The sequence below is a fragment of the Prunus avium genome, chromosome 7, assembly GCF_965620075.1.
Source record: "Prunus avium chromosome 7, drPruAviu1.hap1.1, whole genome shotgun sequence".
NCBI lineage: Eukaryota > Viridiplantae > Streptophyta > Magnoliopsida > Rosales > Rosaceae > Prunus > Prunus avium.
The window spans coordinates 4,372,401-4,490,489 of record NC_142290.1 but is presented as its reverse complement, the minus strand read 5'-3'; the positions used below and the strand labels follow the sequence as shown (position 1 = coordinate 4,490,489).

Here is a 118,089-nt window from a genome sequence, read left to right as displayed (position 1 = left end):
TCAATCACTTGGTTGGTTTCACTTGGGAATGATGTAAAGAATAACGATGGCAACCATGTAGAAGATACCAAATATCTTTGAATATGCCAAGGAGGTGGGATCTGATGATTTAGGATTGGGATTAGAACTTTACAATCGCCTTCAATTTCCAGTTGTGATAACTGTAGACGAGAGGCCCGAATTGCATTCCTTAAAGTCGTAGCTTCAGCCTGCAAAACATAAGAAAAACTAATAGGGGATGAACTTAATGATTCATAATTACAAAACCAGCCGAAGAATGACCATCAAAATTGGTTTTAAAATAGTTAGGACTCCAACTATAAAGATTTTGCATTTTTATGTTTCTACTTCTTAAAAGAAATATTATTATTTTTTTTTATAAAAAGAGGATAAAATTTTATTAGATCAATAGGAATAACAGTACAAAGAACAAAGACTGTAAAAGGAGTCATCCCAACAAAAATATGGTTGATATACGTAAATCTTCCCCACTGACCCGAGCTAGCCGAAAAGCTGATACGATATGGAGAGAATCACTCTCGAAAATAACATTTCTATAACCTCTCTCAACAGCCATAATTACCCCCAATCTAGTCCAGTGACATTAAGGACAAAACTAGTCGCTAACCGGCATGACTCTCCTAGAGAGACTAAGAACACCCAGCAAACTCAACTTATCTAATCAAAAGAGAAAAAAAAACACAGAAAACTCAGAGAGTTTTTGGACTTTATTGAACAAACTAAACCAAAATAAAAACTTAAATAACGCCGGCAAAAGGAAAATCAACCGTCTCTAATCTTCCTTCGGGACATGAAATAGAGAGCGCCACCTAATTACTCCGGGGCCTAACACACCAATAAGCAGTGGATGTATGATGGAACCCTTGTATCCTCATGGAATGATCACCACTCTCCTCGTCACTACCCTTTACTTTAGCCATTCTATTCCTTCTGGATTAAGTTATTTCCCTTTTTGTACGGGGCAACTTACAGGCTACCCTAACGAACCGTTGTATAAAATATTTCTATAGTATCAATGAGAAGAGCATAATAGAACTTTGACAATTACTTATTTATTTATTTCATTTCCTCTGCTTTCAATACTTTGTACTGGTACCTATAATTGGTATCAGAGTAGCCATGACAATGGGCAGTCCTGTGGCCAGCTCCTCACCTTCAACAATCATCCTTCCAGCAAACGATCTTGGACGTTATTCATCGTCTTGCCCCCTCCTCCTAACCCCTTCCACCATTACCCACACCGCTCCCCATGTCTCCTTCGGCTTCATTTGATACCTCACCAAACACCTTTCTCTGAAGGAAGTTGAGGTTCCACCCTAAAACCAATTGGCAATTGGGGGGAGTAATCCAACTCCTTATAAACCCAGGCTAGATCCCTTAACATTTCAATGTGGAACAAACACTCTCAACATTCTCGTCCTCACAAACCTCACCAACCCACAGCCCACGTTTCTTCTCACGCTTCATCCTCTTTGTTGATGCTCAAAATGGGAGAGGGTCAACTTAGAGAAAGGGGATCGTCTTCAGCAGGGAAAAAGGGGCTAGGACCTTCGATAAGAAAAAGGGCTAGGGCCTTCGGTAGCTGGTTACCCTGCAGAAGACAAAGTAGGAGAAGCAGTTGTTAAGCTTCGGACACCGGTGTGGTGCCGGCCGAAGGCTCTCCGATGCTTAAGTCAGCTATAAGTGGTAACTTTGGCAGAGTAACAGTAAAAGTAAGAAATTAGTTACCCTTTTTACTAGGGTACTGTTCCCTATTTATAGGGAAGTGAAAGTGGGAGGTTTGTGTAGATTTCCGATGTGGGACTTTGTGCCAGTCGCTGTGGTGGTGACACGTGTCATGGAGATGAGCTTCGGCAGTCGGGAGCTTCGGCAGTCGGGAGCTTCGGCAAGTGTTTGGCACCTTGGAAGAGTGTCTTCCTTCGGGAGGGGAGAAGGCATGTCTGCCTTGGTGCTAGTTGTTTTGAGGCTGGACATGCTCGGTTGATTATGGTGTAAACAATAGTCCCCCAAATTCGCGGTCAAGAAGTAACTTCTGGGTTGGGAACTTGTAAGATTTTGTGTAATCATGACCGAGCATTCCAGATTCAGTGGGAGCCGTAGGGCATTCCCTAGTCCCCCAAGTTGGCAATCTAGAAGTTGCGTCAAGCGTTCACCTAGGTTAGACAAGTGTCGTGCCTCTTGGTTTAGGTCAAATTTTTTTTTTTTTTTTTGGTGGCTTGGTTAGCCATTGGGCAGTCCCCAAATACCTTCTGCATGCTGCTTGCCGTTCGGCAGGTCCAGCCAAATTTTTATTTATTTATTTATATTTTTATTTTTTTGTGTGGCTTGGTTAGCCATTGGGCAGTCCCCAAATACCTTCTGCATGCTGCCTGCCGTTCGGCAGGTCCAGCCAATTGTTTTTTTTTTTGTTTTTGTTTTTTGTGGGCTTGGTTAAGCCACAGGGCAGTCCCCAAATACCTTCTGCATGCTGCCTGCCGTTTGGCAGGTCTAGCCAAATTTTTTTTTTTTTTTTTTGGTGGCTTCAGTCCTGGGTACTTTGGCAAGGAGCCAAGCTGCAGATATGTCTAAGACTGAGTACTGGGCTCGGCAGGGGACCAAGGTGCCGATCGGCAAGGGCCATCCACGGCTTTTATGGAGCCTGTTTTGCTCAAGATAGGGCTAGGCAAGGGCTAGACACAACGAGTTACGGTTTGGGCCTAAGCCCGTGATTTGTCTCAAGTCTCGCCTTTTTAGAGCTGGTTAAGGTGTAGAGCTGGGGTTTATAAGGCTTCGGCAAGCAGTGGGGTCTGGTGATATGGGGTTGAGCCCAAGATGGGCTTTTGGCAAGGGCCAAAATTTTGAGACCACGTGAGCTGGGCTTTCGGCAAGGGTCCAGAAATTGTGAGATAAGTGCTAGGGTTTGGAGGTGAGGGGTGCAAGTCTAGCGCCGTCTATTTAGTTAGGGCTAGGATTTGGTTTCGGCAAGGGTGAAGGTGTAAAGTGAGGGAGCTTGGCTTCGGCAAGGGTGAAGGTGTAACGTGAGCCTCCGATTGGTTTTGGCCTCCTGAATTTTGGAAGCGTGCTCTTGCCGTTCGGCAAGGGAGCCAGGTTCTTGTGTGCGAGTCTTCGGTTTGCAGGAGACCTTGGCGTCGGGTCTGGGAGCTAGGCCTTCGGCAAGGCTGGGTTTTGAGTTCGGAGGGAGGCCATATAGATTCCGCACGACCCTTGCCGTTTGGCAAGGGTTCCGTTTAAAAGTTTCGACGGCTGGGCTTCGGTGGTCTGGGAGCCATGTCTTTCTTTTCTTCAGCCGTGACTTTTTAAATTGTTGGGTCTTGGAGATTCGAATTGGCCATTGAAGCTAGGTTTAGCAAGGGCAGATTCGGCAAGGAGATTAAGCCCTTGGGCTTTTGTCAAACCTTGGACTTGAACGGCTTGTGAGCTGGGCTATTCGTAGGGGCTGGGCCATAGGTGTATTTGTTGGGGCTGTGCCGTGGGTGTTGAGTCCCCCTGATGTTTCAGCTGGAGTGGATTTGGAGCTAGAACATTGGCACAGCTGGAGTAGGTAATTTCGTGTGCCCTGTTTTTGTAGCTTCCTACTTTCGTTTGTGCACGGCCCTTGCCGTTCGGCAAGGGTGGCCTCTGTATGAATTTGTACTTGGGTTTTCGCAAGCCTCTTGCATCTTCTACACGGGCCTTGCCGTTCGGCAAGGCCAATCCTTGTTTTGATCGTGCTGAAGTTGATGTGTCTTTTTTAATTCTTGGAGCCGTCAAGGCTTGGGCTGCGGCAAGACTAGGAGCTGGGTCTCCGTGAGCTAGGTGAAATTTTTTTTGTGACCCTTCCATTGCTTCTGCACGGCCCTTGCCGTTCGGCAAGGGTGGGTATTACAATTTGTGTATAGACAATTCCATTCGGTAGGTGCCCTTGGTTGCTTTGTTTCGGCAAGGGAGGATATTGGATGGGCTGGGCAGCCGTTCCGGCTTTGGAGTTAGAACTTTGGCAAGGCTAGAGTAGGATATTTTTTTTTAAAATGTTGACAAGGGTTGACTTTTGCCTTGAGGGCTTGGGCAAGGGTTAGGGCTAGGCCTTAGTGGTGTTTTGTAGAGTTTAAATTTTTGTGACCCCTATATTGGTTCTGCACGGGCCTTGCCGTTTGGCAAGCCCCTTTCTAGTTTTCTTTGCCCACCCAATTAATAATTGTTTTCCTTGGATTATGAATTTTGAATTTCAAAATGTGAGGCAGGTACAAGGATTTTGAGAGGGAAATTGTGAGGGTGCTAGGGTTTTCTCGTGAACCAAGGCGTTGGTACCCTTGAGGATTTATAAATATGAGCTTGGAGTGGTCTCACACTTGAGACTTGAGAAATTTTTGAGAAAGTGAGAAGGTGGAAAGGAGATTTCCGGCGAAATACCTCGTGGTGGAGTAGTGATCAGAAAGATTTCCGGCGAGCTTTCCGTGGTGGTGCAAACAAGGTTAGACCTCCTTTGCCTTGAATTTTCAAATTGAATTGTCCTTTTTTGTATGAACATGTTGAAAACTAGGATAAACACCTTGAGTGTGAGTATGAACGGGATGAACACCTTGAACATTGATATGAACTTGTTGAATGTATGTTTCGATCCTCCTTGCATGTGCATTAGTTCCTTTTCTTGTTTTTGCAAATTGTAGATGTCTGAAAGTTCTGATAGAGAAAGCCATGCCCCCCCTGCATTTGGTGGGGAAGATATCGAAAGTGAGAGTTCCCAGTCAGAGCCAAGCCCTTATGTTTGCTCAGAACGTGAGAGTTCCCAGACAGAGGGTGTTGTAGAAGGCGTGCTGGGGAAGAGGAAAGCGTTGGAGGGAGCCCACCAGAATGTGATGGGGGCAGGGCCTAGGCTTCCTCCCTTTAACCTGCAGGCGCCGCCGAAGCTACCCTTCGGTATTGATGATGTGTTTGCTGAAGGGGTGGATAAGGTGGACTTCTCCAAGCTGCATCGGGCCAAGAAGGAGGTCAACTTGGCGATGCATCGGCAGGAAGTTCCTTTGGTGAACGTCTTCCTAGAAGGCGTGAAGAGTGATCCCGAGGCTCTGGCGAGGACTCAGGCCTCCAACTATGTGGATTGGGCCCAGAAGACGATTCTTACGTCTGCTTATGTAAGTGGTATTTGTTTATGAATTTGTACTTATCACTCTAGTTTGCTCTGACTGAAGATATTTTGTGTTGTAGGCCTTTGGCGAGATGTATGTCAATATGGCTAAGGCAGACAAGGAAATTCAGAGGCTGAAGAAGCGTGATGAGCTGGCCAAGAGCAAAATGGCAGAGGCGCAGGAGGCCATCCGAGAGAGGAACACCCTGCTGTTGCAAAAGGCGGAGCTAGCCAAGGAGGTGGAGGAGCTGAGACGGTCGAAGGCCGAGCTGGCCAAAGAGATTGTGGAGCTGATATGGTCGAAGGCCGATGAGATAGATGCGGCTCGTGCCGAAGCAGTCGAGTCTTTCCGATTGTCAGAGGAGCTGAGGAGCTACATCAAGGACTGGATGATGGATGAGCAGCTTCGCTGGGAGGAGAGATTGGCGAGGTTCAAGCCTTCGGTTGAGATTAACTTTGATACGAGTGGCGAGCCACCTTCTCCTAGTCCCACTATTGATGCCACTGCTGCCACTACAGAGTCAGAAAGGCGTTGCCTTCCTTATGTACTCTAGCTATTCTTGGAACACTTGATGTTTATTTATGCTATGTATGAACATTTGCCTTGCTTGGGGCAAGTTTATTTTGATGTGCTATGATATTAGACTTGTTGTTATTTGATATCAATTGTGCTAGGAAAATGAAAATCATGTGATTGATAAAAATTAGCCAGGGTCGGCCATTTCATTAGATAAGTGCCGAAAGGCAAAAAGGTACAAGAGGCATTACCTTATAGCAATAGAGGCCACGATCAGTGATGAAGGAAGTGTGGGCCTGGTCCTCAGGGTGCATGAAGATCTGGTTGTACCCAGAATAGGCATCCATGAAGCTAAGAAGGGCATGGCCTGCTGTGGCGTCCACAAGTTGGTCGATTCTAGGTAGAGGGAAGCTATCCTTCGGACAAGCTCGATTGAGGTTGGTGTAGTCCACACACATGCGCCAGCCTTTCTTCGGTTTTCGGACCATTACCACATTAGCCAGCCAGGTGGGATAGTTTACCTCCCTGATGAATCCAATACTACCCAGCTTGTCCACCTCCGCCTTCATGGCTTCGTACCTCTCTGGGTCGTAGGCCCAACGTTTTTGCCGAACAGGTCGGATGGCAGGATTAATGCTGAGCCGATGAGAAATGACATCAGGTGATATGCCAGGCATGTCGTTGTAGGACCAGGCGAAGACCTCGAAGTTAAGTCGAAGGAAAGCTACGAGGTCAGAGCGAAGCTCTTGTGAGAGGGAGGTGCCGATCCGGACCTGCCGATCCGAGATGTCATCATGGAGGCTAACAAGCTCAAGGTCTTCCACGGGTTCGGCCTGTTGAGTGACAGATTCCTCCCTCGGGTCCTCAGGTCATTCAGTTCCGGCTGGAGAAGGGGCCGGGGCCTTGGTTACCGTAAGGGCTTGACCCTTGGTTTGGCGACTAGTGGATTTGACTGCCGAAGCATAGCAGCTTCGGGCTCCCAGTTGGTCGCCGCGCACCGTGCCTGTGCCATGGGGGGTGGGGAACTTCAGTAGTAGCATGTGTGTGGAGACGAATACCTTCATTTGGGCCAAGGCTGGGCGGCTGAGGATGACATTGTAGGCTGTGGGACAATCCACAATAAGGAAGGGAGTGGTGGTGGTTGCTCGATGAGGTGTTGAACCAATAGCTATTAGGAGATGGATGCTGCCAATGGGCTGAACTATATCGCCAGAGAAGCTCACAAGGGGTGTGATGCTTCGGTCGAGCAAGTAAGCGGGGACCTGGAGTTCGTTGAAGGCATTAGCAAACATCACACTGACCGAGCTGCCTGTGTCCACTAGGATACGTCCAACGTCGAAGTTAGAAATGGCTGCCTGGATAATGAGTGGGTCATCATGGGGGAGGATAACACCACGTTCTTCCTCTTCGTAGAAGGTAATAGGGGCCCAGCCTATCCTTTGCGTCTTCGGCATGCGTCCTTGTTCGGTGCTGAAGACCTGGTGCGTGTAGGAAGATCGAACATAGTGCTTGATGGAGTTATTGGATGTCCCAGCCAGGGTGGGGTCACCGCTGATTGTGGAGATCATGTTGATCTGCTGTTGGTGAGGGTTAGGTGGGGGTGGGAGATTGTGCACATATTTATCCAGCTTCCCCTTACGGATGAGTCCCTCGATGATGTTGCGCAAGGTGATACAAGATTCAGTGTCATGGCCACTGAACTGATGAAAGCGACAGAAGACACCTGTGTTTGGCATAAGCTTGTTGGTCGGTCGTCTTGGGGGGGGCTTGGGTATCATTGGTGCCTCGTGCACCAGGACATTCTCATAGGTGGTGTTGAGGGTGGTGAAGACCTCGAATCTAGGCTTGGGTGTAAAGGGGAGTGGAGCCCGATCACCTGTCCTTCGGGGTTGCCACCACTGGACTGGTGATGGTTTCCATGTCTGCCACGCTTCCCATTGCTGAAGGTGTACTGGTAGCTATCCTTCCTCTTGGGGTGCTGGGTACCCTGGTTGTCTTGGGTGGGAGCAGAATACTGAGGTGGGGCTGGCTTGGGTACCGAAGCAGGTGGGGGACTAATAGGAGCGCCACGTGCCGAGGTAGCCGGGCCACGCTTAGAATTAAAGTACTCAACCTTTGCATGGACAGCGGCCTGCTTCATCAGTTCGGCGTATGTGTTCCATTGGTTGCTGTGGACCAGGTAACGGAAGTTGGACTCACGAAGGCCACTCTTGAAAGCACCGAAGGCGGCCCGATCATCGGTATCTGGGCAGCGGGAGTACTCATGGCTGAAGCGGGCTGCATACTCCCGAAGGGGTTCGTCCTCACCCTGCCGAAGCATGTATAAGTCGTCCGCGGAGTACAAGCGATCGGTCTGGATCATGAAATGGTCAAGGAAGGTTTGCTTCAAGCTATCAAAAGAGTTGATAGTCCTAGGGTTTAACTGGTAGAACCAATTTAGAGCAGCCCTACTGAGGGTAGAAGGGAAAAGAAGACACATCCCTTCATCACTAAGGCCCTTGCATCCAAGGGCAGACTGGAAGGAATGGATATGGGTGAGGGGATCCTCCGTGCCAGTGTAGAAGGCAATAAGAAGTGGCTGAATGTCATTCTCCTGATGATAGTTCAGGATACGCTCAGTGAAGGGGCCAGGTCGTGGTTTTGCCCAGAGGGGCTGGTGGCTGCGATGCTGCTCACTCTCCGGGCGTCGAACCTTCTCAAAGAGGAGGCGCATAGCTGGGTCAGCATGCGGAAGAGTATTGGGTGTCGAAGACCTGTAGGGTTGGGTAGGTGGGGTTGGATAGTCTTCCCAGCCCTCGAAATCTCCGGAGCAATGGATCTCCCAGTCCTCAGGGTTGTAGGGTTCCCAATTATGTGAGTCCCCGACTTCCTCCGTGGTGGCTGCACGGGTGGGCTTCGGCAGGGGCCCAAGCTGAGTTGCCTTTGGGTGGTGGAGATCCACATTGATGTTGATTGGGTCTGGTCGACGCTCCGAGATACGGTGTCTACAATCCCTATAGACTTTAGCTGGGGCGTTAGGCTGGCCTTTTGACGGAGGAACATGGAGAAATTTTGACGTGGTGGTTTCTGGGTGGAGGTGACCCTTGCCTTTGTCAGGCCTATTTTGTATGGGAGCGCTATGACGAGAGGTAAGTGGATGGTTCAGCTGGGTGTGCCCAATGTCCTGGGGTGGTCTTGCTGGGTGAATTGGTGGCCTTTGCCCTCCATACTACGTTTCAAGGCTCGGCAATCATGCTACAGTTCCACATTTTTGGTGCGAAGGTGTTCGTAGTTCTTGGACATCTTCGCAACGTTGGCACGGAGGCGCTCCACCTCCGCCTGGAGATCTCCTCCTGGCGAAGGCTTCCTTCGGGAGGACTCCCCATGGGGGGGTGTGGCGCTGGGTATCGATGCTTTCCTCACTCGGCATACCGGAATGTGGGGTGAAGAAGAGGCGACGAGGCTTGATAGGAGAAGGAGCCAGCGGAGATGGTAGAGGGAGTTGGGATTCAAGAGTCGATTCCCACAGACGGCGCCAAATTGTTGATGCTCAAAATGGGAGAGGGTCAACTTAGAGAAAGGGGATCGTCTTCAGCAGGGAAAAAGGGGCTAGGACATTCGATAAGAAAAAGGGCTAGGGCCTTCGGTAGCTGGGTACCCTGCAGAAGACAAAGTAGGAGAAGCAATCGTTAAGCTTCGGACACCGGTGTGGTGCCAGCCGAAGGCTCTCTGATGCTTAAGTCAGCTATAAGTGGTAACTTTGGCAGAGTAACAGTAAAAGTAAGAAATTAGTTACCCTTTTTACTAGGGTACTGTTCCCTATATATAGGGAAGTGAAAGTGGGAGGTTTATGTAGATTTCCGATGTGGGACTTTGTGCCAGTCGCTGTGGTGGTGACACGTGTCATGGAGATTAGGTTTGGCAATTGGGAGCTTCGGCAGTCGGGAGCTTCGGCAGGTGTCTGGCACCTTGGAAGAGTGTCTTCCTTCGGCAGGGGAGAAGGCGTGTCTGCCTTGGTGCTAGTTGTTTTGAGGTTGGACATGCTCGGTTGATTATGGTGTAAACACTCTTCCCAACCTTTCCACCCTTGCATATTTACACCTCCTTCTACCTTTCCCTCTGCTATTTTCACCACACCACCCCCATACATTAACGCGGACATTACCCAAATCCCTTATTCCCACATCCCCGTCACTCATCTTGTTCCCACACTTCACCTCACCCCCAACCAGCCACACACTTCCCACCACCTCTACTATACCGCCGCCCATTTTTCCCCCAAAACCCCAAAAATTGATCTCTACCGCTTTACTAAAAAGGACCCCTATGCTTGGCTGACCATCGCGAAGCGTTATTTGGACCTCCATGAGATTCCCCATCATTTACATGTGAAATTCGTGGCCGTACACATGATTGATGATGCCGCGCTTTGGATGCACTCATTCGAGACCCGATTTCAGAATTCTTCTTAGACCTCGTTTTCAGAGGTCTTCCTGGCTCACTTTGGTTGTGGTGACCCCTTGGATTTTAACTCGGCCATCTCCCACATACAACATATTGGCACTTTGAAAGATCACAAAGCCGAATTTACAAAGCTTTCCTGTCACTCCCTGATTGGTCTGACGAACAGCTTAAGGGTGTCTATGTGGGTGGCCTGACCATTGACCTTCGTGATAATGTTCTGATTCACCATCTGGAGAACCTCAATGCTGCCAAATGTTTGGCCCTTGCTTTTGATAACCGTCGACAATCGACGTGCACCCAACCCCGACATTTTCTTGTTCATTTATCTCCTCCATCAGGCTATCGCCCTCAAGGCTTGACACTGGCCTCAATGCCGTCATCCATTGTCCCCGACCAACTGCCCATTTGCCAGCTCAGTCAAGCAAAGGTTCAAGAACACCATGAAAAAAATATTTGCTTTAGCTGTGATGAACCGTTTCGGCCTGGTCATCGTTGTAAACGACCTCAACTTCTCATGATTGATGCCGATTTGGACTTTTCAGACGAATCATTCAAGGAGGCCGTTATTCCTGAAATAGTACATGGTGGAATCACGATTCCCACCTACCACGAGGAGTTTGAACCCTCTCTTACCATCCATGCGCTCACATGCTCTCCTTGTACACGCACAATGCGTCTCCACGGGTCCATTGGCAAATTGGGCCTCATAGTGTTCATCAATACAGGCTCAACCCACAATTTGTTAAACCCACACTTCACTAAGAGATTGGGCCTTGCTATTGACTCCTCTCAACTACCCAAGAGGATCCAAGTTGCAAATAATGATATCGTTGAGACAAACGGCTTCGTTTCTAAGGTCCAAGTATCTCTACAGGGTTATAACCTCGTTACAAATTTCTATTTACGTGCTGTTTCAAGATGTGATCTTATTTTGGGTGCTGATTGGCTAGATACATTGGGTTTTATTGGCTGGAATTTCAAAAAGAAAGTTATGGCTTTCAAAGTATGCAGCGAGATCCATAGTGGGCCAAACCAAAATTGAGGCTTCTTCGGTTGTTTGCCTCATGGAACAATATTTATTCACAGTAAATAAAAAAGGGAGCTGATTTTCCCATTTTTTCTCCACTTACACTTCTTTTTGCTTTTTAATATTTTTTTAATTAATTTTGTTCTTTTTTTTGTTCTTTTTTTGTTCTTTCTCCTTCCTATTCTACCCTTACATTACATAAATTTCTTTTTTACTTCATTTTTTACCAATGTCTTTTTCTTGAAGCTTTAGTTTTAGCAATGTAATGCACTAATCGAGTAAGAAATAATTAACACTGTATATTTGTCTATGCAAAATTATACGGTCCACTTGCTACAAAAACTCATGCCCCAGGAATAAACCTTGCAACCACAGTTTCTTTCTTTCTTTTTTTTTTATAAAAGAAAACAAATTTTAATGCAAAAGACAATAAAATACAAAGATGACCAAGTAAACATGGAACACTTAATGATTTATCTCAAATAAAAACTCAGCTCTCTTAAATGTTTAAGCATGCAAAATTGATATTCAAACACTGTTAGAGATGAAGAAGACAAAGGTCTTCTTTTATATGCTTTTTGCTCCACCAAAAAATAAAACCACTTTAAAAAAGATGAGATTGATTTTCACACAAATAAAATCAATTACCGAAGATTTTTTTCCTATTCTAAAGTTAAGGAACGTATGGTCCAATCAATAGGAAAATAAAAAACCAACAAAGGAAATTTATGATAATCCCACCATTAAAGGAGTCCTAATATTCTTAGGTCAACTACCAAGAATATCTCAACACCTTTAATAATGTGATATGTTTGTACCATATCTGATCCTCCACTCATCAATTCACACCTGGATCACTTAAACTCCCCAAGTGCCCAAGGCTCCGAACAATCAGCATCGGCTACCGATGGTATTGTCTCAAAGCAGCAAAAGGTCGCTGCCGGCCTAGTACAGTCTACAATCGGTATTCCTTACCGATTCTGCAGAATCAACCTCGAAGCACCCGCTCGAAATATCTAAAGACTCGTGTCAACCTCATAGGGCCCTCCCACGAGTCCCACATCGAAATTAAGTACTAAGAGCATACAAAATCCCCTCTATAAATAGGCCCCTACACTACAATACAGGAGTAAGACTTTTCAGCTTGACTTTTATACTAATATATTGTCAACAGCGAAAGCTCTTAGAAAACAAACTTACTTTAGCATCGGAGGGTCTTAGGCTGTGTTGGCACTAAAACTGAACAGATAGAGATGAGTGCAACTTACAAGTGATGTGGACGATCTTAGAGATCGATTGAGTGTTAGATGCTGATTCTTCCTGTCCTTGGATGCTGATCCTGAATAGGAGGAAGCCGAGACTCGTAAGGTCTAGGGAACCGGTGTGGAACCAGCCTAAGACCCTTCGATGCCAAAGTAAGTTTGTTTTCTAAGAGCTTTTGCTGTTGACAAGATATTAGTATAATAGTCAAGCTGAAAAGTCTTACCCTTGTATTGTAGTGAAGGGCCTATTTATAGAGGGCGTTTTTTATGCTCTTAGTACTTAATTTCGATGTGGGACTCGTGGGAGGGCCCTATGAGATTGACACGAGTCCTTAGATATTTCGGGCGGGTGCTTCGAGGTTGATTTCGCAGAATCGGTAGGGAATACCGATTATAGACTATACTGGGCCTGTAGCAACCTTTTGCTGCTTTGAGACAATATCATCAGTGGCCGATGCCGATTGTTCGGAGCCTTGGGCACTTGGGAGTTTAAGTGATCCACGTGTCAATGGTTGAGTGGAGGATCAGGTATGGTACAAACAGTAGTCCCCCAAGTTACCGATTGAGAAGCTTCTCGGTTGGGGACTTGAATCTGTCTTCGGCATTCTGATCCGGACTCGATGGTCTCATTGTTGCCGATGGTGGCATGTAGTCCCCCAAGTGCCCAAGCGAGTGAGCTTGGAAAAGAGACGGTATGATGTACCGATTGTTCCAAGAGGTGAAGTATTGTTTTTAGGAGCACCTGCCGTTCGGCACAAGAGGTGAGTGAGAGCTCATCAATGTGCGCCTGCCGTTCGGCACGAGAGGTGAGTGAGAGCTCATCAATGTGCGCCTGCCGTTCGGCACGAGAAGTGAGTGAGAACTCATCAATGTGCGCCTGCCGTTCGGCACGAGAGGTGAGTGAGAGGTCATGAATGTGCGCCTGCCGTTCGGCACGAGAGGTGAGTGAGAACTCATCAATGTGCGCCTGCCGATGAGTGAGGCGACCAGGCGACGTCTGGAGGGGCAAGGGGCGCTAAGGCCGAAGAAAGGGGAGTCCCCCAGGCCGAAGAAGAAGAAGGCCGCAGAGGCTTCCGGAGGGGCTTCGGCGGACGAGATGACGGTGGCCGATCGTCGCCGGGAGAAGAGGGTGGCCGAAGCCGAGGCCGTTCGGGAGGTCCACCTCCAGGTGACGAGCAAAAGGCAGATCGAGGGTCCCCTCGATGTGACGCCGTTGCAGAAGAAACCGAGAGGGCCGAACGAGGGGATCTCCGTGCTGATCCCGGATTATGAAGTGGAGGGGGAGGGGCCGGTGAACATTGCCTGCCCTCGAAAGGCCGTGCCGTTTATCAACAGCATGATCGATGGCGCTCAAATGGAGCTATCTGAAATCGAGCAGCTGTCGATGAAGACGTTGCGTGAGCAGACCGGACGCGCCTTCCAACTTCAGGCTGCAGTAAGTTTGTAGACTTCGATTTGGTCAAAGTGCCTAAGCGTTCGGCAGATATTTAATAGATTTTTTGTGGACGTGTTGCAGGTTGATATGGAGATGTGGCTTTGCGTAAAGCGAGCCGTAAATGCTGCCGAATGGTACCAGAAGAAATTCGAGGAAGGCCGTTCGAAGATTGCCGATGCCGGTAAGATGCTCCAGGAGGCTGATCGGCGTGCCAAGGAAAATGCTGCTAAGATTGCCGAGCTTGCGTCGAGGCTTGCAGCGACCGAGCTGGATGTGGTGGCTGCTCTTGAGGCCAAGGCGGCGATGGATGCAGCTGAACTGTCGCATGCCAAGGAGCTGGAAGAGGCAAAGGCAAAGCCCGTTGCTGAATACCGGTCAACGGAGGAGTTCACGCTGATGCTAGATAAGGAGGTCATGGAGCAGTGTGATGACCTGTTGTACCGATTCAAGCGGTACAACGCAGATAAGAAGCTGAACATGAACTTCCTCCGGGATACGCCTCCGCTGCCAGAAAGGGTGACCGAAGAAATGGTGGAGGCTTACAAGGGTGAGGATGCCGAGCCTGAAGAAGCCGATGACACCGAGTCTAGTAGTGAGGAGGAAGAGAGCCACCCTGCGCCAAACGCAAGCAGCGCGCCGATTACCGAAACTTCGAACACTGTCGAGCCCGTGTCTGCTGAGCTTCCTGCCTCTTAGACTTGAAGATTTTAATTTTCATAAGAATAATTTTTGTTTTGTTTTTTTTTTTGGGAATGTATGTAATTTTTGAACATGCCGAATGGCATTGTGCTAAGACAGATGGCCCTTATGTGGCCTTTTATCTCAATTTTATTTTGATCCGGTTTAATTTGGCAACTTTCGTATTCTTATGTGTGCATGCCGTAGGTAGCTGATTTTGAATAAAATATTGCTGATTATGGTAATGCCGTATGTATAGAATAGAAATTGTTTTAAAACAAACCGATTACAAAGGTGATGACCGAAGGTGCATTCACTTGTAGTAATATTTCAAGTGTTCTATGTTCCAAGGGTGGCCGAGGGTTTGGCCATCGGAACCGCACAATCGGTAAGTCCCCGGTCAGCAAACAGTGACGACCTCATAAGGACCTTCCCATGAAGGGTCAAGGGTGCCCTCGTTGGAGTCCTTGGTGGCGAGAGAGATTGTGCGTAAAACCCAGTCCCCCACTTTGAACGATCGGCGTCTAACGCGCGAGTCGTAATAGCGGGAGGTTCTCTGTTTGTATTCAGCATTCTGAAGCTGAGCTAGGGAACGGTGTTCTTCGACGAGGTCAAGGTTGAGTGCAAGTAGTCTCTCATTTTGCTCTGGTGTGTAAGACTCCGTTCGGCATGTGGGTGCGTTGATTTCGACTGGGACAACGGCTTCGGTACCAAAGGCAAGAGAAATCGCCGTTTCGCCAGTCGACCGTCGGTAGGAGGTGTTGATGGCCCATACTGCCTCTGGGAGCAAATCGGGCCAGGCTCCCTTAGCTGCCCCAAGCTTCTTCTTCAGTGTCTTCTTGATGATCTTGCTAATGGCCTCTACTTGGCCGTTCGATTGTGGGTGCGCTGGAGATGCGAAGAACAAGTTGATGTTGAATCGGCGGCATAGGTGCTGGAACTGGGAGGAGTCGAATTGTTTACCGTTGTCGGTGATGATTGCGTTCGGGAGGCCGAATCGACAAATGATATTCTTCCATACGAAATGCTCAACCCTGGCTGCAGCGATAGTCGCCAAGGCTTCGGCCTCGGTCCACTTTGTGAAGTAATCGACGGCGACGATGGTGAATTTAAGCTGTCCTTTTCCCTGGGGCATGGGGCCGATGAGGTCTAAGCCCCATTGAGCGAAGGGCCATGGGCTAGCGATCGGAGTGAGTGGTTCGGCAGGCAGTTTTGGGACGGAGCCGAAACGCTGGCAATGATCACACCTCTGGACAAGTTTGGTGGCATCGGCATGAAGAGTTGGCCAATAATACCCTTGCCGTACGGTTTTGAAAGCCAAGGATCGGGCGCCGGAATGGTCCCCACAAGCCCCTTCGTGAATCTCCCGTAAGACGTAGGTACCTTGCTGTGGGGTCTTGCACCGAAGTAGCGGTAAGGAGTGACCACGCCGATAGAGAATCTGATTCAAAATTAAGTATTGTGCCGATCGGCGGCGGAGAGTCTTAGCCTCCGTTTTGTCGTTTGGTAGCGTTCCGCTTGTGAGGTAAGCATGGATTGGATCCATCCAACTCGGATCCTGCTGAACGGCATGTACCTCGGTCTCAATAGTGCTGCGCCGAGCGAGGATTTCAACTGGCACATGGCGGCCGACGTTGTCGTCAATTGCCGATGCCAGGCGTGACAGGGCATCGGCGTGGCCATTCTCGGATCTGGGGATCTGTTGAACTTGATATGCGGCGAAGTGGTGGAGCAATCGGCGGGCATGCGTCAGGTAGGCAGCCATTGAAGTATCCTTGGCTTCGAACTCAGTCATTATCTGATTAACGACAAGCTGTGAGTCGCTGCATATCTTGAGCTGTTGAGCACCCATTTCCTTGGCGAGGCGAAGGTCTGCCAACAGAGCTTCGTATTCTGCTTCGTTGTTGGAAGCCGAGAATTGGAAACGGATGGCATATTCGATGGTTGTCTGATCGGGGGCTTTTAGTACCAAGCCGGCTCCGCTGCCTTGTCGGTTGGACGAGCCGTCTACGTAGAGAGTCCAAAGGGGAGTTGATGGATTAAAGGTCCCTTCAGTTGGGTGGCTGGCTGATGCCGTCGAAGGCGGCTCGAGGGCGATATCGGCCGGACCTCCCTTGTCGGAAGTAGTCAATTCAGAGATGAAATCAGCTACGGCCTGGCCCTTCTCGGCAGGCCGAGGGTGGTAGCGGATGTCGAATTCACTGAGTTCGATGGCCTATTTGACTAGCCGATCTGACGTCTCGGGTCGCTGTAGTATTTGGCGTAGGGGCTGGTTGGTGAGAACGACAATACTGTGAGCCTGAAAATATGGCCGAAGCTTGCGAGCTGAGAGAATGTGAGCATAGGTGAGCTTCTTCAATTCGGGGTACCGAATCTCTGCATCCTGCAGAGCATGGCTAGTATAGAAAATCGGAAGCTCTATGCCGTTCGGCTTGCGAATGAGTACGGAACTCAATGCCGTTGCTGAGACCGATAGGTAGAGAGTTAAATCTTCACCGGGAAGAGGGGTGGATAATAGGGGCGCTCTGCTCATGTAGACCTTGAGGTCTTGGAAGGCTCGATCGCATTCGGCAGTCCAGACAATCTGCCGTTTGCTTCCTTTGAGGGCTTTGAAGAATGGGGCGCACCGATCGGTAGCTTTGGATATGAATCTGGCCAAAGCAGCGACGCGCCCAGTGAGACTCTAAACATCCTTCTGTGTCTTTGGTGTCTGCATGTCGAGCAATGCCTTGATCTTATCAGGGTTGGCCTCAATGCCTCTTTGGCTGATCATGAAGCCGAGGAATTTGCCTGAAGAGACGCCGAAGGCACATTTGCTTGGGTTGAGACGCATGTTGTACTTCTTTAAGACACTGAACATGAGGGAGAGGTTGCGGAGGTGAGAATCAGCTGTTTTGCTTTTGACCAGCATGTCGTCCACATAAACTTCCATCGATGTGCTGATGAGTTCAGAGAAGATTTTGTTGACCAATCGCTGGTATGTTGCCCCAGCGTTTTTCAGGCCGAACGGCATAACATTGTAGCAGTAAAGTCCTTTGTTGGTGATAAATGCCGTGCGTTCGCGATCGGCAGGACTCATGAATATCTGGTTGTAGCCTGAGTATGCGTCCATGAAGCTGAGAAGTTCATGGCCTGCTATGGCGTCCACCATCTGATCGATCCTTGGCAGAGGAAAACTGTCCTTGGGGCAAGCCCTGTTTAAATCGGTATAGTCCTGAAACATCCTCCAGGCGCTGCTCGATTTTTTGACCAAGACCGAATTGGCCAACCAGATTGGGTAAGTGACTTCCTGGATGAAGCCGATCGTCTTCAGTTTCTGTACCTCGAGCCTCATTGCTTCGTATCGTTCGGCATCATAAGCCCGCCGCTTCTGTCGGATGGGTTTGAAAGTGAGGCAAATGCTGAGCTTATGACTGATGACACTTGGGGCGATGCCAGGCATGTCATTGTACGACCAGGCGAAGACTTCTGTAGTGCCGAACTCAAGGTAGTGCCGATTCGAATTTGTTGGTCGGGCTGTGCTTCGGAGAGGGTGACCGATTCTAGGTCTTCAATGGGTTGCGCTTGTGGGGTGACGGCCTCATCTCGGGGATCATCCGGTGTGTCCGTCCCCCTACCGTTCAGCATAGTTACATTAGTAGAAACTGAGTATGCCTTGCGAAGCGTAGCTCTTGCCTATTCCTTCGTTGTCGAAACGTAACATGTCCGTGCACTCAACTGATCCCCTCGCACTTGGCCTACGCCAACGTGGGTGGGGAACTTGAGGAGGAGCATGTGTGGTGACAGCATGGCTTTCATCTTGGTGAGCGCCGTCCTGCCGATGATGGCGTTATATGCTGTTGGGCAATCGACCACCAGAAAGTGGGTATAGATGACCGTTCGTCTGGGAATGGTGCCGACTGCGAACGGAAGCAGGACACTGCCGATCGGTTTGATCACATCACCCGAGAAGCTTAGGAGGGGGGTGATATCTTTGTTCAGATGTTGAGGATCTATGCCGAGGGCATTAAAAGCGTCGGCGAATAGTACATTGACAGAACTGCCGGTGTCTATGAGGATTCGGCCCACATCGAAATCCGAAATATCGGCTCGTATGATCATGGGATCGGAGTGGGGGAAGATGATGTCTCGTTCTTCCTCTTCAGAGAAGGTAATAGGTTCCCAACCGATTCGTTGGGTCTTGTCGTGGCGTCCTCCCGCTACGCTGAGGATCTGGGGATGCTGGACGGCACAAATGTAGTTTTTGACGGATCGGTTGCTGGTTTCGGGGATGGGTGCCCCTCCACTGATCATATTAATCTGTCGATTCGAGGGTTGATCCGAGGCCGTGTTGGTGTTTAGGTACTGATCCAGCTTGCCGTCGTTGATGAGGCGTTCGACTATCTTTCGAAGGGCGATGCACGATTTTGTATCGTGGCCATTGTACTGGTGGTATCGGCAGAATACACCGGTGTCTTTCCCGTTCTGCCGAGGGAGCTTTCGGTTGTTCGGCTTCGGGATCAACTCCCCCTCTGTCAGGAGGACATGCTCGTAAGTGGTGTTGAGGAAAGTGAAAATTTCCTCTGACCGATTCTTCGTCGAATTTCCGAAGTCACTTCGCCTGCTGGAGTCCTTGCCTCGTTTGCCGCCGTCCTGCCGATCCCGGAAGTTGTCTTTTCGTTTGTGTCGAGCCTCGTAAGGAGAAGAGGCTGGGGGTGCCGTTCGGTAGGGGGCCGGACTGGCAGTTTGATTTGCCGGAAATCGGTCATGGCTCTGTGTTGAAGGCCGATCGGCCGTTGTTGTTTGGCTTGGGGGAGCCGAAGCCGATCCCTTGGAGTTGAAATGTTCGGCCTTGGCGTGCATAGCTGCCTGCTTCATTAGCTCGACATAGGTGGTCCAGTTGCTGCTGTGGACCAGATAGCGAAATTGAGACGACCGAAGACCGCTTTTGAAGGCACCGAAGGCTGCCCTATCGTCCGTCTCTGGACATTTTAATTTATGTTAATTCAATTATTTTCATTAATTTATATTCTCATTTTAATTAAATTCAGTGCTCTCATAATTTTTTATTTGTATAACTTATTCACCTACGTTAATTTTCTTTTGAGTTTATGATTAATTTATTAGTTTCAATTTGCATCCATTCAATAATTTATTTTATTCATTATTTCTCTATTTTTTATTTGTTAGTTGCCCAAGTCATCTACCAAGTCAATTATTTAGTCATCCTCTCTATCATCTTCCGTAGCTAACTAGTTCCCTTCTTCTTCCAAGTCTTCACTCCATTAAATACACATGCAAAGTTTTCATACACATGCAAGGTTTTCAAGTCTTTAAATACACATAAGCCAAATCCAACTCTAAGTCTTCCGTCCAACTCTAAGCCAAAGTTTCTTCTTCCATGTCTTCAAAGTCTTCAAATTATTAGTCTTCCAATTATTAAATATACAAACCAACTCTCTTAAAGTCAAGCTTCCATTTCTAACTAGTTAAAAATCCTTTTTAATCTAGTTCTTCTAGATTATAGGTTTTAGCCCCCCTTCTGGTATCAGAGCCGTAAGAGTTGAAAGAGTTGAGTCTCAGTCTGCTACTCATATCGCCCAAGTGGCTGATTTAAGTTTTCTGAGTTAGCAAGTCTCCCAAATTTCTTTTAATTTAGTAAGTCTCCAAAGTTTCTTCTAAGTCTATTCTTAGTTATCTAGTTCCTTAGGTTCTATCTCTCAAAAGTCCGTAAGGTGAGACCTTTTTACCAAACAGTAAGTCCCAGGTAGAGGCATGAGCGGTTAGGCACGAGAAGGTGAGAGAGAGAATACCCATAGGTTCTTAGGTACCTTAGAGTCAATCTTAGGAGTTACCCAAGAGTCTTTCTATTTTGGAAGTCATGTAAGAGTCTTTCTAATTTAGTTAATTTAAATTTTCCACGTAAGCAAAATGAGTCGTTTATTTAGAACCAATTCAATTAATTCTTCTAGTTCAAGTACCAGTCTAAGCCAAGTACCAGATATAATTAATGAAGAACAATTAGAATTTGAGTCTTCTAGTTCAGAATTACATTGTAATGATTGGAATATTCCCAAAGTCTCTAGCAAAGAAATTTATAAGCAAAAATGGTCAATCAATGCATTCAAGACTACTACGCATGTTAAAACAGTAGAACAAGTCTATGCCTTAGGAAAAGAACATGAAACATGTCAGTTACTTAATTTAGATGCAATTAAAAACCATAGAAAAGAAGGTAATAATTTTTTACATATAGGTCTAGTTCAAGTTGCAGTTAAGCCCTTAACTAAATTAGGTTTAAAAGCCGCAATTTTATTAAGTCTAAGAGATGCCAGATTTAATGATTACCAAGAAGGAGTCTTAGGAATTATTGAGTCAAGTCTATGCCATGGTCCAGTTCATTTTGATTGTTATCCAGATTTTACAGTAAGCCTTAGTGATCCTCATATTTTAAAAGTTTTAACTTTAAATATTAAAACTCATGGTTATAATGTTTTACCAGGTACCCAGCCTTTAGCTTTAATTTATAGAATTTATTATAAAGTCACAGGTACTAATATGAATTTCCAAGCCTTAAGCAAAAGCCCGAAGAACCAAACACTTTTAATTCAAAGTCATACGTCTTGTGCAAATATCAAAGTTCCTCAAATGATTAGATGGTCAGATGTTAGTTTACCTAAAGATTGGTTTTTAACCACAGAATGCCCCCCTAAGCCAATCCAACGTAGTTTAAATGATTTAGATTATATTCAACCATATTTAGATGGTACGGTTAAAATTAGTTTTGATAGGCCGATAAAGTCAACAGTCCAATTAGAACAGTTACCTACGCCTAGTCAATCGTTTAAGTTTCCTGCTAGACATTCATCCGCAGAGTCATCTTCAATTACAGAAAGAGATTTAGAAGCCGACAAAGCTTTAATTGATTTCAAAATTAATGAATTAAGAAAAGCTAAACAGGTTGTCCAACCAAGCTACAAAGCCCCTACTGCACCTCCTGAGCCAATACAGCCTACGTCACCTACTAGGTCAGATGCCCAAGATTCTACTTTTGATGTTTATAATTGTGATGCCCAATTAAGAGTCCTTAATAAGCCATTTAAAATTCATTGGTCAAAATTAGATGCCCATTTCCAAGCCCCTGAAAATGCCGAAAGAAAAGCCAAGTATCATGATTTTTTCCCCCAAGCTCAAAGAAAAGAAATTTTCAATGAGTGGAAAGAATATCTCAAAGCCACTAGGTCCGAATCACCTTATCTTGATTTTGTAGAAGCCAAATATCTAAGTCAAAAGTTAGTTACTTTAACCCAGGAAAAATGGGAAAAAGCCGATGCCTCCAAAGTCGTCAGTACGCACCCCCCAGTTGAAACCATAGTAATTAATCATAGGAATGCCAAAATTATTGCAAGTCCATACAAAGTTGCTGAGTCAAAAGATGAACCAGTCAAAAAGGTCATAGAACAAAATAATTATGCCAACACAAGCCTAATAGTAATAGGTAAACAATTAGATAAGATAGAAACAAAAGTTGATAAGTTAATTCCACAGGAAGTTGCCCTTAAACCAAAGAAAGAAAAGCCTTTAATTCACTTTAACCTAAAGCCTGAGTCTGCACTTAAAGTCAGTCCAACAATGCGTAAAATAGAGGAAATGTTTCAGGAATTAACCCCAGTTAAACCTAAGCCAAACAAGGATAAAGACAAAGGTAAAGATGAAGAAACTTCAATTAAAGTTTTAAGTTTTGATGTCAATTCCGATAGTGAGTCAATTATGTCTTTAGAATCAAGCCAAAGTCTAGAGTCTGAAACTAGTAATATTTCTAAAATAGAAAAAGCCTTTAGCAATCTCCAAGTTAACCAAGATGCCCAGAGTCTTAAAGTCAGTCGTTTAACAGGCAAAGTTAATCCTACAAGTCTTACCAAAAATTGGTATCCTAAGCCTACGCCTCCAGATGTCCAATTTGAAGAAAGAACCCAAAGCCAATTTTCAGTGTCTTCCGATAAGCTTTATGAATGGAATATAGATGGTTTATCCGAACAGGAAATACTTAATAAGTTACAACATATGTCTATGGTAGCCAATAGTTATGCCACTAATCATCAGTTAAGACAGTCAGAAATAGTTTCCCTTTTAGAAACAGGTTTTACAGGAACACTTCGTTTCTGGTGGGATAAACATCTCACAGAAGCTGCCAAGCTTACAATAATTCATGCCTTTAAAACAGATGAAAATAATTACCCTATTTTAGATGAAAGAATAGGAACAAGCATAGAAGACGGAGTCAATGTCCTTTTATATACCATAATTGAGCATTTCATAGGTACGCCCAGTAGTACAACAGCTAGAATTCATGATCAGTTAAGTAATTTAAGATGCCCTAAGCTAAGCGATTTTAGATGGTATAAAGATGTTTTTATTTCCAGAGTCATGCTTAGAGATGACAGTAATCAAGCCTTTTGGAAAGAAAAGTTTATTAATGGTCTTCCTAATTTATTTGCCCATAAGATTAGAACAGTCCTAAGCAATGAATCAGGTCAAATTAATTATGATGAGTTAACTTACGGTAATATAATTAGTACAATTAATCAAGTTGGTATGAAAATGTGTGTAGATTTAAAAATAGGAAAATCAATCCAAGCCGATAGTAAAAATGCCAAGTATGAATTAGGTAATTTTTGTGAACAATATGGTCTAGCACCGGTCCCGCCGTCTAGACAAGTCAAAAGAAGCCATGATAGACGCTTTAGTAAAAGACGCCATTATTCCCGAAGGAGAGATTCCTTCAAAGATGATAATGAATTTTATAGTAAAAGAAGGTTTACCCCTAGGAAAAGTAAATGGTCAAAAGGTTATTCGAAAGGTTTTAGGAAAAGTCCCCGACAAGGTAAAAAGAATTACTTTAAGAAAAGCACAAATAAAAGCAAAGTTAGATGTTACAAATGCAAAAAGCAAGGTCATTATGCTAATAAGTGCAAAGTTAAAGAGGCAATTAAACAATTAAAGTTAGCATCCGAGGAAGAAGCTAAGTTAATTAAAGTCTTAGAGTTAGCCAATACTGAGTCAGATCCTATGCCTACAAACAGTTCACATACCTACAGTTCAGATAGTTCCCAGTCTAGTGAGCCAAAAGTTCAATTAGGATGCAAGGATAAATGTTGTAGAATTTTAAATAAATCAATTTGTGTTTTAACTAAGCAAGAGGAACAAGAAGAATTATTAATTGATTTAATTAGTAAAGTTCAGGATCCAGAGTTAAAGACTGAATACCTAAAGAAACTTAGAAAAATCATAAGTCAAGAAGAGTCTAGTTCCCCTATGCCTCCTAAGATAAGTCTTAATGCCACTTTAGAAAGATTTAATAGAAAGAAGGAAGTCACCCTCCAGGATCTTCAGTTAGAGGTTAAACTAGTTAAAAAAGAAATTTTAGAGTTAAAACAAATAAGCCAAAGGTTAGAAACTGAGAATTATGCAATTAAACAGGATTTAATTAATTTATTAGAATCCAAAGCAGAAACTAGTAATCCATTTGGTAAGTCTAGTTCTGAGTCAGAACCTGAGTTGTCTGATAAGGAAGAAAAAGCCATTAATTTAATTAAGCAAATTAATTTTAGGAAATGGTATTCCAGAGTCAGTATTTTTATTAATGAATTTGAATTAAATACAATTGCTTTATTTGATTCAGGAGCCGATTTAAATTGTATTCAGGAAGGTCTAATTCCAACCCAGTTTTATAGGAAATCTAAAGAAGTTCTAGGCACAGCGTCCGGAAAAGCCCTTAAGTTAAAATATGAATTACCAAAAGCCCATGTATGCCAAAATAAAATATGCTTTAAGACATCCTTTGTCCTGATCCAGAATATCACGGATGAAGTCATTTTAGGTTTACCCTTTATCTCTTTACTTTACCCCTTTCAAGTAGAATATGATGGAGTCACTTCAAGCCAATTAGGAGAAAAAGTTAAATTTGAATTTTTAACTAAGCCAGAATTACATAGTCTTAAGTCATTACAGAAGTCAGCTATTTCTAAGTCAGTTAAGTTAATTCATAGTAAAAATAAGCAAGTTAATTTTCTTAAAGAAGAAATTAAGTTTAAAAGGGTAGAACAACAGTTAGCCGACAAGTCGCTTCAATTACAGATTAGTAAATTTGAAGATAAGTTAAAAAATGAAGTTTGTTCTGATATGCCCAATGCCTTTTGGCACCGTAAGCAACATGTTGTTTCTTTACCTTATGTCAAGTCATTTAGTGAAAAGAATATTCCTACCAAAGCACGTCCAATTCAAATGAGCCAAGAGTTAATGGAATTATGCAAAGCCGAAGTCACGGATTTAGTTAACAAAGGAATAGTTAGGAAAAGTAAGTCACCATGGTCTTGTCCAGCTTTTTATGTTCAGAAAAATGCCGAGTTAGAAAGAGGAGCCCCACGATTAGTTATAAATTATAAGCCTCTTAATTCAGTTTTAGAATGGATTAGGTACCCAATCCCTAATAAAAGAGATTTAGTTAATAGATTAGGAAAAGCCGTTATCTTTAGTAAATTTGATATGAAAAGCGGTTTTTGGCAAATTCAAATTAAAGAATCAGATAGATATAAGACTGCATTTGTTACCCCTTTTGGTCATTATGAATGGAATGTTATGCCTTTTGGATTAAAAAATGCCCCTAGTGAATTCCAGAATATTATGAATGAAATCTTTAATGCTTACAGTCATTTTTCCATAGTATATATAGACGATGTTCTTATTTTCTCTGAGTCAATTGAGCAACATTGGAAGCATTTACATAAATTTCTTCAGATAGTCAAAACTAATGGTTTAGTTGTTTCAGCCAAGAAAATCAAGTTATTTCAGGTCAATGTCAGGTTTTTAGGTTTCAACATAAGCCAAAGTCAGATAAGCCCAATCAATCGAGTCATCCAGTTTGCTGATAAGTTTCCAGACCAAATTCTAGAAAAAAGTCAACTTCAAAGGTTTTTAGGATCTTTAAATTATGTTTCTGATTTTTATCAAAATCTAAGAAAATTATGTAAGCCCCTGTTTGATCGTCTCCAGAGCAATCCTCCTGCCTGGACTCCAAGCCATACAGAAATAGTTAAGCAAATTAAGATTCATGTCAAATCTCTTCCATGCCTAGGTATTCCCTCAATTCATGCTTTTAAAATTGTTGAAACAGATGCCTCTGAAACAGGTTATGGTGGTATTTTAAAACAAAGAATAAGCCCTGAGTCTCCTGAACAAATTGTTCGTTTTCATTCCGGAGTCTGGAGTCAAGCCCAAGTTAATTATAGTACTATTAAAAAAGAAATTTTATCTATTGTATTATGCATAAGCAAATTTCAAGATGATTTATTAAATCAAAAGTTTTTAGTTCGTGTTGATTGTAAGTCTGCAAAACATGTTTTAGAAAAAGATGTTAAAAATATAGCTAGTAAGCAGATTTTTGCACGATGGCAAGCAATTCTGAGTGTTTTTGATTTTCAGTTAGAATATTTGAGAGGTAGTGAAAACAGTATCCCTGATTTTCTTACAAGAGAATTTCTACAGGATAAACAGGCAGAGCCATGTCAAGCAAAGAAAAAGACAAGCAAAAAATGCAATACAGTCAGACAAGCCAACCAAGCCCAGGCCCAAGCCAAGCCAGAGTCCTTCCAGCTACCCTAATGCCTATGCCAGTCAAACAAGAAGCCAATGCCCAACTTGTGCCTTTTCCAGGTTATATGCCAATTCCAGTTAGGAATAGTTTTAGCCCTTTAAGCCAGCCTTCTCTACGCCCTAATTATCAGACAGCTTTAGTTTCCCAGTATGATCCTTTTATTGTTCATGCCCCTATGCCTTCCCAGTGTCAAAACCCAAGTCAAAGCCAAGCCCAAAGGTCTAAATATCATCCAAAAAGCAATTCTCATATTTTTATTGTTGAACCTTATCTAGAAGATTTGAATGACCCAGTTAAAATAGCTAAGAAGTTCTTTCCTCCCAACATGCATTATTTTCCAAGTCATCCTTCTAAGTCTTTGAAGTTTTATAGGGACATTCTTTATGAAACCCAATCAGCAGACATTAAGCCCATCAAGGACAAACAAACAGAAGCCACTATTTTCCATTCCATTTATATACGCCAAGTCATTAAGCCAGAACACTGGAGTAAAAATGCCTATGATCAAAAGCCACTTCAATCAGGCCTTACTTATAATTATGGAGACTACATTGATGCATGGTATACAATTTTCTTTCATCAATTTGAAGACTTCAGTCATTCATGGTTCATGAACTTCGATGCCAAATTCAAGCCTTATTTTCCTTACTGGTTTCTCCAATGGTGGAACATTAATGGTTCCTGTTGGGAAATCCTTCCAGAAGGTCTACGCCCCACATTTAATTATTTTTGTCAGAAGCACCAACTAACTAAGCAGGAGAAATTCTTCCCTATGCTTCTTCATTTCTTTGCCAAATATAAGATTCCATGGATTCTAAAATGGAGCTATCAGATTAATTGGGACACCAGATTTCTATGCCGTCATTACGCAGTCAAATGGTGGGACAAAGTCATTCTAAATAATATTATTAATCAAGTCCATGCAAGTTATCCACCTATCCAGATGCCAGTCGCTCAAGCCAAAGAAGCCTCTCCAAGCAGTTCAAATGCCTCCCTCAAAGGGAAATCTAAGAAAGAATTAACAGAATTAGCAGAGCAACTCCTTGCTCAAGTTTCTCAAATGAAGGATGAAGATGAAGACAATGCCAGTCCAAAGTCTGAATCTTCTTCAAGCCAGATGCCCAGTCAACAATTTAGTCAGAAGCCTAAGCCTAGATGGTCCGATTATGTGCCCGACAGTCAAGATCCATATGATCTCTCTGAAGATTGAAGCCTTCCAAGTCAAAGATGCCTCTGCCAAAGTTAAAGTAGCCGAAAGCAGAGTTAAAGTCCTTTCACCCATGTGAAAGTAGATGCCTTTCTGTTTCTCCAGAGTTAAAGCAAAGATATGCCCTTCAATTCAAAGATGCCCTGACAAGTTAAAGATTTTCAAAGATGCCCATGAATGCCCATGCCCTTCAATTCAAAGTAGCCTTTTCAGAGAATGCCTTTCAATTCAAAGATGCCCCGACAAAGTTTAAGTTAAATGTTTTTCACTTAAGTAAAGTCAAAGTTAGTTCAAAAGTTATTTTGTCTTCTCTTGTAAGCCAAGGCTATAAGTTAGAAGTTTTCATTTCAGTTTTCGGCAAGCTTTGTTTAGTAAGCATTGTAAGTTTCTTTCAGTTTTCAAAGTTCTCTCAGAGTTTGTAGACCTGAGGCGACTACCATAGTTGTAAGTGAGAGTGGAGTGTGAGTGTCCTGCTTGCTTTCATTGAACTAAGATTTCTGTAAGTTCTTACTTTGTTTTCAAAGCTTCCACAGTTAATAATATTTTCAATTAATATTATTTCCTGTGTTTATTTCATAGTCCTTCAAATTTTAATTTATGTTAATTCAATTATTTTCATTAATTTATATTCTCATTTTAATTAAATTCAGTGCTCTCATAATTTTTTATTTGTATAACTTATTCACCTACGTTAATTTTCTTTTGAGTTTATGATTAATTTATTAGTTTCAATTTGCATCCATTCAATAATTTATTTTATTCATTATTTCTCTATTTTTTATTTGTTAGTTGCCCAAGTCATCTACCAAGTCAATTATTTAGTCATCCTCTCTATCATCTTCCGTAGCTAACTAGTTCCCTTCTTCTTCCAAGTCTTCACTCCATTAAATACACATGCAAAGTTTTCATACACATGCAAAGTTTTCAAGTCTTTAAATACACATAAGCCAAATCCAACTCTAAGTCTTCCGTCCAACTCTAAGCCAAAGTTTCTTCTTCCATGTCTTCAAAGTCTTCAAATTATTAGTCTTCCAATTATTAAATATACAAACCAACTCTCAAAAAGGATTTTTAACTAGTTAGAAATGGAAGCTTGACTTTAAGAGAGTTGGTTTCCTACTTAGCTTGACTTTAAGAGAGTTGTTACAATTGAGGCAAAATTATTCCACTCCCCAGTGAAGTAGCTTCCTACTTAGCAAGAATTCTATATTTGTCTCACCTAATTGCTACATATAAGTCAATTCTATATTTGTCTAACGTAAGGGCCATATATAACTCCCTCATTGTAGCCGAACTGTAGCCGGATTTCAACTTATGCCCGTAGGGCCTCCGCATGACGGCCACGTTATTGATTGCTCACGGCCCAATGTGCTTATAGTATAATTTGACAGCATGTATACGACTATTATTTTACAATATAAACGATTTTAAATGGGAATTTACGTTTTTGCCTAAGTTCTGAAAACTGTTATTTTAAATGGGACAATATAATTTCATATATGTTGTGAAAACTGTTACCACCTAAGTTCTGATCGGGAATTTACGTTTTTGCCTCTTGTAGTGCGGAGGTGCAGCTGGAATCATGTTTGGTGGACGCTGATTTTTTCTACAAACTGATCGATGATACGGAATGGATTAGCTCAAGGGTAAGAATACACAATTCTCTACTTTATTACGATACTTCAATTGTTTTCTAACCTTTATTAAGTGTACAGTTGTATGAAATTGTGCTGATATTATATACGTGAACTTTCAGCACTTGGACATGGCAACCTTTCTCATCCGGAAAAGGCAACTCGCGCATCCGTTGGTATTTGGAACTCAGTGGACAACGACAGATTGTTGCTTGCAGGTAAACATGTTACCATTTAACATTCACTGCTTCATTTGCTTTTGGTTGTCATTATGTAATATGGCTTCATTTCAATGTGTGCAGCAATTTCTAGAGCCGGTCAAAGCGACTGGCAAGACACGTGGAGTGAAGAAGGTAGCTGCTTCAAACATCAGTGACCTTACACCCAGCAAGCTGAACAATATACATCACTATGTGCGCGGTACGTGGCAACACGGGTATGGCCAAGCTTGGACAAAAGTTAGGAAGGTCTATTTTCCATATAATCTGAAATTGTCCCACTGGGTTGCAATCGAACTTGATTTCGTCAATCATACTGCAACTGTGTATGACTCGTACTCTGATTTTACCGCCACAAAGAAGCTGGTTGGACTGCTTCGCCCTATTGCCGAGACGCTGCCACAAGTGCTGTACAATATGAACTTTTATGAAGCTTCTGAGCTTGAAGAGGTTAAGCAAAGGGGGCTGCAGATGTCAAGCTTTACGCCATTCTCAGTTTGCACCATTGGAGATGTGCCACAACAACGAGATGGGTAAGGTTTGTGAATTTAGTGGAGTTTAGAAACTATTTTACATAAATGCAGTTCTAATTTCCCAACTTATTGGCTTGACAGTGCGTCTTGCGGAATCATGACCGTAAAATTCTTGGAGCATCTCAGTGCTGGGATTTCGTTGCATACAATTGACCCTTTGAAGACCAAATATTACAGACTGAAGCTTGCAATAGAGGGTTTAAGGGGGGAGGCATATGTATGAGGTATATGTCTTCATGTCTGTGAATTTAGTTGAGTGTGGACTTAGGACTTGGGAATTCACTGTGCTCATTAATTATGTCAGGAACTCGTTTATATGAAGATGCAGACGTGGATGCTTTGCTGGAAATTCCTGCCTTTTTGCTAGAGCTACTAGGTTTAGTTATTATGTGTAGCAACCCGGGTCTTTGGCCCTGCTGTATATTGTCAGGTGTAATATTGTACAGTCTAGAAGCAGTGGCTAATTGCCTTACATGGCACACACACTGTTTCGATTTTGAAGGTTACCTATTTTGTACACCTCCATATATAAATATTGTTGCTCTTTATGGATGCTTTTGTAGCCATTGTTCACATTTTGTGTCTGTGGTTTTGTTTGCAATTTATGTGATATAGGTAAATTTCATTTCCTGCACTTGGAATCTGTTAGTGGACTTACTGAAGCATACAGCTTTCTTAAGATTTCTCAATTTAGTTTTGACTTAGTTCGTTTTAAATAATGTCGGCAGCAATTCTACTTTTCTGCTTAGCATTATGTTGTTATTGGAATTTGGAACCTCATACTGTGTTTGCTGATCTTAGCTGGAGCAGGTACCAATCACTCGTCTTTCATCTTGCATATTGGATTAGTTTCCTTCTGTATTTAAGTCATGCCACTTTGTTGCAGGGTCTAAAAGAAATTGCGGAGTCTTTGTCTGGAAGTTTGACGAAGTCAAATGATGCTATTGTGCAAGACGATATTGAAGGTCCAGGAATGAAACCGAGAAACCTGCTGAGGTTTGAATAACAACTCTTTTATCTAGTATTTGCATCATTCTTGAACATTGTAATGGAGCCAATCTGCTTCTATGCTTATGTGATGCTTTTTGCTCCGGTTCCCATTTATGGCATGCCTCTTTTTTCTTGTTTAGTTTGCTTTTTTTCTTGGGATCTTTTGGCTTGTCATATCTGTGTGCCAGATAGCTGCATTTGGCACTATGAACTGACTCGGTGGGAGTTACAAATCAACATACGTCTTAATTCTGGAACTGCCATTCATAAACTCTATCTCTGTACTTAACCCAGTTGTTTTTGCAGGTCGGTCTCAACCAAGTGTTGATTGCAATATTCTAAAGAAGATGACCATACACTGTTATTTTCTGTAGGCATACGTATGAGATGCCTTAGCTTTAAGTGGTTACGTTGTTCCAAGTTTTATGTACACAATCTCACAGTCACTGCCGAGTTGTTTTTCATTTCATGTATTTCTCCGTGCTCTTTTCCCCCCATTATTCTGATTATAGAGATGAAGTAAATATTACTGTGGAGCTTATAGCATGTTTACTTTATTTTGTGGGCTTAATTGTGTGAGACATGCCCAAAAGATTGATGTCAAACAAACAGTATTGACATCAATCTTTTGAAATAATTGAAATCACACCGTTTATTATTATGATTATTTTTGTTTCTTCCTCTGAGAACAAGCAAAGTGGTTACAAATATGAAAGATTCTGAATAAGTTTTCTTCTATCAAATTCCGGATGGACCTAGAGTTCTACAGTACCATCCGAGGATACTTCACACTGGTCTTGGAAGGACATGTAAAACGGTTATTGTGCGTTCCATTGTAGAAGCTTGAATGGATTTTTTTTCCTGTTGTATTTGGCCCAAGCATGCCAAAAATCATCCTGGTTTTGAACGAAGTGGAGACTTATTTGAGCAAATGCCATTGACATATGATATAATAGCAATATGAGGCCAATATACATACACTATAGACACAATATTAGGGCAATATAAGGATAATACGATAGCAATAGTATGACAATATACATCTAATAGGGTGGCAATATGCATACACTAGCAATACAATACAAAGGCAATATTAAGCAATATACATGCAATATAACAGCAATATTAAGTGATTCTACATACGATACATACACATCCATTACAGACTACATTTTACACATGCAAAACAAATCGCCACCGAAGCTTTAACAATACTATCCCGCGAAGGGAAAACGAAGGCAACAAAAGATCCATGTACTTCGGTATTTAGTTGGTGCATTAAATTGATGGGATTGCAAACTACACCATTAACTCCTTGGCTGTAATTTACAGCAGTAGAGCATTACATTAACAACAATAAATTTGGCTTACAAACGAAAAAACCAAACCTTAATGGGAAAATGGAATTTGTGGATTTCAACCCAAAATAGGACTATGTAACTAAGCATTTATTGGGAATTTCAGAAATTAAAATTGGAAAATAGGAAAATAGGAAAATAGGAAAATAGCAAAACTGCAAACTTGGAAAATGGGAAATAAGGAAACGTGGAAAATTCAAAAATTGGAAATATAGAAGAAAATGAAAATTGGAAAATCGGAAAAACCAAAAAATGGAAACTTGGAAAATTGGAAAATTGGAAAGAGGAAAGTAGGAAATAGGATAAAAGGACACTTGGAAAATTGGAAAAAGGAAAAAAGGACACTTGGAAAATAGGAAAATAGGAAATTGGAAAATTGGGTAATTGGAAAATTGGAAATTGGAAATTGAACAAAAGGAAACTTGGATAATTGGAAGAAGGAAAAAAAGGAAACTCTGAAAACATGAAAATTGGAAAAAAGGAAATTTGGAAAATTGGAAATAGGAAATAGGAAATAGGAAATAGAACAAAAGGAAAGTTAGCAAATTGGAAAATTGGAAAATTGGAAATAGGAAAAAAGGAAACTTAGAAAATAGGGCAATTGGAAATAAGAAAATTGGTTAATAGAACAATTGGATAATTGGACAAAAACTGAAAATTGGATAAATGGAAATAGGAAACAGGGACACATGGAAAAAAGGAAAATTGGAAACGAATTGAAATTGTGGAAATGGGAAATAAGACAATTACCATATTGGACAATATTAATTACTTTCTCAATTAGCCAAAGCAGACAACTTTTTTTCATTACATAATGGGAAAATAGGAACATTGAAAAATTGGAAAACTGGAAATAGAACAAAAGGAAACTTGGGAAATATAAGGATGGATAACAATTGTCGTGTCCGTGATATTTGAAATCAGGATTACTTTGAACGAAGTGGAGTGTTATTAGACCAAATTCCATTGACATACGATATAATAGCAATATCAGACCAATATACATCCACTATAGAGCCAATACGGGAGCAATATATGGATGATACGGTAGCAATAGTTTAGCACTATACATCCAATAAGTGGCAATATTCATCCACTATATATGCAATACAAAGTCAATATTAAGCAATATACACGCAATATAATAGCAATATTAAGTAAATGTACATACAATACACACACATCCATTACAGTACATTTCACAGATGCAAAACAAATCGCCCCCGAACCTTAACAATACTATCCCGCGAAGGGAAAACGAAGGCAACAAAAGATCCATGTACTTGGGTCAGATGAACTGAAGCAGCACTCACCCTTACTACAGGTCCATCAAAAGATCCATGTCTTTGTTCTTTGTCCTCGCTGCACGCACGAGACTATGATGAGGCATTCCCTCAGCACCCATATTCAGCACATCCCACACACCAACTACATCAATTTCACTCCAATTGTAGTTTGGTGAGATGACCGAAGCATAATCTCGGAACATTTCGAAGCCGGTGTTGAAACATTCAACCATTTCATGGTTATATTCTTCAGATTTTGTGAATTTTTCGACGGCATCTTTCTTTCGCTGTTCCAATTTCAACTTCAACGACTCTAACTTTTTGCTCCGACTTTTTGCTTTTAGAGTTTGCTTCACTTCTCCAGCAAATGCTTTGTTCAACTTGTTGGCCAAGTTTCCCATCACTTGGCCATCAAGATCACATTTGGTCTCCCACCAATCTGTTGCCTTAGAGAAATATTGGAGCTCCTGCTTCACGGCACAGATTTTGTCAAGGGGATCAGTGATGTCGGCCTCACTTCCAGATGAAGTGGGATCATCATTGGGAGTCAGCGGTGGAGATGGGAATGGCACATGCCACGGCATGTCCCCCGGGTAACTCACTTGCTCGTTTGGAGGCCGTACATCCGACATCTTCAAGTATTGACGTATTGAAGTACTACAATTCACAGCTGCCGACTGCAACAAAACAAATAAACGTAGATTCTGTCTGAAGTTGTAAACGACAATATGGTTAGCTTTAGTGGAGAATGTTTGCGTTTGAGTAAGACTGATATGAAGTACTAATATGAATGTGGAGAATGCTTGCCTTTGAGTAAGACTGATATGAAGTACTGATATGAATGTTTGCCTTTGCCTTTGAGTCAGACTGATATGAATGTTTACCTTTCCCGTTAATTAAGCTGCCTATGTTGCAGTTATATATACGAAGGTTCATATATTGGGTATTTTGTTGGTGCATTAAATTGATGGGATTGCAAACTACACCATTAATTCCTTGGCTGTAATTTACAGCAGTACAACATTACATTAACAACAATAAAATTGGCTTACAAACGAAAAAAAGCAAACCTTAATGGGAAATTGCAAAATTGCAAAATAGCAAAATAGCAATAGTGCAAAAGTGCAAACTTGGAAATTGGGAAATAAGGAAACTTGGAAAATTGAAAATAGAAGAAAAGGAAAATTGGAAAATTGGAAAATCGGAAATACGAAAAAATGGAAACTTTGAAAATTGGAAAATTGGAAAGAGGAAACTAGGAAATAGGATAAAAGGACACTTGGAAAATTGGAAAATTGGAAAAAGGAAAAAAGGACAGTTGGAAAATTGGGTAATTGGAAAATAAAGCAACTTGGAAAATTGGAAAATTGGAAATTCGAAATTGAAGAAAAGGAAACTTGGAAATAGGAAAAAGGAAAAAAAGGAAACTCTGAAAACATGAAAATTGGAAAATTGGAAAATTGGAAATAGGAAATAGGAAAAAAGGACACTTGGAAAATAGGCAAATTCGCAAATTGGAAAATTGGAAAATTGGACTATTGGATACCTGGATAATTGAAAAATAGCAAATAAGGTAACTTGGAAAATAGCAAAATAGGAAATAGAACAAAAGGAAAGTTAGCAAATTGGAAAATTGGAAAATTGGAAATAGGAAAAATAGAAAACTTAGAAAATAGGGCAATTGGAAAAAAGAAAATTGGTTAATAGAACAATTGGATAATTGGACAAAAACTGAAAATTGGATAAATGGAAATAGGAAACAGGGACACATGGAAAAAAGGAAAATTGGAAACGAATTACAATTACCATATTGGACAATTTTAATTACTTTCTCAATTAGGCAAAGTAGGCAACTTTTTTTAATTACATAATGGGAAAATAGGAACATTGAAAAATTGGCAAACTGGAAATAGAACAAAAGGAAACTTGGGAAATTGCAAAATAGGAAAAAATAGGCACAAATAATGAAAAAATGGATAATTTGATAATTGCATAATTGGATGACACATGGAAAATAGGAAAATATGAATAATGGAAAAATGGAAACGAATTGAGATTGCTGAAATGCAAAATAAGACAATAACCATATTGGTCAATTTGAATGAGTTGATCAATTAGGCAAATAGGCAAATCCCTTATTTGAATTACATAATGGGAAAATTACCAACTTCGGAACATCCAAAATAGAAATATATTACAAAAAGGCATACAGTCAACTGGGTAATAACTCCCGCCCAATACTATCCCGCCAATGACTCCCCCTAATCCCTCCCGCCACTAACTGTCTCTGTTACTCCAGGTCATTAAAACCTGCCTATATTAAAAAACCCAGCTGTTTGAAATCAAAGCTTCCATCACATTAACTCCTGCTTGCAGCCATTACCTTCCCCACTGATTTCACTCCCATCACATTTAGTCCCTCTTTTTTCCAATTAAGTCATACACCAGCCTACAATAAATATCGAAGACCATGGACCATAACCTCACACCAAACCCAACGCTTTCAATTACTGAAGGAGGGGAGACTGAAACAGAAGCCAAGTCACCCAATTCACTCACTGCAGACTTGGTCCATGGCATGCAGCAGTGTCGACGCAATACCATGTTTTGGAAAAATCTCCATGCAGACATAGTATCAAAAATTGTGGAGGGCCAAGCTAGATGGGATGTCATAAAAAAGTGCAAAATTCGCTCTCGTTATCATGCCCGCATGCATCTCGTACATATAAAGGCAATCAAAGGAAAAATTGAAATTGCCCCTACCACTGCAATTATGGTATTCAAGGAATCAGAAGAAATGGCCAAGTTGAAGCAAGAACAAGTGGAAAGGGGATTTGAACTATTTCGTAAGTTTGCAAAAATAGTGGATCCGGCAGGAAACTGGGCCAACATCACTGTGGGCGGGGTCATGAATTTCATGGGTCGTGGTCGCCGCACTTGAACAGTATGCAAACTTCGAATTTGTCAACAGCAGGGAAATGGAACTATGAGGTGGCGTCTTTTTGTATTATGTAACCATGGGGTGGCCTGTTGTTGTATTATGTAAGTTTGGAAATAGGATTTTATGGAATGATCATGCCTCTTTTTGTATTTGTGCGTATACAGTTTATCGGTGTCCAGTTGAGTGGCGAAATAGCAGCAATAACTATACAATAAACAAGGGTATAATGACAATATTATGTCAATAAGAGTACAATAGAGAGATGATAGAGTTACAATATGATCCTATTACAGTACGTACTGCATCAGAATGTTTTTCAAATTATTTGGTCCTCAACAATTTGGTGAAAAACAAAAAAAAAAGTCATTACAACCTGGAAAAAGGATGAAGTATACATCCCTTAAAAGACATATGGCCTACATTACAGACCTTCAAAATGAACTCTATATATATAATGCATGCCTTGTGGCACCATCACATCCCCCCCTAAATTACAGAAACATGACACCCCAAAACCTCATGCTCCTTCCTCTTTCAACCCCTAAATTATCCATTGGATGCCTAATACTAGATCACTGCTTGGGGGGTGGGATACCCTGCAACTCCATAACAGAATTGGTAGGGGAGAGTGGTTCCGGGAAGACGCAGCTTTGTCTCCAACTTACGGTACGAGCTCAGCTCCCACCCTCACATGGCGGACTAGGGGGCTCCTCCGTCTACATATTCACAGAATTTAGCTTCTCATTTCGTCGATTGCAACAACTAGGCAACCTTTATCATGCATCATACCCCAACTTAATAAGGTTGGAGCCATTGGAAGACATATATGTTCGTGGTGTTCATGATGCTCAAGAACTCATCCATGTCCTTGGAGACATAGAAGCATTTATTGCCATTGATCACACCCGCCTACCTGTCAAACTCATTGTCATTGATTCCATTGGTGCATTGTTCCGATCACAGTATCAGACAACACCGGCAGATTTGAAACGGCGGTCTGAATTGTTCTTCAACATATCTAGGACATTGAAGGGTTTAGCAAATAAGTTTGGGTTGGCGGTGGTTGTCACCAACCAAGTGGTGGATTTTATTGGGCCACATGATGGAGTGAATGGGGTGAGGTTGGGAAACTTGGAGTCCCTGGACACATCAGGCAGACGGGTGAGTCCAGCTTTGGGACTGGCTTAGGCACATTGCATAAATTCAAGAGTGTTCTTGGCAAGACATGAGCAATCTATTGGGGTTAACATTCGTAATGCTCCTTCAACAACTATATGTAGTCAAACACATAGGACATTTCACCTTGTATTTGCCCCACATCTGGCCTATGCATCCACTGAATTTGTAATCAGAAAAGAAGGTTTAGTCGGAGTATCAGGGTAACTGTGTAATAAAGGAATTCTAAGAACTTTAATGTTTTGGATCCTTTTGGAATTACATTCCAGGCCTTTTAATTTCGCACTCAAATTATAATAGCAATCTGGAAGCAATACCAGTGCAATAAAATAGCAATCTGGAAGCAATACAGCATGCTGTAGCAATGCAACCCAAATTATGCAAATTTAAAACAATTCCCATTCAACATAACACGAAACCCACCACAAATAAAAGTAAAGTTTACATGACCTACCAAAGCAACACAAATCATATTGTCTAAGATACATTGCGCAATGGAATATTGTTTTTACAGGTGCTTTTATTGTGGCCTCCGGAACCACACCTTGAGCACTTTCTTGTAATGGTGCCCTCTCCGTGCGAGGGAATTCTTAACTTCTTTCGTCTGCCTGGCATGACCCTTGCCATGTGAGGCAGCACAACTTGACTTCGAACATCTTCAGGAATATCCCACCTTCCGTGAGGCTGTACCGGGTAGATGCTATCCGAATAAGCATCCATCCAAGTTTTCCGAGTGTAATACCGAGAAGCCTTTGAGTATACATTTACTTTCAAGAAGCGGCAAACTGCAACTACATGCTTGCAAGGTAGCTGCTCAAGCTGAAACTTTCTACAACTACAACTGTTGTTCGTCAAATCTACGAGGCCATCCATATAACCGTCTAAAACATTATACTGTGCATGATTTACTTTAACCACATTCATCCTTGCAGCATCCTCCAACCTGTTCCTCAACTTCTTCTCTCCAAAATTGGGGCACAATGTTGTTGTGCAATTCAAAGCCAAGTCACGACGTTCGGTGAACCATTTCACAAGGAGATTCATAATTTCCCCTATCAAATGAACCACTGGCATCATCCTTGCAAACCTAAGGACTGAGTTGATTGACTCCGCAATATTTGTTGTCATTATATTGTAGCGGCGTCCATCCATGTGAGCTCTAGACCACTTATGTAACCCTAAATCTTCAAGATATTGAGCAACATGTTCCTTTTGCTTGATCTTGCGAAAATGACAATCAAATTCAGCAATGGAATAAGATTTCGCAGCCTTCTCAAATAATGAATGCTGGGCGCATGGAAGAACGAAACCCTCTAATACATGCGCCAACCGCCATAAATAAATACACAAAGTGATTGTTCTCATCAGTTTGGATGTGTGTTTTTGTGCCGGGATTCATACGCTCCAATTCATAGCAATAAGCTGGAAGGATATAATATGCCTCCTCCGCTGATCCTCTAATGGACAATAGAGCTAACTCCCTTGCTTTCCAAGCTTTCGAATAATGGATGCTGAAACCAAAGTTGTGTTTCACATCTCTCATAATGTCACTTGGTGTGTATATTGTCCGAGAATCCTTAAACTTCCTTTTAAATGAAGTGGCTACAAGTGCTGCAGTTGCTTGACGATGGTTGTCACTTACAACCCTCAAATCACATTTATGGATAGTTGTACACCTCACAATCATGAAGCTGTTATCTCCAAATCTCGATGCTCGGACTCGCCATGGGCATGGACGTTGACAACAAACCACAACCAACCTCTTACTGCAAGACGATTGCACCTTAAATTCAAAGTGGCCTCTTAATGCCATCAACTGTAACTCCGTCAACAATGCTTTCTTAGTAGAGAAAATTTGCCCAACTGTAATTTTCGGATTCCAATGACTTCGCGAAAACCCCCCATCCAAATATGCTTCTCCATCATTTACACCGGCTTCATTGTACCGGTTCTGTTCACCTATTTCATTCGAATAATGTTCACGAATGGGTTCAGATTCTCCTCCTAAACGCATTATTGGCAGTTGGGCAGATGTGTTCAAGCAGCCCAAAATAGGAGGGGCAGAGTACACTGACACTTCATTTCTTTCAGTACCATTATCACCACCATGCATCTGATCCACCTCGCTAAAATCAATCATATCCATAAAATCTGTCCCTATTTCACCTCCCACATCAGTGCCATTTGTATTATTCCAAGTTACTTGATTGCTTTCAACAATGCCAACCGAAGAACGACCCATCCGACTACTATCTGTCGTCATATGCATACTATCAACTACATCATTTCTCAGTCCTTTATCTTCTATACTCACGAGTAAGGGAGCTAGTTTTGAAGGTGTTACCTCACAATTGTACTTCATAAAAAATTTGACATCATCATCGTCCTCAATCTTTATGTGCTTCCACTCATTCGAGGCCACCAAAATTGAGAATTTTAAGCTAACCTTGTCTTCCCTGCCGTTTGTATTACGAATCTGATGCACACGGTCCAACAGTTCAGCAAATTTGATGGTCCGTGGAACTATTAAGCCTTTTGACTCACCCCCTTCGTATTTGCACATCTTCTTCGAGGTGACCCATTTTCCATTGTAGCACACGAGAATAACAATTGTCTCCATTTCTGACCATGACAAAACAACATTTCATTAACACAATATAACTACAATAACCATACAATACAATAGCAATATAACAACAATATAAAAGCATTATAATAGCAATATAACATCAACACAACAGCAATACGACAGTGAAATAAGAGGAACGCAACAGCAGTACAACAGTAACACATCAGCAATCACACTATACAGATATACTACATCAAATGGAAAATCCCAAGTTTCAAGATTCACATATCCAGACCAATCTAAGTGCAATTGGTACAAACCCAGATGACTGAGCATGAATATTCAACAAAACCGAAACAATCCAAATATAACCCATTTCACATAATCCCACTAATTTTAAGAAAATAACCATCAACACTACCTTTTCGAGGTCGGCAATCCACTAAAGCTTCAAGGTTGCAAGCAGCTATTCAGAAGACATACCTAAAGGGAGGGGTTCGCGTTTCCAAACAGAGAGCAAGAGACCGAATAGAGGGAGAAAGATACATAACGAAGCTAGAGAGAGAAAGAGCTGCGCTATGAGAAAGAGAGCAAAGAGAGAGACACAGAGTTGTGCTAGACACAGAGAGAGCCAAGAGAGAGAGAGCCAAGAGAGACACAGCGAGCTGCTTTAGACAGAAACCAAACAGAAAGAGAGCTGTGCCAGAGAGAGAGAGAGAGCTGAGTGACCTAAGAGAGAACAAAATTTCTGAAGTTGTGAAAATTCAGCAATAAGTGGACAATAATTTTATATTTATAGGTGATAGTTGTACAAATATTGGGGGGGGGGGGGAGTGGTATTTTTAGTTAAGATTATAAAATTAGGGGTATATACCGCTATTTCCCTAGTTTATTTCCTCCCCCCCTATATATCCACTTATATTATAACAGTGTACAAGATGTACTACGTGACCATATTTTTGTTTCCTTAAAATTAAGGAGGACCTCCTCCTCAAAGCAAATGGGATTTTAACACTTATCAAATTTCAAAACAAAGAAAATTAAAAGAATTTCATAAAATGAAAAAGTTAAATGAAATTGACAAGTGTCAAAATCTCATTTGTTATGAGCAGTGTCGACCCTGAGCCAGGATGGGAAGTTCGACCGCCCTGGGCCCTGGCTTAAGGGAGGGCCCCAATTTTAATTTTTTTTTATATGAGGTTAGATACTTTACTACTTATATAGATAACTGCAGCATTGGTACTGAAGTTTACTCCGACACCAGTGGTTTAGGCAGTGTTTTAATTCCAATCACACCTAGGTTCGAATCCCACTATTATAAATGTTTCTTCCTTTATTTTTAGGTTGAAGTGAATGGTTCTTCTTTAGTACTTCAGTTTTTGAATTTTTTTAATCCTTGCTTATATACAAAACATAAATTATATCTGTATATCTAAACTTTTCTTTATTTATTTATAAAAGTTTCCAATTTTTATTTTTCTATGGACACACATGCAAGTAAAAATTAAATGATTTTTGTTGTGTGGAGGTATAAATACATAGGTTCTATTTTCGGTATCGTCCTGGGCCTTCAAAATCTCAGAGAGATTAGGATTTTATATGAAGTGTTTGATATGATGGGGAGAGGTGTAATAGTATGGGAAAAGGTAAGAATTTACAATAAATAAGAAAATTGAGTAAACCAGTTCGGTTTGAGTAAAACACCCGTTTTGATTTAGAAATCGATAATTCGACCGGTTCAAATTCTCTTTTCAGGCAAACTTATTATTATGATTATTTTAGAAGGTGAAAACCACACCAAATCAGACCAATCAATCCTATTTGATTGCATTTTTTTATTCAGTTTTTATTAGAGTAAAATTGAAACCGAAGCCAGTCCGATTTGATTTTTAACCCAAAGTTGACTGTTTTAGTCACTACAATTTAAAAAATAAATAAATTTCAGTGCGTTTCTCTGATTCTCCCACCCCCATTCTAAATGCTTAATCCTGCTTATTTTCTTTAGTTTTTTGTTTTTCCAAGCATATTATTTTCTTAGCTGAAAATTACATTTTTGGGTAGAATTGGAATTGGCAAGATTTTGGTGGAATTAAGGATTTGTGGCTGTAATCCCTAAACTTTTTAATTTAAACAATCCATTATGTTGCGCTGGTTCTTGGAACTTTTTAATTTAAACTATCCAGTAGAGAGAGGCAGAGGGTGAAGAAGATTGAATCAAAAGTCAAATCTATGATGACATTGGAAGGAGTGGCCATAATCTTACGAATCAAAATTTAAACTATCCTTTACTCAGGTCATTGTTGTTTATTCTTATCTCATCGGATGGAGACTAACAAGTTCCATAGGTCCAATCAAATTGTTCTTCTTTCTGAATAATGCTTATGAATGCATCAAACTGTTATTTGAGTGAATTCTTTTATAGTGTTATTGATTGATGCACGTAGGTGCTGTACTCTTCCTATCAAAGATATTGTTCTTTGTGCTCATGATGTTGGTGCACACGTGCTTGTAGATGCATGTCAGAGTGTTCCACATATGGTGGTTGATGTGCAGAATTTTTTTATTTTATATTTTTTTTAAAGAGAAAAATTCAATTGCCACCGAAAAACTTCAAATCTTTCACTAAGCAGAGCACCACAGGACTCAAAATTCCTCCATGATAAACCTGCCTCCCTAAATAACCGACTTCACAACGAAGAAACTAATGAATGCTGACTTTCTTGTTGCTTCTTCTCACAAGGTTAGGATACTGCCTTATGTACTGTAACCTAGCCTTATGGGCAAGGAAAGTATATGAAGCGAAGAACAAACATGCCTCAGATGTGTGGGCCTACAGCCTACAGGCGTCGGATTCTTATATGGAAAGAGAGAGTGATCTCTTGTCCGCCATGCCTCCATTTTTAGGTAAGCTTCTTATTTGAAAGTTCAGTTGCTTTTTTATATCTCTATCTAAGACAGCAATGGCTTCTGTGTAATTTGAAGTTGACTATAATGTTCACCTCTCTTTCTAGGTGTTGGTGAAATGATATCTGATGTATTCCTAGATCATTCCACCTATGCAGAACCTCCATCTAGGTTGGTGAATTCGCCTACCTCGAAAACTTTATGTTTAAATTAAATGCAATGAGAACAGCAGCTTTGTTACCACTTTGAAGTTATTGTCCGAATTATCTCTGTGTTTAATTGTCACCTTGATAGATGAATTTGAATACAACAAGTCCTGCTCGCAAGAATATCAAGACCAGAAGATGCTTATGGTGAAGTAGTAAAGTAGGTCCTCTGTGCATGTTAGTCAATAAAACTGACCTTCAGTAGTAAAGTAGCTCATATGCAAGTGCACACAAATATTCTTGCTGCGTTCTACATACATTGGGCCTTGTTTTTTTGATAAATCATATGTCCTGATCTCGTTTCCCATTACCTTAAAGGAATGTCAGTTTTTTCCTTATCCGGTGAAATTTTTAGCTTTTTCTTGAAGCAGATCGCTCTTTATGAGCGTGGTTGCTCTTAGGCACATTTTATTCGTGCTCTTATCTTGTCAAGCTTGATTCCTTTATCTACATTAATTATACACTGATTTGTGCCACCTTCTGATATGTCCTTTTGTAATTGTCCCTCATTGCCTAAACTAGATTTGAGGTTTAGGCTGGAACACCAGCAATTGGGTTAGGAGCAGCTACTGATTAGCTATCAGGATTTGGTATGCAAACAATACATGATTATGAGGTAAGTTGAATTCTTCTGCCTCTTGAGTTTCTTGTTCTATGTATCTGGTTTATACTGTTTTGTTGCAGGGCTTTTCTTTTGGTTAATTGTAGTAACTGAAAGAGAAACTATTGCAGTGGAAAAGATTGTAAAATAATATCTCGTATATTTGTGTGTTTGTAATACAGAAGAAGGCCAATATATAAAGCCAATAAGACTACTTAAGGAAGGTAATTTAAATCCTAAGTTAAAGGCACTAATTTGTACAAGCCTTAACAGAGAAGTTGACTATTCCTATACAAGGTAACAAATAATGTACAATATATTTTGTAATCTTTCCATATCTTCAATATTCCCCCTCAAGCTGGAGTATGGAGATAAAGAATAGCCAGCTTGTTTTTGAGTCGTTGGAATTGATCTTTACCTAAAGACTTGGTGAAGACATCTGCGAGTTGCTCCTTTGAAGGAATATAGGCAGTACGTAAAGAACCATTTTGAATCTTCTCTCAAACAACATGACAATCGATCTCAATATGCTTGGTGCGCTCGTGATATACTGGATTAGCTGCGATGTATAAAGCAGCTTGGTTGTCACAATAAAGTAAGCTTGGTGTGGTGTGTGACAGACCAAGATCATAAAGTAAATATCGTAACCATTGGAGTTCACAAGTTGCCATAGCCATCGCTCTATATTCTGCTTCAGCTGATGAGCGTGATACAGTATCTTGCTTCTTTGTTTTCCATGAGATAGGACTTTCTCCAAGAAGTACAAAGTAACCTGTAGTCGACCTCCTTGTCATTGGACAGCTAGCCCAATTAGAATCATAGTAGGCTCTCAATTGAAAATTATTAGAAGATGATAACAGAATCCCTTGGCCTGGAGTCCCTTTCAAATAACGTAATAATCGATCTGCAGCATCTTTATGAGTTGTACGGGGGCTTTGCATGAATTGGCTCAAAATATGAACTGTATGAACAATGTCTGGCCTGGTGATGGTGAGATATATCAAGCGACCCACCAATCTTCTATAGGTTTCTGGATTATGTAATAGTTCTCCATCTTCATTGTTTAACTTGAGATTTTGTTCCATGGGGGAAGAAAGTAGGACGTGCACCAATAAGACTTGAGTCTTTCAAAATGTCAAGTGCATACTTCCGTTGGCTCAAATACAATCCCTTTGAAGAACGAGACACTTCTATCCCAAGGAAGTATTTTAAATCACCAAGGTCTTTTAAATGAAAACGTTGATGCAACAAATTCTTGATAATTGATATAGTAGCAGCATCGGTACCTGTAATAATAATATCGTCAACATATACAAGCAAGAAAATGGATGACTTCCCTTTGTGATGATAGAAAAGGGAGTAATCTGCTTTAGATTGAGAAAATCCCGCATCAAGTAATGCTTTGGAGAATTTTGCAAACCAACACCGAGAAGCTTGCTTTAATCCATAAAGTGATTTGTTAAGACGGCACACCATATTTCCCCCTTTGCCGTGATAACCTGGAGGGAGCTGCATGTAAACCTCTTCATGTAAATCACCATGAAGAAAGGCATTGTTGACGTCTAATTGTTGAAGACACCAACCCTTGGCAGCGGCCAAAGATAATAAAACACGAACAGTGGTAAGCTTGGCAACAGGAGAAAAAGTTTCATGATAATCAATCCCTTCCATTTGCGTATATCCCTTGGCGACGAGGCGAGCTTTGCATCGTTCAATAGTGCCATCAGAATGCCGTTTTATTTTATAGACCCACTTGCAGCCAATGACTTTTTTATGAGCAGGCAAGGCCATGAGGGTCCATGTATGATTAGCTTCCAAGGCAGCAAGTTCACTTTGCATAGCTTTACGCCATTTAGGGTATTTAGTGGCTTCATCAAAAGTGTTAGGCTCAACAATGGTAGTAATAGAAGCAAGAAAACTTTGATGTTTAATAGAGAATTTGTCATAAGATAAATAATGGGATAAAGGGTACCTGGTGCCATGCGGACCTGAAATCGAAGAGCTTGCTTGAGATTGGTAGCAGTGATAATCATTAAGGTAACTAGGTGGTTTGCGACTACGAGGGGGAGGAGATGAGGGAGGTGCTATAATGGCAGAGGAAGTATTGGAATTTGTGATGGCTGGTGTAGGTGTTTAGGTGGGAGATGGAGGCAAAAGAGATGGGAGAGAAGAAAGTATGTTGGTTGGTGAGGGAGAAAAAGGTATGTTGGTGGGTGGAGTAGAGGGAGACGTGTTAGTGTCTGGAGTGGCTTGTGTTTCTGGGTTAGATAAATCTGGTGAGGTAAGTGGATGAGCGGAAGCTAAAGGAAGGTGGGAATGTTCAAAATCTGTTGCAGGAATGGGTAAAACACCAAGTAAAGTGTGGTTATTTTGTGATAAATTATAAGGAAAAATAGTTTCGTAAAAAGTGACATCTCTAGAAGTGTAAATTTTCTTTGTTTCAAGATCATATATTTTATAAGCCTTTTGAAAAGGTGGATAACCAATAAAGATAACTGGTTTTGCTGTTTTATCAAATTTATGAGAATGGGGAGACAAGTTATGACCATAACAAAGACAACCAAAAATTCGTAGGTGGGTATAAGAAGGTGCTTTGTTGAAAAGAATTTTATAAGGTGTTTTCCCATGTAAGATTTTGGTGGGTAAACGATTAATTAGATAAGCAGCAGTAAGAACACAATCACCCCAAAAAGAAATAGGTAAATTTGATTGAAAAGGAAGGGAACGAGCAATATTTAAAAGATAACGATGTTTTCTTTCAACGACACCATTTTGTTGTGGTGTTGCCACACAACTATGTTGATGAATAAGACCAAGTGAAGAAAAATATTGGTTCAATGTGTGATTAAAAAATTCAGTTCCATTGTCAGTACGAACTTGACTAATAGAACAATTAAATTGTGTTTTGACCATAGCAAAAAAATGTGGTAAGTAGGTATTAACTTCTGATTTATGCTGCATTAAATAAAGCCAAGTACTACGAGAAAAATCATCAATTATGGTTAAAAAATATTTAGCACCAGAAATTGAAGAAACGGAATAAGGTCCCCAAACATCACAATGTATTAAATCGAAGCAAGCATTTGTTGATATAGTGCTTAAAGGAAAAGAAAGCCGACAATGTTTAGCCAAAGGGCAAATAGTGCAAGCATGATTATTATCAAAAGAAATTTTTGAATTCAAACTTTGTAAATAAGGAAGAGTACACTTGGATGGATGTCCTAAGCGCCAGTGCCACAGACTAAAATTTGGGGAAGAGACAGCAGAATTAGCAATGGAAGGCACATCGGGGGCTAGGTAATAAAGACCACCACGTTCCTTGCCCTTACCAATCAACCTCTTCGAATTCAAGTCCTACAAAACACAATGATCAGAATAAAAGGTAATGGAGCAATTAAGTAGTTTAGTGATTTTGCTAACAGACAAAAGATTGAATCGAAAATTGGGGACTAGGAAAACATTTTTTAGAGGCAAGGATGGTAAAGGTGTGGCAGAGCCAATATGAGTGATGTTGGATGTTTGTCCTGTTGGCAATTTGATGGGTGCAGTGTTAAGTGTGGTCATGCTTTCTAAAAAATTAGCATAGGAAACCATATGATCTGTGGCACCGGAATCGATGATCCAAGAACCAATATTGAAAGATGAATTAAAACATAATGGGTTACCTGCCAGATTGGCTACAGAATTATTTTTACCATAGGGTAACAAGGCAATAAGCTGACTATATTGTTCTGAAGTCAGCGATGGTGCAGCCAATGTGTTGGTGGTCATAGCAGCAAAGGAACCAGTACAAGCAGTACTCGAAGAAGAATACATGTTCTTCTTCTGACAATGAGATTCAGTGTGCCCTGCAACATCACAAAACTTACAAAGCATATAAGATTTTATGGCAGGATTTTTCCGGCAGCATGATTGAGAGTGACCATCAAGTTTGCAAAAATTGCAATGATAAAAAGGCTTCTGAGATGATGATTGATTAGCAGCCATGACTGACTGGTCAAGAGATATAGTGATTGTAGGGTGAAGAGAGGCTTGAAAGGAGGTTAACAGAGACCAGTGTAGGCTCTGATACCATGTAAAATAATATCTCGTATATTTGTGTGTTTGTAATACAGAAGAAGGCCAATATATAAAGCCAATAAGACTACTTAAGGAAGGTAATTTAAATCCTATGTTAAAGTCACTAATTTGTACAAACCTTAACAGAGAAGTTGACTATTCCTATACAAGGTAACAAATAATGTACAATATATTTTGTAATCTTTCCATATCTTCAATAAAGATAATCGTATTGCATTGACAGGGTGGGCTAGTGGCAGAAAGGCGAATCGCGTAATTGTATGCAATTGTATGCAAAAGATACAAAGCAAATCGCGTTGACGCCAGAAAGGCATTTGACAGGGCTAGTAACGTTTAAGACTTCCATTGACATTTGACATCCATTTGAGTTGAGTACAATGGACTGCAGTCATGTATGTGGTCTTACATAAAGGTCTGCTGAGTTCAATACTGTCCGTTTAGGTTCACTACTATACAATTCACATAGATAGGACAAGTAAAAGAATTGGATTATTGATCTGTTGTAAACAGTTGGACTCCATTCCAAGATTGTGCTAACGAAATCTATGCCAAGATTGTGCTTTTCTTTTTTACGCCAAGATCACATGTTTATGTAGTACTTAACTTGATTGCAATTTTATTTTTTATTTTTACATATATTTCTTGCAAAATATCTATACAATAGACTTCGTTCGGTCCCTGATATTCGCATTTGTGGTCCAGCCCCCTCAGAACACGTCTTTTGCGCTGCTCTGTGTTCTTTCAACGTCTAAAATATACACCCTACATATCTGGAAACTTTTCTTGGGCAACAGGTATGGAAGGAAACAGAGTTATGTGATCCCAGCATGAAGTGGCTATCCAATCAGGTCACCATTATGCGCAACCCCTTCATTGGCATTTAGGAGTGAGTGCAAGGGCACGGGCAAGTCTTCACTCGTACAACACTGTCGAGGATATTGATGACTTTATTCAGGCCCTCAATGAAACAGTCAGCTTCTTTAATTCTTTCAAGTAGGGGCTTGTACACTTCCCATCCTTGCAGCCTTCTGTAAATTTTGTATAAACTTTTCTACGGACACACACCGTAAGCTTATACGATCTGAGTATAGTTTGTGCAATAATCTGTTAAGACTTGAGAGGGATTCTTATTTTCAATTCAATAGTTTGTCTCACCTTGACCTTGAAAACTTACTTTGACTTATCTTGTCTCATGAAACTAATTCTAGTGTCTCACTTAAACTTTATCCTTAAATCTGTCAAAAAATCTGTTAAATTACTTCCCAAAGACAAAATTTATTGCTTCCCCATGATAACCATGGTGGTCTTGAAGAAAGAAGGCTACGCAAAAGCAGAAGAAAATTAGAGAAAAAGAAACTTCTAGTCTAGAAAAGAATAAGAAAAACGAAAAGGAGATGAGAAGTTGCAGGACCTGCAACTTTTCTTTCTTTTTTGGTTCATAACGTGGCAAATACAATGATTAAAGCTATATGAATTGGAACAGATGTTGACTATTCAAATGTGCACAAGGAATCTTAGTATTTAAATATTGTAAGGAATGAATCATTTAGCTTTAATCTTTAGTTTCAATTGCAGAAAGCTATGTGTAATATCACTCATGTCTTTTTGTTTAATTTAATTAATTTGTGTTTCAATTGCAAAAACCTTCAGTTCATCTACTAGTCCTATGTCAAACGTAAGTTCAACTCCTACACCAACCTCTGCACAAACTGTGGATATTTCATCAAATGCTATTTCCTCACTTCCACCACAGAATAACTTAAAAAGAAAAGCTGCAGCTCGGTCTAATGTGTGGGAACATTTTGATAAGATAAAGAAGGAAGAATGTACAAATGGTGATGAACCTAGGTGCATATGTAAGTACTGTAAGCAAGATTATGGATGTGACTCCCGTAATGGTACTTCTTCTTTATGGTATCATTTAAAGATTACATGTAGGACATCTCCACTTAGAGATGCCAAAAGTCAAAAACTCTTATCATTTGGCAAGGAGGATAAGAGTAGTATAGCGAGTTGGTCCTTTAGTAAGGAGAGATCTAGACTTGCATGTGCACGGATGATTATTCGTGATGAGCTTCCATTTAGTCATGTAGAGAATGTGGGGTTTAGAGATTTAATGCAAGAAGTCCAACCAAAGTTTGATCCACCATCTCGTAGGACAATTGCTAGAGATGTGTGGAACCTTTTTCAATTAGAAAAGGGTAAACTCAAGAGTGTGTTAAGTCACCCATCACATAGAGTGTCTATTACCACCGACACATGGACATCTCTTCAAAAGATAAATTATATGGTTGTCACGGGTCACTTTATTGATGTTGATTGGCACTTGCACAAAAGGATTATAAGCTTTTGTGTCATTCCAAACCATAAGGGTGAAACTATTGGAAAGCTTTTGGATTATTGTTTGAATGATTGGGGTATAGAAAAAGTGTTTACTATTACTGTGGATAATGCTACTCCTAATGATAAAATGATAAGTTATATGAAGGGTAGGTTGACCAGGAGCAAGACACTTATGTTTGGTGGTGATTGTTTACATGTGCGATGTTGTGCACATATTCTGAATTTAATTGTGTTTGAAGGGATGAAAGAATTGGATAACTCCATTATGGCTATTACTAATTCAGTGAGGTACATCCACTCTTCACCCGCAAGGTTGGAGAGTTGGAGAAGATGTGTTGCTTTTGAGAAACTTGATATCAAAGGGCTTGTGCCCTTAGATGTGTGTACAAGATGGAATTCCACCTATTTATTGTTGGAAGGAGCATTGAAGTATCAAAAAGCTTTTGAAAGGATGTTGGAGGATGATGGAGACCCACACTTTGTGGGTTATTTTATGGATGATGATGTTGAGAAGAAGAAAAAAAGAGTGGGGCCTCCTACCTCAAATGATTGGGATTGTGCTAGAGTCTTGATCAAGTTCTTGAAGTTGTACTACGAAGCCACTTTGAAATTTAGTGGGTCAAAGGTAGTGACTTCTCACCAAGCTTTCCATCAAATGTGTGCTATTTTTGTTCAATTGCAAAAGTTTTGTAGAAGTGAGGATTCTTTCATGAAAAGCGTAGCAACATCAATGAAAAGAAAGTTTGACAAGTATTGGGGGAAGGTTGAGGACATTAACAAATTGTTGCTTATTGCAATTGTTCTTGATCCACGATACAAAATGGAGTATCTCTTATTTAGCCTTTCCGATATAGAATCAAATCCCTCCAAGGTTAATGAGTTACAAAAAGGAGTCAAGGATTTTTTAATCCACATGTATAATGTGTATAAAGTAGCTGACCCATTAGCTGCCCAAAGTTATAGTAATAGCAATTTGGAGAGATTTGGGGATACGATTATGGTAAATGATGAAGATGATGTTGAAGCGGAAAGATTGTCTAAATTTATGAAGTTGAGACAAGTGATGGATGTTGTTGAGATAAGAAATGAAGTGGATAAGTATTTGGCATTCCAATCTCTACTGTGGCTTCAGAATCTGCTTTTAGTTTGGGTGGTAGAATTGTAGATCCTTTTCGTGCTTCTTTGACTCCAAGAATGGTGGAGGCCTTAGTTTGCACAAGTGATTGGTTGAAAGCCGAGGAGTTTTCCTTGTACAAGGATCCAACTAAGGAGGAACTTGAGTTCTATGATGCTTTTGAGAAAATTGAGACTGGTAAGTAATTTTAATTTTTTATATTTCTTTTGGTTTTCATTTGCATTCATATGACATATGTTTATTTTCTCACTTTCATAATTTGTTTAATGATGTAGAGGTATATTCTAGTTCTCAAATGAAAGAGAAAGTGGTTGCTAGTCCATCTTGACTACATATTGAATGGTATAGTGATTAATAACCTTTCTTAATCTCAAATAACATGCCCATGTACTTGATATTTATTCTTTAACTTTGTTTTTCTTTGGCTACAGTACACAAATCAGATTTGGATTGAAGATTACTAGGCCTCTATGCTGCAATTTTTGGTTCTTTGAAGTGTTTAAACTAATTTCTTATTGTTTTGTAACGTTATTTGCTATTTTATTATGTAGTTTCAATGTTCGTTTGTAACTTTAAAATTAAGTTATTTGATTTTGTATTTTATAAGGATAATTTGGTGTATTTGTTCAAGAACTTATGTCATGTGAAATTATTATAAATTGTATTTTTATTAGTATGTTTTTATTACGGTAGTACCGGCCTACCGATCCGTTCCGAACCGAATGTTAGGTTAACCGATCCGAAGTCTACCGAAGTCTTTGGTTTGGTTAACGGAAGAGAAAATGGTCTACCGAAGTCTTTGGTTTGGTTAACGGAAGAGCCCTCTACCGGTCCAAACCGATCCGCGCCCAGGCCTACTTCTAGATATATTTCTCTGATTCTTTAGACTACTCTGAATGAATTACAGTAGAAAAGAAGCTATAGTGTTTATACTAAGCATCACAACTGATTAGAGCCAATATGCACGTGGCTAAGCTAACTAACAAACTTAATCATTAAGTAATCCTAGTCAGCAGTCAACAAGTCAACACTCCAAGTCTGCAAACCTTAGGTCATCAGTCTTCACCCCAATGACCAAGGCATTTGAATCTGCATGGTGTAGTAAAGCCAAGGAAAGAGGAGCATACAAGTCAAGAATTTCTTTAAAGTACTCGCAAATCCATGACCAGTTAAAGAAAAGAAACTTACGAGAGGGGCAGGTTCCTCAAAATAACAAAAAGAAAACAAAAAAGCAAGGCATGATAGGAAGTGGGTGGGATCCACACGTATGAGTATGACTGAAGCCAATGCCATTATGCCATGTATGTTCATCAAAGACTTGGGAATCTTTGGGATCAAATACAAGTCCAAAAAAGCACAGTGGCTTGTGATTGGTGAGTTTGTTTGTTTATGAATACAACTTTCACTGCTCTCTGCAGCTTCTTCTCTGAAGGAAAAGCATTTGATCATCTTATATTCCAATTTTCCAAAACAGTTGAAGGAGGGATGAGCAGCAGTATGAGCACAACAACAGAAGAATCAGTGCATGATTTGCTTCCCAAGTTCAGATTCCATCCCTCTGAGGAGGAAATGGTGAACCTTTTGATGAAAAAGGTGGAGGGCCAGGACTCCCAAGCCATGCCTGATGAAATCGTTTACAAGCCTTCGGATTTACCTGATAAAGAATCTATCCAACTTTTTCGATGCTTCTTGAAGAGGATGATGCAGGGCAAGGCCTCCCAATCCATCCCTGAAATCGATGTCTACAAGTACGAGCCTTGGGATTTAGCTGGTAATCCATTAATCTGTCTCAATTTCTCTTCACTGCCCATTTTAACATTTCCAAGGTATATATGATGTTTGTTTATACATAATCTTGATCAATTATCCTGTTTTTCTCATTTCCAATTTACAATTTTGTTCAATAATTTATGCTGTTGTGAAATCTGTTGTTTTGTTGTTCATTACTTCAAGACTTGCTTGCATTTTGCAGAGCTCATGTTCCCAGACTCTCCATATCAACCTAGGGCCTGGTTCTCCTTCAGCCGACTTGATTACAAATATGCCAACAGTCCTCGCTGCAACAGGGCCACAGGGAAGGGCTTCTGGAAAATCACAGGCAAGCCACGACAAGTCAAGTCTCGACAACTACCCAAATCGGTCACTTGCAAAAAGAGGACCTTGACCTTCCATGAAGGTCGTGTGTCTAAGTCGAGGAACACCGGCTGGGTCAGGCAGGAGTACAATCTCACTCCAACTGACCCAGGTTCTAATCCCAATCAGCTGAGTGGCTTTGTTCTCTGCCGCATGAAGAATAAGTCAACTGACAATGAGTCTGATAATAAGAAGCAGCAGGATGTTTCAATCTGTGTTGAATCAGCTGATCCTGGTATTGCTGGCTGCATGGCCTCTAATTCTGAGCTTGATCAAGCTGCTGGAATTCATCTGATTCCGGAGGCAGAAGAACATCTGACATACAAAGAGCTAGAACATGTTCTCCTTGAAAGTGGCAATCAGAACGATGGTGAACCTGGTGGCTTTGTTTCATCTGATTTTGATGATATGATTCAAGAGGTGAGAATTAATCTGCTTTTTGAAGATTTCTGATGTAAAATCGGAAATGTGGAGCACACGAAATATATCAATAACTTAATGCTTGCTTGCTTGTTTGTGATTCTTAATCTGGCAGCTATGTGCTAAGGGAGGAGAATATCTGGATTCACCTTCTCCTCCTGAGCGGCCTCGCCAACACCAGCTACCTCAGCTGGGAAATGTTCCTGTTACTGGTGATTACATCAGCTCTAATTCTAATAACCAAGCTGCTGCTATCAATCATATGATTCCACACCCAGAAGAATTTCTGGCCTACAAGGAGGTAGAACATGTTCCTCTTGGCAGTTGCAATCCTGATGCTGGTGAACCTGGTGGCTGTGTTTCATCTAATATGCTTCAAAAGGTGAGACTTTTTGAACATTTTCTGATGTGAACTTGTTGATATGGAGAACAAGAAGTATATCAAAACTTAGCACTTGCTTGTTTTGTGATGCTTAATCTGGCAATGGCAGATATGTGCTCAGCTAGGAGAAGAGCTGGATTCACCCTTTCCTCCTCCTGGGCCACCTGAGCTGGGAAATGCTCCTTATGTCTATACTGATGAATGCAGTAGCTGGCCATCTCCAATTGGGGATAATGATTCTTCTCTTCCAAACAAGAATAGTATTCCGACCAACTATTACAGTAAACCAGTTAGCAACACTGCCTCTAATTTCGAGAATCAAACTAGGAGTTCAGAGGTGAGAATCCACATTCTCTTTGAAACTTTCATATACATAATTCTTAATATGGAGCACAAGAAGTACACCCAAACTTAACACTTGCTTGTTATGATTCTTAATCCAGGTTTATTCTCAAGCAGAAGAAAATCTGGAATCGTTCTTTCGTCAATTTGAGCTAGAGGGAGATTTTCTGCATGCCAATAACTATATTGGATGCAATGAGTCGCAATATGCGACTCTTTTCCCACAAAGTTCTTGAATAACAGAAACATCATAAACTCTTTTCAATGACTACAACATACTAAAATCATTGGAAAAGGTTTATGATGGGTGTGGGAGCGATTTTCGTTCCCAAAAAAGAGTAAAAGACAATACAGAGTAAAAGATAGTACAGAGTAAAAGACCACACCCGTGGGTGTTAGTCAAAGACCCTCCGATGCCTAAGTTAGGACAGAGTAAAAGACCACACCCGTGGGTGTACCCTCCGATGCCTAAGCGATGCCTAAGCGATGCCTAAGTGATGCCTAAGCGATGCCTAAGCGATGCCTAAGTGATGCCTAAGCGATGCCTAAGCGATGCCTAAGTGATGCCTAAGCGATGCCTAAGCGATGCCTAGAGTTTGTGCGATGCCTAAGTGATGCCTAAGCGATGCCTAAGTGATGCCTAGAGTTTGTGAGAGAGGATTTCTGCAGAGTTTCAGACATAAGTTTAGACGTACCTCAACCCTTGGTATAGCCATGTATTTATAGGAGCCTCAGAAGCTAGGGTTTCCGAAGAATAATTCCACAGATAGAAAGAAATTATTCTTCCCCGATTTAGAGAGATTGATTTAATTAGGGATACGATTAAAATCAAATCTCCAATTAGGGTAAGAATCAAATCATCCTAATTTGGTCAAATAATTCCCAAATTGATTGGCTTAATTATTTGACCTAGATCCGTAGATATTTTGCTTCCACAAGTGGGGTACAACAGTGACTCTGACACTAAAGTACTCCATGGAAAGATTATCTGTATTAGCTATTGGAGAGAAACACAACATTTTATTTATAGGAGAATATCAAAGGGGACTTATAAACCACAAGAGTCCTTGTAAGAATGTGTCTCCAACTCACGTTATTATCGACAGTGATATTCTCCTACAAATAATTCAACTGTGTTGAGTAAAACACTCACATTTGTCTAGGCTTTGGAAACTTGTTCGTAGTTTTAGACATTTATATCCAGGATAAACGACACAAGTTACTAGTCTGTCACAGACGGCAAGGGTTATGTCCAAGATCTTTGATGTGTGTGTAACCCAAAAAAAGAAAGAAAATGTGTCCCAGCATCCCCAAAATTACAAAGAAAGACCAGCAAATGAAAATGGTTGAAATGTTATCAGAACTCTACCCTTCTCTGAATGCAATGAGTACAGATGAAGTAAAGATGTCTTTTCTCAGAAGCAGTCTTTTGGAGATGGTAGTACTTCCTCTATCAAGACAAACTACAGATATTCCTCAGATCAGTAGTCTTCTTCAACTAGTATATCTATCCTACAACTAGCCTCCATTCACGTCCTCACTGAACACATGGGAGGTGCTCCAAGAAGAATCCGACTGCAGAGTAGTTTCACAAGACAAGGTGAGAAAGAATCAAGCTGAGAACAGGAAAGAACCCTTTCTGACTTTCTCAGAGCAGTTAAATGAAATATGTTACAATGTAGCTTTGACATTGAGGAGGTTATTTTCTATTCTCACTCAACTGAATTTGATTTCTGTTTGCAGGTCTGGGAAGCTGCAGCTCATTGTATTGTTGTTCATACTGTTTGAAGCAGGCATGGAATGGGCAGCTGGCACCAAATGCAAGGGTTCTTTTACGTTCCTGGAAGCATCTCCTTCATGCCATAAACCAAGTCCCCCCATGGTACTATAACAGGCTTGGTTTTGTTCCACAGTCGCTATCATTATAGAAGTGGCGCTGTACAGAAGCTTCTGCTACATGGCTGCTGGAGTCTCAGTTTAATATGTTAGTATAACCAGACACTGATATAACAATTATTTCGTACATTTTTATTATCTTTCTCTTAGATTCTTGCTCTGTTCTTGAGTGAGTTTAGTCCATTTTTACTTAGTTTTGTGTTTTACTAGGTTTGAAGAGTAAAGATAGAAAAGCAAGCAAAATGAGCAATTTTGGGATTGAAATATAATGTGGAATCCTAGGAGCAGAATTTCCTGTGCAGATCAGTCAACTTGATAGAATATACTGTACTTCCTCAGAGCCAACCAGATGTTGAGTCTTATATCATTGGAAAGATACGGATGTTAGATTTCTGTAGAATTTTACGGTTCATGATTCGGACATGTGTGGAGAGAGTAGTGGCCGTTTTAGTACAGACAGTTCGGGCAGAATGTGTTCTGCGGGTTTTGCAAAATAATCCTTTTGAAGTTCAATCCTTGGAGTTTAATTTGTGTCAATTACATTTGGGAAGTGTCTACAAGGATGCAAGGTTATTTTCTAAGGTCAGATCCTATATTTAGTAGGATTTGGGATGCCAACTCATCAAAGACAATTGAAGCCAAACTAGGAAAGCATAGTTACCAAGTCAAAAGAGGATTTGTTCCTTATTTAAAGAAGACCAGAAAATAGGATTCTCTGATGCTGGAGTTGAAGGAGAGTCAAAGAGCCGCTGCCATCATCAAGTTCTCGAGCATCGTCACAATCCATTAAAAGAGTTAGCAAAACAAATTAAGTTACAAATCAGTCAAATGAGTGATGATGAAGACGATGCCAGTCCCAAGTCCCAGTCATACTCCAGTCAAAAGCCAAGTCAATCTTACAGTCAAAAAGATTCTACTCCGAAGTTCAGATGGGCAGACTACCCCGACAGTCAAGACCCATATGATTTAAATGAAGACTAGCCTTTCAGCTAAAGTGGCCGAAAAGAGTTAAAACAGTTTCACCAGAGTTGAAGTAAGTTAAAGCAGATTCCCCGGCAAGTAAAATTTATTTTCTTTTGAGTTATCATTCCATCTTTGGAATCCAATGTAATTCAGAGTTTATAAGTTAGCCTTCTCAAGTCATTTGTATTCAAGTTGTAATTTTCTTTCAGATTTCAAAGTTCTCTCAGAATCCTAAACCTGAGAAAACACTTGTAAGATATGAATGCTGAGTGCCCTCAATAGTAATCTTTCAAGGATTTCTGTAAGTTTTGCAACTTCACTATTTTGAGTTATAAATATTTTCGAGTTATATTCATGTTTTTATGTTACACCTATATACCATATTATACTTATATTTTGATAATTTGCATTTATTCAATTGCATGCTTTTATTTTTATTTTTATAGAATTATTTGGATCATCATCTCCACTCATCACTACTACCACCTCTTCATGACCTACTCTGATCCTTGTGCTCCCTTCTATTTCCCTAGTTAAACTGGTTCTCCTCCCTTTCTGGTATCAGAGCCGTAAGTGTTGAAGGAGTCAGTTCTTAAGTCTGCTACTCATCCCGCCCAAGTGGCTGGTTTAAGTCTTCCGAGTTAGAAAGTATCTCTCAATTTCTTCTGAGTCTATTTCTTAGTTATTTGTCCCCTTGAGTCTTTTTCTCTCGACTTGAACAGTAAGTCTTAGAGTCCAAACAGTAAGTCCTAGGAGAGGCATGAGCAGTTGCGGCCTGAGAGGTGAGAGAGAGAAACGTCTTGAGTCTCAGATACCTTAGAGTCAGCCTTAGGAGTCACTAAGAGTCTTCTACCTTTGGAGTCTAAAATAAAAAACTTGTAAGTATGAGTGGCTTTCTAAGAACCAACTCAGTCAATTCTTCCTGTTCTAGAGCCAGTTTGAGCAAAGTTCCAGACATAGTTAATGAAGAACAAGTAGAATTTGAATCAACTAGTGAGTTAACCTGTAGAGATTGGAACATACCCAGAATCTCTAGTAAAGAAATTTACAAGCAACAATGGTCTCTTAAGTCATTTAAGTCAACTACCCATATTAAGATAGTAGAACAAGTCTATGCCTTGAGTAAGGAACATGAAACATGCCAGTTACTTAATCTTGAGTCAATTAAAAACCATAAGAAAGATGGTAATGATTTTTTACACATTGGTTTAGTTCAAGTTGCAATTAAACCTCTAACCAAATTAGGTCTTGATGCTTCAATTCTCCTATGCCTAAGAGATGCCAGATTCCCTGATTTTCAGGATAGTGCTTTAGGAATTATTGAGTCAAGTCTGTTTCATGGTCCTATTCACTTTGACTGTTATCCAGATTTTACAGTAAGCCTTAGTGATCCCCATATTCTTAAAACATTAACTTTGAATATTAAAACCCATGGGTACAATGTTTTACCCGGTAGTCAACCTTTAGCTTTAATTTACAAAATTTATTACAAAGTAACAGGAACCAACATGAATTTCCAAGCCCTTAGTAAAAGCCCTAAAGAACAAACACTGTTAATCCAGAGTCACATAGCTGATGCTAATATCACAATTCCCCACACAATAAAATGGTCAGATGTTAAGTTACCCGCTGATTGGTTCTTAACAATTGAGAGCCAACCAATCCCGGTTCAACGAAGTTTAAATAATTTAGATTATATTAAACAATACTTAGATGGTACAGTTAAAATTAATTTTGGTAGACAACCACATCCAATTAAATCTACCGTCCAATTAGAATAGTTACCAACCCCTAGTCAATCCTTTAAGATTCTAGCCAGACATTCCTTTGCCGAGTCATCTTCTACCTTAGAAAGAGATTTAGAAATTGAAAAAGCCTTAATTGATTTTAAGTTATACAAATTAAGAAAGAAAGCACAAGTAGTTCAACCTTGTTACGAAAAAACCCTAGTTGAAGAAAAGTCAAATTCCCCCGAGTCACCTACACAAACAGATTTTGAAGCCTCTACCTTTGAAGTAGATAACCAGTTAAGAACCCTGAGTAAACCTTTTCGGATTCACTGGTCAAAACTAGATGATCATTTCTGTGCCCCTGAAAATAAGTTAAGAAAAGTTAATTATCATGCTTTTTTCCCCAAAGATCAAAGAAAAGAAATTTTCAATGATTGGAAAGATTTCATGAAAACAACCAAGTCAGAAATTTACTACCTAGATTACGTTGAGAACCACCACATGAGTCAAAAGTTAACAACTTTAACCCAAGAAAAATGAGAAAAAGAAGATAATACAAAAGTCATTTCTACTCACGCCCAGTAGAAACTATAGTCATTAGTCACAAGAAAGCCAAAATCGTTGCCAGTCCTTACAAAGTCGCCAATCAAAACGATACAGACAAAAGAGTAATTGAGCAAAATAATTACACCAATCATAGTTTAATAGTTATTGGAAAATAGTTAGACAAAATTGCAGAGTTTAATAGTTATTGGAAAACAGTTAGACAAAATTGAAACGAAAGTTGATAAGTTAATTCCCCAGGAAATTAACCTTAAGCAACAAAAGGAAAAACCTCTAGTACAGTTCCAAGAGTTAAAACCCTGTTCTGCGTTAAAATCCAGTCCAACAATGAAGAAAATTGAAGAAATGCTTAGCGAATTAACCACAATAAAACAAAAACCTGAACCAGACCCAGAACCTTCAGGAGTTAAAGTCTTACAATTTGAAGTTAATTCCTATGATAGTGAGTTAGCTTGTCTTTAGAGTCCATCTCTAGCCATGAGTCAGACACAAGTAACGTTTCAAAAATTGAAAAAGCCTTCAGTAATTTAAGAGTCAATCAGGATCCCCAGAACCTTAAACTCAGTCGTTTAAGAGGAAAAGTCAACCCCACGAGTCTCACTAAGAATTGGTACCCCAAGCCTACGCCCCCAGATATCCAATTTGAAGAAAGAACTCAGAGTTAGTTTACTGTATCTTCTGACAAGCTATACGAATGGAATATTGACGGTCTGTCCGAACAGGAGATACTCAATAAATTACAACACATCTCTATGGTCGCCAATAGTTATGTCACCAATCACAACCTAAGACAGTCAGAAATAGTCCCTCTTTTAGAAACTGGTTTCACCGGAACACTTCATTCTTGGTGGGATAAGCATTTAACAAAAACAGCAAAGTCAAGTATCATTCATGCAGTTAAACAAAATGAATTAGGTTATCCTATTTTTTATGAACGTTTAGGTGCAGGATTAGAAGATGGAGTCAATACCCTGCTCTACACAATAATTGAACACTTTATAGGTACACCCAGTAATACAACCGCTAGAATTCATGATCAATTAAGCAATCTGTAATGCCCCAAGTTAAGTGATTTTAGATGGTATAAAGATGTTTTCATTTCCAGAGTCATGCTTAGAGAAGATAGTAATCAAGCTTTTTGGAAAGAAAAGTTTATTAATGGTCTTCCCAACCTATTTGCTCATAAAATTAGAACAGTCCTTAGTAATGAGTCAAGACAAATTAACTATGATGAATTAACCTACGGTAATATTATTAGTACAATTAATCAAGTAGGAATGAAAATGTGTGTTGATCTAAAAATCAGTAAGTCTGCACAGTCAGAAAGAAAGTCAGCCAAATATGAGTTAGGAAATTTTTGCGAACAATACGGTCTAGCACCAATTTCCCTGTCTAGGCAAAACAAGAGTCATGATAAAAGATTTAGTAAAAGCCGAATTTATTCTCGAAAGAGAAATTTTTCAGAAATAATGATGAATTTTATAGTGAAAGGAAATTCACCCCTAAGAAAAGATGGTCAAATTATTCCCGACATGATAAAAAGAAAGGTCACTTTAAGAAAGAGTCAGACAAAAGAAAAGTTAAATGTTTTAAGTGTAAAAGATTTGGTCATTTTGCTAATGAGTGTAAAGTAAAAGATACGATAAAGCAGTTAAAGTTAGCATCTGTAATGTCTTAAGTAAATCAGAAAGTTACAGTTCCGATAACTCACAATCCAGTTCACCTACAGTCCAGTAAGGATAAATGCTGTAATGTCTTAAGTAAATCAATTTGTGTCCTCACCAAACAAGAAGAACAAGAAGAGTTATTAATAGATTTAATCAGTAAAGTTGAAAATCCTGAGTTAAAATCTGAATATCTTAGAAAACTTAGAAAAGTCATAAGTAAGGAAGAACCCAGTTCTAGTAACCCTCCTAAGATAAGTCTAAACACTACTTTAGAAAGGTTAGTAAGAAGAAAGAAGTCACCCTTCAGGATCTCCAATTGGAAGTCAAAACCATCAAGAAAGAAATTCTAGAGTTAAAAAAAATTAGCTAGAAATTACAAATTGAAAATTTTGAAATCAAGCAAGATTTAATTAACTTAATGGAGTCTAAAGCAGAGTCTAGTAACCCCTTCGCTAAGTCTAGCACTAAGTCAGAACCGGAGTCTTCCGACAAAGATGATAAAGTTTTTAAATTAATTAAACATATTAATTTTAGAAAATGGTACTCTCGAGTTTGTATTTTCATTAACGGCTTTGAGTTAACCACAGTAGCCTTGTTCGATTCAAGAGCCGATTTAAATTGCATACAGGAAGGTCTAATCCCAACCAAGTATTACAAAAAGTCAAAAGAAGTTTTAGGAACAGCGTCAGGAAAACTGTTAAAGTTAAAATACGAATTACCCAAAGCCCATGTTTGCAAGAATAAGATATGTTTCAAGACGTCCTTTGTCCTGATCTAGGATATCACGGATGAAGTAATTTTAGGATTATCTTTCATATCTTTACTTTACCCTTTCTAGGTAGAATACGATGGAGTCATGTCAAGTCACCTAGGTGAAAGAGTTAAATTTGAATTCCTAACCAAGCCTGAGTTACACAATCTTAAGTCACTCCAAAAGTCAGCCGTTTCTAATAAAAAAGATTTAATCAAACGATTAGAAAAGTAAATTATTTTCTCCAAATTCGACATGAAAAGTGGATTTTGGGAAATACAGATTCATGAGTCAGATGGATATAAAACTGCATTTGTTACTCCTTTTGGTCATTATGAGTGGAATGTAATGCCATTTCGTTTAAAAAATGCGCCGAGTGAATTCCAGAATATTATGAACGAAATCTTTAATCCTTTTAGTGAATTTTCCATAGTTTATATTGATGATGTCCTCATCTTTTCCCAGTCAATAAAGCAACATTAGAAGCATTTACATAAATTCCTTCAGATAGTCAAAAAGAATGGTCTAGTAATTTCTGCTAAGAAAATCAAGTTATTCCAAACTAATGTCAAATTTCTTGGTTACAATATTTGTCAATCACAAATTAGTCCCATTGATAGAGTTATCCAGTTTGTTGACAAATTTCCAAATCAAATTCTTGATAAGAGTCAACTCCAGAGATTCCTTGATCTCTCAATTATGTCTCTGAGTTTTATTAGAATCTCATAAAACAATGTAAGCCCTTGTTTGATAGGCTTCAGAGTAATCCTCCTCCTTGGACTTCCATTCATACTGAAATAGTCAAACAAATCAAAATTCATGTTAAATCTCTTCCATGCCTTGGTATTCCTTCAGTTAATTCATTCAAAATAGTTGAAACTGATGCCTCTAAAACAAGTTATGGAGGTATCTTGAAACAACAAGTGACCCTTAAGTCTCCTTTCGTTTCTATTTCGGAATTTGGACACAGTCACAAAGTAACTATAGTACTATTAAAAAACAGATTTTATCTATTGTATTATGCATTAGTAAATTTCAAGATGATCTTTTGAATCAAAAATTTTTAGTTAGAGTTGATTGCAAATCTGCAAAACATGTTTTAGAAAAAGATGTTAAAAACATTGCATCTAAACAGATTTTTGCAACTGGCAAGGAATTTTGAGTGTTTTTTATTTTGAGTTAGAATATATGAGAGGTAGTGAAAACAGTATTCCTGATTTCCTTAGAAGAGAATTCCTACAGGATAATCAAGCAGAAAAATTTCCAACAAAAAAGACAAGCAAAAAGTTCAAAGCAGTCAACCAAGTCAGCCCAGAATCCTCCCCAATTCCATGAATCCAGTTAAAACAAAGTCAAGTTCCCAGGTCATCACCTACTCTGATCCTTGCTCTCCCTTCTATTTCCCTAGTTAAACTGGTTAGCGAGGATCAGAGTAGGTCATGAAGAGGTGGTAGTAGTGATAAGTGGAGATGATGATCCAGATAACTATATAAAAATAAAAATAAAAGCATGCAATTGAATAAATGCAAATTATCCAAATATAAGTATAATATGGTATATAGGTGTAACACAAAAACATGAATATAACTCGAAAATATTTACAACTCAAAATAGTGAAGTTGCAAAACTTACAGAAATCCTTGAAAGATTACTATTGAGGGCACTCAGCACTCATACCTTACAAGTGTTTTCTCAGGTTTAGGATTCTGAGAGAACTTTGAAATCTGAAAGAAAATTACAACTTGAATACAAATGACTTGAGAAGGCGAACTCAAAAGAAAATAAATTTAACTTGCTGGGGAATCTGCTTTTTTTTTTTTACTTTTACTTTCACTTTGGTACTTTAACTCTGGTGAAACTGTTTTAACTCTTCTTTCGGCCACTTTAGCTGAAAGGCTAGTCTTCATTTAAATCATATGGGTCTTGACTGTCGGGATAGTCTGCCCATCTGAACTTCGGAGTAGAATCTTTTTGACTGAAAGATTGGCTTGGCTTTTGACTGGAGGATGACTGGGACTTGGGACTGGCATCGTCTTCATCATCACTCGTCTGACTGATTTGTAACTTAATTTGTTTTGCTAACTCTTTTAATTATGCTTTGGATCTTCCTTCGGGTAAGAGGGAAGAGTGGGAACTACTTGGTGAGGCAACTTTGACTGGCGCCTGGAAGGGCGGAAACTCTGTGTTAACTGGATAAATGATTCTGTCGATACCAAACTTATCCCACCATTTAACTGCAAAATGTCGAGATAAAACTTGGGTATCCCAATTAACTTGATAGGACCATTTCATAATCCAAGGAACTTTGTATTTGGCCATGAAATGGAGGAGATTAGGCAAAAACTTGTCTGACTTTTGAAACTTGTGTTTTTGACTGAAGTAATTAACTGATTGTTGGAGATTAACTGGGATGATTTCCCAAAGGGGGCCATGAATTTCCCACCAATGGAGAAACCAAAAAGGAAATTGACTTTTGAACTTAGCACCAAAATTTATGAACTAGGAGTGACTAAAATCAGGATGCTGGTGAAAGAAAATCGTATACCAAGCATCGATGTAGTCACCATAATTGTAACTGAGGTTTGACTGGAGAGGCAATTGATCATAGGGGTTTTTACTCAATTCTTGTTGACTGAGAATTTGGCGAATGTAAAGAGAATGGAAAAGGGTAACATTGGGGTTATCCTTATCCTTGATTGGCTTGATGTCTATTGACTGTGATTCATAGAGAATATCTCTGTAAAACTTGATTGACTTAGAGGGATGACTCGGGAAATAATGGAGATTAGGAGGAAAATATTGTTTAGCTATTTTAACTGGATCAGAAAGGTTATCATAAATTGACTCAACAACAAAAAGATGACAACGACTCTTGGGAGAATAGGGAGATTTTTTGTAGGTAACTGGGTTTGGACTTGGAACTAGGGGTGGGCACGGTACGGTACAGTACGGTATTGGGCTCGTACCGCTACCGATACCGAAAATTAAAGTCGATATGGTATAGTATGGGATTATGGTTTGCCAAAGTTGGTACCGTACCATACCATACCAAATTGGTATCAGTATGGTATGGTACCATTTCGGTATCAAAATGTCACAACTCAAAAATGAACCAATTGAATATTCAACCTATTCAATCACCAAAGATTCAAAGATTCAACAAATTCAAAATCCAAATCCTAATCAACCAAATCAATATCCATCAACAAATTCATCATTTTATTGAATAAATAGCAAGCCCAAGGGAAGAAAATAGAGCATCTTAAGATGTTAAGGCACATTACAAAAAATACAGAGAGTAAGAAATCAAAATTATACTTATTACAACCCATACAAAAATTCAGATCCTGCATCAAAACAAAGCAACCAAACCACTATTAACAAATCATTATAAAGATACAAGTAGAGAAATAAAAAACCTACCAACATTAAACAAATCATTTCAAAAGAGCTTCATATTAACATATTGGTAATTTCAGGAACAGATTCATTACGAAAGTGTAAGGATTCAAAGCAACTTAAACCAATATTCATAACATATTCATACAGATGCATTTAAACAAATTCCAGATTAATAATCCACAGAGGCAAAACAGGACATATATATATATATATGTATGTATGTATATCTCAAATAAACATATTCAAATATAAAGGGTAATGCAAGCAAAAAAACAGAGAAGCAAATTATGAGTCCAAAATATTTGAATAAAATAAAATAGATACAAATTCATTTAAACAGATCCTCAAAGCACAACAGTAGATCCTTCAAACCACAACTGCAGAGATCAACATATCAAAAACATAATTATCGTACCTCCATTGAAGCCAAATAATCGAAACCGTTCAAAGTACAGCAGTAGGGATGCTAAACAACTGTAAATTAAAAAAAAAAAAATAAACAAATAGTGTTAATTTCAACAAAAAACCAAAAAATCAGAAACCCTAATCTACCAAAAAAATCAAACTACCGAAAAAGTTCTTTCCTTTCATACATTCAAACCAGATATAGTAGCTTTACCTTAAAATCATCCAGAGCTATCACAAATTTTGTATGAAATTCGATGGGGTTAGGTTAGAATTTCAGGGAAAGAGAGAGGGCGAGGTCGCTTTGCTTTGGTAGAGAGAGAGAGAGAGAGAGAGAGAGAGAGAGAGGAAGTCGAGAGAGAGGGTGAGTTCTCTGTCGAGAGAGGAAAAGATGAGGTCTATATCGATAAAGTTGGGCTTCTGGCTAGATGAGATGAGCTTCAGAAGGTTTGGCCTGGTTCGATCGATCGAGGGGGACTGAGAAAGATCGAGAGTTTGAGAGAAAGAGAGAGCTGGCTGGGAGTGGGAGGAGAGTTCGAGAGTCTGGGTGAGAGATCGAGTCGAGAGTGAAAAACTCGTGTATATTTTTGTTTTTGTTACTATTCGGTATGGTACGGTGGCAAATGGTGGCTAATACATGGTACCGCACCCGTGTCATACAAGATTGGTACGGTACGGTATGATACCGTATTAATTCGGTGGTCGTACGGTACGGTATAAAATGGTATGGTATGACACGGTATTGATACGGTTTCGGTATATATGGTATAGATGCCCAGTCCTACTTGGAACTAGTGAAGGCGAGTTAACTATGAAGGGATCATAATTGGAAACTAAAGCTGACTGGTAATTTGGGTGTAATGAACCTGAACTTAGGGAGTTGAATCTGTTGTTGACTGGAATTGGAGAACATCCCGGGAAGGGGATGACCTGGGAACTTGACTCTGTTTTAACTGGATTCATGGAACTGGGGAGGATTCTGGGTTGACTTGGTTGACTGCTTTGAACTTTTTGCTTGTCTTTTTTGTTGGACATTTTTCTGCTTGATTATCTTGCAGGAATTCTATTGTGAGGAAATCAAGAATACTGTTTTCACTACCTCTCAAATATTCTAACTCAAAATCAAAAACACTCAAAATTGCTTGCCAACGTGCAAAATTTTATTTAGATGCAATGTTCTAAACATTTTTTTTTATAAAACATGTTTTGCAAAATTGCAATCAACTCTAACTAAAAAATTTTGATTCAAAAAATCATCTTGAAATTTACTAATGCATAATACAATAGATAAAATCTCTTTTTTAATTGTACTATAATTACTTTCTGATTGTGTCCAAATACCAAAATGGAAACGGACAATTTGCTCTGTTTCACTCGGAAGGACTTTCTGTTTGAGAATACCTCCATAACCTGTTTTAGAGGCATCAGTTTCAACTATTTTGAATGAATTGACTGAAGGAATACCAAGGCATGGAAGATACTTAACATGAATTTTGATTTGTTTGACTATTTCAGTATGAATGGAAGTCCAAGGAGGAGGATTACTCTGAAGCCTATCAAACAAGGGCTTACATTGTTTTCTAAGATTCTGATAAAACTCGGAGACATAATTGAGAGATCCAAGGAATCTCTGGAGTTTACTCTTATCAAGAATCTAATCTGGAAATTTGTCAGCAAACTGGATAACTTGATCAATAGGACTGATTTGTGGTTGACAAATATTGTAACCAAGAAATCTGACATTCGTTTGAAATAACTTGATTTTCTTAGCATAAATTACTAAACCATTCTTTTTAACTATATGAAGGAACTTATGTAAATGCTCCCAATGTTTCTCTATTGATTGAGAAAAGATGAGGACATCATCAATATAAACTATGGAAAACTCACTAAAGGAATTAAAATTTTCATTCATTATATTTGTAAGGTTTTTATTTGAACCTTTATTGTATTTTGGCTCTTCTCTTAAACCAACAAAACCCTTGTAATATTAATTAGATTCTAGGTTAGAATCAGTGTGGGTTGAAGGGCTTCCAAGTCTCCTCGTTGCAGGTCAAAAGGTAAAACATTTGCATTGTTCACATGGATTAATCCATATTCACTTGGATTGATCCAACGTACATTCTTGCATTCCGCAACTTATTTCTCCAGTCTGTTTTTTGTATTAATACTTTCTATGAAAGTATTAATCCATGTTGCGTCAGTATTTTCAAGTTGTTCACAGATTCCTTTATTCATTCTTTCTTCATTCCTTTTTGAATGTTGGCTCCTTAGCCCAACGGGTGTGTGTGAAGATTGGGAAACATAATATATTATTTTTATAATATATTGTTTTCCATGAGACTTGTTTTCAAAATAATCAATTTTCAATGTCAACATATTTTGAACATGCTTTTCTGACAAAGCTTCTTCTTTCTTTATTCTTCCCTTCCTAAAATCTGACAAAACACTTGAGAATATTTTATTTACTCTCAAACGGTTCTTTGCTTTCTAGAAAGCATATCATTTGTTTTCTACCCCATAACTAGAGGTGTCAAACGGGTCGTGCCGGGCCGGCCCGTCCCATTTAAACTCGTGCTTTTAACATTTTCGTGCCGTGCCGGGCCGGCCCATTTAATTTATCTGGCGGTGCCGTGCCGGCCCATTTAATAAAATCATTGATCCCGGCCCGGCCCAAAGCCCATGTCCATATTTAAACGGGCCGGGCCGGGCTCGTGCCGTGCCCGTGCTCGTGCTTGTGCCATACTCGGGCCCAAGAACCAACCGATTTAATTTGAATTTTTTTCGCTTGATTTTTTTTTTACCACTAGATAATTCAAATTATAAACATTAAAAATATAATTAGAGGCAAGAAATTATAAACTATTTGAAAACATTAATCAATCAAACATCCAAACAATATGAAGGGCGGAGGGCAAAAAGTGTCCAACTCCACAAAGTCCACTTGAACTTTTCATCTTTAAACAACTTATTATTTTATATGTGAAGAAATGTTTTGCTTTGATTATAAGATAAGCGTATATGTCATATGTATTAATTAGATATCAAGTCCAATGTTGTTTAATTAATTTGTAGTTGATATGTTTAATTAACTAAGGACCCAAGTAATTTCCCTAAAATGAAAGACATCAAATATATGGTTATGATTTTTTTAATAAAAAAAAAACATATAAACAATGACATTAGATGTCAAATTATTGCATTTTGACTTTTTGAGAAGAAAAAAAAATGCTAAATGGGCCGTGCTAGGGCCGTGCTTGGGCTCGTGCCTGGGCTCGTGCCGTGCTTGAAGCGGGCTCGGGCCAAGCCCGACCCATGTCGGGCCATGGGCCGGCCCAGTCCATTGGACCTATTTTTTGATCCCAGCCCGGCCCAAGTTTTTGTGCCGCGCCGAGCACGGCCCATTAGTATTCGTCCTCGTGCCGTGCCGTGCCTCATTTAAACGGGCTGGGCTCGTGCTGTGCTGGGCCAGCCCGTCCCGTTTGACACCTCTACCCGTAACCCACTTGGTTGATTATGAAATTAATATATCATCCACTTTTGCATTTGTACATGCATGTGTTTTATTCTCTGTGGCTCATGGTTCTATATTGCTTTTCTTGAAAGTTGTTTTATAAAAAAGTCATTTGCATATGCTCTTCAACCATTCTCTTGTGTAAACCTTTATTTCATGTGCATCTGACAAAAGCATGGGTTGCTTATATTCATTCATTGTGGTTCTTGGTTCTTTATTTCAAATGGTTGTTTCATCTTGAGCACACAATATTATTTTATAATATGTTGCTCCATACTCTCAACGGATGGATATGCATACTACATATACCTTCTTTTTTTATTCTCTTGATCATAGCATTTGATCTTTCCTCTTTGAAACCTGATTTTATCAAAGTCTATTTAAACAAAACTTGTCTATGATCAAACAGGAGAAAACCATGCATGAAAATAGGTGCTGCACTTTCCTTTGAAATATGAAGCAGACCATTCATTCTTGATGGAAAAACAGAAACTGCACATACACTTAAAATCTTATGCAGTCATGTTTATAGTTTTTGAAAAACAATTCTAATTTGCTATTGAGCATTCAAAAACAATTTTTATTACTTCAGTCATTGTGATTTAATTGAGAGCATGGTTATGATTGCATAATTCATTGAAAAACTCCAAATTAAATCACATTTATTTCGGCTGAAGTTTCATTGTTTCATTGTTGTTATTTTGAGTTAAACTATATGCTTCAAGTTCATTACTTCTAGTTTAATCATCGCAACACTTAGGTTTCATTTGTCTAACTCAATCATACTTTGTGATTGAGATAGATGAATCTGTGAAACCATAACTCACTTCATACATCAAACTACATGCAACTTGAGCTTGGTGCTCTTGAGAGGATTTGCTGCTAAGAGATAAAGAAAATGTGCTTGCTGAAAGGTTGGATTGTAGCTGCCTATAGGTGATAGATGAGCTAAGCCTTCTTTCGTTTTACTTGTATTTCTTAATTGAGTAGATTGGATCTCTCCTGGCTTGGTGCCCCCAGTTTTTCACCCTGTTGGGTTTTCTGGGTCAACAAGTATCGTGTGTTATTTACATTCCGCTGTTACTAGTTTTAATTTATTAACCACGAAATTGTTTGTGTTTGTGCTTGTGTGCTTTTGAAGAAGCTTAATTTAAAAAGGGTAGACTTTTTCTTCTCGCCTACTTCACCCCCCCTCTGTAGGCTTTTAGAGCTTAGGGCCTGGTTTTTCAATATTATGGAATTCACGTGGTGCATTTTTTAAACCAAAGGGCATTACATTCCATTCATAATGACCAAAGGGAGTAACAAATGCAATTTTATATCTATCTGACTCATGAATCTGTATTTGCCAAAATCCACTCTTCATATCAAATTTGGAAAAGATAACTGACTTTTCTAATTGTTTGATTAAATCTTTTTTATTAGGGATAGGGTACTTAATCCATTCTAAAACAGAATTAAGAGGCTTATAATTGATAACTAGACAAGGGGGCTCCTCTTTCTAACTCGGCAATTTTCTGAACATAAAAGGCTGGACAAGACCAGGGTGACCTGCTTTTTCAAACTATTCCTTTTTAGACTAATTCAGTAACTTTTACATAATTCCATTAATTCTTGACTCATTTGAGTTGGACGGGCTTTAGTAGGAATATTCTTTTCACTAAAGGACTTAACATAAGGTAAAGTAATGACATGTTGCTTTCGATGCCAGAAAGCATTGGGCAAATCGGAACAAACCTCAACTTTTAACTTTTCGTCAAATTTACTAATCTGAGACTGTAAAGCCTTATCGGTTAGCTGTTGTTCTACTCGTTTAAATTTAATTTCTTCTTTTAGGAAATTAAATTGTTTGTTCTTACTTTGGATTAGTTTGACTGACTTAGAGACTGCGGACTTTTGAAGCAACTTAAGACTGTGTAACTCGGGTTTGATTAGGAATTCAAATTTAACTTTTTCTCCTAAATGACTCAAAGTGACTCCATCGTATTCTACTTGAAAGGGATAAAGTAGAGATATGAAAGGTAAACCTAGAATTACTTCATCCGTGATATCCTGGATCAGGACAAAGGATGTCTTAAAACATATTTTATTCTGGCATTCGTGGGCTTTGGGTAATTCGTATTTTAATTTTAATGGTTTTCCTGATGCTGTTCCTAAAACTTCTTTTGACTTTTTGTAATACTTGGTTGGAATTAGACCTTCCTGAATACAATTTAAATCAGCTCCTGAATCTAACAAGGCTACCATGGTTAGCTCAAAATCGTTAATGAAAATACTAACTCGGGAGTACCATTTTCTATAATTAATTTGTTTAATTAATTTAATAACTTTATCTTCTTTGTCTAAAGACTCAAGCTCTGACCCAATGCTAGACTTTGCAAAGGGGTTGCTAGACTCTGCTTTGCATTCCATTAGACTGATTAGATCTTGTTTTATTTCGTAATTTTCAGTTTGTAATTTCTGACTTATTTGTCTTAATTCTATAATTTCTTTCTTGACAGTTTTGACTTCTAACTGGAGATCTTGAAGGGTGACTTCTTTCTTTTTACTAAACCTTTCTAAGGTAGTGTTAAGACTTATCTTAGGAGAGTTACTTGAACTGGATTCTTCCTGACTTATGACTTGATTTCTTTTGAACTAGCATCGTCTTCATCATCATCACTCATCTGAATGATTTGTAACTTGATTTGTTTTGCTATCTCTTTTAATTCTGCTTTGGATCTTCCTTCGTGCAAGAGGGAACAGTGGGAGCTACTTGGTGAGGCAACATTGACTGGCGCCTAGAAGGGCGGAAACTCTGTGTTAACTTGATAAATGATTCTATCGATACCAAACTTATCCCACCATTTAACTGCAAAATGTCGAAATAAAACTCTGGTATCCCAATTAACTTGATAGGACCATTTCATAATCCAAGGAACTTTGTATTTGGCCATGAAATGGAGAAGATTAGGGAAAAACTTGTATGACTTTTGAAACTTGTGTTTTTGACTAAAGTAATTAATTGATTGTTGGAGATTAATCGGGATGATTTCCCAAAGGGGACCATGAATTTCCCCACAACGGAGAAACCAAAAAGGAAATTGACTTTTGAACTTGGCATCAAAATTTATGAACCAGGAGTGACTAAAATCAGGATGCTGGTGAAAGAAAATCGTATACCAGGCAACGATGTAGTCACCATAATTGTAACTGAGGTTTGACTGGAGAGGCAATTGATCATAGGGGTTTTTACTCCATTCTTGTTGACTGAGAATTTGGCGAATGTAAAGAGAATGGAAAAGGATAACATTGGGGTTATCCTTATTCTTGATTGGCTTGATGTTTATTGACTGCGATTCATAGAGAATATCTTTGTAAAACTTAATTGACTTAGAGGGATGACTCGGGAAATAATGGAGATTAGGAGGAAAATGTTGTTTAGCTATTTTAACTGGATCAGAAAGGTTATCAAGGGATGACTCAACAACAGAAAGATGACAATGACTGTTGGGAGAATAGGAAGACTTTTTGTAAGTAACTGGATTTGGACTTGGAACGGGTGAGGGCGAGTTAACTATGAAGGGATCATAACTGGAAACTAAGGCTGACTGGTAATTTGGGCGCAAAGTACCTAAGCTTAGGGGTTTGAATCTGTTGTTGACTGGAATTGGAGAACATCCCGGGAAGGGGATGACCTGGGAACTTGACTCTGTTTTAACTGGATTCATGGAACTGGGGAGGATTCTGGGCTGACTTGTCTGACTGCTTTGAACTTTTTGCTTGTCTTTTTTGTTGGACATTTTTCTGCTTGATTATCCTGCAGGAATTCTCTTGTAAGGAAATCAGGAATACTGTTTTCACTACCTCTCAAATATTCTAACTCAAAATAACAAAACACTCAAAATTGCTTGCCAACATTCAAAAATTTGTTTAGATGCAATGTTTTTAACATCTTTTTCTAAAACATGTTTTGCAGATTTGCAATCAACTCTAACTAAAAATTTTTGTTTCAAAAGATCATCTTGAAATTTACTAATGCATAATACAATAGATAAAATCTCTTTTTTAATAGTACTATATGGCTAGAGATGGACTCTAAAGACATGGCTAACAAAGTGACTTTTCTTTTTATCTTGTCGGGAATATTTTGACCATCTTTTCTTAGGGGTGAACTTCTTTTTACTATAAAACTCATCATTATTCCTGAAATAATTTTTCTTACGAGAGTAATATCTACTTTTACTAAAACGTTTGTCATGGCTTTTGTTTTGTCTAGACGGGGGAATTGGTGCTAGACTGTATTGTTCACAGAAGTTTCCTAACTCATACTTGGCTGACTTTCTTTCCGATTGTACAAATTTACTGATTTTTAAATCAACACACATTTTCATTCCTACTTGATTAATTGTACTAATAATATTACCGTAGGTTAATTCATCATAATTAATTTGTCCTGACTCGTTACTAAGGACTGTTCTAATTTTTTGAGCAAATAGGTTGGGAAGACCATTAATAAACTTTTCTTTCCAAAAAGCTTGATTACTATCTTCTCTAAGCATGACTCTGGAAATGAAAACATCTTTATACCATCTAAAATCACTTAACTTGGGGCATTACAGATTGCTTAATTGATCATGAATTCTAGCGGTTGTATTACTGGGTGTACCTATAAAGTGTTCAATTATTGTGTAGAGCAGGGTATTGACTCCATCTTCTAATCCTGCACCTAAACATTCATCAAAAATAGGATAACCTAATTCATTTTGTTTAACTGCATGAATGATACTTGACTTTGCTATTTCTGTTAAATGCTTATCCCACCAAGAATGGAGTGTTCCAGTGAAACCAATTTCTAACAAAGGAACTATTTCTGACTGTCTTAAACTGTGATTGGTGACGTAACTATTGGTAACCATGGACATGTGTTGTAACTTGTTGAGTATCAAACTCCTGAGGTTTCAAGTTCTGGTTTAGGCTTTTGTCTGACTAGAGTTAATTCACTAAGCATTTCTTCAATTTTCTTCATTGTTGGACTGGATTTCAACGCATAACTAGGTTTTAATTCTGAAAATTGGACTAAAGGTTTTTCCTTTTGTTGCTTAAGGTTAATTTCATAGGGAATTAACTTATCAACTTTCGTTTCAATTTTGTCTAACTGTTTTCCAATAAGTATTAAACTCTGATTGGTGTAATTATTTTGGTCAATTACTCTTTTGTCTGTATCGTTTTGATTGGCGACTTTGTAAGGATTGGCAACGATTTTGGCTTTCTTGTGACTAATGACTTTCGTATTATCTTCTTTTTCCCATTTTTCTTGGGTTAAAATTGTTAACTTTTGACTCATGTGGTGGTTCTCAACGTAATCTAGGTAGTAAATTTCTGACTTGGTTGTTTTCATGAAATCTTTCCAATCATTGAAAATTGCTTTTCTTTGATCTTTGGGGAAAGAAGCATGATAATTAACTTTTCTTAACTTATTTTCAGGGGCACATAAATGATCATCTAGTTTTGACCGATGAATTCGAAAAGGTTTACTCAGGATTCTTAACTGGTTATCTACTTCAAAGGTACAGGCTTCAAAATCTGTTTGTGTAGGTGACTCGGGGAAATTTGACTTGCATCGTCACAATCCATAAGTTTTATTTTATGTTTTCTAGTTTTTCAATTATGTTTTCTTTGAACATGAGAAACTAAATTATTCTCTAGGGTGAGGATGATGCTCGAGCATGGATAGTTATGATTTCTAATGTTATTTAATGGATTCTAAGTTTCTTTTAGATGAATGTTTAATCACTATTTTAATTGTTGCTATTTGTTTAAGTTCTTTAACTGATCACCTTAGGGCTTTGCATCTAGTAAATTGGAAGATGAATTTGAGGCAAAACTCGCAATATAATTCAATTAGCTTCTTTTGATTAAGTGTGGTGAATTACACTATTGGTTGACGAAGAATAATGGTTTGCTTGGTTCTCTCGTTTTCTAGAACGTAATGAATCCAACTTGTTAAATTTATGCCTTAACCAAGATAGATTGCAGGATTGGGTATATGACTACTACAAAAATTGAAATAGACGACGGGAATCCACCGTCGTGTAGCATGTTTTAAAACCGACATGAAATCGACCGCCATCTTTTAATACATAAAATAACGACGGAAAATAACCGACGTCGTTAATATATTACACGTCACAAAAAACACTAAAACCGACGTCTAATTCATACATAAATAGCTTAAAAAGACAACTTCGACTATATTAAACGACGGTTTTAGTAAAACACATACGTTTAAATAATGTTAACTGTCGAGAACAACTACAAACCCGACGTAAAAATGATTATCAACGTCTCTAATAGAAATAAAACCGACGTGTAAAACTTAGAAACCGTCGTGGTTAATATATACTACGTTCACTAAATAAAAAAACTGACGTCTAAAACATATAACATGGTCAATTAGACGTCACTTTCAAAAAAAGTGACGTTTGAAAGCTTTAACATGGCACATATTTACTTGGACTGATGTAACAAACAAATAACCACGACCCTTTAGGTCACCACAGACGTTGAAAATGATTTTGACGGCTTGAACAGAGAAATAAATGATGTGGATTTAATATTGCACGTCGGTTAATTAAAATATCTGTCATGTTTAATCCATTTACTATAGCCTAGGAGTCACATTTTGGGACGTGGTTAATTATTTACAACGTCGGTTTGTATAGGCTTTGACGTGGTTGGCATTTTAAAAGTCTCTTTTGTGAGCCACTTAGACGTGTGTAATCTCTGAGACGTCATTGCTTTTAGCCTAACTGTCGTTAAGAAGTAAGGAAACGCCTTGAATTATGTATTTGACGTCGATTATTTTAAAATGAAGGTCATGGTTAGATCTTTACTATGTCCCAAGAATCCAATTATTCGACGTTGTTATATAACTTACTACGTCGGTGATTTGTTTATTCCATGACGTGGCTAGTCTTTGTTAAGTCTCTTTTATAACCTTTTTTGACGTGTGTATTCTCCGAGACGTCAATTGTTTTATTATAACTGACATGCAACATTATTTTTACGACGGTAATCATCAATCGATGGTTTCCATAAATTCGTCGGTTTGAGCTCTCTTCCGTCGTGTTATTCTTTATTGTACGTCGTTGATTATTTTCTTTACCGTTGTTGTTGTTAATATTTATTAACCGTGTTTAAATTAATTTGAATTAAACGACGTGTTTTCTTTTTCAAATGACGATTTTTATTTCATTTTTGCATTGGCATTCCACGTCGTTTTTGAAAACTCGACGTTGGTTATTTTTTAGACGTCTCTTTTTGCGATTTTTGTAACTTGACCGTCGTATTTTCAGCTTTAAACATTATTTTTAATTTTTGATTTGTCGTGCCCAAAGCTTGCATAATGAAAATGTGATCGGAATTAAAATGATATACAGAGCTATTAATTAATGTCAGACAATTAACTGCATAACTAATGTCATACATTACAACAATCAATCAATCCATAGATCTTCACACCCATCTCTAATATTCTCACTCCCAAACTCACCCACTAGGTCATCAAATGTGTCAACATTTGGTATCCCTCTAGTAAATGGCTCACACTCAATTCTAATATCACCTAGCACATCATCACCAATAACATCATTACATTCTCTATTAGGCATTGATAACACTACCGACCAACCACGATGCATTGGGTCGTCAACATAAAATACTTGTTTGACTTGAGAAGCCATAACAAATTGGTCATTCCTATGTCCAATTTTACTCAGATCTACAAGGGTAAATCTAAGTTCGTCGGCTACAAGGCCCGAAGTGTTATCTATCCAATCACACCTCAAGACTGGGATTCTAAACTTTTGGTAGTCAAGGTCCCAAATTTCTTGAATAACCCCGTAAAAACCCATATTGGAGACAATAGGGTTTTTATCCTTGGCACTAGCAACTTGCATAGTATGTGCAAGTAAATAAACTCCACTATTTTGGACAGTTCGCACATCATCTTGTGCCTTGGTGTTAAATTTGACACCATTAATAACATAGCTCCTATATGATGGCACTGCCATGCTTGGACCAGCTGCTAACCACCTCAAATTTTCTGATACGCCATTACTGTCTTCCTCATTAAGTTCACTTTGAACCTGCAAATTAAACATATATCTTAATTCAATCTAACATATAGAAAGAAAGAAAATTAAAAGTTCAATATGTCATTCAATAACATATATACCTTAAAGCGTAGCCATTGAATGAAAGTGCTATTGTGCTTATCTTGTAGCCACTTTGTTCTATTTCTAAATTTTGGATAAGTGGTCTTCATGTGGATCATATGTTCCCTACAATTGACACGAAAAAATCACGCATTACAGTCCCTTGTATATAAGATAAACATAAGGAGTAATAATATTTAAAATGGCTACATATGAAAAATTAAACTCATACGTACTCGATATAAGGTAGGACTTCCTCCGTATTGTCCAAGACATATAGATGTGCCTAGTTCAACAAGTCCAGATCAACTAAGCTCACTGTGCAACCTGATAATGACTTTGAAACTCCCATCTTCTGGCTTGAAGGCACTCCAACTGTACTAACATAAGATAAATGCTCGGTACAAAACTCTACAGCTTCTTCAGCTATGTACTGCTCAGCAATGCAACCTTCGGGACGAGTACGATTCTGAACATACCCCTTTAGTACTTTCATATTTCTTTCAAACCGATACATCTATCTAAAATATACTGGCCCACATAGACGAACTTCTCTGACAAGATGTACTACTAGATGAACCATGATATCAAAGAATGAAGGGGGAAAGTACTTCTCAAACAAACACAAAGTAACTACTACATCTTCTTCCAACTTATCTAGCTTGGAAACATCTACTGTTTTTGCACATATAGCATTGAAAAAGATGCACAATCGAGTTATTGCATACCTTGCAGGCTTTTCCAAAACAGAACAAATTGCCACAGGGAGCAATTGTTGCATCAAGGTATAACAATCATGAGTTTTAAGGCCAAGAAGTCTTGAATATTTTAAAGATACAAGATTTTTTATATTTGAAGAATAACCTTCATGGACCTTCATACCATCGAAAGAATTGCAAACCGCTCTCTTCTCTGCTCTTGACAAATTTCAAGGCCTTGGAGGCAAGCGAGTATGTCTCTCTCCATACTCGGGTTGCAAATTAGTTTTGACCCCCATGTTCAATAAGTCTAACCGAGCAGCAATCCCATGTTTATTTTTTCCAAGGATCTCTAGCAATGTACCAATGATACTATCGCAAACATTCTTCTCAATGTGCATAAAATCTAGGGCATGCCTCACAGGGAGGTATTTCCAATACTCGAGATCAAAGAATTTTGATTTCTTCTTCCAACAAACTCTGTCACCATCATTCTCACCAACACTTCCCCCATTTTTCGAGCCCCATATGTAATTAATATCTTCAACCATATGCAGCACTTCTTCTTTGGTTAATGGCTCGGGAGGCATGCCATATTCAGGTTTCCCATTAAAAGCTGCACGTTGCCTCTTATATGGATGATTGATTGGTAACCATTTTCTATGCCCAATGTAACAAATTTTGTGGCCATTTTTCAACCTGTGACTAGGTGTATTATCGCCGCATATTGGACAAGCTTTATATCCTTTAACAACACAACCAGATAAGTTTCCATAGGCAGGAAAATCATTAATTGTCCACAGTAATACACCTCTGAGTGTAAAGTATTCTCCTATGTGGGCATCATACACTCCTCTAATCCCATCCCACAGAGATTTTAAATCATCAATCAAAGGCTCTAAGTAGACGTCTATATCATTTCTGGGCTGTTTAGGACCGGAAATCAATAGGTCAACATCATGAACTTCCGCTTCATGCATAGCCATGGTGAGAGATTATATGTAACTAAGATAACTGGCCAACAACTGTATCTGCTACTTAAAGAACTGTGGGGATTGAATCCATCATATGAGAGAGACAATCTCAAGTTTCTTGGCTCATTACCAAAGTCGAGCCATTTATCATCTACAAGTTTCCAAGACGGGGATCCGCTGGATGAGACATATGACCGTCAACTAATTTTCTTGCAGCATGCCAAGTCAAACTCTTAGCTGTCTTATGTGATTGAAACATCTTTTTAAACCTTGGAATTGGAGGAAAATACCACACCACATTTGCTGCCACACCCTCTTTCAAGAACCCATCTTTGGTTTCCTTCCACCTTGAGATACCACAAGTAGGACAATTAGTTGAATCCTGATACTCCTTCCGATACAAAATGCAGTCATTGAGACATGCGTGGATTTTCTCATAACTCATCCCTAAAGCAGACAAAGTCTTTTTTGCCTCATACATAGAGGAAGGTAGTGTATTTCCTTCTAGAAGCCATTCTCCTTGAAGTATCAATAATTCTGTAAAACAAACATCACTCATCCCATGTGTTGCTTTCAAATTATATAACTTCACCAAAGCGACAACTTCGTGTACTTACTGCAACCAGGGTACAAGGGTTCATCGCCATCCCCAATCACATTGGCAAACTCATAAGGATCAGATCCAATATTGGCAAAATCATTATCATCCATCCCTAATTCTTCATAAACATAACTGAACCTACTTTGCGCATCTTCTTCCACATTTCTACTAGCATTGGTAGTCCATTCCCAAGGTTCTCCGTGCCATGTTCAAATCTTATAGCTTTGGTCAATTCCATTAAAGTATAAGTGTTCCCTTATAATTCCAACCCCAAACAATCGAATATTCCCACATTTAACACATGGACAACGAATATGAGTTGTATTTCCAAGATTTTCTACAGCAAAATTAAAAAATCCTTCCACCCCTAACTCATATGCCTTCGATCTTCTATCCGCATGCATCCATGACTTATCCATCTCACACTCTATAAAATCATATAATATATATATATATATATATATATATATATATATATATATATTAAAGTGGAAAGACCAGCAATGAAACACTACCTCATTCAAATAGCAGAGAATAAATTGAAAATAAAATATAAAACATGAACAAGACGACGGTTTTTACAACATAATCGTCGTTTAATATAAATTCAGACGACGGCATCTATAGTTACCGTCGTCATTAAGATACCCAAACCCAGAAATTTGTACCGGGTTCTGGTAGCCTAAAGACAACGTTTAATGGAGAAACATTCGTCTTTAGGCTACCAGTTGCGGATTATAACTCAGACGACAGGAGTAAATGAACAATCGACGTATAATAAACATTTAGACGACGGTTTGATCCATCAACCGTCGTCGTGGTTTTTAAAAAAAAATCTTAAATCTCCCATCCCCATTCCTTTTCCAAGAACCCATGGCCAAACAAACATAAAAGAACCCAAACAGAGAGTAATTATTACAAGAATGCAAACACTAAAACAAAAAATACCCCAAATACAGCTACGAACGAAAACACTTATGGATTTAAGAAGCTGTGCAATATCATTAAATAAAGAGATTAGGGTTTGCACTTACATGGATAAGATAACCAATGCTTCAGAGAGAGCTGAGAGAATATAACAAAAGCTTGAGAGAGAGCTGAGAGAATATACCCAATGCTTTGAGAGAGAGCGAAAACTTTAAGACAAATTTATGTTGAAGAGAGAGAATGAACTATTTTAGGGTTAAAGGGAAATTCTGAAAATTTTAGATCGTGGTCAAAAATTTTAAAGTACCGCGTTTTTCAACGACGACGATAAATACTTATATATGGACGTGTAATATGAACTTACAACGTCGGTTTCCACACAAGACCAACGTTGTAAACATAACATACGTCGCCACTTAATAACCGACGTTGTAAACCATATACAATTAGTTTGGGTTTACGTAGTTGACCAAAAACAGCGGGAGAAAACCGGCGTCGTTTCAATAAACCCTATACCCTATACCCTAAACCCTAAATCTTACAATAATTTTAAAAATACACAAGTATGAGAAAAATGAACTGAAAATTGCTACGGACTCCTTACAACAATGCCTTCTATAATAGTAGGCTAAAATACGGATTTCATCATTTTGAATTTATGGGCACCAATGGATCACATAAACTTTAGGGTTATGTTATGTAAAGTATAAGGAGTACCATGCATTGTCTCTAAATTTGTTTGAATTTTGTTATCATTTGAACTTTGAAAACTAAAATTACATTTTTCAGGCCTTAATTTGTTATGTAAACTAAAATTTGTTTGAATATTGTCTCAATGAGTGCATAGAATTTGTAGGTATATTTTTCGGATTTTGTTTTGAATATATTATTAATATTAGTAATTAAATACAATAAAAAATTATATGTAAAATTATATTTTTTAAAGCTTTAGGGGAGAGACAATATTTCAATGAGTGCTTGGTAGTTGTCAGTTTAATTTTTGGAATTAGTTTTGAATTTAATATGGAATTAAATAAAATATAAAAGTCATTTAAAATTAAATGCCAAATGACCGAGCCGACGTTGTATCCTTTTACAACGACGTTAAACATCACAAACTGACGTCATATATTTTTTAGACGTCGAAACGAATAGAAAATGATGTCAATTGTTTAGAGAACCGACGTGGGTTATTGTATTACCACGTGATCTTATTTTAGATCACCGACGTTGTTTATCTATACGACGTCAAATTTTTTATAATAACCGCCTTTGTATATTGTTAAGACGTCGATGTGGTTGTACTAACAGACGTAGTATATTGGTACAAAATTCATCTGTACAAGATGAATTAATTATAAACCGTCGTGTTTATGACTGTTACATGTCGTTTTTAAGAATTGCCGTCGATGTTATATTTCCAGTCATAGCAAGACGACCATTGTGTACACATATGAGACGTGTAAATTAGAATCAGATGTCGGTTTTTGGGAACTAAACAAAAAAAATTTTAAAATTTAATTTTTTTTTTAATGGTTGTTCGATTGATTACAACAAAAATATTTATGTACATTTTACATAAACTAAAATAAACCTACACATTGTTCATAAATATTTATGTACATCAATTATCTTTCGGTAATAACTTGTTCACAAATTCTGCCCATTCATGCCTAACTTCGTCAATATGTTCTTGTGTATACTGAACTCGATCTTTTTTCTTTTCAAACTGCAAAATAAACAAAAAAACCAACGTGTTATAAAGATACAAACGACGGTTTTAAAGAAAAATTTGACGTAGTAAAATAAAGAAAGTACATCTAAAATTTTGCCTTTTACCTTCTTCTCGAAATCTAGGTCTGGATCCTGAATTATATCTCTCATGAATCGCATCACGTAATAGCCACACTCTACACTTGTTGGTTGTTCAGGAGTGCCGTGTAGATTTTTCCAAATGGCCTGTTTACGTGATGAATTTTTGTTTATATGAATGTTAAACATTTTAATTGACCTGTTACAAGAAAACAAAGAGTGTTAATGAAAAAACGAAAAATTTAAATACAAATAGTAACCGTCGTGGTAAATCAGTCAAAACGACGGAGTTTTAAAACAAATGATGTGGTATTTTGTTTCAAACGGCGGTAAACAACTACCGTTGTTGTGTAACATTATAACGTCGGTAAGGGGAAAACGTCGTATAACAAAAAATTGAACAGAAAAAATTAAAACGTTCTTAAATAAAACCCAAACAATGTGGTAGTTAAATTAACACGACGTTTTTAAGACAATACTGACGTAATAAATTATTTAAAACATCGGTAATAACTTACCGTCGTTGTATTGTCATTATAACGTCGGTATTATAAAAACCCGTCGTATACTTCAAATGCTTTAAAGGAAAAAAATCTTAGATCAGAAGAAATCAACTTACGTATTCACTATACTTTTCATGTCGTCGTCAACAGAGCGTTTTGGTAGTGAATTCATGTAATAGGCAGTCTACGTTGCTGGTCCCACAATTACCATCACCCAATGACCCCTACACATAATGATCCATATAGGTTAAATAGTACTACGAAGAAAAATATTACAAGCTTAGGAAAATACTTTAAATAGTTAAGGGTACTAACCTTGGATTATAAGGGACCAAGAAAAATTGTTTCCCATATGCTGTTTTCAAGTGGCTTGACAGGTGTTTTGTTCGGTCGGATAGAGATCCAGATTGAGAGCTGACTAGCCCAGGGTCTGATCGGTTCATAATTGTATATCATTTTGTACCCTTCTAGCTTATGATTTGGTTATGTTTTTGAGTTAAACTTGTGCTTTTAATCCTTTTTGTGTTTATCTTTCAGCTTTAGGTAACAATGATGGCTTTGGATAGGAAATGATGCAATCCATGCATGTTAAAGCCTGATTTGGATAAAGGGAAGAAGTGCTTAAAGACAAACTCATTTTGGCTACAGCCCCCTGCCAGTCCAGTTCTGTAGGTCATATTGCAAGCTTTGTTTCAGCAACCTACACAACTCGGATGAGGCAGCATTCTTCATGAAAGTTGTTCCAATGGGTGTATACTATAACATATCCAAATTTCAGCCCCATTGGATACATATGGAGTCTGTCACCTAGCAAACACAGAACCATGCTCAGGATGGATTTTTGTCAGCGAGCAAAACGAGTTAGCAATTTGTTTTGGCCTTAACTTCTTCATCCAAGCTTGGATTGGGCCAATACTTGTGTGGTTGGATTAGACACATTCTGAACTTCAATTTGGAGTGCTTAAAGTCGTCATTTGCGTAAGAGAAGCCCAATTTGTAAGCCCTTGAAGTTGCTGGTCATGCTGACCTCAGGATGAGCTATTATTTCTGGTTGGAAGCTTGGTCATGGTGACATGAAGATGAGATAGGGCTGCTGGTGGGATTTATTGGTGAAGTGCATCAACCAATTCAGATTTTATAATACAAGTGTTGTATGCATTAGTCATATTGAATTCAGATTTTCACTTCCCCTAGGCCTATAAATAGAGAAGTTCTCTAAGCTTGTAATCACACCCCAAGGGGGGAGCTCTCAAACACTTCTATAGAGCTCCCTTCCCTTCTCTCCCTCAAATTCTCTTAATTTTGCTTTCTAGTTCTCAATTCTAGCTTTCCTTTTGCTTCTTAGTTGTAGTTTATTTTTCTTTGTAATGTAAATTCTTTTCTTAAGTTTTCAAGTTGAATTAGTTTCCAAGTTTCAATTATGGTTTTTGTTCTTATTCATTATGCTTATAAGTTAATATGCTAGTTTGAATGATTGATCACCATTTAGGCTTGCATGTTAGCTATCTTGGTTTGAATTAAGAGTATACACCATGCTTTAATTCGAATTGAACTATGAATAGGAAGAGTATGTATGGACATTCGACAACAGGGATTAGATACATGCTTGGTTGTTTAAATTGTTCTTATATGCTTAATGGGTTCCTAATGCTTAATTTTAGGTTAGACAACAAATGATCAAATTAGGGAATTAGGAACACAAGGTTATGACCACACACCATGGCTTAATCATACTTTAGCTAGAATCAATCCATTAATCTAATTGAACTTGGGAACTTATTTGCTTGAGTTATTTCTTTTTTTCTTGTTGTATTTATTTCCTTTCTTTTTCATTTCTGTTTTGTGTAGGGAAAATGAATTGGATCATTCAATCACCAATCCTCGTGGGATCGACCTCGCACTTACATATGCTATACTACCAAACGGCTCGTGCACTTGCGAGTATCACAAGTTGAGGATGCAACTGAATCCATTTTGGTGCAGCTGTATCTACACAACAAGTTTTTGGCGCTGTTGCCGGGGATCGGTAACATTGTTTGATTCTATTTGGCTTTCCTACTTTATTTTTTTTTCTTAACTAGACAATTTCAAGTTTTAAAGTTAATGACGTTAATGGACAAGTTGTTTTTGTAGTCCAACAGAAAAGGACAATTGCCCAACAAGCAAGAGAATTGGGTTTAAGTCCCAGCTTACACAACCCATTGGTGCTTGTTGCTTTGAAGCATGGAATTGGACTTGTGTTGATTTTTCCCTTTCATTTTTAGTTTTTTTTTAATATTTCGTAATCCTTTAATTCCGTTTCAAGTTTTTGTATGTGTTTGTTTTAGCAATGTAAATAGCTCAATAAAAATGGAGAGAGATGGCAACTTCAAAGATAGGAAGTGTGGAGTAGTGGGAGAAGTCGCGACCTCCAAGTGCATCCATGCTCGACCTAATCGCTTCAAGGGGGAGCATTTCAATCCTTTCTCTTCTTTGAATTCTGTTTATTTTCGTAGTTGGTTTTGCCTTTTGGTCCGCGTTGAGTTCTTTGTTTTTCTATGCTGAATCCAACAATATAAAGAACATAAAATTTGGACATACGGTTGGAAAGTTATAGCCTAAAAACTGAACAGAGGTCGAAGCTGAAAAACATAGAAACGAATCTGTCCAAATGGTGATAAACGGGTGATAGAAAGTGCTGTTTGTTTTTTTTCTTCTTTGGTTTCTTGGTTTGTTTCTTTTAGTATAACAATTTATGTTGTTTGTTTGAATTTGTTTACAGTACTTAGTTCATTTTTGTTTATGGTTTGTTGTTTCATTTTATCTTAATTTTTTTTTATTTCTTATCTTAAAAATTTTAAAATTAAAAAAAAAAGATTTTTCATATGAGCCGACTTATGGTAACCCCAGTGAGCACTTCCGTTAATACAGTGTCTAGGAGTTCTTTAGGCGACACCTTCGGTGTCTAAGAAGTTTGGGTTTTAAGCGGGACCATTGTGACCCCTCCAACCTTCCCGGATCCCCTGGCTGTGTTTTCTGAGGCCCTTAACTGGTCATCCGTGAGTTGCTTGTATATTCGTGTGTTTTTAAATTAAGTTTTCTTTATTTTCTTTGTTTTCTTTTTTGTTGAGTCTTTGTTTTTGTTTTGTTTCTGTTTTTGTTTTGTTATGTTAGTTTATTTATTTATTTACGTGGTATGCTTAGTTAGTTTATTTCTGAGTGTTAAAACACTTTTTTTTTAATTTCAAACATTGCATAAATAAAAAAAACAAAACAAAACAAAAAAACAAAACAAAAAAACAAAAAAAAAAAAAACAACAACATCATCATCATCTTCTTCAACTTCTTCATCTCCATCATCATCATGGCTTGCCTCTATTTTCTCGCACTTGTAGAATCTGCAGCAGCTCCACATGGTCCTCATTTTTTCTCTGCAGTGCTTCCACGTGCTGATTGGCACAGTAGAGCCGCTTCTGCAAGTCCGCCACCATAGCCTTCAAGAAAGCTATTTCCTCGCTCATCGCGGCACACTCCCTTGTCCTCGCCAGTAATCGCATGCCCAAATTGGTAGCGGAGACCGCGTGGAGCACAGTTAAATTGTGGGACTCCTCTACCGCTGCCTTGTCAGACCTCTGTGCCACATGCAGATGATCTGTCGGAGTGAGCTTGCTGCTAATCATGCCTCCTAGCAGCACTGCTCTGTTCGACAGTGCCTCAGAAAAGTTCGGTATTGCCTCAGCAAAGTTTGAGGCCGTGCCGTGATGATATGAAGAGTTTGGAAAGACAGTGTTTGGAGGAGCCCTTGTCTGGGCATTTGGTGGTGCAAGTGAGAGCTCAAGGTTGAGATCATCAAGGTGAGTGCATGAGGATGCCATTTTTTTTTTTCTGTTTCTGGATTTTTTGATGTTTTTCCTTGAGTTGCAGGAAGGAAATGCTGGGTATCATCCGCTTGCAGAGGTGTGGTTTAAATAGACATATGCTGATGAGAGAGAGCCAACACCATTTCGGATTTCCCGGGCATGCTCGACCTAATCGCTTCAAGGGGGAGCACCTTTACTTTACTTTTCTTTTTTTTCCTTCGTGTTTTCTGGTGTTTAATGTTTTTGCCCGTTCCTTTCATTTTCTAGTGCTTTGTGTTTTTGCCTTTCCCTTTCGGCTATCATCTTTGTCTTATTTTAGTTAGGGAAATGTGTTTTCTTTTCCGTTTGTCGTCTTTGTTTTATTTTAGTTGAAAAGTGTGTTTTCTTTTTCTTTTTCTTTCTGCAACCTTACTCTTTTATTTCCGAAACAAAATAACGAAAATACAAAAACAACAAAATAAAATAAAAACAACAATAATGCAGTAGGAAATCATTTCTTCTCGGTGCTTGGTGTCTCGACCATTGGAGCTTTGAGTTTGGCCCTCTGCCTGTCCTCTTCCGGGGCTTCACGCACAGCTTCTTGGGGCTCATCACTTGAGCTCCCAAAGATCGCAATCTTAGCTTGAGCGTAACTACTCTCGCGATCTGCTTGTTTGCGTTTACCCGGTCGGTCTAGGTCCTCCAGCTGTTTTCGCATGTCGCGAGAGTACAACTCTAACATTTTTGATAGGTTTTTATTCTCGTCCCGCAATACTTCTAGCTGGTGTCGATTCACCTCCACTATCCTTGACCTCTCCCTTTTCAAGCTTTTTATAGCAGTCTGACACTCTTCAACCATACTTCGCTCCGCCGCCAACTGACCTTTCAGCACCTCTACCTCATGGGACTTCGCAAGTAGGCGATGACCCAAACTTGCGACTGTTGCCGTACTCTGCACGCTCAGTGCCAGGGCATCGCTCACGACCCGGTTGTCATCCCTTGTCCCCAGAACACGTATATCTTTAGGAGTCACTAAATTTCTAGCCACTCCAATGGCAACATCGTTGTCCAGGAGTATTGAGTCAGTTACTGTCACAGGCCCCCGTGCGGAAGCAAAGTAGGGCATCCATACTGGTGCCGCTGCTTGGCCTCGTGTCTGAGTCGGTGGAGCTAGGTTGAGATCCAACGAAAATGGGTAGTTAGAGGCCATTTGATTTCTCACTCTCTTTTCTTCTTTCTTTCTTTTCTCTTTTGTGTGTTTCTGAGTTTGTGTTTTTTTTTACCCTTTCTTTTTACCTTTTATAGACTTAGTCTGCTAAACCCTAGCCGCTGCGGTTATGAGTTCTGTGCGGCCCTTACGGCTTATCTCTATATGTCGCCGCACCCATTTCCCAACCCCCCTTAATTGCATTTTCACCTTTCACCACCTTCTAGTGAAAAAGTCGTCCCGCTTCATCCAAGAAGCCAATAATTCTGGCTTGAGGGATGTGACAGTTGCTTCTGCGCGGCGACACGTCTCTCACCCCTTTCACCCGTGACTTCCCAGGAACCAAGGCATCAGGGACCACGCTCGTCCCTTTCAGAAATCACACTCTTTGCGCTCCCATTGCACTTTTTTTTTTTTTTTTTTTTTTATAAAAAAAAATTAATAAAAATAATAACAAATGTGTGGGCTTCAGTTTTCATTGTGGGTCGGGTTTCACTTTAGTTTGGATTTCAAAGTGGGTTAAATTCACCGTGGTTTGTGTTTCGAAATTGTGGGCTTTGGGCTTCAAAATTTTTTTTGGGTTTCAGAATTGTGTGATTAGGGTTTACTGTTTCATTTTTTTGTTTGTTTGTTTGTTTGTGTTGTAATTTTTATTTTATAATTATTTTGTTTTTGTTTTCTTTTGTGATTTTGTGATTTTTTTTTATTTGCTTTAATACCTTTCATTTGTTGTTATGACATTGTTTGTGGCTAATTTTTAAACATTGAGGACAATGTTCATTTCTAGGTTTGGGGGTATTGGAGTTTAGCATGTAAATTTGATTTTTCCTTAATTTATTTATTTTTTAAATTTATTTGCTTGTTTTTATTTTTATTTTATTTTGTTAAGTCTTGCTTTTATTTTGATTTTGATTTTGATTTTGATTTTATTCACTTTCCGAACACATTTGATGAGATTGTGATAAATGTTTGCATGACTTAAATGAAAATTGAATTTTATTTATTATTATTTTTTTTTTTCCTTGTAAATTTTTATTGTAAAAACAAATAAAAATAATTAATTAATTAATTTGGCATCGTTCTAGCATGACATGTTCGAAACCTTCTTTGCACTTGCCATTTGTTTCATAATTTTCCAATTAAAGGATTTGCATGACCCAAAGAATTGTATCAAGCATAAATTAGACTTATATAACCATAAATGTGAGCTTTTGAGCCTTGTGCTTCATTTCATGAGTGTTATACACATACTCTTATTTTCTTGTCATCAAAGTTGTTGTTTGATCTCATTATTCATTGATTTGGTTGAATACTTAAAAGTCATTCATTCTTTTGCAATTCGATTTCATGACATTTAAGAAATGATATTAAGGCCCTCTTTGGATCGTTTGTACCTTTCAAGCTAACCTTATGCATGCTTAAGCATGATTTTCCATTGTTAACCATTTTTGAGCCTACATGTAAACCTTTTTCTTTCATTTACTAATTATATGTCCTCGCCTTAGCTTGAAAAACAAATATTCACCTTTCTAAGGAACTCATGAGCTTTATTTTGGATGTGTTTTTCATGCTAAGTTTGGGAAGAGGTGTTACATTTCGAAAAAAAAACAAAGAGAAAAAAAAAAAATTCACACAATTGGTGAAAGAAAAGAGAAAGTGGCGGTTGTTTGAAAATTCATTTTTGGGCCTTCAAAATAATTTGGTGTTTGGAAAGGAGTTTGAATCAATGTAAATGAAGGTATAAGGAGTTTTGATCATGTAAAAGAAAAAAATCTAATCGTGATGATTCGAAGTATTGTAAACAATTATTTTATGCTCTTACATTTTGAGTTCCTTGGACTTTGTATTATCCATACCTTTCATTTCTTACTCATCTTACACCCTTGGCCCCATTACAACCTATACTAAAGACCTAAATTGATCTTAAATGTCATGTGGTTGAATTGCATCCATTTTTCTACTTTTAAGTGTTTGGCATCCTTCTTGAGATCATATTAATGCAAGTTCTTCATCTTTCTATTTTGAGTTAAGTCCCTTATGGTTTAACTCTAATCTCATGTTTATAACTGAGTGATGCATTGTAGCCCTCTTCTGAGTGATTCATTTGTGAGAGGACAACTTTGGTGAGATTTGAAGTTGTAGTTGTGTTTGGTATGATTTTTGAAATTGTGTGAAAACTAAGATTGGGGAATTTGTTGCATTTGGCTATCACACTACTACACTTTGAGCATGTTGTGTTTTGAACTTTGCCACCTTGTAAATAATGTCTAAAATTGAGTTTTTATTGTTAAAACTTTTGAGTCATGTGCATGAGTCATTTCTCTTCAGAAAATGTTCGGAATGATTGTTTTGAGTTTTTATTTTTATTTTTTTTATTTTTGTTTTGTTTTTGTAATTATTTTTGTTTTGGTTTTTGTGTTTCTTTTATTTTGCTTAAAGACTAACAAATCTAATAAGTTTTCTAACCACTTTGTTTTGTAGAGTTAGTAAAACGTTTGTGGGTATCGTTTCTGTTAAACCCTCAGGAGACACAACTCCTCCTACTAGGGATGCCTAGAGGTTTAAAGGCTTGTTGCATACGCTCAATGCAATCGAGTTACCTACGAAAGTGGTCTAGTTAACTTCTTGTTTTGTTTTTAACTTTGTTTTGTGTTGTTTTGCTCGAGGACTAGCAAAATCTAGGTTTGGGGGTATTTGATCGGTTCATAATTTTATATCATTTTGTACCCTTCTAGCTTATGATTTGGTTATGTTTTTGAGTTAAACTTGTGCTTTTAATCCTTTTTGTGTTTATCTTTCAGCTTTAGGTAACAATGATGGCTTTGGATAGGAAATGATGCAATCCATGCATGTTAAAGCCTGATTTGGATAAAGGGAAGAAGTGCTTAAAGACAAACTCATTTTGGCTACAGCCCCCTGCCAGTCCAGTTTTGTAGGTCATATTGCAAGCTTTGTTTCAGCAACCTACACAACTCGGATGAGGCAGCATTCTTCATGAAAGTTGTTCCAATGGGTGTATACTATAACATATCCAAATTTCAGCCCCATTGGATACATATGGAGTCTGTCACCTAGCAAACACAGAACCATGCTCAGGATGGATTTTTGTCAGCGAGCAAAACGAGTTAGCAATTTGTTTTGGTCTTAACTTCTTCATCCAAGCTTGGATTGGGCCAATACTTGTGTGGTTGGATTAGACACATTCTGAACTTAAATTTGGAGTGCTTAAAGTCGTCATTTGCTTAAGAGAAGCCCAATTTGTAAGCCCTTGAAGTTGCTGGTCATGCTGACCTCAGGATGAGCTATTATTTCTGGTTGGAAGCTTGGTCATGGTGACATGAAGATGAGCTAGGGCTGCTGGTGGGATTTATTGGTGAAGTGCATCAACCAATTCAGATTTTATAATACAAGTGTTGTATGCATTAGTCATATTGAATTCAGATTTTCACTTCCCCTAGGCCTATAAATAGAGAAGTTCTCTAAGCTTGTAATCACACCCCAAGGGGGGGAGCTCTCAAACACTTCTCTAGAGCTCCCTTCCCTTCTCTCCCTCAAATTCTCTTAATTTTGCTTTCTAGTTCTCAATTCTAGCTTTCCTTTTGCTTCTTAGTTGTAGTTTATTTTTCTTTGTAATGTAAATTCTTTTCTTAAGTTTTCAAGTTGAATTAGTTTCCAAGTTTCAATTATGGTTTTTGTTCTTATTCATTATGCTTATAAGTTAATATGCTAGTTTGAATGATTGATCACCATTTAGGCTTGCATGTTAGCTATCTTGGTTTGAATTAAGAGTATACACCATGCTTTAATTCGAATTGAACTATGAATAGGAAGAGTATGTATGGACATTCGACAACAGGGATTAGATACATGCTTGGTTGTTTAAATTGTTCTTCTATGCTTAATGGGTTCCTAATGCTTAATTTTAGGTTAGACAACAAATGATCAAATTAGGGAATTAGGAACACAAGGTTATGACCACACACCATGGCTTAATCATACTTTAGCTAGAATCAATCCATTAATCTAATTGAACTTGGGAACTTATTTGCTTGAGTTATTTCTTTTTTTTCTTGTTGTATTTATTTCCTTTCTTTTTCATTTCTGTTTTGTGTAGGGAAAATGAATTGGATCATTCAATCACCAATCCTCGTGGGATCGACCTCGCACTTACATATGCTATACTACCAAACGGCTCGTGCACTTGCGAGTATCACAAGTTGAGGATGCAACTGAATCCATTTTGGTGCAGCTGTATCTACACAACAGGGTCCACGAGGCCAATAAGGTTTACCATATTTGCCATTTTTAAATAGTCAAATAGGTACCTAAATATATGAAATTCAATTAAATGAGATTTTAATTTAAAAGAAAGGGAAATGTAAAACAAAATGGGATTTCTAGAATTACCTCATGTATACTGATATCACTGTGGTTCCAATCTCAACCATGGAACCAAACTGCAAAATATCTTCAGCGAAGAGGAAAGGATCATGCTCAAAGCCAAACACTTCCATGGGCATGTGAATTGTCAGAGCCTCGTTAGTAGGCAACAACTTGGTCTGGAAATGTTGGCATAAGGCTAACAGAGGAGGTGGCATGTCTAGCTTTGAGAGATCCTATTACAAGAAATAAATAAAGAAAAATAAGTTAGTTTGTGTGTGAACTAAAATAAACGACTCTAACTAAACCCAAAAAATAGATGTGGTATATAATATAAACGACGGTTTCTAGTACATACTGACGGAGGAAGGGTTATAGACGTCGGTAAATATATAGATGCCGGTAAATACATAACCGTCGTTGTGTAAACTTTATAACGTCGCTACCCTAAAGAAAGGTCGTCTAATTAAAATGCAGTTAATGCTATCATGAAATAGACGACGGTTTATAAAAGAATTAGACGACGGAAAAAAAGATAGTCGTTATTTTTCATGCCCAATAATTTGCAAAACAAGTAAAAGCGTCGTGGTGTTTAACTTAACACGACGGTTCATGAGAGAAACATATGTATTATTGTTTTCCAACGTCGGTAAATATATACCGTCGTTGTTTGAAATGTTAACGTTGGATATTTAAAAGAGCGACGTCTATTTAAAATTTAAAAGGCAGAAAACGAAAATATCAGAGATTTTAACGTGTCATCTTGCTGTTTTCCAGCAGTATTAGCATCAGGCTTTGGATCTTCTACCCCCAAAGCTAGGGGTCTGATATTAGTGGCCCCAGAGCAGCTTGCCTTATCAGACATTGGATTTTTTGGGCTTTGATCTTGAGGGGGTAAAGTAATTGGAGTAATTGGGGTTTTAAGCATGCTGGGATCAAAATTAGGAACTAGTTGACGGAAATGTGCCAACATAGCCTCCCTCTCTGCTCTGACTGCTTCCATTATAGTTTCCCTTGACCTCGCCTCAATCCTCAAGCTCTCTTCTCTTACTGCCTCCATCACACTTTCCTTCAATTTGTCACCAAATTTCACTCTCTGCTGTTTCGGCAAATTGAAGAACTGAGTTTGGGAAACGCCAGCACCAACTCCTCTGACTCTCTCACCATGCTCGGGGGTTCCCAAAGCAAGAGTCAGGACATCATTGCTCCCAGAGACAGTCAGAGTGCCTTCGGAGACTTTCTTTTGCAAATCATCCTAAAAGAGAGAAAGAGAGATTGTTAGAAACTGAGCGGAGTGTAAAACAGATAAATAAACCGACGTAATATATCATTTATAACGACGGTTTTCTTAAATAACTGACGTAGTATTAATTTAACACGTCGGTATTTAAATACCATCGTTGTTTATACTTTACAACGTCGGGATAAAAAAAACCCGTCTATATTCAAAATCAAATAGATTAAAACATAAATCAAAGACCGTTGTAGTATTTAAAGTAAGACGACGGACTATTGAACAAACAGACGTAGGACTTAATTTCATACGGCTGCATAAAAGTAGCGTCGTTGTATAAATATTCTAACGTCTAGATGAGATAAAACCGTCGTAAATTTTAATGAAGAAGTGAAAAAACTCGATTGAAATATGCATTCTTTTCCAGAAATTGTGCACCACAAATTTCAGTGAAATAGACAGAGAGAGAGAGAGAGTGTGTGCGTGAGTAAACTTAAAACAAAACGGCCGTTTTTGGAATTTAAGCCGTCGTATTAATTCTATCTAGACGTCTGATTTATTCAAAAATTGACGTTCTATTCATTTTTAAATGGCGGTAAATAAAAACCGTCGTGGTGTTTATTTTATAACGTCGGTTATTTAAACGTGCGACGTCTATACCAAAATAAAACACTCTGTTTTTCAAATTTAGAACAGAGTTAGTGAGACTTACGATTATTTTTGCCTTCTCTACAACCTTTGGATCAGGGATGTTTCCTGTTTTATCTTCTCTTGCCTTCTTCCATAGAAGAGCTCGATTGATTTCTTCACCAGGCATGGTTTCTTCCAATTGGTCCTCCAAACCAACATACCCTTTTGTAGACAACCTATGGTTGTACTCCAATTTCTCCCTCCTCTGTTTCTGCTCAGAATGCACAGCCTCAAAATCTGGGGATAACCTTGAAGCTACAAAGGCATCCCATTTCGATTTCTCTATGAACTTATAATTCTGAGGGGGTTCTTTTAACTTTTCCTTGTCATGTGCGAATGGAAGGATATATTGCCTAGTTACGTTATACTTGAAATCCTTCCATTTTTTGGCGGCAGACGACAGGACCATCTTCTTGCACCCATCCCCAATAACATAGGCCATTTGAACAGCTTCCCAAATCTTCTCCTTCACGTCCTTGGGCAATTGAGCCCATTTCTTGTCCACAAGAGGGACTCTGGTGCGTGCCAAAACACCAATATAAGACTGCATCTCAATAGCAACCTTGCCATGTGGTCTGCCACTTTTATTGAACTCAACCACATGCTTAATCTTCTGAATTTTCCTCTTCACAACACGGCTCATTGTGTTGATATCGCGGGTGGATTTTGGCTCCTCAACAAATGTGGCTGTGCTGGGGTCTTTATCGGAAGTATAATAAAATCTCATCCTTCTCGAGGATTTGCTTTGAAATGATTTGCCTTCATCCATTTCAACCTTTGAAATTGATTTGGCTTCATCCCTTTGAGCCTTTGAAACTGATTTGGATTCAATTAGTTGAGCCTTTGAAACTGATTTGCCCTCTGACACTTGAGCATCCTTGTTTTGAGATTTCGAAACCATTTTTAATTAATCTACAAGGAAAACAACGTCGGTTATTAAAAAAGAACGACGTAATAACAAAGAAACGACGTCCGAAAATACAGCCGTGATATTTAATTTAGGACGATGGTTGTAAAACAAAACCGTCGTCGTAAATACAACACCACGACGGTAACACAAAAATAGCGACGTCCTATTAAACAGTCTCTCAGACCATGTATGGAAATAAGAAGACGGCTTTATGACGTAAATGTTTATACACCACGTCGGTTATTCAGCCTAAGAACCGACATGGTTTAAAATTTACAACGTCAAACACAAAATACGACCGTCGTCTTACTGAGATGGGATACAAGAAAAACGGCATTTCTTCTCCCACCAGACGACGGTTCTATCTTGTTTTCGACGTATTAATTGTCACACCATGATGGTTATTAACCATCATCGTGCAGTTTGCATTAGGTCGGATTTAACAACCGTCGTGGTGTGTCGATTTTATCGTCGCAAACAAGATAGAACTGTTGTATTTTGACGTCGTGAGAGTGATGGACTAATGAATTTAATCAAAACCAATGAAAGATTTCCTCAATTTGACAGAATCTTGTTTCCAGATAACGACCGCTTTCAAATGAAATGTAAAAAAAGGGAAGAGATTGAGAAAAAACCTTTGGCGTGCAAAGAAAGTTTCCTTCCAAAGTAAGAAAATGGTGATTTGGAGACGAAGACGAAGACAATGACGAGATTCAGACGATGATGCTGCTTTTGGGAAATGAGAGGGAAATTGAGATATTTTATCGATGAGAGAAAACCGTAAAACATTAGGTCAGGTGACGAAAAGTTTATATATTTTCCCAGAGTTTTTATTAAAAACCGCCCTAGTATTTAGTTATAATGACGGTAAATAAGTCAAACCCGACGTGGTTATTACTACAGCCAAACGACTTTTGGAATTCCGATGTGGTTATGACGGCACTTGTTTATCTAAACTGACGTTGTCCTTCGAATTCAACGACTATTTATTTTAAGAAACCGACGTGGTTACTTTGGGGTTATGAAAACGACATCGTTCTCTTTTTAATACACGACAAAAGTTTACTTTGCAGAAGTGAAAACGACGACGTTGATTAGTTAAATATGATGTCACTATTTGTAATAGAATCGACGTGGATATTTACGATAATTTCTTTAAATATGATTTTTTCACGCGTTTTTTGACTCTCAGTTTTCAATTAGGGTTCCAACTTCTTCTTTCCCTTGGCTCTGTCTCATCAACTTCTAAAAATTTGTCTTTCTGAAAGTAAATGTTTTTAGTTGCGTTTTCTGCTTCATTTCACTCACAAGACCAAGCATGGTGCAGCCGCACTTGCCCGTTTGAAGCCATACGAGGGTGTTCCTGATGCTCCTTATGATAGGATAAAGAGGATGGTCATTCCTGATGCTCTGAAGTGAGATTTTCACACTTTGTTGATTTTGATTATCTAAAATTATTAGTTTTCGTGAACTGAAATTATTGTTTTTGGAAATTATCTAATTATCTGAAATTATTTGCCTTTTAAATATTGCTCCTATTAAATATTGATCTGTGGCTATTGGCTGTGCAAATCTCACGGCCTAGTGATCCGGGCCGAGGGGATGTGCGTTAACACGTGGCTTCCTTCTTTTGGGTGCGGTGCGGTTGTGCGCGGGCGTGCCAGCACGGTCTACCGTGCGTCGAGATGTGGTTTGGATAAAAGTGGTTAAGTGGTGCGCCTGTTTGAATTTGACTCCCAATCAAACGATTGTGGCCGAGAGAGGAACTGATCTCGGCCGTCAGGTTCACGGCCTGAGCTACAAGGCCGTTTAGTGGTGGTGTTGATGGTGGGTTTTGGGCGGTGCTCCGGCGAGCTGCTCAGTGAGCGACCGTCGTATGATATATGGGGTGAATGAGAGAGTAACAGGGATTGTGCTCCAGCGCCTTGAAAATCAAGGGTCGTATGATATATTGATGAACGGATTTTCCTTACAATCTAACACTACTCCTAGGAAAGGAAGTAAAAATATTGAAAGTGCATTACAGGAAAATATAATTTGCTCCGTGGGAGGCTTTTGGTTTGGTGTTTAAACCCTTTGAATGTAGCCTGAGCTTGGTATTTATAGGAAGAGTTCTTGGAGGAGTAATCGAGGCTGAAAATCTGCATGGTGGAACCTGATCAGAACAAGTGGGTAGTCCAATCGACATTTGGGATCGTGAAGCATGGTGGTGTGACCCCATAAATCCTGGTAAATATCGGTCGCCGCCCTGATCGTGGGCTCTGCGCTTCTGGGCGTGGGGATTCATTTATTGCTCTGATAGCTAGTGACCTAATATCTCAAGCTGCAAGAATTCTTGTGAGAATGTTTACGTCTAATCACTCTGATTCCCATCACCAAACCCTGACTTCAGTCACTTCCCATCTTCCCTCGTGCATTAAATGCTTTTTCGTGGCCAGTGGGTTTGCTGCAATAAACAGAGGCAATACCTCATTAAATGAAGTGTGGGACCCTGTTGCCACGTGGCGATGTGACCTTAAACATCTTCGGTCGTGGCTCTTGCGTCCTTCGGTCTCGGCCAATAATGCCGAGATGATTATGCCTTTGCAGTTTTTCCTTTTATTTTTAGAAAGGCCAAACATCTTACGAAACGCCGTGTTTTAATTTACGAGCAAGTGCTAGGGCCGAGAAAGGAAGCCCCTTCGGTCAGTGTACGACCGTGATTTATTAGGTACAAACAGTGGCTGTGTAGGAGCCTGAGAACAAGAGGAAGGAGAGGGCCCAGCTTGCATATGAGAGGAAGAAACAGTTGAACAAGCTGAGGGTGAACGCAGAAAAGAAACCACGATGTATTTGCCTTTTAAATATTGATCAATATTTAACACGAAGAGATTTGCCTTTTAAGACGAAAATGTTGTTGAGGATTGAGAATTAAATTTTGTTTTGTGTTAAGAAAGATATTACCAAAATAAAAGAAAATTTAATTAATTTTAAAAAGCAATAAAAACAAGACGGCGGTTTACAGAGAAGGCAGACGTATAAATAGGAAAAATACGACGGTAATTTGAACTTAGGACGTTGTAAATAAATACGACAGTAGTGTTGTAGGTACCGTCGTAGTACACTCCAAAATAATAAATCGATAAATTAATCTCTCGCGTCATGGTACATTGATTTAATAGGTCGTTTTTTTGTAATATACCGACGTGGATTCCATTATATTATACGACGTGGATTCTATTAAAGAATAACCGATGTGGTTTTGTACAATTAGACGGCGGTATTTGTATAAGGACTGCCGTGGGTTTTAAAGATTTATTGTATAAATTTGACGCTTTCTTTCAGTTTCAGTTTTCATTTAGGGTTCCAAGTTCTTCTGACCTCTCTAGAGGCTCGTCTTTTTCTCTCACATACACACATACATCATCACTCTCTCTCACATCTCAAAGACAATAATTTGGATGTTAATGATGTATGCGTTTTGGTGTATCTCAAAGACACAAAAACGCACACATCATTTACTTTCAAAATATTGTCTTTCTCAAAGTTTGCCGTGGTCAGTTCAGTTCTGGTTTCTTTTTGGATTTTGTGTATTTAAAATATTGTCTTTCTCACTTTGGTGGTTCGATTATGATCAGGATCCAAAGATCTCAATGGTAAGATATCATACCTCTTGGGATCTCATTTTAATTTTCGTAGGCTACCAAAATTAAAAAATAATTAAATCTTAAAAAGAAATAAAAATTAAGACGGCGGTTTACAGAGAAGGCACCGTTGTAGTATACCGACGTGAATTCCATTATATTATACGACGCGGACTAAGAACAGTTGGTCGTGTTTAGTTAGGAGTTAACACGGCAGGTATTTTGGTGAACTGTCGTCTTTATTTTCTACGTTGGTGGATTCATACCTGCTGTCGTTGTTTTTTGGTCAGATTTTAACTCTGAAGAAAACCTTTTTAATAAGACGACGCTTTTTTATTTGTGTGCGTCGTTTTAAAAAAATATTCAACAGTACCTCCATTTTTTAGTTGTTTAAGGCACTTATCCACGACGGTTTTTTGTTACCGTCGTCTTTTTAAACACAACGACGATTTTATGTTCTACCGTTATCTTTTTCTGGTCATCTTTTTCACTTTTTGTAGTAGTTGTCTGAACTAGAAAAGAATCTTACACTTAAAGAAAACTATGGTTTGAGTGCCTAAAAAGGATTTAGATACGGGAATTATCATCTAAAGAATTGAAAGCATCTGTTGAATGCATTGAAATCTAACTTGGATTGCTTGTGGTTGATTCCGAAACCCTAGACCTTCATCATTGTTTTTCAACCTTAAAATTCAACCTTTTTATTCTTAATTGTTTTTATTAATTTCTTTGTTTCATAAACTTTCACAACAACAATCTCTATAAATTTACTTGTGTATAAGTTAGATTCAATTTAGGTTTTCGAATTTTAGATTAATTTGGAATCCTTGTGGAAACGATATTTGGACTTGTCAAACGCTATACTACATCAATCTTGTGCACTTGCAACGACAGACCAGACACTAGTGTGATGTTTTGGTTACTGATATAGAAGCTCTGAGCTCCACCCTTACTGCTGTTTATACTACAAGTGACAAACCAATAAGAGAGAGACACGTGGACTACAAGAGTGAATCGGTAAGACAACGTTCGGCACCCCTGACTGCCGATTGCAAGGACAGACCCCAAACACCCACTGGACACGTGGAGCACCGACAGTAAATGCCTACAGTCCCACATATAAATTCTATACAACATGCACACCTCACAAGACTCATAAAAGGGGCACAAATCCCAAAATGGAGGGAACTGGAGCTTTCGACATACTTAGCCATTACTCTGTCCAGATTACTACTCACTCTATACTTATTTAAGCATCGAAAAGCCTTCGGCTAGTACCACACTGGTGCCTTAGGCTTTACCAAGCGCTCTCATTTTGCAGATCGATCGCTCTGCCGAGGCCCAAAGCATACCGAAGGCACATACATCACTAAGTTGGGCCCAAAAGTGCTGAACCTTTTTTGAGCATCAACAACTACATTTTAAAGGTCGTAAACCTATCAACGACCTACTTACCTTCAGTCTGAAACATCCCACCCTTAAATACCAAAGATTGTATCCTTGTTAATATTGTTTCGATTATCATATCCTTTCAGTATTGAATGAATATTGTGTATCATTTACTATTTCCCCTCTTTATTTTCGAAACTCACAATGTCTAAATCTCTCAGTAGTTGGCAGGCACTTTGTTTGTGGCAAGAGTTTTTCTCCTCTTTTCTTCCTCGCTCGAATACATACTGGTTTTGGGCATTTCAATGTCATGGCTACTAATGTAGAAAAGATGAACAAATGAATTAGCATCTCGAAATAGAAATAGTGGTCAAAGGCCAAAAGTTTTCTATTTCTGGTTTGAGTCCAATTTGGTATTGTGGGAGCAAATATTTTCGTCTCCAATCATAGCACGCCACGTGGAAAAGAAGATTATCCCTTAAATTAATTAATTAAACCAATTTATTTGGCCAATTAATTAATAGGGATAATATCTTAATTATAAGATATTATCTTTATTTAATAAGATAATATCATTAATTTGGATATTATCCTAATAAGGGGATAAAGTCATCATCAAATTAGGAGATTTGGATCCCAATCAAATCCCTAATATGCTCAATCTCTACAATTTGGGTAAAGAATAAACCCCTCCTAATAAGAGTTTATTCTCTATGAAACCCTAGCCCCGAGGCACCTATAAATAGATGACTTCATTCATCATTCAAGGTACTTCAAAAAACCTACTTCTAAACCTAGCTCCAAAACCTGAGAAAAATACCCATAGGTCTCTCCCTCTTCACTCTACATATTTTCTCCACACGGCTCCGGCCATTCAATCGAACTAACTTAGGCATCGGAGGGCCTTTGGCCAACACCCCCCGGGTGTGGTCTATTTACTTTGGTATTTTTTACAAGAATCAAGGAAGAGAGAGAAGGAAGATCAAAGGGCGAAGGATCTAGAAGCGAATATTCTCCTGCGAGATTATTTGCACAAATATTTAGTGCTTTAATTAAGAGCATGAGTTATACTCAACGCGTTCTCAAGGAATCCGTTCCTTCTATTTTCCAATCAACTAAAGCCTTCCATACAACCACGGTTGGAAGCAAGAAAACAAGAGGCAAGACTGCTGCGATGACCCAATCCATGAAGGGCACGGACCGCCACAATGTCGTGGCTTCGAGACAATCCCACACCTCAGCCGAGACTGTGGCACATCCTCACGGCACCACGGCCGCCATCGCCCCTCCTCTTCTCAGTCCCGCGATAGGGAACCCCATCTTAACGCGCGCCATCGCACTACAACAGTAAGGCCCCTCGGCGGAACCACCGTGCAACCTGCCGGACTTGCAACTGGGACCACCGCACCAGCCCCTGCCGTTGTCGTACCATCTCAAGGCCCTGTGGCCGGATCTAGCCACCTTCATAGCGTCGCCGCCGAGCATGGTGGAGCCTCTGTTGTGTAGATACAGCTGCACCAAAATTGATTAAGCTGCATCCTCAACTTGTGATACTCGCAAGTGCACGAGCCGTTTGGTAGTATAGCATATGTAAGTGCGAGGTCGATCCCACGAGGATTGGTGATTGAATGATTCAATTCATTTTCCCTACACAAAACAGAAATGAAAAAGAAGGGAAATAAATAAAACAAGGAAGAAAGAAAATAACTAACTCAAGCAGATAAGTTCCCAAGTTCAATTAGATTAACGGATTGATTCTAGCTAATGTATGATTAAGCCATGGTGTGTGGTCATAACCTTGTGTTCCTAATTCCCTAATTTGATCATTTGTTGTCTAACCTAAAATTAAGCATTAGGAACCCATTAAGCATAGAAGAACAATTTAAACAACCAAGCATGTATCTAATCCCTGTTGTCGAATGTCCATACATACTCTTCCTATTCATAGTTCAATTCGAATTAAAGTATGGTGTCTACTCTTAATTCAAACCAAGATAGCTAACATGCAAGCCTAAATGGTGATCAATCATTCAAACTAGCATATTAACTTATAAGCATAATGAATAAGAACAAAAATCATAATTGAAACTTGGAAACTAATCAAACTTGAAACTAAAGAAAAGAATTTACATAACAATGAAAATTAAAGTAGAACTTGGAAAGACTTAAAGAGAATTTCAGCACAAATATTTCATTACAACAATTGAAAACTAGAAAATGTAACTAAGAGAATTTGAGGGAGAGAAGGGAAGGGAGCTCTAGAGAAGTGTTTGAGAGCTCCCCCCCTTGGGGTGTGTTTACAAGCTTGGGAAACCTCACTATATATAGGCCTAAGGAAGCTGAAAATCTGAATTAAGTATGGCTAATGCATACAACACTTGTTTTATAAAATCTGAAATGGTTGATGCACTTCACTAATAAATCCCACCAGCAGCCCTAGCTCATCTTCATGTCACCATGACCAAGCTTCCAACCAGAAATAATAGCTCATCCTGAGGTCAGCATGACCAGCAACTTCAAGGGCTTACGAATTGGGCTTCCCTTAAGCAAATTAAGACTTTAAGCACTCAAACTTGAAGTTCAGAATGTCTTCTTTCCAGCCATATATCATTTGGGCCAATCCAAGGTCGGAGGAGGAAGTTAAGGCCAAAACAATTTGCTAACTCATTTTGCGCGCTGATAAAATCCATCCTGAGCATGGCTCTGTGTTTGCTAGGTAACAGACTCCATATTTATCCAATGGGGCTGAATTTTGGATATGTTATATTACACACCCATTGGAACAACTTTCATGAAGAATGTGGCCTCATCCGAGCTATGTAGGTTGCTGAAACAAAGCTTGCAATATGACCTACGAAACTGGGTTGGCAGGGGACTGTAGCCAAAATTGAGTTTGTCTTTAAACTCTTCATCCATTCATCCAAATTAGGCCATAACATGCATGGATTGCATCATTTATTATCCAAAGCCCTCATTATTACCTAAGCTCAATGAACTGAAAGATAAACACAAAAAGGATTAAAAGCACAAGTTTAACTCAAAAACATAACCAAATCATAAGCTAGAAGGGTACAAAATGATATGTAAATATGCACCGATCAAATACCCCCAAACCTAGATTTTGCTAGTCCTCGAGCAAAACAAAAGGAAAACAAAGATAAAAACAAACAAGAAGTTAACTAGACCACTTTCGTAGGTAACTCGATTGCATTGAGCATATGCAACAAGCCTTTAAACCTCTAGGCATCCCTAGTAGGAGGAGTTGTGTCTCCTGAGGGTTTAACAGATACGATACCCACAAACGTTTTACTGACTCTGTAAAACAAGGTAATTAGAAAACTTAAAAGATTGTTAGTCCTTAAGCAAAATAAAAAAACAAAAACAAAAAAAATAATTACATTAACAAAAACAAAACAAAAAAACAAAACAAAACAAAACAAAACAAAAAAAATTACAAAAATAAAAAGAACTCAAAACAATCTTTCCGAACATTTTCTGAAGAGAAATGACTCATGCACATGACTCAAAAGTTTTAATAATAAAAACTCAATTTTAGACATTATTTACAAGGTGGCAAAGTTCAAAACATAATATGCTCAAAGTGTGGTAGTGTGATAGCCAAATGCAACAAATTCCCCAATCTTAGTTTTCACACAATTTCAAAAATCATACAAAGCACAAGTTCAACTTCAAATCTCACCAAAGTTGTCATCTCACAAATGAATCACTCGGAAGAGGGCTATAATGCAACACTCAGTTATAAACATGAGATTAGAGTTAAACCATAAAGACTTAACTCGAAATAGAAAGATGAAGAACTTGCATTAATATGATCTCAAGAAGGATGCCAAACACTTAAAAGTAGAAAAATGAATGCAATTCAACCACATGACATTTAAGATCAATTTAGGTCTTTAGCATAGGTTGTAATGGGGCCAAGGGTGTAAGGTGAGTAAGAAATGAAGGGTATGGATAAAACAAAGTCCAAGAAACTCAAAATATAAGAGCATAAAACAATTGTTTACAAGACTTCGAATCATCACGATTAGATTTTTTCTTTTACGCGATCAAAACTCCTTATACCTTCATTTACAATGATTCATACTCCTTTCCTTAAATTGAACAAACACCAATTTATTTAGAAGGCCCAAAAATGAAACCCAAAAATGAAATTTCATTCAACCACCACTTAATCACAATTTTTTCTCATTTCTTTCACCAATTGTGTGATTTTTTTTTTCTTCAAAATGTAACACCAATTCCTAAACTTAGTATGAAAAACACATCCCAATTAAAGCTCATGAGTTCCTTAGAAAGATAAATATTTGTTTTTCAGGCTAAGGCGAGGAAATATAATTGGTAAATGAAAGAAAAGGTTTACATGTAGGCTCAAAATGGTTAACAATGGAAAATCATGCTTAAGCATGCATAAGGTTAGCTTGAAAGGTACAAACGATCCAAAGAATGCCTTAATATCATTTCTTTAAATGTCATGAAATCAAATTGCATAAGAATAAATGACTTTTAAGTGTTCAACCAAATCAATGAATAATGAGATCAAACAACAACTTAGATGACAAGAAATTAAGAGTATGTGTATATAACACTCATGAAATGAAGTACAAGGCTCAAAAACGCACTTTATATGGTTGGTTATATAAGTCTAATTTATGCTTCATACAATTCTTTAGATCATGCAAATCCTTTAATTGGAAAATTAGGAAACAAATGGCAAGTGCAAAGAAGGTTTCAAACATATAATGCTAGAACGATGCCAAAATTATTTATTCATTTTAATTTAAATTTTAAGGGTTGCTTTTAATTTTTTTTACAATAAAAATTAATAATAAATAAATAAATAAATAAAATTCAATTTTCATTTAAGTCATGCAAACATTTATCACAATCTCATCAAATGTGTTCGGAAAGTGAATAAAATAAAAATAAAAATAAAAATAAAAGCAAGACTCAAACAAAATAAAAAAAAATTTTAAATTAAATTAAGGAAAAACCAATTTTACATGCTAAACTCCAATACCCCCAAACCTAGAAATGAACATTGTCCTCAATGTTTAAAAATTAGCCACAAACAATGTCATAACAAGAAATGAAAGGTACTAAAGTAAATATAAATCACAAAACACACTTGAATTAAAATACACAAATAAAATAAAATAAAAATAAAAATTACAAAACAAACAAACAAACAAATAAATAAATAACGAAATAGTAAAACACTCAAAACAGTAAGCCCTAAACAGACAGTCTTACGCAAACTAAAACCCAAACGTTTGAAAGCCCAACCCCAAAGAAAGTTAACTCACTTTGAAACCAAAACAATGGTGAAAACCCGACCCACAATGAAATCCAAAGGCCACACGTTTTAATTTTAATTTTTTCTTAAAAAGATAAAACGTGAATTATGAGCGCAAAGCGGGATTTCTAAAAAGAGGGAATGTGGTCCCTGATGTCGTCTCATGGATAGTCATGGGCAGACTGAGCGAGACACGTGTTGACAGATAGAAGCGCCGCAGATTTCACAAGCAGAAATTACGGGCTCATGGAAAGGCGCGAAGGCTTTACTGAACGCGTCCATTCAGAAAAGACATGTCCTGATAAATGAGTTGGGTATGGTTGGAAAGCGAGAAGGTTGTGGGACTCGAGGAATGCTGGAGATTCAGAAATGCTTAGACGCTGCAATGGCTAGGGTTTGTCAAAGACTATGTATATAAGAAGGAAAAAGATGGGGATAAAAACAAAACCACAAACTCAGAAACACAAAAGAGAAAAGAAGAAAAAAAATCAGAAATCAAATGGCCTCTTCCTACCCATTTTCGTTGGATCTCAACCTAGCTCCACCGACTCAGACATTGGGCCAAGCAGACTCCCATCAGGGTGGGCTCACAACCACCGCAGACTTAGGCCCAATCTTGGAAGTAGCTTTTCAAAACTTGAAAACCTACCTCACTTCACCTCCTCTACTCTCAAAATCGATACCAGGCGAAGACTTGTACATCTACCTGGCGGTGTCCAACTCAGCTGTCAGTTTAGCTCTCATCCGAGAAGAGCTAGGGGCACAACATCCGGTATTCTACACTTCAAAAGCTTTCCTTGACGCAGAGACTCACTATCCGAAAATAGAGAAGCTCATTTTTTTCGATTGTGGTTTTCGCGAGAAAACTAAGGCCTTACTATCAAGCTCACCAGATAATTGTCATGACAGAATTTCCTTTGAGATCGATCCTCCACAGCCTCGACGCTTCTCAGCGACTCATGAAATGGGCTATCGAACTCAATCAATACAACATCTTCTACCGGCCGAAGACAGCTATAAAAGCTCAGGCTTTAGCAGATTTTATTGTAGAGTTTACTCCGACAGCTGAAGAAGAGAAGCTAGTCACGAAAAGAATGGAAAAAGCAGACGATACCTCCCTCACCGATTCAAACCTACCTAACGACATGTGGCTGTTGCATGTAGACGGAGCGTCAAATCACAAAGGAGAGGGGCCAGGCGTCATCATAATAATCCCAGATGGAACTTTGTAGGAACAAGCAATCACACTAGGCTTTGCTGCTTCAAACAACGAGGTAGAATATGAGGCATTGCTCGCCAGACTGCGCCTAGCAAACGAACTGTCGATCAAAAGATTGGCCATCTATTCAAACTCCTAGCTGATCACGAATCAAGCCTCAGGCGAGTACATGGAGAAACATCCAAGAATGATCCATTACCTCGACAAAGTCCAAGGACTTTTAAAAGAATTCTCTACTTTCACCATCCAACAAGTTCCACGGGCGGAGAACACTCATGCAAATGCGCTGGCGAGCCTAGGATCAGCGCTGGACACCCAATTCAAACACTCCATCCCGGTCGAACACCTTGACTAGCCAAGCGTCGAATAAATAGAGCCAATCGACTCAATGCAGATCGATGAAGACCCCAGTTGGCAAGACCCCATCATTGACTACTTGGTGAATGAAAATCTTCCAACGGATAAGTCCAAAGCTAGGAAGGTCCAGCAGAAAACCGCGAGATACTACATCCAAGGCGACAAGCTCATTTGCAGATCATACTCCGGCCCTCATCTCACCTGCATAAAATTCCCTCAAACACTTGAGGTCCTCTGCAAATTTCACGACGGTGAGTATGGCAACCACTCTGGGGGCAAGTCACTCACCTAGAAGGCTCTAAATATAGGCTATTTCTGGCCTACCATGCGTCATAACTCCACTGAATATGTCAAAGGATGTGATCGCTGCCAACGGTACAAACCGGTTCCAAACCTACCTATCGAAATCTACCATTCGCAGAACAGTCCGTGGCCTTTCATGCAATGGGCCATTGACTTAGTGGGCCCCATGCCAACGGCACCTACCAATAAAGAAATGATAATCGTCGCCACTGATTACTTTACTAAATGGATCTACTTGCTGATGAATTGTGGGCCATTGACTTAGTGGGCCCCATGCCAACATCATCTGCCGATTTGGCTGCCCACAATCACTAGTTACCGACAATGGCTCACAATTCATCAGCAAGTAGATCACTGCATTCTTCAAAAATATGGCATCAAGCAGCATCAGTTTACCCCTAGATATCCTTAGGGCAATGACCAGGCCGAAGCATCCGACAAAATAATATTGGATTGTCTAAAGAAGATATTAGAAGGCGCCGAAGGGAAATGGGTAGATGAGCACCCTAGAGTGTTATGGGCTTATCGCACCACCAAGAGAAGATCAACTGGCGAAACCCCATTTTCCCTTTCCTATGGAACTGAAGCAATCATTCCTCCTCACATCACTGTCCCCTCCATAGGCATTGAAGTGGGCAATATTGAGCAGAACAACGAGCAGATGAGGCTCAACCTTGACCTACTTAAAGGCGAGCGCGAGAAGGCCATTATCCGAGTCGCCTCTTATCAACAGCAGTTGAAGTCTTACTGCGACAAAAGAGCCAAGATCAGACAGTTTCGACCAGGCAACCTTGTGCTAAGAAAGGCTTTCATCACTGCACAAAGACAAGGGTCCAAAAAGATGATGATTGAGCACTGTACATTTCTGAAGAAGAGAAGCAACTACTGGAACTTCCGAGTTCTTTATTTAGTTATTTTCATTTCGAATAAAGCGATGTAATCTCATGAACATCATTAAAAGTTCAGTTTCTCATTCCAAAATGTCCTTAAAAAAAAAAAACAAAAGTTGCCCATAAGCAGCATCCTTCGGGAGACGCAGGGCGACGACTAGAAGCATCTTACGGGAGACACAGCCCCAAAAAAAGCGTCCTCAAGGAGACGCAGGGTACACCAGGAATTTCCTAAAATGAGGTCTCCATCCTTCATGAGGGAGGTTTCTACGTTCCTATCCGTTTCCTAAAGGGGGCAGGATAGTCATATAAGTTGCCCATAAGGAGCGTCCCAAGGGAGACGCAGGACGGCGACCAGAAGCGTCCTTTGGGAGACGTAGCCCACAAAGAAGCGTCTTAAGGGAGACGCAGGGTGCACTAGGAATTTCTTAAAATGAGGTCTCCATGCTTCCTACGGGAGGTATCCAGGTTCCTATCTGTTTCCTAAAGGGGGGTAAGATAGTCATATAGTTGCCCATAAGGAGCGTCCTAAGGGAGACGCATGGCAACTACTAGAAGCATCCTACGGAAGACGCAGCTCGCAAAGAAGCGTCCTAAGAGAGACGCAGGGTACGCTATGAATTTCTTAAAATGAGGTCTCCATACTTCCTGCGGGAGGTATCCAGGTTCCTATTCGTTTCCTAATGGGGGCAGGATAGTCATGCAATTGCCCATACGAAGCTTCCTAAGGGAGACGCAGGGCAACGACCAGAAGCGACCTTCGTGAGACGCAGCCCGCAAAGAAGCGTCCTAAGGGAGACGTAGGGTGCGCCAGGAATTTCCTAAAAGGAAGTCTTCATGCTTCCTGAGGGAGGTATGCAGGTTCCTATCTGTTTCCTAAGGGGGGCAAGATAGTCATACAATTGCCCATAAGGAGCGTCCTAAAGGAGACGCAGGACGACGACCAAAGCATCCTCTGGGAGATGTAGAGTACGCCCGGAGTCCCTCGAAGAGGACCTTAACTTTTGTCAATATCCTAAGGGAAAGATACAACCAAGACACTAGCCAATTACTCAAGCAGTTCACAAGACAATATGCAAATTTAAGTTGAAAAAATAATATCTAAAATTTCCATAGCGAAGTGACCAACCGGCCAAGTTCAAACAAAAAGAAGATGGTCAAACAAGACCAATTATTCTAAACAAAAAGCATACTACAAAAGCTGAAAAGAAATAAAGGAGTCTTCATCTACTTCGAGACGCCGACATGTGATCCTTGATCTATAGCCTCTTCAGCATCCACCTGATCAGCAACGCTCTCAACAGCTCCATCTGCCTGATCCGTGACGTCTGCCACCACCTCATCAGCTGCATCCTCCTCTACTCCATCCTCTTCTGCTACCGCCTCTTCAGCCACCTGCTCTTTAGCTCCTTCCATCTTCATAGCATTAATCTGCTCACTTTGCACAGGGAGTAAGTCAAGACAAAGAATCTCGATGTCTTCATCTCCAATGGCATAGAAGGGATCATTTCCATTTGTGCAATCCAAGTAGCCTAGCTTGTACGCATCCATGGTAGCTTTGAACTTGGATTCTTCAACAGACTTATTATAGGCGCGAAATCTAGCCAAAAGCTTGTCATAACTGAGAGAGATGTCGGCAATCTTGCGCTCAAGACGAAAGTAGGCATTTTTTCAATTAGCCAAGTCAACAGTAGAAAAGCTAACCTTAGAATCCTTCTCAATGAGGGAACTTCTCAGCTCAGATATCATCGCCCTTAAATCAGACGTCTTCTTCTCATAACTGGTCTGCTCGGCAGAAAGCTTGCTAATTAGTTCAACATTCTTCTTCTCCAACTCATTGAACTGAGCAGAAGAGGGGGCAACAACAGACGAGTTCCAAATGGTCTCAGCAGCAAAAACTATTCCTTTTTGAAGCAGATGAAATGTTGATTCCCTTTGTTTTTCCAAGGAAAGACTTGAAAAAGTACCAAGATCACCAGCCTGGCGGATTTGATCAACCAGCTCAGCATAAGCAGATGGACTTGATAGAAAGTGCGTCTTGAGCAGATCAGACACGCCTGCATCCCCTACAAGGCTGGACTTGTCCACCTTGGGATCAGCCGCTAACGTTGCAGATGACTCTCTTGCTTTCGTAGCCTCTGCCAACCTCACTTCCAAAGGAATTAGTGATGACGAATCAACTCCACGCTTGACTGCTCGTGACTCAACAGCTGGATCATGATGGTTGGATGGATGAGCAGACCTCCCAGATTGATCTCCACTCTTCAATTGGTGCAAACGACCCGAACTTCGGAGAGGAATATCTGCATATCTTTGCCTCTTAACAGGTGAACTAGATCGCACACGGACTACTTCAGGATCACAATCTCCAAACTCATCAGCAAGAGGCTTAAGGGGAACATCCCTAATGTTGCGCATACCGCCAATCTTCTTGCTATCTGCACCAACGAGATGTTTGACCCTAGCTGATGACGGGGGAACAATTCCTACTTGAGTCTTCTCAACAGAAGGGATCCTTGGCTTCTTCCTCAAAGGGAGACACATCCTTCACCCCCGAAGTCGCAGCTTCATTCCTTGAAGACTTGACATCAACCTTCCTTTTTGAGGGGGGTCCGGCAGAACACTCCTCCTGCCCAATACTCGCTCAGCAGGCACCAGCATCCACCGCCTCTCCAATCGTCTTCGGCCGCCAGTCACGACGAAAACCAACCTAGTCCTACCCAGCTGGTCCTCGCGGCGAAAAAGAGAAGACGAAGAAAAAATATACGTGCTCTACTTACCTTGAGATGCATGGCAACTCCTCTCTTTGACAAGCAGTACAAATTCTCCAAGATCTTTTTCAAGCTAGAAAGTAGAGAAGTTAAGTTTGCGATGTGAGAAAGAGTGGAGAGAAGCCCTATATTTATACAAGTTGAACAACCCGGGTCAAGAAGGAATCGAAAGTCCATTCCTACTGGGAATCCAACTCCAAGAACAATCGGAAGCCTACTCCAATTGGGAATCTGATTTGCAAAAAGAGTCCAACTCACAGAAGAAAGCCTAGACACGGGTTGGAGAGCCCGAAAAATAATTTGATCTCCTACATGCCACACAAGCGTCGTGCAGAAGCAGGGGGCCATTTGTGGGAGCAAATATTTTCATTTCCAATCACAGCACGCCACATGGAAAAGAAGATTATCCCTTAAATTAATTAATTAAACCAATTTATTTGGCCAATTAATTAATAGGGATAATATCTTAATTATAAGATATTATCTTTATTTAATAAGATAATATCATTAATTTGGATATTATCCTAATAAGGGGATAAAGTCATCATCAAATTAGGAGATTTGGATTCCAATCAAATTCCTAATGGGCTCAATCTCTACAATTTGGGTAAAAAATAAACTCCTCCTAATAAGAGTTTATTCTCTACAAAACCCTAGCCCCGAGGCTCCTATAAATAGATGACTTCATTCATCATTCAAGGTACTTCAAAAGACCTACTTCTAAACCAAGCTCCAAAACCCGAGAAAAATACCCAAAGCTCTCTCCCTCTCCACTCTCCACGCTCCGGCCACCACACAAGGCTCCGGCCACCCGGTTCTCACCCTAGAGAAATCTCCGTACCCTTTTTTAGCTATCGTTTCACCAAGATTCAATCGAACTAACTTAGGCATCGGAGGGCCTTTGGCCAACACCCCCCGAGTGTGGTCTATTTACTCCGGTCTTTTTTATAGGAATCGAGGAAGAGAGAGAAGGAAGATCAAAGAGCGAAGGATCTAGAAGCGAATGTTCTCCCGCGAGATTATTTGCACAAACAGTTATGTTTTAATTTAACTTTGTCTATTGGATTTGGATAACTTGTTCTAATGGTATTGTAGGATGAATTCAGATACTTTGCTTGGTTTAGGATAGCCATAACAATATACGAAGAAAAAAATATTTGTTTGAACTCATTTGAATTGTACTGTTTGTTACCATAAAGCCAACCTCAAATTGTTGTAAATGAATATGCTTTGCAACCATATTTTCACCTCCAACGAATTGTGTCTCATCATATGCTTTACTCAACTAACTATCAATTTAGCAGTATATCTCTCAATTTTGTTAGGTAAGGAAGACTTCGAGTTCCTCCCTATCTCAAATATTTATTTAGTTACAAATAACTTTTTTTTAAATGAAAACATGGTAAAGTGATCTAAATAATCACCTAATTTTCTGTGACGCGTGTAGGTGATTTTTCGTTCCAACAGCTCCATATGGGCATGAACTGTTGTGAAGAGAGTGGATGATGTCACCCTTTTGCCTGAGTTTAAGAATCAAACCCCAAAACACTCCGAAAGCTTATGAATCCTTAGGGAGTTTCTCTCACCAAGAGGATTAGAAATGACTAAAGAGAGCATAAAAGGCACTATGGGACAATCTTATTGCTTCCTCAACCATGCACTTAGCGTCGTCGGCAGTAGCTCCTTTGGTCAGGATAAGGTCACACCGCTTATGGCACTAGTTCTCCAGTTCTCATTGCCTAAGGTTCAAAGCATGAACTGGAGCTTTTACTTCATCAAAGTGGGATGACATCCCTATGTTATGGATGACTAGTGCCCCAAAAATGGCTCACGCTAAATTCCTCAACAAGTTAAGTAGGAATTCCATGCAAAACCCTAACCCTCAGTTTGGATGAGGAAAAATAACTCAGAATTTGGTTGAAAGCGGGGAATTTAAATGGAGAAATTGATAATTCCCATGTTTGGCAACTTAAGCGCGAAATTTATTAAATGATGCGTAGAAAAAAGCGTGGAAATTTGGACATCAAATTCCCAAGTTTAATTTCCACCGAAATAGGCATAATTTCACAATTTCTATAGAGCGGGAATTCATTTTTTTCCCAGCACCAAAACTCACAATAAAACTCAGCTACAAAAATTATCTTTTGCCAAATCTCAAAGCTACAACCAAAGAAGGAAGGAGAAGGAGTTCTTCTTGAGTTACATGTTGTCTCTATGCATCAAATTTGAAGGTTAGTCTTCAAGCCTATCTCTCTCCCCGTCAACTCATGTTTTTCTATTTTAGGTGTACCATGATTTCTGAATGGATATCACAGTTGGGTGATTCTGACTAAATTTTTGAATCTATTATGAATGAATGTTGTGATCTTTGCGGCACTATGGCTGGATTTTGGGAAGTTTTAACAAAAAAACTATGTGCCCGTGGATATTGGTGTGCAATGTTTTCCTGCAGCTCTATATATGTTTCTTAGCTTTATCGCTTTGTGCTTATTAATGCTTTTGTCTTCTATGCTTTCTATATGGAATATGGTTTTGCCTAAAAATAATTTGTTTGATGTGTTAGTTTTTCACTCTCTGTTTATCCTCTTCTTGCTTGTCTTTTATATATTTTTCTTCCCAATAGTTCGAGCATATGTTGCCACACATATTAACGAGTTTAGGTGTTTGCTCCTCCCTGCCCTTAAGTGTTTTCCTGGATTGTTATCAACTATAGTATATTGAGAGGTTTGACCAAAAAAAAAAAAAAACTAATGTATATTAAGAGTACAAGGCATGTTCATTACATTAAGTCAAAGTGGATTCAGTTGGGAAAAAGATGATAAGTGTGGATGAAGATTATGTTCGGGAAGAATATGTGAAGGTAAATATATTAAAGCTATTTTTTTTAATCATGTGCATCTGTATAAATATTTATTAGTTTCTTGTTTCACTTTGACTATTTGTTTGGTAGTCTCATGACAATGCTAGAGGTTTTCGATTTAAAGTTATTGAAAATTGAGAAGATATAGTAGATTTGTATGGCAAAGATAGATCTACTGGAGGGGAGTGCTGAAATAGATGCAGATGCAACTGAGGTTATGACTCCTCCTACCAATGAAGTTGAACATGTTGATTTGGATGGTGATACACAAGGTTTTAGAAGATATCCATCTTATTGATGATATTTCACCAAACTCAACAAATAATCAAAAGAAAAGAAATTGTGCATTAAATTCTTCTAATATTCTTTCTATAAAGAAAAGAGGAGCATTCAAAGATGTTGTTGCTGATTCGATTGCTAGAACGGTTTTATCCTTTGAAGAGTTTATCGGTGCTAATATCAAGAACCTTGATCCAATAGAGATATGCTGAAGTACAAGCAATATCAAGTCTTAGTGAAAATGAACAACTCAAACCATGTGCTTGGCTAATAGAAAATGACAAACAATTTCATATGCTAAAGGCATTCCCAACAGAGGAAAAACAAAAGTATCTTACTGATGTTTATTGCACGTGGGTGTGAATTGATTTGCTAATATGCTATGTTTTTTTTTCTTTTCAATTTGTTGACCTCTTTAGCTCATCAAACAATATGTTATTTTACATTTGGAGTAATACATTCTATGTTGGTTGTGAGTTTCTTTTTTTTTTTTTTTTTCTGATACAAATGTCGTTCATGAGTTAGAAATAAATTATCAATTTAATAAAATATTTAATTTCTAACATTTAAGATTTCCATGAGCTATCCAAACACTAAAATTTCTATCATTTACAAAATCCGACATACATAAATCCAAACACTGAAATTTAAATGATAGAGATCAAAATTCCATCATTTTAGAATTCTATGTAATTTTCAGTTCCTTCATCCAAACAGAGGATAAGGGTACAACCTCACAAATCGCATCCCGCTAGCAAAGAATTTTGTAATCAGTAATATCCTCTTTTACCATGCATCAAGGCCTTCATGCGATTTAATAATCAACTTGAGTTGAAATTTATTAAGAAAATTCTCAGTGCAGTCAGGACCCCAAATCAGACCAATGTCTCTTATATTTGAAGAAAGACCAGGATTCATTGAGGATCCAACCACATCACGTCACCAAGAATCAAGTTGGGACCTATCTTGATACTCCATGAGGAGGTCCCAACTTGGTTCCTGGTGACATGATGTGGTCGGATCCCTTAATGACTCCTGGTTTTTCTTCAAATATAAAGAGGCATTGGTCTGATTTGGGGTCCTGACTGCACTGAGAATTTTCTCAATAAATTTCAATTCAAGTTGATTATCAAATCGCATGAAGGCCTTGATGCACGGGAAAAGAGGCCAAGTACTGGTGGATCAAATGAATGCCCTTTTTTATGTTGCAGTACTTTACAAAGAATTCACGCCGTAAGATCACTGATTACAAACTTGGACATTACCAATTACAAAATTCTCCACGTGGGCTTCTCCTCACCCAGGAGGTATTGCCGACTGCGCTGAGTGCGTGGTGGACGCAGCAACAAGATCGTCACATAGTGCCTTTTCTTTCTCTTAAGTCGTGCCCAAGTGACCCAATACTTGCAACTGATTTAGAAAACAAAAGTCATTTAAGAATTCTCAGTCATCTTTTACTTTTATCACAGTATAAGTCAACAAAACTATACATATGCTGACCTTCCAATTAGGTAGAATAGACAATCGGGTTCACCCTGTTAGAAGCAAAAGATATACATGATCAACATAAATTTACAACATCAAAAAGCTGTTAAATCAAAAGAAAAAAGAAGTAACTAAAAATCTGGACGTAATGCAAATAGAATAATAAGAGGCTCATGTGTTGCTTCGTCCTTACCGGTCTTACAGGAAGCTCCTTGGAGTTAAATGATAGTGCAGGGCTGAATGAAACAGGAGGCTTCACAGCAAATCCAGTTCCCTCCAGCTGAATAGTTGTCCCAGTTTCTCTAATTGTATTCTCTTGCTCCGCTGATGGTATCAGGATATCTTTCGGGGGATGAAATTTGCAGGTTGCACCAAACTTACATTGCCCCGTTTTCAAGTGAAACTGTTTAAAAATTATGAAAATGGAATATAAGCAAATCTACATCATAGATAGATAGATAATGCACACAATAAATGTAATGGAAATATATCTTACTGCACATGGGGGTTCAGAAGGCCTCTCAGGTAAGGCAAAAACATCAGCATTTGCTGAAGCAACCAAAAACCAGAGTAGTGCATCATATCATAATAAAATAGGGAATCGGTCCAGATGACAGTTAACTCTTGAAAAATCCACATATCATCTGCAGCCAGTTTGTCCTTCGGACGATTGAACTTGCACCTCATACCAAATTAGCATCTTTGAGTCTTTATAAAGTACTGCAACATAAAAAATAAAATAAAATAAGGGAAAAGAATCCATGTCCAGTTAATGAACCAATCATGGAGCGATATGTGGAACCTAATGAACCAATCATAAACTTCTGTTATGTTATAGCAATATAACTTGTCTCTTTATCATAATAAAATAGACAATAGCACACAAACAGCTGCAATCTATGATCAACAAATTCAATTTCTAAAATTAAAAAGCATACAAGATTAACTTATAAATAAGCTAATTTAAGCAATGTATGCATGCATCAAAGCAGCAACTCCATTCCCACTCTTTGATCTCTATGATTCTACGATTAGAAACTTCCAGTAAACGTCTGTATTAAAGCAATGAACTTAAATCATAACCATATTCAAGATTCTCACTTTCTTATCAAAGTTCAAACAAACAATAAACAATTACATCAGAAATTTTCCCAGTAACCAAACAGAGAGCAGAGCGGAGAGTAAGGAACCTTCAGAGGGGCGTTTCACGCCGGGAACGCCGGGCTCGACATTGGGAGATGGCCATGAAGACTAGGACATCAAATGCGACGTCGCCAGATACATAGAGCTACTTTGGCTATGGTCGTCGGTGGCGGAGGTCGAAGGGTCGCACTCGGAAAGGCACCGGAGGGTCAGGTCGGTTAGGGCACGTGAGGTGTAGACGCTGGAGAGGGCGGCAGCAGCTGATTGTGCGGCCCCGTATCCGTAGAGATGGCTCGACATGGATTGTTTGGAGATGTAAATCCCAAGTTTATATGCAGATGCCTAGAAACTGTGAAATCATCAGATTCACGACACATGTCCCGTTTCAACTTTTGTCACTGTTGGATTTTGGGGGGTGAGTGGGGTAATTTTATTTCAACCTAAACAATTTTACTTCTGTTAAACCCAAATTGAGTCCGGGCAAAATCCAAATAGTCACTTTTTGGAGGGGGAAAATTTGGGTTTAGCCCCTCATGGGTTGGAGATGGTCTTAGGCTATCTCCAACCTATGAGGTCAAACCCAAATAATCCCAAATTATAGCCCAATTTTTCTCCCAACTTAAGTAATCTCTAACCCATGAGGTCAAATCCAAAAAATCCTAAATTATTTCCCAAAACCTCTCCCAACCCAAGAAATTGAAGGGGCTAAAATTTGGGAAAATCCAAACTTGTGGCCAAATAGCACTCTAGCTATTGCCTAGACCAAAAAAAAATTATTGGAGCCCACCTGCTGCATCAACAGCCCATGTGCAAGCTTTCACCGTTGGGGCCTACCAACAGCCCATGTGCTGGTTATTGAAGATGCTGCCTTGCCAAATGTTGGCTTGTAGTGATGTTATATGTTATTTGTTTATTTTTTTAATATTCTAATATTAACTTAAATCAACGATATATATATTAAATCTAAGCTATTTTAACGATAAAAAAAAAGATCCAAAGACTGAAATTTAAATCCAACGATCAAATAATATTTTA

General features: G+C 38.9%; 8 protein-coding genes and 3 pseudogenes across 9 annotated transcripts; 6 read left to right on the top strand and 5 right to left on the bottom strand.

The window, feature by feature from the left end:
* The first annotated feature begins 3,643 nt into the window (after positions 1-3,643).
* On the top strand, positions 3,644-5,679 carry LOC148292878 (uncharacterized). The gene is made up of 6 exons (XM_088244481.1): positions 3,644-3,807; positions 4,242-4,304; positions 4,541-4,607; positions 4,668-5,132; positions 5,206-5,388; positions 5,431-5,679. The coding sequence occupies exons 1-6, from the start codon at positions 3,644-3,646 to the stop codon at positions 5,677-5,679; spliced, it is 1,191 nt and encodes a 396-aa protein (XP_088100607.1).
* Positions 5,680-14,887: 9,208 nt separating this feature from the next.
* On the bottom strand, positions 14,888-17,020 carry LOC148292877 (uncharacterized). Its single transcript, XM_088244480.1, has 3 exons — positions 16,780-17,020; positions 15,871-16,494; positions 14,888-15,375 (listed from the first exon to the last, which is right to left on the bottom strand). Exons 1-3 carry the CDS (start codon positions 17,018-17,020, stop codon positions 14,888-14,890), a joined length of 1,353 nt encoding a protein of 450 aa, XP_088100606.1.
* Positions 17,021-18,162: 1,142 nt separating this feature from the next.
* Positions 18,163-19,344, bottom strand: LOC110745676 (uncharacterized). The gene has a single exon (XM_021945795.2). The coding sequence runs from the start codon at positions 19,342-19,344 to the stop codon at positions 18,163-18,165; it is 1,182 nt and encodes a 393-aa protein (XP_021801487.1).
* Positions 19,345-29,238: 9,894 nt separating this feature from the next.
* LOC148292876 (uncharacterized) lies at positions 29,239-30,132 on the top strand. Its single transcript, XM_088244479.1, has 3 exons — positions 29,239-29,711; positions 29,793-29,935; positions 30,016-30,132. The coding sequence occupies exons 1-2, from the start codon at positions 29,239-29,241 to the stop codon at positions 29,932-29,934; spliced, it is 615 nt and encodes a 204-aa protein (XP_088100605.1). The 3' UTR covers position 29,935; positions 30,016-30,132.
* A 3,245-nt stretch (positions 30,133-33,377) lies between these two features.
* Positions 33,378-33,977, bottom strand: LOC148292875 (uncharacterized). The gene has a single exon (XM_088256153.1). The coding sequence runs from the start codon at positions 33,975-33,977 to the stop codon at positions 33,378-33,380; it is 600 nt and encodes a 199-aa protein (XP_088112279.1).
* A 2,810-nt stretch (positions 33,978-36,787) lies between these two features.
* LOC148292874 (DNA repair protein XRCC3 homolog pseudogene) lies at positions 36,788-37,669 on the top strand (annotated as a pseudogene).
* Positions 37,670-37,939: 270 nt separating this feature from the next.
* On the bottom strand, positions 37,940-40,101 carry LOC148292873 (uncharacterized). The gene is made up of 2 exons (XM_088244478.1): positions 38,793-40,101; positions 37,940-38,683 (listed from the first exon to the last, which is right to left on the bottom strand). The coding sequence occupies exons 1-2, from the start codon at positions 40,080-40,082 to the stop codon at positions 37,940-37,942; spliced, it is 2,034 nt and encodes a 677-aa protein (XP_088100604.1). The 5' UTR covers positions 40,083-40,101.
* Positions 40,102-42,170: 2,069 nt separating this feature from the next.
* On the top strand, positions 42,171-48,915 carry LOC148292872 (cysteine desulfurase 1, chloroplastic-like; annotated as a pseudogene).
* A 3,748-nt stretch (positions 48,916-52,663) lies between these two features.
* On the top strand, positions 52,664-57,791 carry LOC110759385 (NAC domain-containing protein 74-like). Of its 2 annotated transcripts, XM_088244330.1 has the most exons (8): positions 52,664-53,071; positions 53,273-53,853; positions 53,969-54,235; positions 54,345-54,572; positions 54,679-55,104; positions 55,171-56,177; positions 56,321-56,561; positions 56,684-57,791. In XM_088244330.1, the coding sequence occupies exons 1-5, from the start codon at positions 52,690-52,692 to the stop codon at positions 54,811-54,813; spliced, it is 1,593 nt and encodes a 530-aa protein (XP_088100456.1). In that variant the 5' UTR covers positions 52,664-52,689; the 3' UTR covers positions 54,814-55,104; positions 55,171-56,177; positions 56,321-56,561; positions 56,684-57,791. The 2 variants fall into 2 exon arrangements, with proteins under 2 accessions (XP_088100456.1, XP_088100455.1); XM_088244329.1 differs by having other exon boundaries at positions 54,679-56,177.
* Positions 57,792-114,059: 56,268 nt separating this feature from the next.
* On the top strand, positions 114,060-114,789 carry LOC148292871 (uncharacterized; annotated as a pseudogene).
* A 219-nt stretch (positions 114,790-115,008) lies between these two features.
* Positions 115,009-117,354, bottom strand: LOC110759393 (zinc finger CCCH domain-containing protein 8-like). The gene is made up of 5 exons (XM_088244477.1): positions 117,204-117,354; positions 116,408-116,496; positions 116,105-116,314; positions 115,927-115,961; positions 115,009-115,836 (listed from the first exon to the last, which is right to left on the bottom strand). The coding sequence occupies exons 1-5, from the start codon at positions 117,352-117,354 to the stop codon at positions 115,695-115,697; spliced, it is 627 nt and encodes a 208-aa protein (XP_088100603.1). The 3' UTR covers positions 115,009-115,694.
* Between the last annotated feature and the right edge of the window lie 735 nt (positions 117,355-118,089).

Excerpts from the sequence above, each read along its gene's own strand:
- LOC148292878 (XM_088244481.1), top strand. The coding sequence starts at position 3,644 with ATGAATTTGTACTTGGGTTTTCGCAAGCCTCTTGCATCTTCTACACGG. Across the intron at positions 3,808-4,241 it reads AGACTAGGAGCTGGGTCTCC|GTACAAGGATTTTGAGAGGG; the intron begins GTGAGCTAGGTG and ends AATGTGAGGCAG. Across the intron at positions 5,133-5,205 it reads CGATTCTTACGTCTGCTTAT|GCCTTTGGCGAGATGTATGT; the intron begins GTAAGTGGTATT and ends TTTGTGTTGTAG.
- LOC148292877 (XM_088244480.1), bottom strand. The coding sequence starts at position 17,020 with ATGAGCAGAGCGCCCCTATTATCCACCCCTCTTCCCGGTGAAGATTTA. Across the intron at positions 16,495-16,779 it reads GCCATATTTTCAGGCTCACA|ACGGCTCGTCCAACCGACAA; the intron begins GTATTGTCGTTC and ends CTCTCTACGTAG. Across the intron at positions 15,376-15,870 it reads GTGCAAGACCCCACAGCAAG|CGCACCCACAATCGAACGGC; the intron begins GTACCTACGTCT and ends TCGCATCTCCAG.
- LOC110745676 (XM_021945795.2), bottom strand. The coding sequence starts at position 19,344 with ATGAAGCAGGCAGCTATGCACGCCAAGGCCGAACATTTCAACTCCAAG.
- LOC148292876 (XM_088244479.1), top strand. The coding sequence starts at position 29,239 with ATGGCTTCATTTCAATGTGTGCAGCAATTTCTAGAGCCGGTCAAAGCG. Across the intron at positions 29,712-29,792 it reads GTGCCACAACAACGAGATGG|TGCGTCTTGCGGAATCATGA; the intron begins GTAAGGTTTGTG and ends TTGGCTTGACAG.
- LOC148292875 (XM_088256153.1), bottom strand. The coding sequence starts at position 33,977 with ATGTCGGATGTACGGCCTCCAAACGAGCAAGTGAGTTACCCGGGGGAC.
- LOC148292873 (XM_088244478.1), bottom strand. The coding sequence starts at position 40,082 with ATGGAGACAATTGTTATTCTCGTGTGCTACAATGGAAAATGGGTCACC. Across the intron at positions 38,684-38,792 it reads TTGTGTATTTATTTATGGCG|ATCAAGCAAAAGGAACATGT; the intron begins GTTGGCGCATGT and ends CATTTTCGCAAG.
- LOC110759385 (XM_088244330.1), top strand. The coding sequence starts at position 52,690 with ATGAATACAACTTTCACTGCTCTCTGCAGCTTCTTCTCTGAAGGAAAA. Across the intron at positions 53,072-53,272 it reads CGAGCCTTGGGATTTAGCTG|AGCTCATGTTCCCAGACTCT; the intron begins GTAATCCATTAA and ends TGCATTTTGCAG. Across the intron at positions 54,236-54,344 it reads CATCTAATATGCTTCAAAAG|ATATGTGCTCAGCTAGGAGA; the intron begins GTGAGACTTTTT and ends TGGCAATGGCAG.
- LOC110759393 (XM_088244477.1), bottom strand. The coding sequence starts at position 117,354 with ATGTCGAGCCATCTCTACGGATACGGGGCCGCACAATCAGCTGCTGCC. Across the intron at positions 116,497-117,203 it reads CACCGACGACCATAGCCAAA|GATATGATGCACTACTCTGG; the intron begins GTAGCTCTATGT and ends CTATTTTATTAT. Across the intron at positions 115,962-116,104 it reads AGGAGCTTCCTGTAAGACCG|GGTGAACCCGATTGTCTATT; the intron begins GTAAGGACGAAG and ends TGCTTCTAACAG.